The sequence below is a fragment of the Parasteatoda tepidariorum genome, chromosome 9 (genome assembly GCF_982258835.1).
Source record: "Parasteatoda tepidariorum strain Cologne lab strain chromosome 9, Ptep-v5.0, whole genome shotgun sequence".
Taxonomy (NCBI): Eukaryota; Metazoa; Arthropoda; class Arachnida; order Araneae; family Theridiidae; genus Parasteatoda; species Parasteatoda tepidariorum.
Genome location: NC_141763.1, coordinates 15804236 through 15936642, shown reverse-complemented (window position 1 = coordinate 15936642; position 132407 = coordinate 15804236). Strand labels below are relative to the sequence as shown.

The 132407-nt window shown below is 30.3% G+C and overlaps 7 protein-coding genes and 1 non-coding gene across 12 annotated transcripts in view; 3 read left to right on the top strand and 5 right to left on the bottom strand.

Annotated features, from left to right (window-relative positions):
• The window catches only part of LOC107448847 (uncharacterized), a 42757-nt gene extending 28214 nt beyond the window's left edge, over positions 1–14543 (top strand). Inside the window, exons 2-4 of the mRNA XM_087150952.1 lie at positions 2493–2621; positions 6563–6706; positions 10193–14543. Of these exons, the coding sequence (XP_087007078.1) occupies positions 10354–10668 (315 nt within the window). The 5' untranslated portion in view covers positions 2493–2621; positions 6563–6706; positions 10193–10353 and the 3' untranslated portion in view covers positions 10669–14543. The remainder of the gene's footprint in view (positions 1–2492; positions 2622–6562; positions 6707–10192) is intronic.
• On the bottom strand, positions 7664–7737 carry TRNAT-AGU (transfer RNA threonine (anticodon AGU)). Its single transcript has one exon. It is a non-coding gene; the product is annotated as a tRNA-Thr (tRNA).
• A 14000-nt stretch (positions 14544–28543) lies between the features above and the next one.
• Positions 28544–38289, bottom strand: LOC147803338 (uncharacterized). Its single transcript, XM_087150505.1, has 4 exons — positions 38166–38289; positions 33656–34495; positions 30465–33472; positions 28544–28609 (listed from the first exon to the last, which is right to left on the bottom strand). The coding sequence occupies exons 1-4, from the start codon at positions 38287–38289 to the stop codon at positions 28544–28546; spliced, it is 4038 nt and encodes a 1345-aa protein (XP_087006631.1).
• A 22739-nt stretch (positions 38290–61028) lies between these two features.
• Positions 61029–83855, bottom strand: LOC107448848 (tolloid-like protein 1). 2 transcript variants are annotated; one of them, XM_016064200.5, is made up of 8 exons: positions 83712–83855; positions 80383–80577; positions 73267–73470; positions 67322–67444; positions 67167–67240; positions 63004–63124; positions 61888–62010; positions 61029–61812 (listed from the first exon to the last, which is right to left on the bottom strand). In XM_016064200.5, the coding sequence occupies exons 1-8, from the start codon at positions 83794–83796 to the stop codon at positions 61757–61759; spliced, it is 981 nt and encodes a 326-aa protein (XP_015919686.3). In that variant the 5' UTR covers positions 83797–83855; the 3' UTR covers positions 61029–61756. The 2 variants fall into 2 exon arrangements, with proteins under 2 accessions (XP_015919686.3, XP_015919687.3); XM_016064201.4 differs by lacking the exon at positions 80383–80577.
• On the top strand, positions 76050–78846 carry LOC122273171 (uncharacterized). The gene is made up of 5 exons (XM_087150954.1): positions 76050–76179; positions 77993–78055; positions 78183–78317; positions 78426–78497; positions 78699–78846. Exons 1-5 carry the CDS (start codon positions 76150–76152, stop codon positions 78708–78710), a joined length of 312 nt encoding a protein of 103 aa, XP_087007080.1. The 5' UTR covers positions 76050–76149; the 3' UTR covers positions 78711–78846.
• A 5205-nt stretch (positions 83856–89060) lies between the features above and the next one.
• LOC107448855 (uncharacterized) lies at positions 89061–93728 on the top strand. Its single transcript, XM_016064209.5, has one exon. The coding sequence runs from the start codon at positions 89428–89430 to the stop codon at positions 90874–90876; it is 1449 nt and encodes a 482-aa protein (XP_015919695.3). The 5' UTR covers positions 89061–89427; the 3' UTR covers positions 90877–93728.
• A 1393-nt stretch (positions 93729–95121) lies between these two features.
• LOC107448856 (WD repeat-containing protein WRAP73) lies at positions 95122–132141 on the bottom strand. 4 transcript variants are annotated; one of them, XM_087150941.1, is made up of 13 exons: positions 131851–132141; positions 128492–128587; positions 125410–125466; positions 124211–124327; positions 122623–122799; positions 121646–121732; positions 113279–113413; positions 110329–110406; positions 108947–109022; positions 106837–106971; positions 105851–105934; positions 105213–105320; positions 95122–95343 (listed from the first exon to the last, which is right to left on the bottom strand). In XM_087150941.1, exons 1-13 carry the CDS (start codon positions 131944–131946, stop codon positions 95240–95242), a joined length of 1350 nt encoding a protein of 449 aa, XP_087007067.1. In that variant the 5' UTR covers positions 131947–132141; the 3' UTR covers positions 95122–95239. The 4 variants fall into 4 exon arrangements, with proteins under 4 accessions (XP_087007067.1, XP_087007068.1, XP_087007069.1 ...); XM_087150942.1 differs by lacking the exon at positions 121646–121732 and having other exon boundaries at positions 131851–132084; XM_087150943.1 differs by lacking the exon at positions 124211–124327 and having other exon boundaries at positions 131851–132084.
• On the bottom strand, positions 114636–119843 carry LOC147803337 (uncharacterized). Its single transcript, XM_087150938.1, has 2 exons — positions 119532–119843; positions 114636–116949 (listed from the first exon to the last, which is right to left on the bottom strand). Exons 1-2 carry the CDS (start codon positions 119689–119691, stop codon positions 114758–114760), a joined length of 2352 nt encoding a protein of 783 aa, XP_087007064.1. The 5' UTR covers positions 119692–119843; the 3' UTR covers positions 114636–114757.
• Positions 132142–132407: the final 266 nt, after the last annotated feature.

Here is a 132407-nt window from a genome sequence, read left to right as displayed (position 1 = left end):
AATTATTTAATTTTTTATCCATGAAATTATCGTTGAACAAATGACTTTGTGAGTTCAAGTATTTTTTGTATTCTGTCGTGAGAAAAAGCGAAATTAATATTAAAGGCCTTTAACAATCAACTGTCAAAACTTTTTTTTAAATTTCCTATGAGCTGCACAATCAGTCTTCCCGATTAGCAGACCTAGTGCGTTCTCTAAAAGTGGTATCAACTCTTTCAGGACCACCACAATGGGTGAGATACCATTGGCCATGTTAATTTGGAAGTCTAGTTTCTGCCACACTAGATGGCAGCACCGAGACTCTATTTGGATGCACTAGGAATTTAATTTTGTCGGAAATGCCAAGAGCCAATAAGGCACTCCAGGGATCTCTTACATGCCGCATAATCATACGACATGGCCGCTGAGGATTTTCTGCATCCCGAAAATCCAGTGTCTGGGCCGGGGATCGAACCCGCAGACTTGGGCTCAGAAGTCCGACGACAAACCAACTGCGCCACCCAGCCACTACTGCCAAAACTATTGGGACCATATTTTCCAGATACAAAGATGCCAACTGCGCTTTCAACTTAAGTTTTAATAAATTTGTAGAATCAGGTCAATTACATTTATTCTTTAAAAGAGTAACCACTACTTAACTGCAAAAAAGTAGCATTTCGTATGGTATTTTAAATTCTCTATATGTAGTGGTGGAAAAATATCTTAAAATGAAAAATACCTAACTAAAAAATAACTTAAATTTCGCTACCGCAAGAAGACATTTTTTTACAAAGCGAGGAGCAAGTTGGCATCTCTGCAGATAGTAGTTACCCTTGATAATTGAATCAAAAAATAGGTATGTATCTTCAAATAAAGAGAGTTTTGTGTTTGATTTCGCTATTTTATGGTCAACACTATTTAATTAACGTATTTGAAGTTTATCCTTTGAAGGATTGGCTTTTGGAATTTAAAAATTTGATTATTAGAACAAAAGTTTTTTAAAACGGCATTTTTTCGTTTCTTTCTGTTCGTGATATATAAAAGATTAGATTAAATTGTATTACATTTAAATTATTTAACTACCAACTTATATATTAAATATGATTTTTATATATTTTTCAAACCTTTATTTCCCAGCAAATTATGTTAACACCGTTAAAAAAAAAAGACTGATAAGGCATTATCGTCAGTAAAATACTTTAGTTACTGCCCTCTAACAAACCCGTGGGCAAACTTTTTAATTTAATTTTTCCAGTTTAAGATCAATTTGGTGCCTTGGCGATAGTAGTTGGCATGACAGATCACGATACTGAAATATCCTCAATAAAAACGCGTAAGAATAACATTGACCAAACCTCATTGATTATTATTAATATTGACCGACCATATATATTCACATTGAACGTAACATTATATATATATATTTTAACGATATATGAACTGCATGCCATATGAAATGAAATATCTCAAAGCATTCGTGGAAAATAAAACTAAACTTAATGGAAAAATTCAAAGAATACACGTTATGGATTATTTTTTCGTATTCCTGGAAGATTTGTACTTTCATATTCCTGGAAAATTTTATTTTTTACTTTTCATAAGATTTTTCTATTCTTTGTAAAACATGAGCATGTCTTTATAATGCAGATTTATTTCATAAAATAGAATAAAAACATTTGCTCTTTAAACGTAAATCCATTTACTTTGCATGCATTTGCTCTTAGCTATGCATATTTCTGTTTTGATTCAAACTGTTTAATCCAGAAGAAGTAAAAACGATGATTTTTTTAATGCTTTTATCTGATGCTGCTTTTAAAAAATATGTTTGTAGTTGTCTATTTGTCGTGTATTTAAGAACTAGATGAAAGGATCTTTCGTATTTAACACATTTTTTCTTCTTTCTAATTTACTTTAATCTTATTCGAGAAACGTTTTATACCCAAAAATCCATATATACTTTAGTAGTGAAGGTGAATTTTTGTAGTGGATACGAAAAATATCGTATCTGCAGTCGACAAAAAGAAACCCTTGACTATTTTAATATTTTTTAAAGTAACCTTCAAGGAAGTTAAAAATCTTAATAAGAAATACGCTTGTTTTCAAATATACATGTAATTCTTTTAGGACGAATCAGTCGGCCGGTCTTGATGATGGGCATTTGTTTTGAGCGCTCTAAACATGTCGAATTTTTCCACCTTACAGTACCAATTAAGGTATCTATCTATCATACAGTAGCTCTTAAAAAATAGGTCCAGATTCGTCAAACTTTTATTGACCCCTATTTGAATGTAATGAGACGGATTTTTTCAAGATGTTTTCAAAAATAACTATTTAGAACTAAAGCCTTATCTGACGCTGAATGAAGTACAGTGTAAAAAAAACTATAAGACAGGTCAGTTTCGTTTACTGGCTTTTTTTCCCACTGCATCTGAGTGTATGTTTGTAAATTTCTTCATATGATTTTACTAAATTTGAAATGCCTGTGTGAATGATTATCCGGCTTATTCTTTTAGGAAGAGTTTCTAAAGAAATGTAAGAAGTTGTTAGGTGCCATCTATTGGAGAACTTTGACCTTTTTCTATATGTCACACAAAGAACTTCCTTTGGTTGAAATTTCAAACTCACTATTCAATTAATACAAGGTAACATAGCTATTTATTTCTCTTTAACTTATTGACTTTGAACTTTATTTTTGATGATTGCAAACAACAGCAAAAATGTGGGTAATTTTTGAACATTGATCAAGTACAATCAATCATCTTTGTAAAATTAAGAAATCAAAAATAAAAATAATTAATATTTTTTAATCGATCATCGAAACTTTTCGATTTAGTTGGTTTCCACAAATAACAAATGAAAAGCATTTCGATTCCCTTATGTTGTTTTACATAAATCTGTTTCTACAGATGCCAAAAATTAGCGAGATTTTACTATTTATGCCAATTGTTTAGTTATTTCTGTAGGCTTCCTAACTATCGGAATTTTCTAAAATTTAATTATTTTTGAGTGCTAAATTGGATGATGTAAATTGATAAGTTGTTTCATATCCTCTATTTCTGGAGACAGCTGTAATTCCTACTCTATGGAACTAGTCTATAGTTCCATGAGAGTGCATACTTTTAATACTACTGAAGGAATTAAGGTTAGGTGAAGCTTCTTTTCCTGGAGCACCCGAAGGTAGAAAGGTTAGCTCCACCTGCCAGCAATAGTTAAGCTTAATGGCCTAGCCTTCACGTCTAAGATGGCCTAGTTCTCGACGTACTTCACCCAGGATCTCTCCTTCGCCGTGATGAGACTGTTAGTAGAACTTGAGGGAGAAATTAATATGTTTCTTCAGAAAAAGTGCCTTTTTATGTCGCAATAAGTATATTTCTCTGCGGTTACAGTTAACTGACTACATATTTTAAAATATTTTTGTTCCAAAATATTGCCATAAAGCTTTACAGAATAAAAATCCAAACAGTTGTTTAAAAGTAATAACGGTTACTGTGTTTGTTTGTTTTTAAATTTTTTGAGCTGTCACAGCAATTGTGTGCACTCAGTCTTTCTGCTATTGAGTAGTGTACGATTTCAACGACGCCACGTTACTGACTCAGTGTCATATACCTAGCAAACATTTCAGTAGACGATATCTGGATAACTTCGCCCGATCATTGGAAAGCTATGTATTCGTCAAAGTGTGAATGCGAAGAAGTTCGGGATAGCTCACATTATCGTTTCACAAACTTGTAAGAATTTTAATTGGGAGAAACAACTAAACGAGGATTCAGTAGTATCCGTCCAAACGCAACAGCAGCAGTGGACAACCGGTATATCATCGAGAAGGAACAGACAGCAGAAAGACACATGCAACAAAACAAATCACTAGACGTCTAAAATGTTTTACCCTGGCAAAGAAAATACATAATAATGATCATCTTTGTGACAACCAGTATGGTGTACCATCAACAACTTTTACCATTAAAATTTGCTAATTAGAAACGGCGTTTTCTGTGATGCCGGTGACACCAAAACTGTATATAAGCAATAGAACCAATGAATAGTACCAAGTATTATTCTTTACGGATGCCGGGAACACCAAAACTAGATCTAAGCAATAGTACCAATTCTTTACGGAAGAAAGTATGCATGACTACCGATTTTAGAATTATACTCATCTGACGGAAAAAAGAAGTTTTCTTTTAAGGGGGAATCCGAGGAATACTGCGGACTAGAAGTGCCCGTCAGGTAGGAGTTGCGGTGGTGCCTGAAAGGATGCCTTGAACACGATTAATACATCACTGTTCTGTCTAGAGCAAAGGAGGCTTGAGAGAAGTAATAGGCACTTTGTTCCAAAGTCAGTGAACAATTTCGACACAGGTCGGATCCTGCTCCAGCAACTCTATACCCAATCAGAGACGGATCAAGACAAATTGAGGCCCAAGATCCACAAAATTTTCCGGGCCCCGAACAAAATATTTTGAAATTAAATTTCTGAAGAGTAGTCCTAACAATAAAAAGAATCTATTGAACTGCATGATTCAAGAGAAACATTCTAAAAAAAATTTGATTGCAGACAAATGAAAATTATTTTTTTAAGATAGAGTTTATGCGTCTAAATATTAAGGCAAAATATAAAATAACAAAACAATGTTGTATGAAAATAGAAATAGTTTGATGACCACAAACAATTGAAATCAGTGATTTTTGCTAAAAGTCACTGATTAGCTGAATTATTTTAAAGATTGTAGCTTTCCATCTATAGCTTTACATATTTGATGACATTAAGCTTTTAGTTCTTGTTTATCTGTAAGAGACTTTGCGAATGCGCATTCTCGTTGTATTTGCTTAAGCCGTTGGAGTAAAGATTGCACCAATTAAAATTCAGCTGAACTTTTGAATTTGATCAGAGCAATGTTTACACGAGTTTGGTTTATCACAATATAAAGAAAATTTGAAATAAAAACATGCTGTTTTTGAAAACAACTGTTTCTTTCAGTATTTTTAAAAAAAGCAATATTGTGAACTTTTTACTAATTTTTGAGGCCCTCCTTCCCAGAGAGTGTGGCCCTAGTCCCGTGTCTATTGGGCCTAGGCGATAATCAGGCCTTGTACCCAACCGAAAGGCCTGCAAGCAAACACCATCGAACAACTTTATTTAACACAAAAAATCATAAAATTATTACAAGCAAATTTAACATATTTCCAAAATTTACAGTAAAAATCAAGGATCATAAAATAGAAAAATACAATAGTGAATATAAAGTCATAAAAATACAGTAGAAGTTACACATATATTAACAATGATTACTGTTTTTCAATTTAACAGACTAGAAGTTATATTTTTATCTAGCATATTGTGATAAACTGTAGTATAGTACAATAGTAGTTATAGTTTTGTCTGGACATGTATGTAATATAGCTGTTCTCGTTTAGGTGGTATCTCCTCGAAGCTATTATATCGACGTTCCTCTTCTTCACATGCGTCTTTTTAATATTGATATGAGTAGTCAGTTGGTAGCTTAAGTTTAGACAAGGCTAATTTTTTATAATTTAAAATTCTTATTTTTGCTTTCCTTTTAATTCGAACATATCTAATTGATGTTAGTTCAAAGTGTTACTGTACAATTTTTATTTTGAATTATGTAGTGATATATTAAATAAATCAAACAATTATTACTCCTCCCCCAAATAAACTGCTATATTTTTTTTATTTTTTTTTTAAAAAAATCTTGATTGTCGCCACTCTGAGAATGCATATATGACTCGCTCGTCAACCCTGCCACAAAAAGAGGTCTATACAGGAAAAATAAAAGAAAAAAAATAGTTATACGTATTTTTTATACCATTTGAACAGACATTTCTCACACTTATCTGCCACTTCAGCTTTAAAAAAGCGCTTTCTTTGGATTGATGTTGGTACGGACATTTTTCATTTATAGTCTTGCCTTTGAACAACGAGAATTATGACAGTATAATACTGAGTTTTTACACCAATTCCAAACATACATGTTTATATTATTATTTTATTATGATAGACCAGCTCATCTTATTTCTGCAAAATAAATTTGAATTATGAAAAACTTGATCTACTACGTTTTTCATTAGTAAAGAAATGAACCTTCCTTTTAAAAGAACGGCACAGATTGTTTAAAATATAAAGGAAAACATATTTTTTTTTAATTATATAACTGTCAAATGTAAATAATTCAGTAACAAATTTGATATTTTTTTAACCAGGTATCAAGTGGTGTATAACATCACTAGGTAACGGAAATATTAAATAAAAGTATATTTTAAAAATTAGAAAGCAGTAAAATATAAATCATTCAGTAACAAATTTGATATTTTTTCAACTAGGTATCAAGTGGTGCATAATATCACTAGCTAACGGAAATATTAAGTAAAATTATCTTTTTAACAAATTAGATAGCAGTAAAATATAAATAATTCAGTAACAAATTTGATATTTTTTCAACTAGGTATCAAGTGCGTATAACATCACTAGGTAACGGAAATATTAAATAAAAATATTTTTTTAACAAATTAGATAGCAGTAAAATATAAATAATTCAGTAACAAATTTGATATTTTTTCTAACTAGGTATCAAGTGGTGTACATTGTAAAAGAAATATTTAATAAATATACTGGAAGCCGAGAAGTATAAGTATCTAGTGCACATTGACCCTGCAAAAAATCTTGCCAAAATCAGTAACAAAGTGCGATTCAGCCAACTCGATGTCACGCGTAAGTATATATCACATCATTTAATCGAGAAGCTTACCAGTTTCACATTTGTATCAAGTACGCAGGAATCGCAGTGTGTATATTGAAAATAAAATAGTGGTAGGAAGATTATGACATCTTCCGTCTATTTTTGGATGAAACGAAGTGTTGTAACTACCACTACATGTTAACAATTTTAAGTTATGACATTCAGTTATTAAACTGTACTTGATGCTTGTTGGACTATCTATCTCTTAGCTTATACTTTTTGCAGGGTTGCCACAGGTGATGAAAATTGCAAAGAGTGCTAACAATTAAAATTAGCAACTTTTAGAAGCATATTTTCTTCAGTTTACTATAGTAAGTGAATGTTAAAAAAAATATTTTTTTTAAATTTTGTATATGACTAATATGAAAGTTAAATGATAGTGCTACATACGACTAAATAATTAAAGAGATAATAAATAAAAATAATTGGAATTGAGTTTCTACCACTTTCTACATAAATACTCACCTGTGGTATCCCTTATTTTGCTTGTCGTTGACAGATTTTTGTCACTCTCGCGTAAATGTGTTAACAGTTACATATATTTTCTCTATTATTTTCTATTACACCAGAGTAAATGTTAATAGTATTCTGACCCCTGTAAATGTAATATCCTAATCTAGTTTAATCTCAATTATCTTGAATTTCCTATAGATTTCATCATATGTTCAACCTACTGGTTTCCACACATGACTTTACTGTTTGGTGCTTGGCACCCCTTCTCCCCCAATTCTACCCCCACCGCATGCCGAAAATATATAACAAAGACAATATTAGACTTAAAATAAATTTTGGTACAAGAAATGAAATTTCTGAACAAAAGAAAAACATTTCCACTGCATACACGAGAAGCATTCATTAAGTCTTCACTGTGTCAAATTTTGACTTTGATAGAAATGTAAAAACCAATTTTAAAAAAAAGACTTACTAAAAGGCACCGGCGAGATTCGAACTCACGATCTCCTGTTTACTAGACAGGCGCTTTAACCAACTAAGCCACGGCGCCACGTTTGTTCTTCACCATATTTTAAAATTTTTAAAAAAGGTGTGTTTTGACTAAGGAACATCTTGATTAATTTCATGCTGTTTGAATTTTGCTTGCTCTTGCTCTCATCTTTTTGTAATACAGTGTTAAGTTTTTTTGGATTAAGCTTCGAGCCATTATATCGTATACACACATTCCCCCATAATATGTGTCAAAAACCTGACGAATCAGTTTATGTCGCTTCGCGGCAGCGCGCTGAGATTGAAACTATGTTCTAATGATCACTGTGTTATTTTTAAATATAAACGAAATCTAAAAGCTAAATATTTCGGGAGCTTTAAATCAAATTAAAAACTTTTGTTTGTTAGTTTAAAGTAAATTAGCCACCACCTAATAATTTTTATAGGATAACGTTACTACTGCTTGCGCATATTTCGCTCAAGTTAAAAATAAAACGAAGATTGTTCTGTAGTAACTGCACTGCGTAGAACATGCGTAAGTATAAGAGCGGGATTAAATGTGAAAATGCTAAGCTTCTCAAATATTTATTCCGATATACAATACCTTATTTTATGTTGTTAGGCTTAAAACTTATTTATTTAAAAAAATTGGTGCCTTTAAAATTTTATGCTATTATATAATTTTATTGATGAACAAAAAATAATTTTTAAGTGTTATTTTAAAAACTGTTAGATACTTAAAAAATACATGCTTATTATTTTCTTATTATTGAAAATATTAATAGGCAATACTTAAAACAGAATCACTTTTGAAGCAAAAAACAATTATGGAGCACATCTCACAATTTTTTTAAGTAATCCACATTAAAAAGAGATCTATGAGTAGAATCAAAGATTTTTGAAGTTTAAATTTGGCCCCTTAATTAGAGCTTGTGAGCAAGTGGGGTATTTAGTTTTAAATCCAGCTTAGTCCGTTTTTGAAATTGCAGAATTGTATAAATTTTGACATCTTTTTATAAAACATATCAGAAACCAAAAATTTAAATAAAATTGGTCAAATTCTTCTTGGAGAAAAGAAATTTTATTACTCTATTTATTTTAAATTTTGTGTTTTCACATTTAAAATTCAATGACAAAAATTGAATTAAAAGTTTGCATACCTTTCAATTTAAATTTTCGACAATTGTTAAATTAAATAATGAAGAAGAATAAATAATTAGGGGAGAGTAGGGTAGCCCCGCCCACTTAAAGAGTATTGCTTATATTTCTGTATAATATTGAGTAATAACCAATATTTTTGTATGTTTCTATTGTTTTATCATCTAATTAAGTAATGCAAAAAGAATAAACCGGAAAAAGAATAGTTTAACTTAAAAAAATAGAAATTTAAAAAAACATGTTTTTCAGCTCTTATCAAAATGTGTCGGATTCAGGTAGCCCCGTCCAGTTACAAAAATTATGTTTTTTGACTGTTTTTTCAGGTGTAAATGAAAATGACCAATGTATTGACAATAGATAAACCTCATTTATCATTTTTATCACAAAATTCAACCGATTTTTCTTAATTTCATGACTATTGTATTCAACATATTTTCAAAACTATCGTTTACCATGTTACCAGCTTCCTAAATACTTGAAACTTTGAAAATAATTTTTTTTTAATCTAACAATTAATGTCCGATGGCCCATTGAAGTGAAAAAATATTCTACACATATGAAATTGACAGTGGGCGGGGGTACCCGACACTCCCCTATTTATATAAGGGTTATTAGTCTTGGAGATCTATCTTTTGGATTATCCTTAGATAATAGTCAGTTACATAATTGCGGAAAAAACTTTTTAATTCTCTTGATTAGTTCAAGAATCTCTCCCAAAGTTGGGAACAATCTTAAAAGATAAATTAGAGAGCTTCTTTGGATTGGAAATTAAGGTAAAATAGTTGATTCGCTGTGCACATGCAGTGTGCCCACGCTAAGTATTCGCCACCTCGCAAAAATGCGATAAAATCGTAAATTTAAAAAATAAAATTGTGTTTTGGCTAACGATTTTTTCCACCGGAAAGAAAAATATATGTAAAAAGTTGTTAACAATTGTAATTTTGCATAGACTTTCGAAAATTGGAGAATACTTTAGATATTTGGCTAATTAACTAGCTAATAATTTGAAATCCTTAGCGCGGCCCCTGCACATGCGTTGTATTATTATATTTAAATTCAACGGTTTTGCAAATTTCCAATGCATTTTGTGAACTATATGTGTAAAGATATAGCACAACTAAAGTTAAGTGTAGTTTAAAATGCATTATATAACTGCTTATGAACTTATATTACCATGTTCTACGCGTTCTTTACTTGCTAGATATTGTTCGAGGCTTGGAAAAACATCTCGTTTAAAACTCTAGTTACTTTGCTTCTTGGTACATGAAAATCCGATAACTAGATCAAAAGTTATTAATATGTTCTGCTTCCTTATTTGTTTTCTTATTATCTTAAGGCTCACTTTAACTTTTTGACAGAAAATGACAGCTGGATTCAAAAGGGAGATGCATCACACTTGGAAGAAGAGACCACCACCACATTCATTGTGCGAGAGGAGGAGGTAGTCATCGTTGTACTCGTCCTCGTCGTCTGGGTCTGCGTCATTGTACTCTTCTTCAACAAGTGGGGAAAGATACGCATGCTGGAACCATACCAACCACAATATCATTCGCATCCTGTTATCGCCAAACCGAGTCGCCTGCCCCTTAATGATGCTCTGGCTCCTCTTGAACGATTCAACCTGGAATTCGGTGACGCGCCTACCCCCTTTCTCATTAACACAATGAGGCCGAGGCAGAACTCGGTGTTTGTTTACAGCCCTTATCGTAGCAGAAGTGGTTCTGTGCTCTCTGAACCTAGAATGCCTCGAAAGGTCAAAAGTGCCGAGGATATAAAGTCAATGGTAATACAAGTCGGTGAAAACGGTGGTCTTCAACAATCGACTGCTCTTTGAAGACTAGTATCTGTTGATTTTCCGTCGAACCACGCGGTATATGAAATTGTCCCCTTTCAGCTGAAACACTGAAAAAAGTTACAAATTTTATTTAATGGTTCAAGTTGTTTATAAGTATTCAAAAAGAGTTTAGAAGTTTACAAATGGAACACTGCGGTAAAAAAAGTTTAACACGTTGAGCGCTGCGTCAGCCACCGGTGGCTGACACTGAAATTACATTTAGGCTGCGTCAACCACCGGTGGCTGACACTGAAATTACATTTAGGCTGCGTCTGCCACAGCTTGCTGACACTGACCTTTCACATAGGCCGCGAAAAACGGCTGGCTGACAGCGTATAACATGATATAGAACTATAAAATTTACACTCTTTTATGGAATTGCAGAAAATTTATTCAAAATTTACTTAATTATTGTGATTCTTGGTTTAATAAATTCAATTTAGTAGATTTTTATCCACCACTATTTCTACATAATTCGTAGGCTTATATAATTCACCACTTTTGTCTAATATGTCATGATAAATCTTTTGAAAAAATAGCAAAATCCGTCTAATATTTGCACTGCAAATTTAGTTTGTTGTTATTTACCGTGGACAGATGGGCAAGCCATGTAAAATTAGCGTGGCGTTCAGCGTGTAAAACTATAGCTTGTTTATAAGCATTAAAAAAAAAGAGTTTTGAAGGAGATATATTTTTTTTATCATTATTGTAAAATTTTCAAATTAACGGTTGTACTGTAGTGGAATAATATGCACACGTCAGAACATTGCCTAAAATGTGAAACCTATAAGTTCTAGTATTGTATAAAGATACAGCGTTTATGGTGATGATGCGAATATAAAGAAAATAAACTTCAGCGAACATTAATGCATCAAAATATCATTTGAAAGACTCGCAACACTACATCATCTATTTCATAATTTATTTTACTAAATTTCTGTTTTTATAGTTCAGTGATTAGTTTTGAAGCAAATTTATTTGTAAAGAAATAGACCCAAGAAGTGTACGACGGATAATTAATAAATACTAACTGAACTATTGTATCAAGGGTCGTAGTTTTGCACTGATAAATCAGGACATCACATTTGGAAAAATGGGTAATTAGTATTGGAAAAGATTTGTTTCAATTTCTTAACATGAATTAATCATTTACTTTTTGAAATTTACTTAATTTTTTCCAAATGTATAAGTTTTTCCAAATTTATTAGTTATGGTTAGCGATGCCATCTGCTACGCTTCTTGAAAAAGATTTTATAAATTGATCGTGAACTAAACACAAAATAATTGCAAAATTTTGATTCATTCTAAATATACTTTAAACGCTTAACTACGAGTTGACAGAAAGAGTTATTTTGAAATATTTTGTAATTCATAAAGAGCAAAAATACTTTACTAAACGAAATTTCAAATGTTAAAAATATAAATCTTGCGGCACACTAAAAAAAAAAAACGTTCTCTACAAACCGGAGCAAGTTGAAATTTCTGATTGTCGCAGTCAAGGTGCATCAATTTCCTCAGCTGCAAAGTAATCATGATTGCTGATATGTTTGCAAATGAAGTAACTACTTTCGATTTTAAAAAAGTTTGCTCCTGATTTATCAAAACAATGACGATCCTTGTTATACACAACTAACTCTACAAAAAATGCAATGCATTTGAGGATTCTTTCTGATGAAAATGAAAGATTGTTGCCAAATACAGTGGATAGTATTAGCAAATATATAAAGTTTAAAAAGCAGTTAACTTTCTCAACAAATTTTACATCTTTCGATACAGTTTTGTAATATCAGAGTATTTCAATGCCAAGATTAAAATTCACTTTTGATATTTTAAAGGGAAAGTGCATCATCTTGGCGAAGAAAACAGAAGCAAACCATGCCTTGTAGAACAATATATGAATATGAATGAACTGAATAGTACAAGGTGTAGCTACTAAATAATGATACTAATACTATAGAATTTTTATAAAATAATTTAACAGTATTAATGTTTTGAATTTAAAAATACAACCGCAAATAGATTTTCCGAACCTCGTTTATCCGTATATATTTCTTTATCCGCATATACACTATTGCTGCCAACATTTGCGCTTGTTGTACAGGTTGACTCTCCATTTTCTGTGAGCAACAAATAAAAAAATTTCAAGTTGGTCATGTTGATTGTTTCAGTACTGCAAAAGTAATCTGATATTTGTAGATCAACTTTCTTTTCATTAGAATTTCAAACATTATCGAAGAAATTAAACAATTAATGCAATGAATCTCTATAACTTAAATATTTTGGTTGTTCGAAGTTGGTTCGATCCCAATAATTTATGACAAAGATGGCGAGCTTTTTTCGATCAGTGCGTCGTTTAAATTATGGTTCATTATTTTAAATTGCTATATTTTAAAAAAATCAATCAGCCACTGCTTGATTTTCAAATTCTAGAATTACATCACGTAGCTATATTTGCAGTTTCGTTATGATTTACTGAGACAACGCGGTTTTTTACAATCGAATATATAGAATTCATTTGATGAAAATTTATCTGCTCACCAAACTGAGGAGCAAATTTAATATATTTAAAGAATTTGCATAATTTGTAATTTAATTTAGGTTCTCTCTCAACCAATCGTCAAACAAGTAAGCAAGAAAAGACTAATCTACCCCTAGACATGAAGACCTAGACATCTGAAAAGTGATCCTCCTACACAACTTAATTAAAAAATGATTTAAGTCTCAAGTTCATGATCGTGCAAGTAAATTCCATCTTATTTCAAAATTAGTATGCATCATGCTTAGAATGCACCGCAAATCAGTCAAGATAAAAGAACGAGTACACTCAGCCTTTAAAGCTATATATCTCAAAATAAACAAAAGTGAAGTTGCCTCGCAATCAATTAAAGCCTCCTCTTATTAGTATGTTTTGCTTGAGTGCCATTGCGGTTGCCTTTAATGGCTATAATAGATTTAAACAACGTCCCTTTTAACCCAAACTTAATTGGGGTAATTGGTAAAAGTCAGAAGGGATTCAGAGTGGGAGTGCATTCCAATTAAATGATGCTACATTAAAGTGAACGTTTAACAAAGCATCGTAAAGTCGTGGAGGTAAATTGAACAATCTTGATTCATACGAATTTTTTTGAATGGAATTTTCGTATTTAGCAGCTGAAGGCCCTAAGTCCGAGAATTGTTAATTTAAATTTTATAAAAACGATTTATTTTGAATTCTCCATTTTGATTCCAAAAACTGAATTCTATGCCCACTTTGAGTTTAGTTAACTAATACCCAAAATTTCACCTTTTTTATTCTAAAAATATCTCAGTGAAAACTTTTCGCAATATTTTTGTAGCATATTGTCCATCCGTGAAACAAAACTACAAATTAACACATTCAACAGAAATATATTTTGACGAAATGGCTAAATATTCACCTTTTGAAACAAAAAATTGACGCCAAGCAATTGTTGGACATTAATAAAAACTGCTGACACATCTTTCCATTTACATCTTATGAGTTAAATGGAGGTGAAAATTAATAACTAGTTGAGTTATTTAATAGCCACATCTTGTAAATCGTTGATATTGTTAATTGACCAATAGAAATCAAAGTATGATTCATGTTGCTTGACTACAGTAGTTCAAAACTTTACAAGGCTTTTAACTTATCTTAAATCGTTTTGATGGACATATTTCGACATGAGAAACTTTTCATAGTCTAAAGAATTAATATTTTTCCTCTGTATTATGTAGTAATATATTTTTGGTCTCTTTATAGAAAGTATGTTACTTATATCCAGATAAAACTGTCTTTACAAGAGATGATGATATTGATTAGCAAAATCTCATACTTATGTAGTCACTCTAAATAAAATTTCATTTATTATTTGCAATTCGCTTATTATTTATTTGTTTTTATTTTAATACGATACCTAATGGAAGACAACGGTTGGTCGTAAGCAAAAATTGTAAGTAGAATTATATATTTTCTAACGAATTACATTTTGGGAATTAGAATAAATTTATAAACAATAGAACAAATTGATATATATATTAGAGTAAATTTATATATATTAAGATATATGTGTTCGAGAATTAATATAATGATGCAGAATTGCAAAATACAATTAAAGAACATAATTAAAGAACAAAATATTATTTGAGAATTGACGTAGAGATAAAAAAAAGTATAGTTGGAAAAATTTATTAATTATTAACTATTGATAGTAAATAAAAACATAAGTAAACAAAACTAAAGTCAGAGGTACGACAGACCAAGACCTAATGTACCATCCCTGATTTCTTGACATTGAGCTCTGTACTAAAGTTTTAATAAAAAAAATGCTAGGTAATTATTGCTTCAGAAAATATGGCCAGTACTTTAGTTTTAAAAAATATTGCAATGCCATATTATCATATCAAAATATTACTACTTTATATTTTTATGTTATATTTTGGTGAACACAAATGTTTTGTTTCAGCAAAATAATTTTGAAAAAAAAATGAAGTAATTTTATTATCATTTTTTTAAAACTTAAATAAGTAATTTAAATAAAACTAAAATTTTAAAAAAATATTGTGATCTTTTTTTTTTAATCTGAAAATCATGGTGTCAATTGAAAATCAAATCTATCGTGGATCTGAAAATCATCGGTAATATCCAATAAATATTTTCATAGTCTTCCGGCATAATAAAATAACATTGAAAATAAGTTACTTAACGTGTAAACAACTACAACAAAAGAAAGAAAAGAAAACTAGTCAAGCAACTAAAACTACGATACAAAGTTTTTACCAGTATTTACTTACTCCACGGCACAACAATTCATGTTGGATCATAGCTCCCAAACAATTCAACTCCAAGATAATCTGTTACTGTCTTAGTTTTCCAGTTTCTTGCTATTAAGATCTTGAGATTTTCCTCGTTATAGTCTTTCCATTATTTTCCCGGTTTTTGCTGACCTTGTCACTGACCTTTAAAGATCTTTTTTGTGCATCAGCCATTATTTATTTTCTTCGTATATTCTGAACATTAGATTCTTTTTGGTATTACACAGTTTATTATATCCTTCTCTTTAAGCAGTTTTTGAATTTCATGGTCCGATTGGTTTCAAAATTTCTCTTGAATTATTCTTCACCCAGGTAATTACATGTTTTTGGTTTTAAGTTCAAGTCTCTGACCCGTTGGTCTAATATGTACTAATGAAATATACTTTAATAATTTGTAAGTTTATTTCATCATATTTATTATCGAAACACAAAATATTGTTAAAATGTCACTATTTAGGCATTCATGGGTAAAATATTAATTAAAAGCCATTTTTAAAAAAGCTAATTAATGAAAAGCTAAATAAATTTGAAATGTAAAACATGTTTCCTTAAATATTCTAAACAAACAAACGCGTATTTGTTTCTATTAAAATCATATCTCGTTTTAAACAAATTTATTGGAAAAATATCTATTCTCAGAGAAAATGAGTGGCTAACATGACAAAATCAGAATAATTCTATCCAAATAACAGCTATCAGTTTTCATTTTACAAGTCCCATCCGTATTCATTAGAAGAAAGATTTGTTACATCTGTAAAGCTCCATCTCTCTATGATTAATACTTCAAACTCCTAATTTCACTATTGAAGTGCGATGTAAAGTTTCTAGCTGATCCGTGATGTCGGCTTTCGTCTCAAATGATGTAACAGGATCTTGTCTGAACCATCATTAATGGGATTGCTCTTTAATCCCTGCTTGCATTTCTGATCCTCATTATTCGTGATCATGATTTAATGCACAACGGAATACGCGTATTAATGCGCTAATTAAAGTTTCGAACGGATTCGAAAAAGATGGATGATAAACCTAATTACACATTGTTTTCAAAAAAAACTTTTTCTTTTCCAAAAAATTTATGTAGTGATAAATTGCTCTGTGGTTGGAATATTTTTCGAAAATTTATATTCCTCTTAGTTATCGATGCTCACATAATTATGAAAATAATTGTCACTAAGTAATTATCAATTTGCTCTCTCAAGCATTTAGACTAGAAAATTTTCAATTAGATATATTTTGTTATTGAAAATAATGTAACAACATATATTATTATTAAAAATAACGCTGGGAAACAAATTTGTTTTCAGTTGCATGTCATGTTCAGAGTTCAAAAACAACATTGTTTAACTAACTATCATGCACTTTTATAAATATTAATCTATTTGAAAGTAGTAGCGGCTGCAATTATTTTAAATTAAACTTAAAAATCCAAGATATAAACAGAAAGTTTAAATTATGTACCAGTTAAAAAAAACTAAAATTTGAACCACAGTTTCTTTATGAGAGAAATAAAAACTCAAAAGGTTTCATTTCGATATTTTGTAATTATAGGGATAATCAGCCAAAATGACAGAAATACTAAATAATATGTTATTATCAAGATAGAAGTCTCAAATTTTGACCACGTGTTCCTCACCAGAAAAAAAAAGATTTTATTTTGTAATTATCCGAGTGATTAAAGTTAACTAACCGAATGGAGAAAATAACTCTTCTTCACCAAGTTAGATTTTGTTAGATTTAGTTCAAATTTTGACTGAAGGATAACTGGAAAATCCTTATCTTGTAAATAAATAAATAAAGTTTGTTTTCTGCATTTTGTAATTATTGAACCAATTAGGGGTCAATTAGCTTAATTGAGATTAATATTAAATTTGTTACACTTTTTACCACGTTTAAAATTTCAAATTTGCATCATCTGTTTCTTATAATATTAAGAGAAATTTCGCTTCGATATTTTGCAGTTATAAGTCTAAATTGAGCCCACAAACCTGCAAATGTATGTAATTCTAACAAACCAATAAATTATTTTAAGATTTTTAAAAATACGGTATTGTTAACTTTAAATTAGAGCTTATATTAGTTCATACAGCATTTTAAAGTACTCGCAGTCAATGGCTTAAAAATGTTTGAAAAAGATTGGTGCAATAAATTACTTTTCGACCAAAATGTATTTGTAAATTAAGGAGAGAAAATATGTCTGGATAATAAAACATGTATTTAAATAATAATAAAACCTGTTAACGCACAGAAAAATGTTATACTCGCTCAATAATAAGTTAACATACACAATATTTATTTATTATTATTTGAAGGAGAGATCTCTTTTTGTAGCTCTCTTCCACATACACTTTCACTCCATTACACTTTTTTTTAAATATATGGTGCTACAATAAAGTGCGGATGCAAAACCTTTAAGATTTCTGATAACCTTAAGAAACATTTGTTACCACTTTTTAAATTTTTTTTACCCCACATTAATATTTAAAAAACCATTTTTACTTCTTCATTGATGACATTATTTTCGATGGTTTGTGAAATGCTACTTTATTTTTCGATTTATATTTTAAGATTTCATTTTATCTTTCTTTAACTCATTCTGGCAGGTGAAAAAAAATAAACTGTAAGAAACCACCTGTCGAAACTTCACCACCTTCATCTATTATTACTTTTGTGACAGTCAAAGTATAGAAAGAAAAAAATATTATCATTTTTATGAAATAAAAATGACAATTGAACGTTCAGAACGTCATCGAAGACATTAAATTTAAATTTTCTTTCTTTAGCGATCATTTTAGTTTTTAAAATTTTCACAGTAAGTTTTACTTCAATAAACAATATATTATTGTCGGAAGAGAATATCATATTTCCAGCAAAATTGTTGATGATTGTTAACGCATGATCTATTTTATCAACACAAACTATTGGTAAGAGTTTCGTAAAAAAAAGAAAGCAAAGAAAGTGTCAGGCAGTGATGGCAAAGAAATTGTCACGTAGATACTTCATTTACGTCGCACTAGAGCTGCACAATGGGTTATTGGCGACGGTCTGGGAAACATCCCTGAGGATAATCCGAAGACATACCATCGCAATTTTGATCCTCTTCAGGAGGGATGACTCCCCTGCTTTGGTAGCCCGACAACCTGCGTGTGAAGTCGAGCACTTAAAGGTAGAGCAGTTTAACGAGGACAGGATACCGCACACCCTCGGTCCCTAGACAGGCTGATCAAAGTGGCCACCTACCCGCTTACTGACAGCAGTCAGTGATGCTTGACTGATGTTCTACAGCAGGGGTGGCGAACCTTTATACACCAACGTGCCATTTTTTCTAAAAAATTGTTTAATGAAATCACACACGTGCCGTCAAATAATTTTGACTTCATGATTATTGGGAAAATAATAATACTAAATACTATCAATTCAAAACTCTTTATTTACATTGAAAAGAAAATACATTTTGCAATGTCTCAGTTATGCGCGTCAACTTAAAGTAGCATCAGTGGGACCTCTGTTATTGCAGATTAAATGACAAATAACTTATAGGTTGTAAGATATTAGTTTAAGCAGGACTGTTGATTTTTTGCTACTTATTTATTGTTAGCTTGTTTTTTATGGTTATTAATTGTTTTTTAGCATTAATTGTTAATTTTTTTATTAATAATTGTTTATTATTTTTTTTGTGAATTTTAATTTAATTGTTACATATGCTTCATAGTGTGTGACATTTGTGTAATAACATTTCATAGTGCAATAACAATTGTGATCGGTGGCGTGCCCAAAATATTGTGTTGCGTGCCATAAATGGCACGCGTGCCATTGGTTCGCCATCCCTGTTCTACAGGTACCGTGTCTTTATAATCAGTCCACTGCGGAACCGAGAAAGTGTTAAAAAAATCTACAAGATTTGACACAATATCTAATTATATTCTTGTATCTATTTTAGGATTTTTAAAAGCCAATCCTTTATTTTTATTTCTTCTTATAATTTATGATTAAGACTACTATAGGACTTAGTATCACAGGGTGGGAAGTAAGGTAAAAGGCCCCCAAGAGGCCTAAAGGCTTTAAACAACCAAATGACTATGACATAAACTATTCATTCAATCTAATATATATAATATTTATCTTATATAATATTTATCCGATATATTAATTAATTTAATAATATATTCCAGTAAGCAGGGATTATCTTTAATTTTTTAAATTATTGTTAACAATGTATGTAATTAATGTATATAATGTTAAATTAATGTCCTTATGTTTTTAAATTTTGAGCTATATCTGCAAAAAAATGTACTTTCAAATCGCCTCAGGTCTTAAAGGGATAATATATTTTTAAATAATAATATAATAGGGATAATATATTTTTAATATAAGGAGGTGACGTAAATTAATGGTTTAAGTTACGTGTGTTTATTTATAAACCTGCAAACTGTTACATTTTTAAATTGAAATGAAAGCTAAAAATTAAAATTTTTCTATGTTTAAACATAAATTGGAACCAACTGTTAAACTTTTTTATATGACACCGCGAGCAGTTAAGTGAATTATTTAAAAGTGACAACTCAAACATAAATTTACTTTCCAGACAATAGCTAAAATGTTTACTATATTAAAATGTGAAAAGTTGAAAATTCAGATTGTTTGCTTTGCTACATGCAAAGCGAAATTACATTTTCTTTTTATGAATTTTTGGTAAAAGCTGTCCATTACATTATTTCTGATAAAACTGTTATTAAACTGCTGGAAAAACGTGATTCTAAAATAAATTTTAATGAATAAAAATACTTTGATAAAACAGAATACTTAAATCTCACATAACCTTAAAGGAAAGCTCGTATAGTAACAACAAAGTTAAAAAGATATACCACTTTCCTTATCTAATGGAAAAGCTTTGGTCGCAATTTATACAAAAAAAAGTAGTCCTCTTAAAAGAGTGAAAGAAGTTGGAAATTTCCCTGAAGATATAGAAAAAACAAAGTAATGACGCTGCTTGTAAGAAAAGCAAAAACTAGTTATATATCAGTTTACTTTAGTTTGCGATAAGAGCATTAAAAGTATTGTTTTTTATCCACTATGTTGATATCAATGCTAGAAGACAAAGTTAGTTTATATTTAAAATATAAAAGCTTAGTATTACCATTTAACTGAGATTTGCTTCTTATTATTCATGAGATTAAATTAAAAGATTAGGACTACTATTAATTGATACTTTTTCAGTACAGTAGTTGGACACAAATATGGAAGCACTTCTATAACTCTATTTAAACTATCTATCTTTTATCAGAAAAAGTTATAGAAGATTTTACATGGAAACCATGTTGGCCTAACTTAAAAGATCATGCCTTAGGCTTTTAAAAATGGTGTTGTTTTTACACATGTAAAATTTGGATCAAGCAAAATGTAAAGGTAATTACTTCTTTCTAGCTTTTATATCAGCAATTTTGAAATCGTTCCATAAAATTGTGATATTTATGTAAGAATGCGTTTAACACTATAGTTATATTAAAGAAACAAAAGCTCTTAACTTCTTACGCTTATTTCTGATTCATCAAAATTTTGCATGATTAAAACGGATCCCACTTCTGAAAGCTTAAGGCATGATTTTACAAATTGCGCCAACAGTTTCACCATGAAAAACTTCCCAAACCATTTGTTGCTAAAAGAAAAATTGTTTCTATAGAGTTAGTATAGAATTATTTCCATATTTTCCCAACCCCCTGTATATGTGTGTAATAAAAACCATATAATCAAGTTATATGTAAAGAAGTATTAAAAAAGCAACTTTTCCGTTTTGATTCACTTCACTAAAGACAGCAATTAAAAATTGTTACAATTCCTTTAAAATAGTACCTAAATAAAGCAATCTCCGAATTTATCAATACTACGTGAAAATAATAATAATAATGCCCTACAAAAGAACTTTATGTATTAAAAAAAAAGCATCAACATGAAGAAAGTGTTAGTATATATTAAATTAACACCAAGTGGATATGGATAGATATTTCAAAAAGCACTATGGTTCGACTTTAGAGTAAAATATAAATATTCATATTATTAGTTACCATGATAGGCAGAACTCTCTAGTTCCTCGTAAAACATCTCGTATATACATATATACATACCATCATTTACACTTTATTATTACACCTACACACAAACCCTATCAACAAAATAACTTGGGCCCTCATTGGACAAATATTTACAAATCTTGGCTCAATAAAGTTTCAAAGGGCTGCAATTTTCCGATATTGGTCCTAAAGAGAATAGTCCGATTCGCGGGATATTTTACAGCCACTTTACAACCAATATCGGCCTTATATCAGATTTACCCGATATTTTATATTCATTATTCAGTTACTATGGGACCTGTATTGGCGGAATGTAGGTCGATATCAGTCCTATAAAGCAGTGTTCCCCAACCTTTTTATCATCGCGGACCTGTCAGCGTTTGATAATTTTATCACTGCCCGCTGGGAGGGGGACGTTGATTGTTTATATTTTAGATTATTTTGATTTATTAATTTTAATTTAATTGTATTTAAACATGCCTTCAAAATAAAATACAGCTACACTAAAAAAAAATAGTGCGTGGAGTCCCTCCGCGCGGAAGAAGTTAAACTTCGTAACCAGCGATGTTAATTGTAGAAGAATCAGCAGTCGTAGAAGGATCACTAGTTCTATTCAACGACTCTTTTTCCTGCTCCGCTCGCTCCCGTGCTCTGTAATAACGGTAATATTGTGCATTTTGCCCGCGTGGACCTCTTGAACCAGTGGAAGTGCTTGTGGTTGCCTCATCGTCTCGCCCTGGAAAATGTATTTGTATTAATAATGTATGTGAATGCGTCATAGTGTAATTTCAGAAGAGAAAACCTAACAATCAATTGATATTCACAAGAGACGTACCTTCACATAACCTTAAATCCGTCGCATTGTCCGTGGGATTGTTTTCACTCATTTTTTACAATTGTTATCCACTAAATTTGAAAATAAAAAATACTACCCTATTAAATTATATGCAATATGGAAATGAATAAGGGAAAACTGGATCCTATCACGTGATTTCCCGGCCAATAAAAATGTAGCGTTAAACGTTTAACGCAACCAGCGTTAAACGTTTAACGCTACCTTGTTGGAAGTCGCAAAAGAAGTATAACTTCAATAAATATAATTTGATTTAACATTTTAACTTACTAGAACGTTAAATCAATGAGAACCCTGAGCTTTTTCTTTGCAATGAGACGGTTCCATCTGGGAGTAATCGGAGACAATGATGCATTACAAACATTAAAAAATTTATGTCACTACCTTCGGCTGCGCCTTTTTTTTAAATAAATAAAATTTTAATGGAACAGAGATATTTTTAATTTGGAGTATAAACCTAGGAATTTAAATTCAGTTTCAATGAAATGGGCGGCCCGGTACCATTTGATCCGCTGACCGGTACCAGTCCACCGACCGGAAGTTGGGGAACACTGCTGTAAAGGACCAATATCAAAAAATATAGACATCCCAATATTGGTTCCACTGTGCATATTCATATAGGATCTATATTGTGCCAATTTTGAGCCAAACAGAGGCCAAGGTTGGTAGGAAATTTAACGACTTTTTACGGGACAAATTTTAAACTTTAGGTTCTACTGTCTTCTTCAATAAATACAGGTCTAACAGCGAGACAGGAAAGAAAGAAAAATAGTAGTAAAACCATTTCAATTTTAGTTGGTTTTTTAGGAGGAGTAAAATAAGCTCTCACTGTTCTTGCTAACAAACTATTCATCGCTATTTATTTGAACTAAACTGCACATATATAGCTAAACTGCTGTACTAAACTGTACTGTTAGAATATGTGGGTGCCTGAGGCAGCTTGCGTCCCTTTACCCCACTTATCCTGAACTTGATGAATGTCCAATGAGGAGGTTTGAATGCAGATTCAGTATTCTTGATGATTCAAGATGAGCGTTAAATTATGATTACATAGTTATATACGATATTGTGATAAAACCATAGAGTAATAATTAATATTAAATTAAAGTTCTTGTAATTCGTTCTTGTAACATGAAGTTGTGATGTAATTTGAAATATTTGGCTCATTTTCTTTCATTTGTAACTTTTTTTGCTATATGTATAATAATAAATCTGATGAATTAATGACGTGTATAAATGTTTATACCAAATGATTCTATTATGTTTCTCTGATGAATCACCGAATAAATTTGGCGATGTTAGTTGTCAAAAATTCGCGATGGGAAATTTCGTTGATATTTATAATAAAAAAAACGAGGAGTTACGCTATAAATCTGAGTGAAAATTCTGAACAATCCTTATAGGTGTATGGAAGAAATTTCAATAATTTTATCGATCTTATTCTTTTATGTAAATAACAGCATATTTATTTTCTGTTTGTTTAAAGGTAATAAATATATGGATCATAAAATTATATAATAAATATGAAGTTTCATCCCGCGACAGCTATGCGATTTAGTATAAAACTGGCATTTTATTTATTAATTAATTTTTTAAAATACAATAAAGAGGGGTAATATAAAAAAAAATTTTAATACTCTCTATATATCTAAAAAAATAATAGGTAATAAGTGCTTCAGTTCAATTTGATCTACGTTTGCGTGAAATTTTCTGCAAAAGTAATATGAATTATTTTTTGTAGAATTAATAGTAGACACGATTTTTTGTAATGACTGCCCAAAATGCATATTTTTTGGATTGAGATAAGATTAAGGTAAAGTATACATTATTTAATGTGTACTTTGGGATATAAAATTGTTTCAGTCAGTAGTTTGAAACAAATTGAGACATTAAATAAGTTCATAAAATGACAAAAATCTATTAAATTTAATTTTTAAAATCATAAAAGGAATGCTATTATTTTACTTGCTGTGGAAAATGTACCATTAAAAACATATTCTAATTTTGAAACTAGAGAAAAACTTATGTTTAAATTAAATCATGCATTATGATTTAATTCTAAATATGGTAATAATTTTATTTAAATTCTAAATTATGAATTTTGTATCATAAAAAGCAAAAAAATTTGTTACGTTTTCTGTTCAGAATAAGTTTATGTTAAAATTTAGCTGCATGAATTAATACGCGTATTTAAAAAATTTTAAACATTTTGATTCATTCGTTAAAAAAATAGAGTCACTCTGTAATTTTAGATAAAATATTTGTTATACGCTATTGTATGAAAGTGAAGCAACTTCATTAATTGCATTAAAATTACACTGACTAAAGACTCGTTCTCATAATTTTCACAAATAAATTTGCAAAAAGCTTGTTGTTACAAAATTCCTTTACTAGGAGGCTGCACAAGTCATATTTTATAACCGTAGTTGAACAGTCGACCCAATTTTTGGGTTTACGACTACTAACTACGTAGCCTTGTAATTTTAAACTCAATCCAGAAGAGAAGGAAACTCCTGGATCAAGTACTGGGAGAAATTTGCCTTCGTGGAAGACTTTTCGATGGAACTAACCCACATTTGCATTGCATGGAGAGGAAGACCACGAGAACCTCTCACGGTCAGCTTGACCGCAAGGGGACGCTAATCCATGATCCGTTTACCACTGAGGATATTTTACGTCAGCACTGCGGTCGATGCAAGCCAGATGCAGAATTCGTATCGACCAGCCATCGCCGGGATTCGAACTCGGTCCACCTCATTACAAGGCGAACGCTCTATCCCCTGAGTCATCATGGCTCTTATATTTTAATTTGTGATTTTTTTTAAAAAAAATTGCTTTAGAGCTTAAAAATAGTTAATTTTTTGTTTTGATATAGTTGCATCTCGCCAATGTATGTCTCTGCCCTCTCTGGGTACAATAATTAAGACATGTCAGAATGAACATTTTTCAGTGGGCTTAGTATGTCGATTCAGATGCCCTAGGCCAGGGGTGGCTAACCTTTATACACCATCGTGCCATTTTTTCTAAAAAAATTGTTTAATGAGGTCATAGACGTGCCGTCAAATAATTTTGTGATTATTGGGGAAATAATAATGATTATCGTGATTATTGGGAAAATAATAATACTAAATACTATCAACTCGAAACTCTTTATTTACATTGAAAAAAAAAATACATTTTGCCATGTCTTAAAACAATTTAAAGTAAAATCAGTGTGACTTCTGTTGCTGCAGATTCGATGACAAATAACTTATATTAGGTTGTAATATGTTAGTTTAAGCAGGACTTTTAATTTTTTTTTGCTGCTAGTTATTTATTGTTAGCTTGCTTTCTATGGTTATTAATTGTTTTTTCAGCATTAATTGTTAATTTTTTTATTAATAATTGTTTATTATTTTGTTTGTTTTTTTGTGAATTTTAATTTAATTGTTACATATGCTTCATAGTGTAATAACATTTGTGCAATAACAATTCATAGTGTAGTAACAATTGTGATCGGTGGCGTGCCCAAAATATTGAGTCTCGTGCCGTAAATGGCACGCGTGCCATTGGTTCGCCATCCCTGCCCTAGGCAGTACTCGTTGAAAGGTTCCAGTGAGCAGTGTTGCGGTCGGAATTTACAAAGGACTGGTGTTCAGCCTCAGTGCGTCCCTTAGTGGACTGATCGTTAAGACACGGTTCCCAGCAGAACACCGAAGTCAAGCATCACTGGCTGCGGTCAGTGTGCGTGTGGGTGACCACTTAGATCAGCCTGCGTAGGGACCGAGGGTGTGAGGTATTGGTCCTCGTTAAGCTGTTCTACCGTAAAGTGCTCGACTTCGCGTGCAGGTCGTCGGGCTACCGAAGCGGGGGTGCAATCCCCTCCGCAGAGGATCAAAATTGTGATGGCATGTCTTCGGATCATCCTCAGGGATGTTTCCCAGACCGTCGCCAATAGCTCATTGTGCAGCTCTAGTGCAACGTAAAAGAACAACAACATCAGCCTCAGTGCTCATTTTAAAAGAAAACTCTCACGGTAAGTGCAAAATTGTGAAATTAAGCTCTTCAACAAAATTTTTATTTGTAAACTCTTCAATAGCATGCAGGAACTATGTACGAGATAAAATTGGTTTCAAATTAAACTACCACAATGCAATATTTCACGCGGAAGTCCTTGTAATTGATGAAGTAATCAATTACGTCACCCAACTAGAGACTAAGTGGAGCGACAGCAAGTCTAGCCTTGAAGCTTTTATAGATTACTACAAAATAAATAAATAAAATAAAACCGTAAAAGAAATCCGACGGCTTATAAACAGCTCAGACAACATTATGCTAAAGAGGTTTAAAGCTTACGCTGGTTACCAAGGAAATTAATTTGCAGACCAAGTGACGAAGGAAACTGCGATATTCAATGAATCAATAACAAAAGTTTAATTCCCAATATCATATGTCAAAAGCATGTTTTGAAAAAAACATCCATTAGCAAAATGATTGGTGAACAATGAGTTAAAACAAAATCTTTTGTTTTAACATATTGTTCACCAATTCATACATATATAACGGGCCGATAGATAACTGATCGTTTGAGTTCTGATGTAAGTTTTTGATCTAATATGAAGTTTTTTTAAATTCTGATTCAAGTTTTATTTCTATTTAAGTTTTACAAGCATAGTTTTAAAGATTTCTTGCTTTACTCTTTCCCATTAGTAAAAATAAATTTTTACTAGTGGGCTGCGCCCCCTGCTCGCTAACGCTCGCCAACCCCCGAAAATTGCTATGCAATCTTATATGGTTTGCTTCGCTCGCTTCTAACTTAGGTACATTGCAAATGCACAAAATTCTAAGAATTCAAAACAATCATTCAAATCCATAAAAAAACTTTTTTTTAAAAAAAGCATTACATCTTTTTAGTAAATACTAAGTCATTAAAATAAATTTGAATTCAAATAAATGACATGTAATTCGTTAAACCTATTAGAAATATGCTATAGTATAATTCGTGATATAAATCAAAAATCGTCAAATGAATTCGTAATATATAAATTCGTGAATAAAAGCGCTTTCGACAAAATACTAAAATAGATATCTATCGACAAAGACTACTCACTTCTGCCCAGCTTAAGGTTATTTCAGTTTCCGTTTTTAAAAGAGCTATATGTTGAGCCACCTCAGCTAGATTTGTCATGTGACATTTTTAGCGGCAATCATTGGTCGATTCGCCGTGTAAGAGAAATAGTAACATAAACAAAACAAAGCAAACATTGCCACCGGCGGAAAAGAAATACAGCCAAAATTTGGGTGCCACGTAAGAGAACTATATATATTAGATTAGATGATGAAATTCGAAAACTATTTCGATTTTAATAATTAATGTATTGATAATTTCATTACAACAGGGAAAAATATTTTTCAAAAAACTCATACGTTGGCAACTATGCTTACTTTTTCTAATACCTTAACTGAAAGCATAGTGATTTACAAAAAAAAAAAACTCTGTTTCATCTTGAGAAGATCTTCATTTTCCCTATTACTTAAAGACAATACGAAGTGAACTCACGTTCAGAACATATAAACACGTAATTTCAGAACGACTATTTGATAATAAAAAAAATAATAACCATATAAAACTAACATTTTCTTTTACTTAATATTTTTATTACCTTTTTCACGAGTATAACTGCAGCCTTATCTATGATTTTTTGTATCAAATAAAACTTTTTATTAACATGAAAGAAATAAAAGAAAAATCGCTCAACAGATACATTTTCCTTTTTCAGATACGTTTACTTAAGTTACAATGCGAATGAAACGGAAATTTACGTTTACTTTAGTGACAATATTGCTAATAAAATGGAAATTTATAAAGTATAATGATTCAAAACAAAGGAAAACAAATATGTCTTACAGAAAAATCTTTAAAAAAATAAATTTTCCAAGTAGAATATATATTTTTGTTTAGGTCTGAAACGAAAATTGTAGGGTGAATCATTTACTAAAAATGTAGAGAGAAGTTTTTGGTGGAGACAAAAGTTTATTAAAAAAGTAGTGCCCTCTACTTTTTTTTCTTTAAACTTTTTGCATTTTAAAGCCACCTCTTAAAGACGTCTATTACTGTTAAACTACACACCACTCTAAGAGTTAAAATTTTTACATCATATATTTATCAACAGCATCTTAAGATCACAATTAAATCATCATTAATGTGTAAAAACACTGGCTGTTGTCTCGTCTTCAAGAGATAATCATTATATTATTAGAAGATACTTGATTACAAAAAGGTTGGTTGGTTCTAATGCCACTTGCTACACGAGCAAGCCTGCTTGGTGAAATCGAGCAAATTTAAGGCAGAGTGTGCGATCCTTATTTTTCAGTGGTGCCATCTATGGCCAAGAATTCGACTTCTGCCACATCTGTTTATAAGGCGGACCCATTCATTCTTCCACAGATCGCAATTTTGACCTGAATCAGAGAACGATCGATCTCCAATCCAGTACCCCCAGAGGTTTTAATTTATTATGGGAACATGGAGAACTTCGCGATTCGGACAGAATTTCAACGTGCATCAGTCGCCAACTACACGGGGAGTCTTCGACCAGCGGGGTTCAAACCCACGAACTCTTGGACAAGGGCCCAGCGACCTACCGACCAGGCTATCCCGGCCTACAAAAAGGTTGAATGCAACAAACACATAATTAATTTCTCCTTACTTTCATATCTATCTACTGAAAAAATCTAATTTAATATATATAATTATGTATAATATATATATTATATAATATATATAATCTAAAAATACTATTTTTTATATATTTTTTGTTTTCCATCAGTTTTTTAATTCTTAGGTCTGGTTAAAATGTTGCTTGCTCTTTACTTCTTTTGTCTTCATACCCAGAATAAAACTCAAAATTCGGACACTCTAACTAGTCAACTTAAGAAAATTAACTCTTTTTTTTTTCTTGTAGAGAACATGAATCGATTGATTATAATATTCTCATCAGACACAGAACTCTAGAGAGTATTTGAGAGCTCCAGTTAGTCAAAAAGTATTCGAAAGATTTTTATTGTCGAAAAATTCTCTAAAGAGATCGAAAACAGTAAGCACAGATCTCCAGGAAAAAATTTGAAATTTCTAGTTATTCAGAAAAGTAGATGGAGTTTTGGTTGACGATTAAGCTCTATTTGACAATAAATTTAGCGTGTAGCGGTCAGGGCTTGATTATTACTCACCTCTTCATCAGTCACGAAGCTCTGGTAGAAATATTCGTGCCCACTTTATTTGAAAAGTTGTTAAAATTTCGATTGCAAGATTTCGCTTCTCCAGACACAAAATCGATTTTGTAAAAGCATAGAAATAATATATTTATCTACGTATAAAAAGTAAATAAATAAACACAGCAATAATAAATAAGAAGACGTGGTAATAATAATCAGTGAACTTGTTTTTTTTCGACGTAGCTCTTACTACTCATAGCTAGAAATGAGTGTCTGTAAAAACGTAAATAGCTCAAAATGGTAATCTTGTTCGAAATACTAGTCAAAGTTACGAAATCAGAGATATCAAGAATTATTAATGTTTAGTCATGTTTCTTGTTTTCTTTTTTTTCTTCTTTTTTTTTTGCGAATTGTACATTATTAACCGTTGAGACTTCTATGTTGTAACACGCATTAAATTTTCCTTAAATCACGCAATAAAATGGAATGTTTTTACAACCAATTTCTTCTTACTTCAGGAATAAATTGTAGACATATTAATAAATTATATGTTAAAATCATTCACTAATCAGGGATAGTTAATTTTTTTCCGGAATAAAAATAAGAAATAAAAGCTACTAACTACCACTTTTTTTCTGAATAAGTTGAAACTCTGACTCTAAAGCAGGGGTTTCCAACCAACATGAGACCGCGGGCCACAATTAAAAAGATCAGTCAAATGGCCTGTTGGATTTTGTTGAGAGCAAATCAGACTGAAAGTCACGTAGAACAAACTGAAAATTAACTTTTATTTACATAAAAAAGAATATAAAAACAATAAGATGTTGCCAGCACAGGAAACTCAAACTATCTAACTAATCTTGAACTCAAACCTCAACATCCTCCCCACCCTGGTCGACCTCGAGGGGGATGACCAGAGCTACCGGACGGGTCATATTGTGACCATCAACTCTCAGCTCACAGGATCTTAATTTTCCATCTCGTCCTTCATGCAAGTTAACCACTCTAGCTTTCTTCCACATGTGAAGTGGTCGGACATCTTCTTGTAGAAGTACAATATCGCCAATTCGGATGTTAATGATATTGTCCTGATTACGAACTTGATGAAATGACCGCAATTGAAGCAAATATTCCTTAGACCATTTTTTCCAAAAGCAGTCGAGTAAGTCCTGCTGCTGCTTGTAGATTTTTCTTAGCTTTGTGTTGTTATTTGGGCTGGATGGAATGGCCGTTAGTTTCCGTCCTGTCAAGAAATGGCTTGGTGTTAAGGCTGTGGAACTGTCATCTTCGTATATCAATGGTCGGCTGTTCAGAGCGGCTTCTATTCCAATGAGGGCCGTGGACAGACCTTCCTCGTCAAGAAGTGCTCGTCCGAGTACCTTTCGTAAACATCGCTTGACAACTCCGATTAGGCGTTCCCACCAGCCTCCCCACCAAGCCGCTCGTGGGGCGATAAATTTCCAAGTTATGCCATTTTGGGCATAGTATTGCTGAGTTTTAGCTGATGACAGAACTTGCCATAGCAGAATCAAGTCCTTATTTGCTGCATGAAAAGTGGTAGCATTGTCGGTATAGATTATGTGTGGGAGTCCTCTGCGGCCAACAAAACGTTGTAGTGCTAAAAGAAATTTGTCTGTGGTAAGATCCGACACAAGTTCGATGTGTAATGCACGTGTTGTTGCGCAAGTAAATAGTGTTATGTAGGCTGTGTCTCTTGATTTCAAACATCGAATATTCACGGGTCCAGCAAAATCAATTCCTGTGGTAGTAAATGGAGCAGAAGGTACAACTCTTTCAGGAGGTAAAGGAGCCTCGATTTGTTTTCCGTATTTCGCTTTGGACAGCTTGCAAGGTAGGCATTTGTGAATAACTTGCTTTATAGCTTGACGTCCTCTTAAAATCCAGAAGGTTGAACGTAACTCGGACAGGATTATACGCACACCTAAATGGTGAAGTCGTATGTGGGTATGCTGGATCAAAAGGTGGACAAAATAGTGTTTACCATCGAGCAATAAAGGGTGTCGAGTGTCAGAAGAAATGTTTGAAAATTGCAGCCTTCCCCCAAGGCGTAAATAATTATCTTCGAGAAAGGGATTGAAACAGGAAATTTTGGATTTTTTCGGCAGGGGACGTTCAGCTTTTAAGGCATTTATTTCAGCTGAGAAACATTGATTCTGTACAGTTTGTATCCAATAGTTTTTAGCTTTCTCTATTTCATTACAACTCAGTTCATGAGTTATACGTTGCTGTGTCTTACAGTTGTATACAAAACGTAGTATCCAGGCAGTCACACGAAGAAGTTTCGTATAAGAACTATAACGAGATATGTCTATATGTTCTCTATGTTCTGTAGTTGCAACGTAGGAGGATTGAAATTTGGTTTTTCGTGATTCAGCTTCAACTAAAGGTTGTGTACGTGTAGACAAAACTTTGATAGGCCAAGTTTCTGGATCATGTTTTAACCATTTCGGGCCGTGCCACCAAGATTCTAAAATTGATAATTGTGATGGAAAGGTACCACGAGTAAGATGATCCGCAGGGTTATCTGTACCGGGACAGTGGCGCCATTGTGCTGAAGTAGTGTTTTGAAGAATTTCTGTTGTTCTGTTGCAGACAAATGTTTTCCACTGGTTGGGATTTCCCTTTATCCAACTTAAAGCTACAGTAGAATAGCTCCATAGTATGGCAGTGTGGGAATTCATGTTCGTTTCCCTGCAAAAGTATCGGAGTAGGCGAGCTCCTAGTAGTGCAGCTAACAATTCAAGTCTCGGAAGGGTGACCCTTTTGATTGGGGCTAGTTTATTTCGACTGCAAATGAGATGGATCTCTGTAGAAATATCATCTGCGTGACGAGCGTACAAGCAAGCACCATATGCACGTTCCGAAGCGTCGCAAAATACATGTATGGTAACGTCGGAATTTTCGGAAAAGCCAATCCATCTTGGAATGCATGTTTCATTCAGATAGTGTAATTCATTTATCCACTTGTGCCACTGCTGCGCTACAGATGGAGGTAATAGTTCGTCCCACTGAATACCACTAAGCCATGTATCTTGAAACAATATCTTCACAACTACTGTAACTGGAGTAAACAAGCCTAGAGGATCGTAAAACTTTGACATCAACTTCAGTAGTAAGCGTTTTGTTACTGGTTCTTTACATGCTTGAACAATTTTTGTCTGCACATCAATTTGAAAAACATCACTGTTAGTATCCCATCTAACACCCAAGACTTGCGTGATATCCTTAAACGAGACGTTTTCTTGTTTCCACATATCTTTCAAAATCTTAGAATTTGTAGTCCATTTGTCTAATGGTAGGCTAATAAGTGATGTAAGTTGCTGCAGTTCTTGGTAAAGAATCAGAGCTTCAGTATCCGTAGACGGTCCCGTAACAAAATCATCCATATAGGTGTTATTCTCAATGTGTCTAGTTGCTGTAGGATATGCTTGTTTGTGTTTTGTAGCCAATTCGCGAAGAGAAGCTGCTAATAAAAATGGACTAGAGACGAGTCCAAATGGAAGACGTGTGAATCGATAGGTTACAATTTTATCTTCAGTGCGGAGTCTCCCATCAGGAGTATATGTAGTATTGTACCAAATAAATCGTGTTGCATCTCTGTCTTCTTCTGCTAGAATCAGCTGCAGAAATGCTTGTCGCCCATCACTAGTGATTGCTATTTTAGAAAGTCTAAATCTCAACAGTGTGGCTAAGATATCGGGAAGAAGATTTGGTCCTACTTCAAGAGCGTCGTTCAAAGATGGGTGACCTGGAGAATGTGAAGATGCATCTAAAACTATACGCCACTTAGTTTCTCCATTTGTGATTTTCTTTACAGCGTGATGGGGCAAGTAATATAAACGTTCTTCATTATGTGTTTCTGAAACAACTTCAACGTGTTTTTTATCAATGTAATCTTGCATGTGCTCAATATATTTTACTTTGAAGTCTGAATTTGCATGCATTTTCCTTGTTAAAGATTTAAATCGTTGAATTGCAACTTCATAATTGTTCGACGAAAGTTGAACTTCTGGTTTCCAAGGCAATTTTACAACTCTTCTACCATCGATGATTTCAAAAGATTGATGAAAGTTCGTCAAGAGTTCTGAGTTGTGAGGACTTATTTTTTCTTGTGTTGGTTGTATGCCAATGCTCTCTAAGTTCCAGAAATTTCGTACCACATTATCTAATTCCTGAGTTGAAGTATCCACATCAACATTATGAACCGTTGAAATGAAGGAAACTGTTGCGTGTGATCGAGTTCCACTAAGTACCCAACCAAAACTTGATGGGACCAATGCCAGAGAATCCGACAACCTGACTGGAGCTTCAGAATTCATAACAATCCAGTAGTAATCTGCACCGATTAAAATCTCAATTGGTAAGTTCGACAATGAATCATCTGGATCAGCAAGTTTCATTCGCTTGTTTTTAGCAAAGAGTGAAACATCCGTTGATGAAGGTAGGTGTGATGCATATTTGTTGGAGCTTTCAAATGCAGTAACATCAACTTTAGATTTGTCCCAGATACTTGATAACTGAAATTTGACTTGTCTTCGCATGTAGCCAACATTAGCTGGGGATTCAAAGGCTTGAATGTCCAAATGTCTGGTTGAAATTACTGGAAGTTTTAAAGCATCCACAAGATTAGAAGAAACGAAACTAGATTGACTTCCACCATCCAATAGACAACGTGTCAGTTTTGTAATGCCAGTTGGCCCAGTTATGAAAACTCGTGCAGTTTGCAAATGAACGAAACTGGAAGGCGATACATCAATTTTGTTTGTAGATGTAGCCGCAGGCTGCTCATTGGTTAGAGGTTTGCATATTGATGTATGGTGTTTTCTCTTGCATTTGGCACAGCGAAATTTTTCTCTTCGGGGGCAATTTTTTTTGGTATGTCCTCGGTTAGTGCACAAAAAACATCTATTACTAGTCTTCAATTTCTGTATGCGCGCGTCTATGTCCGTTACAACATTGCACTGTTGAGGCCAATGTCCGACAGTTTCACAGAAAGGACAAAAGGGTGACATTATTTTACTTTTGGTAACTGATTTAGAATTCACGTTAAAATTTTCCAAGGAGGATTTAATAGGATAGTCTGGAGCAAGTGAACCTTTAATATTACTTGCAGTAATTGATCCCTCGACCTCTTCTGATAAAAATTTCATTAATTTTGAAATATCGCTTTCACCAAAATTTTCACGTTTGGCATGTACAATCCAGTTACGACAGATTTCATGAGGAAAAGCACGAAGTATTTTAGGAGCCAAAATTCTTCCGTATGATTGAGTTTCTTCTCCTAAAGCATCTAAAGCCTGTATTCTTCGATTACAATCAATATATAACTCATTTATTGCTGCTGGAGAGTGATTTTTGACAGGTTTTAGGTTTTCTAAATAATCGAGATGAGCCTGTATTATTTTATCTTTATCGCCATATTTCGATTTCAAAATATTCTTTGTTGTTGCATATGTTTCTGCAGTTATATTAATTCCATCAACTATTCGTTTTGCTTCTCCATTTAAATATCCCCGCAAAAAAACATGCTTGTCAATCAGCGATAAACTTTCGTTTTTGTCGATACAGTTTTCAAAACGTTCCCAAAAACTATGGAATTCCTCAATTTCGCCGTAAAACGTATTTATTTTTATTGTAGGCAACTTTACTGTAACATTTGAAGGCGAAGACGAAAAATTATTTATATTGGCAGCTGTTGGCGATGTTTCAGAAATTGAATTCGTGTTCCGATTCGCTGTTCTTTTGAAATTAAATAACGCCAAATGAGCATATTCTGTGTATCTTTCGCATTCTATTATGTCTTCCTGATATTCTTCATCATTTAAAAAATTATGTATTTCATCGTCTGCCAAGGTTAATTCTTTAATTTTATCTTGTAAACGTTCAATGTTGTATTCTTTTTCAGTTTGTGTACTAGCAGCATCGTTCAATTTCGTCGTTAGTTTCGTAATGGCGGTACGTAGCGTCGTTCGTTTGCGTTTAAATATTACAAGTTTTTCACTACCGGTAGCCATTCCAATTCAGATTTTTGACGAAAGTAATTATAAAAGGTTCAGTATGACTTACCGAGTTATTTCGGCACCAAATGTTGGATTTTGTTGAGAGCAAATCAGACTGAAAGTCACGTAGAACAAACTGAAAATTAACTTTTATTTACATAAAAAAGAATATAAAAACAATAAGATGTTGCCAGCACAGGAAACTCAAACTATCTAACTAATCTTGAACTCAAACCTCAACATGGCCGCAGCTTTGTTAAAATTTTATATAGGACTCTTTTAAGTCAGAAGGAACATTAAATATTACCGTCAGATTTTTCTCAAGTTGTTCAAAATAAAAGTATTGAATTACAAATAATAATAAATATTTTCTTGAATAAATATTTTCTTGGGTGCAAAACCTGAGAAATAAATTTTTTTGCACCGTTGGTATGCTAAATTTCACAGAAGCGAAGAAATTAGGTTTTTTTAGCGAAAGAAAAGTATTTTAAACCAATATAGATTTTTTTACGAAAATTGTTCGCTAAAAATGACAACTAATATATTTTAGTTTGCGGGCCACAAAAAAAGGCTTCACGGGCCGTATGCGACCCACGGGCCACCAGTTGGTATGCACTGTTCTAAAGGTAACGTAAAGGGCCAAAAGTAATAGTGTCATTTTTTTATTCTATAAAATAAATAATTTGATTCAGTAACGTTTGATTACCGTTCTATAGCAACTCAGAACATAAAAATTTCTTGATTTTATCTTTTGGCATCAGCTTAATAAATAATTATATCGTTTGCACTTTTCATTTTTAATAATATTCAAGATTTAAAAGACATTTTAATGGTAATTTACGTTAATTCAAATACATAAATAGCTGATTTGTGATAATTTGTCTATTTTACCTGATTATTTCAGTCAACTCAATTAATTTTTAATTTTCTTTCGATCCTAAAAGTGCATTTTTAAAACGTTCAGCTTCGTTTTTTTCCCCCTTTGTACTGGAAAAATAATTTACTTAAAATTCACGATCCTTAAATGAGGAACTATTCACATTCTTTTTTTTAAAGCATTGAACTTAAGTTTATGCTAATTAACTTTTAATTAACTTTTTTACTCTAACAAAGCTTTTAATTAATGAAATAAACTCGACATAAAAAAACCATGATGAAAATTAGAACCCTAATCATGTCTGTTTTACTCCGTTACATCTCACTATTTCAAGATGAACGAAATAATTTTCATTAGGTAAGATAACTATCTCATTAACATACCATGTTTTTACGTCTAAATTAGTTTTATTTTTGCTGAAAGACAACCAGACATAATTAGTCGGAATACGTTCTTTTTTTTTTTTACGCAATTCGATATTTGACATAATAATTCCTTATACTTCAGTACAAATCCTTTCCTTTTACTTTCAAACAAATAGTTAAACGTAAAGAAGCTAAAAATAGATTAGTTCTTTTTGATGCTTACGCATAATTATATTTTCAGTAATTAGAGATTTTGAAATTTAATTGCATTCTATTATACACAACTGAAAAATTTAACAAGCTTAAACACATTATTTTGTTTTCATTTGTAAATTAGCTTAATTAGTTTTTATTTTTGCAAACTTTTTGTCATATAATTATCTCATTAACGTTTTTTGCACAAAATATTCTTTAGTTTGATTTTTAAAATCTTTTTTTAAATGATTGTTCTCGACATAGTTTTTATTTAAAAACAATTCTAGCGCTGAAAACCTTTTTTGCATCATGAGAATAAAAAATGTTGATGTTTTTTCAAGCACTGTTTAATTAAAATTATTTGGCAAGGATTGTAAAAAAAATTACTTTGAGCAAATAATTTAATTTCTTTCGGAAGCATTTTTCTTATAAAAAATTTATTTTTAATTTTAAAGCATTAAATACAAAGATATCATTGAATTAAACGTTATTAAGCTGAATTAAACAATTAAGTTGAAATAAAAGTTGGTTAAAAAAGTTTAGTTGCATTAAGAAGGTAATAAGTTTAATATTTAATGAAGCAATCAATGAATCAACGAATTAACCAAAGAATGTATCAGCTCATAAAAAAGTCACTGAATAAATGATTAATGAAACAGCAAATCACGAAATTAATGAATCAGTGAAAGAAATATTGAACAAGTTAGCAAGTAAATGAAAGATTAAAATGATACATAAGAAGGTTAAAAACTTCAGGTCAAAATGAGTATACATTGCGTATAAGTCTAAATGAGTACGCATTGTCTATTAAATTTAAATGAGTGAGCATTGTGTATTAAGTCTAAATGAATATACAATGAGTATTAAGTTTAAATGAATATATATTGTTTATTAAATCTTAATGAGTACGCATTTTGGATTAAAATTAAATGAATATGCATTGTGTTCTTGTTGTTTTGTCCCACGTAGTGCAGAAGAATCAAATAGCTAAGAAGGCGTCCAAAACAATTCTTGGCGATGTTAAAGACCCTCGGGGAATAAAGCTGTTGACAGTCTGTGGTGTTTGGGTCAATGTTGTAGAGTTTAGCCAGCGTAGAAGGCAATTAAAAATGTTACCTGGAGAAAGTTGGATTTCAGGACACTGAGGACAAGTAGTGTAACTTCTTCGGTCATCAGGGGAAAATTTCATTCCTTTACAGTGTCCTGCGCGTAGTCTGGCTATGGTAGTTGATCTATACATAGTGGATTAAGTCTAAATGAATATGCATTGTGTATTAAGTCTTTATGAATATACATTGCGTATAAGTCTAAATGAATATGCATTGTGTATTAAATCTTTATGAATATACATTGCGTATAAGTCTAAATGAATATGCATTGTGTAAAGTCTAAATAAATATAAATTGTGTAATAATTCAGAATGAATATGCATTGTGTAAATTCTAAATGAATATACATTGTGTATTAAGTCTGAATGAATATGCATTGTGTATTGAGTCTAAATGGAATATACATTGTGTAAGGTCTAGGTAAATATGCATGTCCACAGAGAATTGTCATGGCAAGCAAGTCACTACAGCAATATATATATATATATATATATATATATATATATATATATATATATATATATATATATATATATATATATATATATATATATATATATATATATATATATATATATATATATATATATATATATATATATATATATATATATATATATATATATATATATATATATATATATATATATATATATATTCAGAATTTCTACAGCCATTTTAGGAAGGATTAAAAATGAATCGAAATAATTACTTCGTAACTACGTTTTTCTTTTATCTAAAAATGCAAAATTATTCTTGCGTATTATCTAACTATGCTTATTAGCTAACTAACTCTAAATTAACTCTCAATTAGCTATTCAAGTCTGCTTAAATTATTACTTATGACTACCTAGCAATACGAATAATAACTAAAGTGTTGCCTACGGGTAACTAAATACCCGAATTTACGGCGTCTCATAAGAGAAATATATGAATAGATTGTGGATATTTTATAATATTCAGAAAATTGCTCAGAAATATCTTACATTATAAATATCAATAGCTTCTTTAATCGCTTAAAAATTAAATTGTTTTTGAAAAATGGCGATGCTAAAAATGCTACAAGTGGCCATCGGTCAGGAAAAAAGTTTCCCGATTTCGCACTACAGGAAATTACTATTTATTACTACACAATTACAATTATCTCCTACAATTTATTTAAATTCTATGAGTGCATCAATCAACCTTTTCTTAAGATTTTAAATTTATAAAGATTCTAAATGCAGAATATCTTTTTTCTTATTCAATAGCAAAGACTTTGAAATTGCTCTCGAGTTTTCCAACGGTCAAGGAAATTGAAGTTTCTTTGGAAAATAGTTTTTGTTCGCTTAGTTTAAAAGTTTAAAGGAACTAAATTTAAGAAGTTTTACAATCGTGAAGGAGTTTTAAATAAAAAATAAAATAAGGTCTTTTCCTTCGGGGATTTAGTTTTAAATTACGCTCCGTCTGAGTAAAATATTCTTTTGCTTATAAAGGACAAAATTGAACGATGCGAAACATTTCATTTTTATTTTGAAAATGTTTATTCGAAACCTTACTTTTACTTCTAGATTCTTTAAAATTAAACTTTTTATTTTAAAGAAACATTTTTTTAATAAAAGTAATTTAAAACGCTTTCAGCTTTTCATAAACAGTCCATGGCCATAATATTCGAAGACTGTAAGATTCTATGTAAAAATATATTTATCAGGTGATACATTTATCAGGTGTTATTACTGGGTTGAAACCGGTTTGCATTTGTTTACGCTACTGTATCAATTTTGTAACATTGTAATACAATACGTTAAAAATAAATACAAATAAGAAGTATATAAAAAAAATCTCTTGAATAAAAACTCATTCCATGTTTGTTTACATATAAAAGTATTGCATATAAACTCGTGCAAATCATGTCATTGCTAAAAAACTACATTGCGTCTAATAATTTGGTCTAATTATTATAATATACTAATATAATACCTGATATAATAAATATTCTATATTTATGTAATATATTGTCTAATTTATCTAATCGTCGAATTTATATTATATATCGTCTACTTCAACCAATCGATACATTAATGCAAAGAAGTGCAAACCGGTTTCAGTCGCGTAAAAACACTAAAGCTGTATAGTATCACCTGATAATTAAGATTTTACATAGAATCTTATAGTGCGTCTAATAATTTGGACAGGGACTGAAACTAAAACATATAAATTTTTCATCAGATATTTGTGATTTTGTAATTCAAAAAATTATAAATGAAAACAAATTTATGCTTTATAAGATAAGACAAATTTATATTACATTCCTTTTTCTTACACTCATTAAAATACTAGGGATCATATAAGATAAGACAAATTTATATTACATACTTTTTTTTACACTCATGAACACTAGGCATCATATAAGATACGACAAATTTATATTACATACCTTATTTTACACTCATGAACACTAGGCATCATATAAGATACGACAAATTTATATTACATGCCTTATTTTACACTCATGAACACTAGGCATCATATAAGATACGACAAATTTATATTACATACCTTATTTTACACTCATGAACACTAGGCATCATATAAGATACGACAAATTTATATTACATACCTTATTTTACACTCATGAACACTAGGCATCATATAAGATACGACAAATTTATATTACATACCTTATTTTACACTCATGAACACTAGGCATCATATAAGATACGACAAATTTATATTACATGCCTTATTTTACACTCATGAACACTAGGCATCATATAAGATACGACAAATTTATATTACATACCTTATTTTACACTCATGAACACTAGGCATCATATAAGATACGACAAATTTATATTACATACCTTATTTTACACTCATGAACACTAGGCATCATATAAGATACGACAAATTTATATTACATACCTTATTTTACACTCATGAACACTAGGCATCATATAAGATACGACAAATTTATATTACATGCCTTATTTTACACTCATGAACACTAGGCATCATATAAGATACGACAAATTTATATTACATACCTTATTTTACACTCATGAACACTAGGCATCATATAAGATACGACAAATTTATATTACATACCTTATTTTACACTCATGAACACTAGGCATCGTGTAAGATACGACAAATTTATATTACATGCCTTATTTTACACTCATGAACACTAGGCATCATATAAGATACGACAAATTTATATTACGTACCTTTTTTTCACACTCATGATCACTAGGCATCATGTAAGATACGACAAATCTATATATTAATAGGCTAGCAATATTTTGTCTCGCTAAAAACTCCCAAACTACGCAACAGAATTAAACAAATAAGGTGTCGTTTTAAAGGTATTGTTTTATAGATGTGCAATAAGGTCTTAAATTATGAAAATTTCCTTTAATTAATTAATAAAATTAATAATTTAGTTTCAACCAATGAGAATTCAGCAAATCATTTTTCGGGTGGTTCGTATAAGCATTGTTTCCGTAAGCATCGTTTGATTTAAAGCATTTCTGAATTAATAGATTGATAAACAAAAATAAGAGTGGATAAAAAAAAAACGAAACTGAATTTCTTAAAAAAAGAATTCAATATCTTTAGTTCCTTTGATAAATTTTTAGTTTCATGATAAATTTTTTGTTTCGTTACAATAGAATGGCAATGGCATCGTGCGAATATTCAAACCAAAACAAACGTGCGAATATTCAAACCAAAACAAACTTTCTACAAACAATTATTTTGATTTGAGATTTAAAACGATATCTTAGTTATTTAGTTCTATTTTTATTTATTTAGTGCCTGCTGCCTAAATAAAATGCCTGCTATCAGGCGTCGAAATATCTCTGGCAGACGTCAGAGAAATGAATGGCGGAATTCTAAACCGGAAAGCATTTCTTATTGAGATATATTCTCTGCTACAGCTCCAAATTTCTCAGCTATATGAAGAAAAGATAATCAAATTGTGAAGGGGGCAGAGAAGTGTATAAATTTCATTAAGTAATTGATTTCAATATCTGGCATTTTCATTTTAAAATTTAAATTTGTTAAAATGTTTTTATAAGATTGCGAAGCAATATGCAATGGAACTGCGAAGCAGTTCTGGGGGTTGGCGAGCGTAGCGAGCAGGGGGCGGAACCCCCTAGTTTATATTACATACCTTATTTTACACTCATGAACACTAGGCATCATGTAAGATATTTTTAACTTTTATTGACTGGTTTCTCACAGTCCAGAAAAAAAGACAGAAGTTATAGAAAAATTAAGTAGAATAATATTAACATAAAGTTATATGTATCTAACAAATATCATTTTCAGTTCGGGAAAATATATTTTTCATAAATCTGAAATAAAATTAAAGTGAAAACTAAATCTTTAGATTTTCGTTAGTTTGTAAAAAATTGTTATTATTGACTTAAGTTTAGTATTCATTCATTTTTGCATATAATGTTAGTTTCTTCAAATTTAATTAAGAACTATTTTTTAAAAACTTGAAAATGGTATCAGTTTTTGTACCAATCTGCCATCTAAATTATGACTCTGCCACCGCTCTGAAACTATTGTAGATGATAAAGTCCCTCAAACATTATAAAATAGCTCTCCTGAAATTTTGAGTAGAATGTCAACTTACCCTAGAATGCAAAAGTGACCCGCTAATTTCAATATATATTTTTCTCAATAAAGTAATGAAGACGCTATACCACGGAAGAAACTTTACATGGCAAATTTTGTTTTACCTCCGTTAATAATTTAAATTTTAAAGTATAAAAAGTTAGGTCGGTTAGAAGCAAAGTGAAACATGAAGTTTCAAATGCTGAAACAATATTTTCAAAATGTCAAAAGTCATACAAATTATGGCAGGATTTCTTCCCAACTGCGGCATTCTAAGTAATCCTGTCATAACTTGTCTATGTTACCGTGAATGCCGAAATCAAGAGAATGTCGACTTTCACCTATGAATGATAACAATCAGAATGTCCGTAATATTTGTTATATCCAATTTGATATTAATTTATTCGTTTATATTATTGTATTTATTCCTTATTTTAATATCTTCAGAGGATAGATTACGAGAAACATCAGTGTTCTGAGTAGCGGTTAAATCAGGGGTGTCAAACTCAAAAGCTAACTTGGGCCAAATAAACAACGCTTAACTTTAGCTGGGCCGCAAAAAAAAATCAATGTTCATAGAAACTTTATTTTGAATTGTAATAAACATATATAAAGTTAAATTATTGTTTACGTCCTGATACTTGACATCTCTTCTCTGCTGTTATCTTTTCTATTTCGGGAGAAATTTTATGGGCCGAGACTACTTTCAAAATTGACCCAACGTAAAGGTCTGGTTTCTTAGGACAAGCGCCTTATCTAGGCGTCAGCGGAAAGTTGACGCAGAACTGACGCCAAAAAAATACTTTTTTGTTAGCTCAGCGTGAGCAGTCGGTCCAACGCAGACATTATCTCTCATTGCGCATGCGTTAATAACGTAAACAAATACTTATTTTGAATTTGTATTGACTTTGTTTTTGTCGACCAGTGTTTTAGAGAACAAATAATGACTTCGTGCAAGAAAAAACACATTATAGCTGAGCTAAATGAAGAGTGCTATGTTTAATGAAGAAGCTATGTTTAATGTCAAAATCAAAATCTTGGCTGATTTCAATGTGCTGTTGGATGTTGTCCGCCATTGCTTCTGTGGTTAACGTCACGTTGTAATCCAACTGCAATTGAGTTGGACGGCAATTGTAGTTCAAGATGACCGTTGGATGACGTATACTATCAAACTCACAAATGGACCAATAAGGGGTTAGCGCTGATTTCCAGCTGACGGCGTCCTGTCCTAAGAAACCAAGCCTTAAGCGTTATTAATACGGTTTCGGACAGGAAATTTATTTCCATCCATAACAGAAAATAATTGCTCTCACTGATAAGTACTTTCAAACTCGGAAATAATTTCATCCGTGAATTTTCGAGTATTTTCAAACCTTGCTGGTTATATTCGTGAAATTTAGACACACCCACTTCAGTGAATTTTGCCTTCAAATTTGAGTAGCACTGAATCTCAATCACTTTCATTTGCATATAACTGGCTACTGAGTCTATATTTATTGCGAAAATCGAAGAAAACAAACAAAATTTGTCTTCCAAAGAATTTAAATCTTTAAACCTTGTTTCAAATTCTGTCCTAAGATTTGAAATTTTTTTCTGCGTATTTTTGATACGATGCAGTATCATCTAAACTAGATTTGTTCTTGTTGCACGTTGGGAAGTGCGTTAAATCTTCATTTTTCAGTTGCCTTCCCCAAAGAAATAGTTTACATTTGAATGCTTTTTTAATTATGTCAAACATGTTCCTAATGATCTGATCCTTGCCTTGTAACAATAAATTTAAATCGGATAAGTGTTTTGTTATATCAACCATAAAAGATAAATCTTGCAACCATATTTGATCGGAGAACAATTCTTTTTTGTTTCGTTGGTAGTCAGAATTTATAGTAGTGTATCTTGATTTATAGTTTGTAAGAACTTATATATTTTTTGATCGGAGAACCTTACATTCGGTCCCGCTCAACGCTAAATGAATACATTTACATTGAAGCATAAACATTAAAGGTTCTAGGACGGATTTTGTCAAAGTCTTTCAGGTGGGCGTCGATATGATGTTGGATTAATTTTCAGATCCTGGATGTTTTCTACTTGATTTTGTAATTCAGAGGAATCTGTTTTGGTGACGACGTCTATTACCGAGAAGTTTGGCGAGTAGAAATGGAATACAATAATTAATGGAATGCAATTTTCAAATTATCTTCGGTGAAATGATATTTTTTGACAAAATAGGATTACCTGAAAGAGTTGTAGCCAATGATAAATTCTTTTTTGTTTCGTTAGCAGTCAGAATTTATAGTAGTGTATCTTGATTTATAGTTTGTAAGAACTTACATATTTTTTCTTTCAAATCCCTGAATTAATTGAGAATCTTGGAGTAAGATAACCAACTTACCTCGCTATAATAGGATAAACCTGATTATGTACTATCTAATTGATAGCTTAGTGTGAAACGGACTCCATTTCAGCCAATTAGAATTTTACATTTTCGAGCGGACAATTTAAAATGATCCGTACAGTTTATAAATAAAGTATATTATAATTTTATATGCTGGTTTCGTTTCTAATTCACATTTCTATTTTATTTTTACTTTGCTTCGGATATATTGACTGGGCCGCAAAAATGTTTGACACCCCTGGGTTAAATGAATACCGGACAGTGACACTGAACCTTAAAAAAACATTGATGCAGGGCATACTGGGCAGATGTATACCGGGCAGTGGCCCTTAAGCTAGACTTAGTATATATTTCGGACATTTACCAAAGCTACTATGTGATTGTCAACATTCACCGATGAAAGTCAACAACTACCCATTTCTGTCATTCGCAGTAACAGACACATTTAGATGTTTTCGAGGAACAAAATTCTACATTTGAATCTTCATGGTGATTTACCAGAATACCTAACGTATGTTGAACAAACTGTTCCATGAAGGGTTTCACTCGCGTCCTTTTAATTGTTTAACCCTTTCCATACGGCAGTCCACTCCGCTGAAGTGATGCCATTGAACGTTGCACCACACCGCATGCATATTGCATGCCGGTAAGCTGATGTTCGGATTTCTCACTTAAGAGTTACATGATATATTTGGTTATTTTGGAAGCATTAAAAATAAAATTGCATTAAACTTAAACTGTATAAAATATCTGGGCACCTGAGGCCGCTTGCTGGCCCTTTTCCCATTCATCTTGAGCTTGATCTCTGCGGTGCTTCGATGAAGTTTTGGAATGCGAATGAAGTTAAAATAAAATTGCAATCAACTAACAAAACATATTAATCGCATTCAAAATACGCTTTTAGCGGTATTAATGGTTATCACGCTGACATCGACTGAATACAGCGCTCGTACTCACAGTTCATCGTGTGAACGACGCTTGCAATATCATGGAAATTTCTGATGGTCCAAATGAACAAACCATCAGAACAAGCTAATCTTTTGTTGGACCGTCATAGATCTGTCCGAATTCCTATATTGGGATGATGGTTCCAGCATTTGATTTCCAAGAAAATATGATGGAAATTTCAGATGTTCCAACATGAACAAACCTTCAAAACAAGTTGATATCCTTATTTTGAACCATCATAGATCTGTCCGGATTCCTATAGTAGGATGATGGTGATCCATGATGGTTCCAACATTCGATTTCTAAGAAAATATGATGGAAATTTCTGATGCTCCAACATGAACAAACTATCAAAACAAGTTGCCATCCTTCTGTTGGCCCATCATAGATCTGTCCGAATTCCTACTTTGGGGTAATGGTTACTTATGTTGGATAAGATTATGTTGTGTTAATAGATAAGATTATGTTGTTCCATCAATGGAAAACCATCAAAAATTTTGACTTGGGTTTAACGCCAACGTTCTATTTTCGGAGCTTATCTCTTTCTTAAAATGTTGGAGACTGGTCACTCAAATCGAGATGCTGAGTAGTCTTATAAACCAGAATATATTAATAAATTATATAATGGTTAGGCATTCAGTTTTTTATATCATTTGAAAGAATACAATTTTGCATGGCAAAATACAAAATTTTATTATCACCGGACGAATAGAGAAATCCATTTATTAAAAAATCGTTTTTATTCGTAATAATTCAAAGCCGCACTTCAAGATAAATAGGCAAAGAACCTTCGGGGCCATGTACCTAGCTCCTTTAACAACTAAGGAAAAAAAAGAGTGTTTTAATATTATTATAGGTTTAGTTAACTGTTGGCCGTTTAATATATATAAGGTAAGGTTGAAAAACCAGGAATTTAGTTTTAATGAACTATAATTAAGAAGCAAGAAGATATTTTATAAAAAGTATTTTAATAAGCAGCGACAAATATTTTAAAGCGAAGTGTTCTATTTCTTTATTTAATCTGTTTGCCCTTTTTTTTAATATAAATGTTAAACTTTTCTCCACTGTGATAAAATCAAACTAATGCGAACCTTACATTCGGCCCCGCTCAATGCTAAATGAATACATTTACATTGAAGCATAAACATTGAAGGTTCTAGGACGGATTTTGTCAAAGTCTTTCAGGTGGGAGTCGATATGATGTTGGAGTAATTTTCATATTCTGGATGTTTTCTATTAGATCTTGTAATTCAGAGGAATCTGTTTTGGTCACGTCTTTTACCGAGAAGTTTGGCGAATAGAAATCAATAATTAATGGAATGCAATTTTCAAATTTCCTTCAGTGAAATGTTATTTTTTTCCAAAATAGGATTACCTGTAAGAGTTGTAGCCAATGATGAATTATTTTTTGTTTCGTTGCAGTCAAAATTTCTAATGAAGAATTTAAAATGTAGTGATAGAATGACGATCATAAAATATAAAGAAATTGAAAGATTCTTTTTTAAAAAGTCGGCTGCGCCATATAAGGCATAGTTGAAAGACAAGGAATTCAGTTTAAATGAATGTTAGTTAAGAAGCGAGAAGATATTTTAAAAAGAGTATTTTAATAAACAATAATAAGCAGCAACAAACATTTTGAAGCGAAGTGTTCTACTTCTTTATCTAATCTGTTGGCACTTTTTTTTAAAAATAAATATTAAACTTTTCTGCACTGTGATGAAAACAAACAAATGCAAACCTTACATATATTTTTGAGGGCGGATGAATTTCAAATTTAAATGTGATATATAATGCTTATATATTTTCAGTCCCCTTGAAATAAGCCTCAATTTAAAGTAACTTTTGGCAGTAATAATTTTTCACAACGTATAAAGTCCTACACATTTTTGAAGTATAGTCGTTTCTTTAAAACAATAAATTTCAAAATTCCCCATAAAATATTCGTCATCTGCTGAAAAAAAATGCTTTCAATAAATCACTCACTGAGAAACTGTATTAAAATAAAGAATTTCCCCCCGCGGTTGGAGTTAATGCCTTTCTTTCTTTTTCTATTTACCAAATTGGTGGAATATTCCCTCTCGTGTTCTGTTGTCACAACAGTAATAATAGATGAAAGAAGTTTTGACAGGTGGTTTCTAACATTTTCTTTTTCCAAATGTCTTCTCCCAGAATGAGTTAAGACCTGCCAAAAAAAAAGAAACGATAAAATAAAAACTTGAAAGATATGTCAAAGAAGAACGTAATATTTCATAAATTTTTAAAGTTTCTTTCACTTAAATAAGATTTTTAAACGGTTTAGTAAAGGAACGAACATGAATACAACATTTTTTTTCTTCAAATTATTATTACAGGTAAATCGGTACAAAATTTCATAAAGCAATAACAAATAAATAATACTCACAGATCTAAACATTCTTCTCTTCGATACTTATAAGATAGTGTGAACTCTGGTTTATGAAGATTAACCCTTTGGGTACATTTGACGAGTTAGAATCGTCAAGCATTTATTACCAATAAATAAAAAGTGGTGACTAAAATATTTTGCTGTCAGTCTATTTCATAAAAAAATATTGCATTGATAACTAGCACTACTTATAAATGACAAAGGGGCCTTCCTGGCCGATCAGTATCGCCGGCCAAACGCTGTGCAAGGCGTGGAGGTAACGGGTTCGAATGCCACAGTTACCGTGGATGCATCTTCGTGATGTCATTCTCTGTATTGTGCTATCTGTCGTTCAGCTTTACAGAGGTTTACAAGTCCAAATTGAGCACACAAGCCTGCAAATGTATGTAAGATCAATAAACAATATAAATGACAAAGCATTTAGTGAAGGTGTCAGGTTATATTTAGTAACTATTTAACAAAGAAAAAAAATTTTAATCAAAAACTTACTGGCAGATTTTGAATTTGTTTCTTTCCTTTTGATTCGGAATTTCCTATCACGTAAACAAATAGCTTATGAGTTTACGACAAATGCACAATTTCAGCCTCTGCCGATGTTTAACGATTTATCGGAATTAAGAGTCAAAAAATGTGAATCGGAATTAAGTTAAAATACGAAATAAATTAGAAGAAAAGGAGTAGGGGACATAGTGAGGTCGGAAATGATCTAGAAGGTCGATGAGACCACATCAGAGGTGTAGCAAGAAGAGAGCGTCCAAATTGGAGTAGTCATAATAATCAAGAATAAACATAAAACAATAATATACGAGTGAATAAGCATGAATAGAGAAAAGCGAAAAACTAACAGTAAATGAAGTGAAAAGCGTAAAAATAAATCGAAGATATAAATACAAAATAAGGCTATTATCAACTATGCGCAAAATTAAGATGATACGTAAAATTAATCGAACCTCGCTTTATATTTTCCTATTTGTGTTTTGTTTTGTATTCTGCTTTGAGTTTTCTGATTGATTTGTTTTTTCGAATCGTTTTTATTTTCTCGCACTATTGTCTTGATGTATTTTGATTTGGTTATATGAATGCAATATTAGAAAGCACTATTTGGCGGATATAATTGTATGAGCTGACAACAAAATTGTATATTTTCGTTGTTTTTACAGGCTTTTCTTTTTCATTTTAAAAATTTCAATTATTTTTCATAATAATTTTTTGAATTCTCTTTTAAAACATATTCTTCCTTCTTTCCCTTCTCACACACACACACACACACACACACACACACACACACACATATATATATATATATATATATATATATATATATAAGTTCAAAATGAAGAATAAAACAAAGAAAAATAGGGGGTGGGAAATAATAAGTAAAAAAATAACAAACAACAAATTATTTAAAAAAAAAAAAAAAAAATATGAAATTTTAATTAAAAAACCGGAAAAAAAGCCGGGAAAAAAAGATATAATCTTTTCTTCAGCCCACGCGATTATATCCGCAAAACAGAGTGCTTTCTGATATTGTATCAATAAAGCCAAAGCAAAATATAATAATACAATAGTGTGAGGAGCACTCAAAAAATTTTTTATAAAATAACTACATAAAAATAGATCATAAAAAGTGAAAATAACATGTAAAAACAGATAATAAAATAAAATAAAAAGAAAAAACATTAAAAAGGGGGGACTATAAAGCGAGTAACAAAATCATAACAACTTACATGGACAGATATTTTTCAAGAATGATTTAAAAATGTTTTCGCAGAAAGATTGCCAGATTACGAAATATGAAAACAAAAGATGAAAGCAAAAGCGCAAATTGAGTGTAACAAGAGGGTTTTAAAGTGTCGTTCTTACTGCACTGCTGAAGTGATTTGTTATTCTGAGTTTTGATTTGTTAGTTACCAAGGATGGTCCCGAAATGGATGTGCGCAAGGTAATATTATACTGGATAATTTTAAAAATTGATCATAAATAGTTTTAGAAGATAGATGTTTATTTAAGAAAAATATAAAATAGAAAAGAGAAACATAAATTGCCTGCTTTGCAAATAATTTTAGCCACGGATTTGCACGATATGGATTAGCACATAGAAAAATTATTTAAATTATCAAAGAAAGAATTTTAATAGATAATTTTAACACGGATTTGCCCGAAATGGATTTGCACATGGAGAAATTAACAAAGAAAAAATTTTAGCAGATAATTTTAACCACGGATTTGCCCGAAATGGATTTGCACATGGAAAATTGTATAAATTAATAAAGAAATTTTTAGCAAACAATTTTATCCACGGATTTGCCCGAAATGGATTTGCACATGGAGAAATTAACAAAGAAAAAATTTTAGCAGATAATTTTAACCACGGATTTGCCCGAAATGGATTTGCACATGGAAAATTGTATAAATTAATAAAGAAATTTTTAGCAAACAATTTTATCCACGGATTTGCCCGAAATGGCTTTGCACATGGAAAAACTGTATAGATTAACAAGGGAAATTATTTAGCAATTATTAGCATATTACCTTGCGCACATCCATTTCGGGACCATCCTTGGTAACTAACGAATCAAAACTCAGAATAACAAATCACTTCAGCAGTGCAGTAAGAACGACACTTTAAAACCCTCTTGTTACACTCCATTTGCGCTTTTGCTTTCATCTTTTGTTTTCATATTTTGTAATCTGGCAATCTTTCTGCGAAAACATTTTTAAATCATTCTTGAAAAATATCTGTCCATGTAAGTTGTTATGATTTTGCTACTCGCTTTATAGTCCCCCCTTTTTAATGTTTTTTCTTTTTCTTTTATTTTATTATCTGTTTTTACATGTTACTTTTACTTTTTATGATCTATTTTTATGTAGTTATTTTATAAAAAATTTTTTGAGTGCTCCTCACACTATTGTATTAATATATTTTGCTTTGGCTTTATTGATACAATATCAGAAAGCACTCTGTTTTGCGGATATAATCGTGTGGGCTGAAGAAAAGATTATATCTTTTTTTTTCCCGGCTTTTTTTCCGGTTTTTTAATTAAAATTTCATATTTTTTTTTTTAAATAATATGTTGTTTGTTATTTTTTTACTTATTATTTCCCACCCCCTATTTTTCTTTGTTTTATTCTTCATTTTGAACTTATCTCATGAGTGCTGTTTACTTGCAGCTTAAGCGCAATAAATGATACTTATTGTTTTTCTTAACTTTCTTAGTGTTTTCTTGTATTTATTTATTATTATTATATATATATATATATATATATATATATATATATATATATATATATATAGTTTCTGGTCAAACTATTAGACGCACTACGAGATTCTATATGAAATTTTAATTATCAGATGATACTAAACAGCTGTATTGTTTTTACTCGGATGAAACCGGTTTGCATTTGTTTACGCTCCTGCATCAATTAGTTAACATTGTAATGCAATACGTTAAAAATAAATACAAATAGAATATATATATATATAAATATAAAAAAATCTCCTGAATAAAAACCCATTACATGAATGTTTAAATATAAAAAGTATTGCATATAAACTCGTGCAAATCATGCCATTATTAAAACACTACAGTGCGTCTAATAGTTTGATCTGATTATTATAATATACTAATATAATACCTGATATAAAAAATATTCTATACTTATATAATATATCGTCGAATTTATCCAATCGTCAAATTTATATTATATGTCGTCTCATTTAACCAATTGATACACTAACGTAAACAAGTGCAAACCGGTTTTAGTCACATAAAAACAATAAAGCTGTATAGTATCACCTGAAATTAAGATTTTACATAGAATCTTATAGTGCGTCTAATAATTTGGCTAATTATATATATATATATATATATATATATATATATATATATATATATATATATATATATATATATATATCATTTGCTTAAATAATTCAGTCAGAAAATATTGAAATTCTGTCATATATCATATTATTCCTCTAATTCGATTCACTGTTGAGTTCCATTTTCACTTCTACTCGAAGATATTTGTTTCTGTAGTAGAGCAAATGGAAATAGAGATATGAGCATCACGTCCGAAATAAATATCTCACGTGATTTCTGTCTGGACGAGTATCCGAATAAAGGATGTTCTTTCCTTTACTGAGAATATTTTTTATTGTTTCTTACGCCGACAAATCTGCAACTCATTTCTTCCTATGATTTATAAGTATTTTCCCATAAGAACAAATTTTACGGTCCGAAAGAAACAAAATAAAAATGTATCGTAAGTTACTGCATTTGCCTCTCAGGTTTCATGATCTCACCCACCAAGCATTTACTTGCGTGAGTAGTGCATTAGTGAAATGTTAGGGCTTTACGTGAAGATTCATAGCAAAAGAAAAATACATATATACGCGCATTTCAAAAAGACTTACTCAAAACTGCATCAACAAAACATGGGTCGTAGTTCTATCTCAATAAATCAAGAATAAAAAAAACATAGAATAAAAAAAATAGCAGCCGGGAATTTCATTGGATTCCAAGAGACAATAAAAAATCTAATATTTGTGAATAATTTTAGTTAAGGCTAGTGTAGATAATTCTTTTTTTTATGATCTTAATATTTTCTTTTAAAGGTCTGAAAGGACATTTTTCTATATATGCATCCTGAAGTTCAACGGAAAAAACTTAGCTTATTACTAACTTGAAAAATTTTGTTTATTACAAATTAGGTTTATTACTAAATTCCTTAATCAACAGGCCTATAATTAGAACTAAATGTAATCACGTAGCTGTGTGACAATAACATTGAGGGAGGAGAGTCCACCAAATATATTTTTTTAGAAAATATCTCATTATATATATATATATATATATATATATATATATATATATATATATATATATATATATATATATATATATATATATATATATATATATATATATATATATATATATATATATATATATATATATCTTTATATATATATTTCGTCTGTTCGTGTGTATGTCACTGAACTCCTCCTAAACGGCTGGACTGATTTAAATGAAATTTTCTGTGTACCTTCAGAGGGATTCGAGAATGGTTTGTATTTAATTTTTTTTCATTTTTTGGACAGATTTAACGTATATTTTAAATATATCTTTATTTAATCGTATTCGGATCCAAACTAGACATAGAAACATAATAAATCAAAAATAATACTCACGCACGTTGCAACAAGTCATATTAAACTCTAATACTTATGCATGCCCTTAAAAGAAGAGCATCAAATATATTTGCAAGTATGTGAATAAAGGCAATGATATAGCAGTACTTCGAGTTGAAAATACCAATGTGACTGCTCTTCCAGTGAATAACAACGACGAAATAACGCTGTACCAAATAGGCCGGTACATCAGCTCCAATGAAGCTGTTTGGCGTATCTTTGGTTTCCCAATTAATGAACGGGATCCAACCGTTATTCATTTAGCCGTCCATCTTAAAAACGGTCAGAGCGTATATTTCACGAACGAGACAGCGATTGACCGAGCTATAAATCCACCAAAAACTACACTCGCCAAATTTTTTGAATTGGGTAATCGTACGGATGCTTTTGGCGTCTTTGCACGGACATTACTCTACTCACAAGTACCACCCTATTTCACATGGGTTCAAAAAAATGGACACCCCACAAGCAAGGCACACCGGTTGATGCATGTCCCGGTTTATTCAAATCAAACGCCTTGGGGAGAATATTTACAGTCTATCCAAGGCAGACTGAGTGCTTTTATTTTCGACTGTTGTTGGTTAATTACACCGGCTCATTGCCATTTCAAGATATATGTAAAGTCGATGGAAATCAGCATCCAACGTATAAAGATGCATGCTTTGCACTCGGCTTGCTGGAAGACGACAACCAGTGGGAATGTATGCTTGCTGAAGCAGCATTGAACTGTACTGCAAAGCAAAATCGTCTACTATTTGCTATAGTATTAGCTACATGTTTCCCGGCCCGTATAGAAGCATTATGAGAATATCACAAAGATTCGATGACTGATGATATACAGTATCAATATATATATTGCACTAGAACTAGTATTAAGTTACGTATGATGGGCAATTGAAAAAGCAGCTTAACAAGGTTACCCCATAATATTTTCCCTGAGAGTAACAGAAATCTGGGCTTCTACTAATTTAGTTTGAGATACCTTTTAAATAGGTTCTGAAATAATTTTATGTTTATTCATGAAAATATCTACTGGTTTGTTTATATTTTCTTTTTGTTATGTTCTAGAAGCTGTTTGCAGTGTTTTCACATACACTAAAGTAAATGAAGTTGGAAGCATTATTAGAGGCTGGTTGCGCCATGCTAAAGAAAGAAGAGTTTATTCTGTAAAAAAATTAAGGAAATAATAGTGTAAATAAAAGTTTCACTTATGTGATTCTAATATTGTTTATTTTTTTCTATTCTCATATTTATTTGCTTACACTAAATTTATGCTGCAAAAAATAGATAAATCCTTAAAACAAGTTATTTTTAATATTTTCAAGATACTGATTTAAGTATGCCTTCAGCTAACAATTCTTCAGCAAAACATGGCAACAGCTGTTTTAGTTTGTATATAAAAACAGATAATTTTCTAATTTTATTTGTTTTTTTAAATTGCATCATTGACACAATAACTAAACAATAAAGTATGTGATCCATAAACATCTATTTTGAGTTTTTGATAAAATAGTCACAACTTCATTTACACTATTTATAATATAAAATGTTTTTTAGTAAATTTTGCAGAAGAATGTAATGAGAATTATTTTGCCAATTAACTAGTTTCAATTGATCATACGAGAAATTTAAATATTAATGCGAAGTTCTCAGTATTAGAGCAACATTAAAATGAAAATTATTCATTATTTTATTATAAGATATTTAATATATCTACTACATTAAACAATATGAGCAATAATGAAGCAATCATAAATTACAATGTACATAAAAGATTCAATAAGTCTCATAATTTAATTTAATAAGAAATATTCTTTACAGAAAACTAACGCTAATTAGGAGACTTGTAACCTTCCTTGGTGTTCAAAGGGCACATTCAATTAGACTTTTTAATAATGGCCAAGTTTTTATTCCAAGCAATAGAAATGTGAAATCCAATTATCTTGCATATTTTTGTATTAAAATGATACATTATTCTTTTCTTTAGATACGTTTGTTTATTAACTGTTTTACTCCCTTTTCCTTTACTAATTTTCCTAAAAAGTAGAGGAATAGCCCATTTTTCTGGAAAAATAGAGTGGTATACAAATTAAAAACTATCACCTTTTTTTTCATTTAGAAAACATTTTTCTGACCTCTAATTCAGTAAATTTAAAAGAAAAACCTTATTTAAGTTGCTAAAATTAATAAAAATTTCAAAGATGAAATTTATTTCCAAAATAAGACACCCTCCTATTACTATCATACCATTTCCAACACGCATCCCACAAGTTACCTAAATCCTTACTAAACAGGTCTTATTATGTCCTAATGCCATCCTAAAGCGTTCTAAAGGTATTCTGAAACTGTCCTAGTTATGACATCATTAAGATATCTGCAGGTGGGACATTCTAACACGCAGATGACATCCGTAGGACATTTAGCGGTAAATATAGGACTTCCTCTGGAAGTCACAGAATCCTAAAGATGACAACTTTAGGATGTCATAACGAAGTCAATGTGCTGTATGGGTGACATGGATCGTGAACTTCAATACAATACGATAAAAATGGCAGCGATTGTTACTCGCAATGTTCCATTAATGAATGAGAAACAAAGGAGCATTTATGACCGCATTATGCTCGCAGTTTCAGCAGGACAGTGTGGATTTTTTTCCTGATGCACCAGGTGGAACTGGCAAAACATTAATTACTTCGCTAATTCTCGGTGAAATACGATCAAATAATGGCATCGCGTTGGCCGTTGCATCATCTGGCATTGCGGCAATTTTATTGGACGGAGGCAGAACAGCTCATTCAGTATTTAAGCTGCCACTAAATATTCAAAACAACCCAGATGCAGTGTGCAACATAAAAAATATTTCTTCTATGGCCTCAGTGTTAAAACACAGTAAAATTATCATCTGGGATGATTGCACTATGGAACACAAAAATCGCTTGAGGCATTGAACAGGACATTGAAAGATATAAAAAAAATAATGACAAATTATTTGGCGGCACTCTGTTACTCCTTTCAGGTGATTTCAGACAAACACTTCACGTCATTCCGCGTTTAATGTACGCTGATGAGATCAATGCTTTCTTGAGATCATCTCCACTTTGGCGTAATGTTGAAAAAGTTCTACTAAAAGTAAATATGCGCGTCCAAATGCTTCAAGATCCATCTGCTGAAACATTCTCAAAACAATTGTTAGATATCGGTGATGGAAAGGTTACTAAGGATGAGACTGGATGCTTAAATTACCGGACGATTTCTGCACAATCATTGATTCACAAGATGCTCTCATTAGCCTAACATTTCCCGATGTACACACGCAATGCATTCATCATGAGTGGCTGGCAGAAAGGGTTATTTTAGCAGCAAAAAATGTGGACGTCAACGAATTGAATCTGTAGATGCAACAGTTATTGCCAGGTAACTTGGTGACATGCAAATCCGTTGATGCAGTTTGCGATCACATTGAAGCTGCAAATTTTCCAACAGAGTTTTTAAACTCATTGGATTTACCTGGCATATCACCGCATAATTTAGTACTCAAAGTTGGATCTCCGGTTATTTCGCTTCGTAATTTGAACCCACCTTGGCTGTGCAACGGCACGCGATTAGTCATTAAAAAATTAATGAACAACGTCATCGAAGTCATTATTTTAAATGACAAATTCCGGGATGAAAGTATATTACTTCCCCGAATCCCTATTATGCCCCCTATTATGCCCCCACAGATGTGCCAATTCAATTTAAACGCATTCAGTTCTACATTAGATTGGCATTCGCTATGATAAGGCCAAACAATGTCTGTTTGCGTCTTAGATTTGAACACACCATGTTTTTCGCACAGATACGTTGCATACTCTCGAGTGGGCAAACCATCCAGTTTATTTGTGTTAGCTAAAGATGGAATGACAAAAAATATTGTACACTCCATTGCACTAAGAGATTAATATTGTTGACTAATATTTTCAGAATTCGTTGTATAAATAATTTATAAGAAAAAGTTGCAATAAATTTAAAAAAAATATTATTTGGTGTGTTGTTACTTTCACATTCCGTCATCATTCACAGCGCTCCATGCCTCTTCCACTCATATACCACATATGCGCACATTTACAATAAATAAGACATATTTTCATACTCTAGAAATAATTCATATGGCAAAACATCGTTTGCCGGGTCAGCTAATATATATATATATATATATATATATATATATATATATATATATATATATATATATATATATATATATATATATATATATATATATATATATATATATATATATATATATATATATATATATATATATATATACATATATGTATATATATATATATACATGTATATATATATATATATACATATATGTATATATATATATATATATATATATATATATATATATATATATATATATATATATATATATATATATATATATATATATATATATATATATATATATATATATATAGATATAGATATATAGATATATAGATTAATTTTTACTAATGGGGATGCATGCCTGCCAACATTCACTCTTTTCGAGAATGGATTTTCCAAGCGGTAGTAAAACAATTACCGAGAAACTATCTTCCTCAAAAATACATTTATATTTTAATCAGGTTGAAATTCGCTATTGTATGAACTAATATGCTTTTATACATTTGTTGTAATTATTTATATGTAGTGGTGGTCAAACTGATTTAAAATTATTATTATAATTCAAGAAGTTTAGTAAAACAACATGAATTTCGTTAGCACTTTAAATATGAAAATAAAATCTTCCGGGAAAACCGGAAGAGTTGGCAGCAATGGAGATGTGTAAAGTTACTTATTTGACCATATTATCTATATAAAGTGATAGACAAGATTCTTCAATTTATTGATATATTAATACAATACCTTTGAAACTGCTCGGAAAAAAAATTTTTGGAACTACGGAAGTTCCGTAGATGTTGGAAGCTATGGATTCATATCAGAAGACAAGAATATTTGTATTTTAAAAGGCCAACAAGACTGAAATTTAACCAACAAAAAGAAGAAAAACTAAACTCATTGTCTGTATAGTATGTAAATATCAAATCGTTAGACCAAAAGTTATTCTGGAAACCTTTATTTTGAGCCACACTCTATTTAATGAACCGATTGACATCATTCATTTTATGGAATTATCAAATTAGGTTTTTGAATAATCGTAATTATCAAGCTAAAGGAAATGTGGAACAAAAATATGGAACACCATTTACATCCATTAATTATTAGTTACATAAATTATTTTCTAAATGGCATAAAAGGATAATTTTGTTGCAATCATACGGACTGAAGAGTGGAAACAGCAAAGATCAAAACACCGTAGAAATGGAATGCCTGCAAATGACGTAGTGTGGGTATCTCGATCCTGATTGGTTTTTGAAACGTGGCGTTTGCTTACGTTAACAACTGTTCTATCGATTCAATTTCGAGTAAGACAAGACTGTCAAGCGCTAATTCTCTTAAATGCCCCATTCTATATTCTTCCACAAAGATTTCGATTCTTTTACTATATGTTTATTACTTAACTCAAAGTCATGCACCGAGCCATGTAGAATATAAACAAACTAATTATGCATCGAAGTTGCCAGGTACACAGAACAAAAATCTATCACGGTTTCAAATAATATACGTGAACAAATAATAAATCTAAATTAAGTAAAAGACGTAGAAGAGAAAGAATTTTATTTTAACAAGTGCGATGTGCGATACGGCATTGTACTTAATCATCTTCAAGGTTAGTTAACATTATAACTTATCTTGAGAAACTAAGCTCGGTTTTAACATACGCCATCTTGTTCATAAACGCTGTGGCCATAGGTCATGTGTCTGTGTATCAGTGATCTTCTTCTTCTCGAGTTGCAAATAAACCAATTAAAATAAATGAATAGCAAGAATTAAACACTGCGAATGAAGTCTACTTATGCCTACCGCTGTCTGAATAGTTATCTTCAGCTAAGATATATGCGTTTGAACATGAGCAATGAAAGTTTCCGATGGAATTATGGTAAAACATTTGACAACCTTCATCTTTTATTTGGCATTCATCAAAATTTGCAAAAATAGTACACAATTTTTAAACTTAAACGATATCATTATTGTTACTATTATTGACGATACTAAACTTAACTACTACTACTTGACGATACTACTTAAACGATACTATTATTGTTATGAATTTGTAAATATGTGTATAATTTCAAAACGGCTTCAAAATTTTTGAGAAAATCGCGTTATTCTAACGTAAATTAAAGAGTTAATAACGCCTCTTGCATTTCTCATAGAAAACTCAGTTTACCCATATTTTTTGCCGTTTTGACGATACTTTTGGCAAGTTGGCGACACTTCATGGCAAAATGATATTTCTGGAAAATTCAAGTTTCGAAGCGACTGGACTTCAGAGCCTGACAAAGGCAGGGTCAAACGGGCCCAGCATCAGAGGGGGCCCCAAATCGAATTGAAAGTTTCTTTTAGGTTTCCTACATAAATGAACTTTTGTTTAAGCCAAATATCAGTACAGTGTAAAATCCGTCCGTTTTATGTTAGCTTCTTCATTAATCTATCGTATGAGCACAAACAATTTATAATTCAGAAATCCGTGTCTTTCTAGTTCGGAATTCAGATAAATTTCCGCAAATACGATGGACAAATTTACCACTCAAAATGCTGTATTTTTACACTTTGCAAAATGCGATGTGTTTACAAAAATACAGCCTTCTGATTGGCTTAAGTGAGCCATCGTAATTACGGAAATTTAGCTGAATTCCACCCTAATGTCAGCAAGGATATGAATTTTTCACAGCTAGATGACAAAGTTATCAATCAGAAAACTGCATTTGGCATGGACGGACATAGAATTGTGAGAAAATCAATAAAATGGGCTGAACGATATTTCGTCGAACCATTGGGGAGAACTTTATAGCAATTTTAGGTTCTTGTCATGTTAGTATAGTGAGGCGAAAAATTTAAATACCTCCATAAAGTTCAATTCTTCATTACTGAAGTAGTTAAACAGAGGGGGCCCCAAAAGAAGTTTTTACCCCGGGCCCCAATTAGGATAAGTCGGGCCCTGGGACTAATATTTACGGGGTTATACGAGAATTGTCTAGAATCTTGTTGAAAGTTCCGTGGCTTCGTCGCCAAGCCTATATAAATTTTGAAGTGCATTTGTTCAATATTATTCTGATTTGCGAGTCTCTAGGGAGTTCATTGACCCGACTGAGATAGTGAAGCCTGTTTTTTGTGTATTGCACTGATATCTGTTGTAATTGAGTACTGTAAATTGCTGTTAATAAATTTTTGGAGTCTAAAGAACTATTTTATTCATCTCCAATCGACACAAAACTTTGTACAATATAATATCAAATTTATAGAATGGAAATAACATTAAATTATATTATATCGAAAATAATCATGTAAGTGCATTTTGATATAAAAAATAAATCAATACTTCACATATTTAAACTCAAATCATGCATTTTAAATCATTTTAAGCAGGAAGGGAAGCGTTCAAAATTTCTAAAACTGATAACAGTCTTCAAGTCACCAGTAATAAAATCCTTTAACATAATAAAATTCTATAATTACGTAATAAACGTAATAAATTAGCGTAATAAAATTCTAAAATTAATTCTTTATTAAATTCATTTCAAATTCTTTATAATTCAAAATAATTATTAAAAGTCAATATTACTCAAATAATATTAAATAAAAATTTTAAAAAAATTTTATAATTTGTAACAATTAATATAAGTCATTATTATGTTCCATCTCAGTGTGATTATAATACTCTTATTATAACTATAATAAAATTAATATGTTAAATTATAGAAATGATAATTCATAAAAAAATAATATTAACAATAATTAATGAAAATTTAAAAATATTTATAATAACTAATAAAGTAATTAAAAATATCTTATAATTCGAAATAATTTCCAAAACTTATTAGAATTTAATTAATAAATAGATTAATACAAGTACTATATTAATAAACTTCTTTTAAGTTTCTTCTTCGAGTTTTAGATATATTTCTCTTCTCTTCTACCATATAATCTCCTGCGATTCGTAAAACCACCTAGAATATGAAGAAAGAAAAATAGAAAAGAATATATAAGAAGGGATGGAAATATTCATGTAAAGCTTGAATTACCAGCACATGTCTTATTGTCATCTTTCAGTTTGAAATCCGGAGGACAGTAGCAGAGAGCAGAACCAAATGTATTTATGCAAAAATGTGAGCAACCAAAATTATTTCTAAGGCATTCATTTATATCTGGAAAATTTAAAAAAAAAAGAAGAAAAAAAATTCAATAGTTTATTAATATATACAAGGAATATATATTGCGGCAGGTGAATCTTAAATTCTAATGTAATTAAGTTCTATATAAAATCATTTGGTAAATTACATGTTATTATAATTAATAAGTTTACTAAAAACTTCTTTGTTAACTAAATTTATATTTTTACCATGTGCAAATCCAATGTGTGCAAATTCATATTTTTTTAATTAAATATTAATCGTCTAAAATAGTATAATTAAATACCAATTTTATTAATTATAAATTTTAATTTATCCAGTATAATATTATTACATTACGGACATCAATTTTCGGGCAAATCCAAGATGACTAACAAATCAAAAGTGCTTCAGTACAGCAGTGAGAACGCTCCATAACAGATTCTTCTATTTACGCTTCTATTTTCTTATATTTCAATCTGACAAACTTATTACGAAAATATTTTAAATTATTCTTGAAAGATTCCAGAACGTGTAAGTTCATTTGAATTCGCTATTCGCTTGATAGATTACATTTTATACTTTATTATATATTTTCTTACATTTTATTTCCTACTTTTTGCCTGATTTCCAATTTTTTTTAGTGCTCCTCACACTTGATTATATATTGTATTGATATGTTTTGCTAGGGCTATATTAATACAATATTAGAAAGCACTTATTTTCTGCGAATATAATCGTGTGAGCTGATGACGAAATTATATCGCTTTATTATTTTGTTTCTCGGCTTTTTAATATTTTCCTTCGGCTTTTTAAAATTTTTAACCTTATATCTATTTCACATATATATTTTTAGCCTTAAAATAATAATCTTTGAAAAGATACATCCGAGAACTTTTTAGAGTTAAAAGAATGTTCTGTCAGTTACAACAAAAAATTAAAAGCGCTCTTATTTCTTAAAGAAAATTTATAAGAAGTTTTTTTTACAAACGGTGTATTAATTAAACCATAACTTATCCATATACATACCACTGCAGGGTATGTTTAGAGATGGAAATCCGATAAATCCCGGAAGACAACGGCAATCTGCGATGAATGATTTCGCATTTGAATCAAGCACTAAATGGGCGAAAATTTTTAAGACATAATCCTGAAATATAATATATTAAAATTTAATCAGTTGCCTGATTTTAAAATATCTGGAACAGGGCAAGATTTTTTAAATCTATATATCACACATTTTAACTCAAATCAGGTAAGACCACTTCTGTTTAGTAACCCATAATAAAATTCTATAATACTGAATTAATTCGTTTTAAAATTCATTTAAAGTTTATTATAATTCAAAATAACTATTAAAAGTCAGTATTACTCAAATAATATGTAATAGAATTTAACACATTTGTTATAGTTCATATTCTAAAATATACACGTGACAAAATATACACGTTTTAAGACATAATCCTGAAATATAATATATTAAAATTTAATCAGTTGCCTGATTTTAAAAAATCTGGTATGGGGCAAGATTTTTTTTAAATCTAGATATCACACATTTTAACTCAAATCAGGTAAGACCACTTCTGTTTAGTAACCCATAATAAAATTCTATAATACTGAATTAATTCGTTTTAAAATTCATTTAAAGTTTATTATAATTCAAAATAACTATTAAAAGACATTATTACTCAAATAATATGTAATAGAATTTAACACATTTGTTATAGTTCATATTCTAAAATATACACGTGACAAAATATACACGTTTTAAGACATAATCCTGAAATATAATATATTAAAATTTAATCAGTTGCCTGATTTTAAAAAATCTGGTATGGGGCAAGATTTTTTTTAAATCTATATATCACACATTTTAACTCAAATCAGGTAAGACCACTTCTGTTTAGTAACCCATAATAAAATTCTATAATACTGAATTAATTCGTTTTAAAATTCATTTAAAGTTTATTATAATTCAAAATAACTATTAAAAGTCATTATTACTCAAATAATATGTAATAGAATTTAACACATTTGTTATAGTTCATATTCTAAAATATACACGTGACAAAATATACACGTTTTAAGACATAATCCTGAAATATAATATATTAAAATTTAATCAGTTGCCTGATTTTAAAAAATCGGGTATGGGGCAAGATTTTTTTTAAATCAATATATCACACATTTTAACTCAAATCAGGTAAGACCACTTCTGTTTAGTAACCCATAATAAAATTCAATAATACTGAATTAATTCGTTTTAAAATTCATTTAAAATTTATTATAATTCGAAATAACTATTAAAAGTCATTATTACTCAAATAATATGTGATAGAATTTAACACATTTGTTATAGTTCATATTCTAAAATATACACGTGACAAAATATACACGTTTTAAGACATAATCCTGAAATATAATATATTAAAATTTAATCAGTTGCCTGATTTTAAAAAATCTGGTATGGGGCAAGATTTTTTTTAAATCTATATATCACACATTTTAACTCAAATCAGGTAAGACCACTTCTGTTTAGAAACCCATAATAAAATTCTATAATACTGAATTAATTCGTTTTAAAATTCATTTAAAGTTTATTATAATTCAAAATAACTATTAAAAGTCATTATTACTCAAATAATATGTAATAGAATTTAACACATTTGTTATAGTTCATATTCTAAAATATACACGTGACAAAATATCCACGTTTTAAGACATAATCCTGAAATATAATATATTAAAATTTAATCAGTTGCCTGATTTTAAAAAATCTGGTATGGGGCAAGATTTTTTTAAAATCTATATATCACACATTTTAACTCAAATCAGGTAAGACCACTTCTGCTTAGTAACCCATAATAAAATTCTATAATACTGAATTAGTTCGTTATAAAATTCATTTAAAGTTTATTATAATGCAAAATAACTATTAAAGGCCATTATTACTCAAATAATATTTAATAGAATTTAACACATTTGTTATAGTTCATAACAATTAATAAAATTCATTAATATATTCATTCTCAGTACGATTATAAAATTCTTATTATAATTATACTAAAATAATTACATTGAATCATAGAATTTGTGATAACTCATAATTGAAAAATATCCTGCAATTCATTATAATTTTCTAAACTTATTAGAATTTATTTAATAAGCAGCTTTTTTAACTAACTCAGTGGCGCGACAGCCCATTACGAGGGCCAAGGCCGACTGTGCCCATCTCAGTTTTCTTGACCTTGGGCTCTGGGGTGCAGGAGCATATGTTCCGGTCGGATGGTCAGCCGAACGCGGAACCCCCAGTGTTAGTTCCCAAGCATGCTTGGTACTCATTTTATCGACCCACTGAAGGGATGAAAGGCTGAGTCGGCCTTGCCCGGCCCAAGGATCGAACCAAGGACCTGTGGCACGGCAGCGCGAAGCGCTACCACTCAGCCACCGGGCGTCAAGCAGCTTTTTTAATAAACTTAATTGTTTTTTTCGGTTTTGAAAATAATTTGTTTTTTTTCTTGCAACTTTAAATTTTTATTGAGATTCTTAAAACTACCTAGAATATGAAGAAAGGAAGAAAAGAAAATAATGGAAAAAGAAAAAATTTATATTAGAGATTGAATCACCAGCACACATGTCTTATTATCATCTTATAATCACCCTTTAAAATAATGATATTGATTTATAGAATTTATGATAATTCGTAATAAAAATATTACTTATTGTAATGAATAATAATTAAAAAAATTTTCTGCAATTCATTATAATTTCCTAAACTTATTAGAATTTAATTAATTAGTAGCTTTACTAATTACTCAATAGTTTTTTTTCGGTTCTAGAAATAATTTATTTTTTCTTGCAACTTAAATTTTTTTTGAGATTCTTAAAACTACCTAGAATATGAAGAAAGAAGGAAAAGAAAATAATGGAAGAAGAATGGAATTTATAGTAGAGATTGAATCACCAGCACACATGTCTTATTATCATCTTATAATCACCCTTTAAAATAATGATATTGATTTATAGAATTTATGATAATTCTTAATAAAAATAATACTTATTGTAATGAATAATAATTAAAAAAATTTCCTGCAAATCATTATAATTTCCTAAACTTATTAGAATTTAATTAATTAGTAGCTTTACTAATTACTAAATTGTTTTTTTCGGTTCTAGAAATAATTTATTCTTTCTTGCAACTTAAATTTTTATTGAGATTCTTAAAACTACCTAGAATATGAAGAAAGAGGGAAAAGAAAATAATGGAAGAAGAATGGAATTTATAGTAGAGATTGAATCGCCAGCACACATGTCTTATTATCATCTTATAATCACCCTTTAAAATAATGATATTGATTTATAGAATTTATGATAATTCTTAATAAAAATAATACTTATTGTAATGAATAATAATTAAAAAAATTTCCTGCAAATCATTATAATTTCCTAAACTTATTAGAATTTAATTAATTAGTAGCTTTACTACTTACTAAATTGTTTTTTTCGGTTCTAGAAATAATTTATTCTTTCTTGCAACTTAAATTTTTATTGAGATTCTTAAAACTACCTAGAATATGAAGAAAGAGGGAAAAGAAAATAATGGAAGAAGAATGGAATTTATAGTAGAGATTGAATCGCCAGCACACATGTCTTATTATCATCTTATAATCACCCTTTAAAATAATGATATTGATTTATAGAATTTATGATAATTCTTAATAAAAATAATACTTATTGTAATGAATAATAATTAAAAAAATTTCCTGCAAATCATTATAATTTCCTAAACTTATTAGAATTTAATTAATTAGTAGCTTTACTACTTACTAAATTGTTTTTTTCGGTTCTAGAAATAATTTATTCTTTCTTGCAACTTAAATTTTTATTGAGATTCTTAAAACTACCTAGAATATGAAGAAAGAGGGAAAAGAAAATAATGGAAGAAGAATGGAATTTATAGTAGAGATTGAATCGCCAGCACACATGTCTTATTATCATCTTATAATCACCCTTTAAAATAATGATATTGAATTATAGAATTTAGGATAGTTCATAATAAAAATAATATTATTGTAGTGAATAATAAATGAAAAAATATCCTGCAATTCTTTATAATTTTCAAAACTTATTAGAATTTAATTAATAAGTTTTTTTATTTATAAACTTAATTGTGTAAATATGGAATCACCAACGCATGTCTTATTATTATCCTTCAGTTCAAATCCCGGAGGACATGAACAGAGCACAGGACCAGGAGTGTTTATATCTGAAAAATTAAAAAACAATATTTATATATTATAAAAATAGTTTATTATGTGAGTAAATAACAAAGAAATGCCTTTGTTACCTTCGCATTCATAACTGTTTTTGAGTATATAACCAGATTCGCATGAACACAAGTAACCTCCAGGGGTATTGATACACTTTTGACTACATTGATTCAAATGAGTGAATTGACACTCATCGATGTCTGAAATTAAATAATTTTTTTATAGTAGTTAATATTAAATTATTTTTCAATCATAAAGCATTGCTCGAAACAAGAATAGCGCATTTCAAGGTGGGTAGCTTCTCTTGTCTCTAGGGCTAACACTACAGACAGAAGGAAAAGATTCCCTTTCTCCCGCCGATCCGACCCAGAATCTGTCCAAAAAATGGCCCGACACACCTACTTGAAATAAGTATACCTAGTTACCATAGTCACCGCAACAGGTCCAAACGAATGGCTGGAGAAGTTCTTACTTTAGACAAACAATACGTATGACTGACGTGACGTTTCAAAATATACACGTGACTTCAGAAATAAGTATCTATCACTATTGCACTTTAGTTGCAATGTAGTAGCAGGTATACATAAGGGATAAAGATAAATAATTTATTTTTTTAAATGTGAAGTTTTTATGTGAAACTGCCCCTTGGATTGTTTTCTAGAAATTTACTTCACAAGTTTTCGGAATCTCCTTAGTTGTTCTCCTATCAATTACACATTTTTCTGAAAGTTGCGATGCCGCAAATGGTTATCTGTGACACTGTTTTCATTCTAATGTCGAACACAAATCTTCATCAAAAAGAAGTCGATGAAATTTGCTCTCATACATGCGGCAATTATTGCTTTCCCATTGCATGTATATTTCTCTGAAAGCTTCAACAAATAAAAGATTTAGCTCTATATTCTTTTTTTAAGCACAAAAAAATATTCGTCCTTTCTCTGCTCATTTAGTCATTCTGACGCAGCTTATCACTAAATTTTCTCATAGTCTGTATAACGTTATCGTTTTCTTTCTTTTTTTGTAATTTTACGCGCTTACTTATTTTTTGTCTACATTTGTAAGCAATAATAATTTACAAAAGTGAACATTTTAATTAATTTTAACAAAGCTATATGTTTACAAAGCATCCTATTTGATGAAAAAATAAACCGAAATTTATAAGTGCACTTGTAAGAAAGGCGAAATTTTTCAAAAAAAAAAATGGAAACTGCAGTTCGTTCACCAGGAGTTTACACTTGCTCCGCCTTCATCACATAGTATCTGACGATACTATTTCCCTATTTTTGGGAGAAGGATATGAATTTTATATTTGTTTTTTTAACATTAAATATTTTATAAATTAGATATTTCTGTCTTTTGAGTGAATAGTTGGTCCTTTTTGAGACATTTTGCTGCATTATATTTAGTTAGCTACAGTAATTAAAAGTATAATAGCAGATGATGAAGCGAAGTTAGTGATTGAAAAAGAACTCATTGTTTTCGTGCGCATTAAGGGTTGTCTAAATTTCAAACTCGGAGACGTTTCTCCTCTCGCGATGAAATGAACTCTTCTTCCGAGGAGGTGGACCCAAGAACCAACTCCTGGTGAATGAACCATATTTAGGAATACACAAGAAATTAATATTTGAATTCTGATTTCTTGTTCATACTTTGAGTTAAGTTTCCTACGAAAAAAAAGATATGCTGTTAAATAATATATTTTTCAGTATAATTACGCTCAAACTTCAAATAAAATACAGTGTAGGAAAAAAAGAAGATTTATTATGAGAGAGTAAATAAAAATAAAAATGCCTTTGTTACCGTCGCATTCGTAACTATTTTCGACTTTATAACCCAACCCGATTCACATACACACTTGTAACTTCCTGGAATATTGATACACTTCTGATTGCAATCGCTCAAATAAAAGAATTCACATTCATCGATATCTGAAATTATTTTATTTATTTTTACATTGGTTAATATTAAATTATTTTTCACCCATAAAATATTGCTAAAAAAAGCAAAATAATTTGCACTTATTCTCAATAAAAAATTTTGTTTTGGGGCAAAATTTTCAAACATATACGCTCCTTACTCAAAGTTTTTGATGGTTTTCCATTGATGGACCAACATAATCTTGATGGTAATAATCAATAATTCCATCATGAACAGTAACCAGCATAAGTAACCATCACTTACTGTAGGAATTCGGACTGATTTATGATGGTCCAACATAAGAATAGCAACTTATTTTGATGGTTTGTTCATATTAAACCATCAAAAATTTCCATCATAGGAATTCGAAATGATTTTTGATGGTTTAACATTTAAAAAAAATGAAATTGTTTTAATGATATTTTCTCGAGAACCATCAGCCATTGGAACCATCACGAATCCTCATGGATTGTTATTCCATGGGAATTGTATTTGTTTATTATGAAAGTAAATAGAAAAAAAGAAATGCCTTTGTTACCTTCGCATTCGTAGCTATTTTTGAGTCTATAACCAGACTCACATGAACACAAGTAACTTCCAGGAGTATTGATACACTTTTGATTGCATTGATTCAGTTGAGGGAATTGAAATTAAATAATTTTTTTATAGTGGTTAATATTAAATTATATTTCAATTATAAAACATTGCTGGAAACAAGAAGGAGGGTAGCTTTTCTTCACTCTAGGGCTAACACTATAGACAGAAGGTAAAGATTCCCTTTCTCCAGCCGACCAGATCCAAAACCTGTCCAGATCCCGACATACCTACTTGAAATACGTGTAACGTCCCATATCCGGACGTCCCTTTTCCGGAAGGGTCGATTTCCCGGACACTTTTTAACAATCAAAATAAACAAACATTTCTTCATCTTCCCCTCTCCTTTAAAAAAAAAAACGAAGTCTTTTGACAGGTTTTTCCCCTTCTCAGCTTCTAGAGATCTATGCATTGAACCCATAAATCAACAGAAAAGAGAACAGAAGATCTACTAAGACCATGACGCTCCTCCTCTGGAATGCAGGAAAGGGGGGGGGTTGTTTTCAAAAGAGCACAACTGAGTCCCCTCCCTCCCCCTTCTTTCCTATGCAGCTGGCTAGTAAAAGAGGCATTTCCTGGAACCTTTTTGAATGTTAAAGTGGAGGGGGAATCCCCTTTAATCACACAAGAAAAAATAAAGAGAACCCAATTAGCATGCCACGCCTTTATGCTTGATTGATAGCCAATGATGGGAGAGAAAATAAGAATTTGTCACTACCCCGCCCTCAACTTGAATGACAAGTAAGGAGGAAATGAATTTTTCTTCTCCACCTACCCACCTTATTGAATGACGGGAATTTCCCCTTCTTGCTTGAATCGTTCTAGTTCAAAATGGTGGAGAGAGCAATTAATATTTTCATAACTGGGAATTTTTTTCGTTTTCTATATTTATTTTTAGAATAGCAATAATTATTTTTTTCTAATATTTTATTTATGATTGATTAGATATCATTCTAATACTAAAACATTATTGCTCGAAAAATAATGTTTATTTATTTTCTGCTTCTTAGATTCAGATCATTTTAAGCTTTGTTTACCTTGGAGGTCAATTATACGGAAAAATCAAATATACGGACTTCGGAAAGTCCGCCGATTCCGGAGACGCGACTTTCCACTTAGTTATATCTCGTTACCATAGTCACCGCAACAGGTCCAGAGGAATGGCTGGGAAAGTTCTTACTTTAGACCAGTGGTTCCCAAAGTGGTCTTTATCGACCCCCAGGGGTTGACAACAACCTGTAAGGGGTTCATGAAAAAAAATTAGGGGTCCATGAAATGAAAATGGGGTTCAACGATAGGGGATCTCATATAAACATGTCGTGACTTTAATTTCGGCATTTCATGAATGGAATAATTAACATACACTGATAGTACCTATTTACACTCTATAACAAAAAAATCGACGCACCAAGAAGGAGTTGTTCGATTGAAACGAAAATTGGTGGATGGGAAGACAATGTACAGAATAGTAAATGATTAAAAATTTAAGAACAATTGAATAATTTATTGCAGAGTTACAGTTACAAGTTCAATAAGGTGCTGACCCGCCTCTAGCCTGGATACAAGCTGCCACACGGCGTGGCATAGACCGATAAAGCTCCCGGATGGTCTCTTGCAGTATTTCCTGCCAAATTCGATCCAATTATCGAACGAGGTCATCAACATTCCGTGCCAGATGCAATCGTCTTCCCATCATATCCAGACATGCTCAATGGGAGAGAAATCTGGTGATCTGGCAGGCCAAGGAAGAGTTTGACAAGCTTGCAGACAGTTCATAGCAACACGTGCCGCATGTGATCTGGCATTGTCCTGCTGAAAAACCAGCCCAGGGCGCTGCAAAAGGAACGGTAGCAAAACAGGTCTTAGGATGTCGTCGACGTACCGCTGTGCAGTAAGTGTACCTCTAATGACGACCAAAGGCGTCCGGCTGTCAAAGGAAATGGCACCCCAGACCATAATGCCTTGTTGAGAGACGGTATGGCGTGCAATAGTGAAGGCAGGATCCCCCCTCTGCCCTGTGCGTCTTCAAAGTCTTCGATGATCGTCAGGACACAGTTGGAAGCGGGATTCGTCGCTAGAGACTATACGTCCCTAGTCGGCATCATTACAGCCTGATCGAGCCATGCACCACTGTAATCTGGCTCGGCAGTTTCAGGCGTGAGTGGCAGTTGGCGTAACGGTTGCCGCGAGCGTAGATTTCGCCCTCTCAACCGTCTGTGAATGGTCATGATGGACACTGGTGTTTGGGTTGAACGTCTGATGGTTGATAGAGATGAAGAAGGCGCTGTGACAGCTGCTCGGACAATCACTCTGTCCTCACGCTCTGTTGTAGCCCTAGGTCAACCGCTACCATCCTGACGCTGAACTCTGCCATTTTCCACCCATTCTTGCCAGCATCATCGAATCGCCGCAACGCTTCGACCCAAATGACGAGCGATTCTCTGATTTGTTCAACCGGCCTCTTTCAATCCAATGATACGACCTCTGTCAAACTCTGAAAGATGCTCCTAATGAGCGCGAATCCTGCAGCGAGGCATTTTTTAAGTTGTTGATAGGTAATCTGAATCGCAATCAAACCGAAAGCTTTAACAACCGTTGAAGAACTGCTCCTTTATTACGTCTCCTGGATGCGCAGTTCCGATGCGCCAGAGATCAAACTATTCGTTCATCGGACATCAAATTTTAATCATTTGCATATCTGTTCAAAACATTCATGCATACGAAATTTCAAAGCAATCGGATGATTGCTTCTTGGTGCGTCGATTTTTTTGTTATGGAGTGTACTCACAATATAAATACTTACCTTATAATATAAAGATATATATCCATCTACATTCTACATAATTTATAAAAGTAGCTATGAAGTAAAAATTTTATTAAAATTTAGGTTATTAGGATTATTTTCTGATATATGTGGAATTATTATAAACTAACAATTGTCTGCAGCTCAACTCTCGTACGTTTTTATTTTCTCTGTAAGTAAGGTTTTATTTTGTAACAGAAAAGTTTTTTTCCGCTGTAAATTGTAACCTAGCCTGTGTCAATTCTTTAGCTAGCTAGACCTCCAACTTAATCTGAGCACAAGATCACGGAGATATGTTGCTTAGTTTTTACGAGAAAACGAAATAAACAGACCAACAATGCACTATGGTTTTGTATACAAACCTATTTCCGCAATTATAATATTAGTAGCGGAGTTGGGGTCTTATAGTGCACTATTTTATTCCATTAACATTTTAATTAAATTAAATTAGTATGTTTCATAAAATTGTGTAAGTTGTAGGCATTCGCTTTGTGGTCGCAACACAATTTGAACTTGTAAAAAACTTGCACATAATGATATATCAGTATACGTAATTGATTGCTTCATTAATTGCAAGGACTTCCACGTGAAAGATTGCATTGTGGTCGTTTATATTTGAAGCAAATTTTATCTAGTTCCTCTATTTTGCTGAAGAGTTTAAAAATAAAAATTTCGTTGAAGAGTTTAAGTTCATAATTTTATACTTACCATAAGGGTTTTCTTCTAAAATGCACTGAGGCAGAACACCAGTCCATTGTAAATTCTGACTGCAAAGGCGCATTCTGGAACCTTTCAAGTAGTACTGCCTAGGACATCTGTAATGACATACTGAGCCCACTGAATAACGTTCATTCTGACATGTCTCAATTACTTTATTCTGAATAGGCAGAGGATTACATTGGCGAGATGTAACTATATCAAAACAAAAAATTTACTATTTTTAGGCCCTAATTAAATTTTTTTAGAAATCACGAATTACGGGGTATAGAGAAAATTATTTAATTAATTTATTTATTTATTAAAATTAATTAATAGGCTATTAAATAATCGCCTGCCAGTCGCCACACGAACGTTGCTTTTTTTGTCGAAAATGTACACCATGATCATTTTATGATTTTTTTTTTAAATTTAACAAACATGAAATTGTTATAATTATTTTACATATCTTTATTACTTTATACAGAATAGACAGAGGCTAACATGGGCGTTATGTAATTATATCAAAACAAAAAATGACTATTTTTAAGCGCTAAAGTAATTTTATAAAAAAATCACGCATTACGGGGTATAGAGAAAATTAATAAATTAATTATTAATTTATTGCTTCTTAGATGTTTTTTATGCTGCTTGTTTTTTAAATGTTTTTCCTCAATAAACACTTTAGTGTTTATCATATTTAGAGAAACGCTTCAAAAGACATGGCCATTATCAATATCAGTACCTTTATTAATCGTTTGAAATTTTCAATTCTTTAAAAACATGGTCACTACTAAAAATGCTAAAACTCGCCAATGGGCAGTAGCAAAATTTTCTAGTTTTTTCCCTGTAGAACAGGGAGTTTTCCAATAGTACCTTCAATGGACGTCGTCTTGCACTTTTTATTGCTATGATTGAATGTGAGCTTTTCATCTTTTTTTCATTGGCAACAGTAGTAGGCACCGTGATCTAAGGGACGGAAGTGACGTCATAGTCAACCGGAGCTTATTTCTGCCCCAGCCGGAAGTTGCTTATTTCTGCCCGCTTGCTTATTTCTGCCCTCCTGAAACTTCGTCTGCAACGTCATGGGGAGCTTATTTCTTTTTTTCTTAAGCCTACCATATTTTTAGTTTCGGTTTCTGCTTTTAATTTAGTTTCGTTTTTTTAAATATTATTTAATTTATTAGTTTATTGAGGGTGGCAATGATGGTTATTTTTTTTTTACGTAGATTTATTCTGTTACCTCCATCTAGTGGTTAAAATATTTATTATTTTTCCAGGAAATAAGAAAACGTTTAAAAAATTCTAAATAAATAAATGATATCATGCACATGCTTTTACTCTAATGGCTCCATCTATACTTAAAGAAAATATATTAATAACTCTCAATTTTAGTTATTTTTTAATATAAATATAGATGATATAATAGACTTTAATTATTATTAACCTAATCAATATTAATGAATACATTTTAAATAAATTGATTCTATATTAAAATAAAAATTGTATTTATTAAGTATGTCTACTGTGAATATTTAAAGTATTAGACTCAAAGGCATATTAATTTTAAATCAATGAATATTATTTTATAAGATTTTATTTTATTATCTTCGTTTGGATCTACGGTCATCAATACAGTCTTGTCTTTTTTGAACCCAGAAGAAGAGGGAACTCCTAGATCTTGAGACAATGCATGTCTTCGAAGTGGACTTTGTGAGTACCCATGTTATATGAAGAGGAAAACCACGAAAACCTCCTACGCTTAGTCCAACGACAAGTAGTGGGCTAGGTTTTTGTTAACCAGTATCCTGTGAATGTACAGAGATCAGAGGAAAAACTTAAGGTTTTAGTAAAATAAATGTTATCATTTTATATATATTCTAATGGTGTTATCTATACTTAAAATGTTAGAAGTTTGGTTATTTTTTTGATATATGTATAGTTGATATAAATGACTGTTATTATTATTAAACTATTCAATATTACCTATTATTAACCTATTCAATAAAAAATGTACACTCTTTAATAATTAATACAAAAAACTTTCAGAAAAACTATAAAATTATTACAAAAAATATTAGATTTTACAAAAAGCAAAAATATTTTACTAAAAGATAGAAAAATTTTACTAAAAGATAGAAAAATTTTACTAAAAGATAGAAATATTTTCTTAAAAGAGAAAATTTTTTTGTAAGAAGCATAAATATTTTCTGAAAACTGGAAAATGCTAATAAAAAGTTTGAAATATTTTTACAAAACTAGGATATTTTTAACAAAAAGCAAAAATATTTTACTAAAAGGTAGAAATTTTTTTTTACAAAAATATAAATATTTTATGAAATATTAGAAATGCGGAATTTTAACAGATCAATTTCTCACAAAATTTTATGCCGATAATTTTCTGTCCGGGATGTTTGGGGTCTATCCATGTTTTATCAATTAGTCATAATATAAAGTATAACATGGTGCTTCATACTTTTTATAAAACGTGAGAATACAACTATTTCTCATGAAAATTAAGAAGATAAATCTCACTATGCGACATTTGAGTTTTATCTGTGTGGAACATTTTATCAATAAGTGAGAATTTAAAGCATATCACTGATTATTGAGCGTGGGATTATTACTATTTCTCACAAAATAGAACTCCGTATCCTTTGAGTTTTATCTGTATTTTATTAGTTAATCACTACTGTTAGGATATAGTTTATCTATATTCATGAGGATATGGGAAGAACATAGTTAAAGCTTATCTATGAGCCATAGTCTTGATAACAATCAGTATATATAGATCTGCTTCACGGATGACAATTATGTTGGAAATATTATTCTATGCGTTGTGGTTAATTTTTAATATCATTGTTAATTTGAGTACTACCTGATATTTGGATTACCATGCCGAAAAGACAAAGTGATTCTGAAAAAGTAAGTAATATTCATTTCTTTATTTTATTAAACAAATTCTATTTAAATACATTCCTTATTCAATTTTGTATTTTCTTATATTCTCAAATGTATATGAATCATCTTAATTTTTTTTTTAGGTGTGTTCTAAGTTTAAGCTTTTTTTATTTTACATTTTAATTATATTTTCTGTATATTCAAATATTTGTGTGTTTTAATCTGCATTAGTGATTCTTTAAAATTATTTACCTTTGTGTTTATACTTATTTATTTTTTTTACTTCATTTTTAAAGTTTCAATTAAATATTTAGTTAACAAACTGATTTTATTTATAAAATTCGCAAAGATATTTTATACTTGTACTCTTTTATTAAACAAATTCTATTTAAATACATTCCTTATTCAATTTTGTATTTTCTTATATTCTCAAAAGTATATGAATCATCTTAATTTTTTTTTAGGTGTGTTCTAAGTTTAAGCTTTTTTTATTTTACATTTTAATTATATTTTCTGTATATTCAAATATTTGTGTGTTTTAATCTGCATTAGTGATTCTTTAAAATTATTTACCTTTGTGTTTATACTTATTTATTTATTTTTACTTCATTTTTAAAGTTTCAATTAAATATTTAGTTAACAAACTGATTTTATTTATAAAATTCGCAAAGTTATTTTATACTTGTACTCTTTTATTAAACAAATTCTATTTAAATACATTCCTTATTCAATTTTGTATTTTCTTATATTCTCAAAAGTATATGAATCATCTTAATTTTTTTTTTAGGTGTGTTTTATGTTTAAGCTTTTTTTATTTTACATTTTAATTATATTTTCTGTATATTCAAATATTTGTGTGTTTTAATCTGCATTAGTGATTCTTTAAAATTATTTACCTTTGAGTTTATACTTATTTATTTATTTTTACTTCATTTTTAAAGTTTCAATTAAATATTTAGTTAACAAACTGATTTTATTTATAAAATTCGCAAAGTTATTTTATACTTGTACTCTTTTATTAAACAAATTCTATTTAAATACATTTCTTATTCAATTTTGTATTTTCTTATATTCTCAAAAGTATATGAATCATCTTAATTTTTTTAGGTGTGTTCTAAGTTTAAGCTTTTTTTATTTTACATCTTAATTATATTTTCTGTACATTCAAATATTTGTGTGTTTTAATCTGCATTAGTGATTCTTTAAAATTATTTACCTTTGTGTTTATACTTATTTATTTATTTTTACTTCATTTTTAAAGTTTCAATTAAATATTTAGTTAACAAACTGATTTTATTTATAAAATTCACAAAGATATTTTATACTTGTACTCTTTTATTTAACAAATTCTATTTAAATACATTCCTTATTCAATTTTGTATTTTCTTATATTCTCAAATGTATATGAATCATCTTAAGTTTTATTTGTGTTGAATCTTTAAGTTTTTTATATTTTTCATTTTAATTATATTTACTGTATATTCTTAATATTAAGTGAAAGCACCTTAAGTTTAATTATTGGTAGTTTATATTTTTTTAATTAATCAATAATTTACATACTATTTATTATATTTTTTTTCAGCTGATCAATAGTATATTGTTGAACTTTGTTAACATATACTATCGAGTTTATTTATCTTTGTGATTTTATTTTTAACTTAATTTTTAAGTTCAATTATATATATATATGTTGTTAACAAACTGTTTTTATATGTAAAACTAGCAGTTATTTTTATGATTGTATATTTTTATGATTGTATATTTGAATTCATTTACTAAACTTTTTTTTTGTTAACTTTATTTATAAAGATAGTGAAAAAAAAATTTTTTTTTATAGCATGATGATGATGGAACGGATTTTAATGAACCAGGTTTTGAATTTAATGCATCAGATGATGAGGTAATAGTTGCATAATTTTTTGTTATTCATAATTTATATTTGTATAATTTTTGTTTGTTAAAGAATATTAATTGTTATTTGACATAAATATATATATTTTTTTTTCAATCACCAACTCTAATTTTAGCTTTTGGGAGATCTCACACAAGAATTTCTGGAAGACGAAGAGAATTTAATTGGGGAAATCTCGCAAGGTTTTGTAGAGGCGACTCAAGTGTTTCGAAATCTCCCTCTTTATTATCAAGTGGGTTCGGGATTTGAGGTAATAACATTTTATTCAGCTATTTAAAAAAAAAAAAAAAAAACTCTCAGTGGAAAATTTGTTTTTATTTATTTATTTATTTTTATGTATTTTTTATTTCTATATCAGAATCAGCCAGGACCTTCTAGTGAAGGATCAGTGTTTGTGGAAAGTGTACCGGCTCCAGTTCCATCAAATGATGTGAGTTTTAAATAATTTTTTTATTTATTTAATTTATATTTATGTAATATGTATTTAATTTATTTAATATGTATTTAATTTCTTTAATATATATTTAATTTATATTTATTTATTATGTATTTAATTTCTTTAATATATATTTAATTTATATTTATTTTATTAAAACCTTAAGTTTTTCCTCTGATCTCTGTACATTCACAGGATACTGGTTAACAAAAACCAAGCCCACTACTTGTCGTTGGACTAAGCGTAGGAGGTTTTCGTGGTTTTCCTCTTCATATAACATGGGTACTCACAAAGTCCACTTCGAAGACATGCATTGTCTCAAGATCTAGGAGTTCCCTCTTCTTCTGGGTTCAAAGAAGACAAGACTGTATTGATGACCGTAGATCCAAACGAAGATAATAAAATAAAATCTTATAAAATAATATTCATTGATTTAAAATTAATATGCCTTTGAGTCTAATACTTTAAATACTCACAGTAGACATACTTAATAAATACAATTTTTATTTTAATATAGAATCAATTTATTCAAAATGTATTCATTAATATTGATTAGGTTAATAATAATTAAAGTCTATTATATCATCTATATTTATATTAAAAAATAACTAAAATTGAGAGTTATTAATATATTTTCTTTAAGTATAGATGAGCCATTAGAGTAAAAGCATGTGCATGATATCATTTATTTATTTATAATTTTTTAAACGTTTTCTTATTTCCTGGAAAAATAATAAATATTTTAACCACTAGATGGAGGTAACAGAATAAATCTACGTAAAAAAAAATAACCATCATTGCCACCCTCAATAAACTAATAAATTAAATAATATTTAAAAAAACGAAACTAAATTAAAAACAGAAACCGAAACTAAAAATATGTTAGGCTTAAGAAAAAAAGAAATAAGCTCCCCATGACGTTGCAGACGAAGTTTCAGGAGGGCAGAAATAAGCAACTTCCGGTTTGTAGGTGGGCAGAAATAAGCAACTTCCGGTTGGGGCAGAAATAAGCTCCGGTTGGGGCAGAAATAAGCTCCGGTTGACAATGACGTCACTTCCGTCCCTTAGATCGCGGTGCCTACTACTGGCAACTTTACAGTTTCTGTTTTAATTCATTTTCGTTGTTCTCATCCACATCTGGCAAGTCTCATTCACGTCTCGTTGTTCTCATCCACGTCTGGCAAGTCTCATTCACGTCTCGTTGTTCTCATCCACGTCTGGCAAGTCTCATTCACGTCTCGTTGTTCTCATCCACGTCTGGCAAGTCTCATTCACGTCTCGTTGTTCTCATCCACGTCTGGCAAGTCTCATTCACGTCTCGTTGTTCTCATCCACGTCTGGCAAGTCTCATTCACGTCTCGTTGTTCTCATCCACGTCTGGCAAATCTCACTTATGTCTTGTTGTTCTCATCCACGTCTGGCAAGTCTCATTCAATTTTGTTTTTCTCATCCTCGCTCGAAATATACCAACTTTATCTTCTCATTTTATTTTTTTGGATGCAAATGAAGTTTTATGTCATCAAGCTTAACCATTTGAGTGCGGCGAAGCGCTGTCGCGCTTCGCTTTGTTATGTACCAAAAATGCGGAGACGCTGCTGTGGGTTAGTATAGATTGGTTAGTAGTTGGTTGGTAGTTGTTAGTAGCTGGTTAGTAGTGTTGTACGCATTTCATTCCGCACTATTAGCATTTATATATAAGAAAACTCTTCAGCACTCAAACGGTTAACTATGCCCACTAAATTAATTTTTGAATAGACGAGACTAATCTTTTTATAATTCTTTGAGTTGTATCATTAGGTCATTATGAGCAATCCTTACACAAAAAATTCCTTTATCTCAGTTTTTAATTTCTTTTGTGAATAATATATTTATACCTTACTTCTTTCACAATGGGGCAACGGATTAATCCACAATCCATTCAAACAACGGATAGCACCTGGTCTGTTAAGAGTGTAGCCAACTTCGCAAATAGCCACGACGTATAAATTATTGTGATAAAGCAAACTTCGGTATTCGGTATCGATTTCTCTCCAGATAGTCCCGGCTGGTTTGCACCGCTGATTGCTTAAACCCACTGTTAAAAAATAAAAAATATTTATTTTATTTATTTATTTATTTATTTATTTATTTATTTATTTATTTATTTATTTATTTTATTTATTTATTTATTTATTTATTTATTTATTTTATTTATTTATTTATTTATTTATTTTATTTATTCATTTGTGTCAAGCATTATCATTTTTGTTGCCAAATGATACTGAGTATATTTATATCTGTGCGCTGAACTCCTAAAAACGCGTTTTGCTTAATCAATAAAAATAAAGTGGCCGAAAAGTGTGACAATTAATAATAATAAAAATAAATTGAAATTACAATTCTGTTAATTGGGTACTTGCAATTCGAGAAAAAGACGATCACTGTTACACAGACATGTGACCTATGACCTCAGCACCAGCTGATTGTTTATAAAATGATGGCATGTTAAAGTCGTGCTAAGTTTCTACACATAAGTTAGAATGTAAATTAACGTCAAGTTATTTAAATACAACTCCGTATCGCACATCGAATTTGATAAAATATAATTCTTTCTCGACTACGTCTTTAACCTAACTTAAATTTACTGTTTGTTGATGTATATTATCGAAACCATGATAGATTTTTGTTTGGTGTATCTGGCAACTTCGATGCGGAATTAGTTTCTTTATATTCTACATGGCTTGGTGCCTGTCTTTGTTTTAAGTAAGAAAAATATAGTGATAGAACTGAACTCTTTGTGAAAGAATATAGAATGTGTCGTTTAAGAAAATACTTGAAGGGCTTAGCTTACTCGAAATAGAACGGAAATCAACCGTTGCTAACGTAAACAAATGCCACGTTTCACGTTAACAACGTATTTAGCTAATCAATAACAATAAAGTGGCCGAAAAGGATGACAAATAATAATAATAATAAGTTTGAATTATTTTAGTTCTTTTAATTGGGTACTTGCAACTCGAGAAGAAGACGATCGCTGATATATACAGATGACCTATGACCTCAGCTCCAGCTGATTGTTTTTAAAAAAGATGACATGTTAAAGTCGTGCTAAGTTTCCTCACACAAGTTATAATGTTAACTAACGTAAGTTATTTAAATACAACTCCGTATCACACATCGAATTAGTTGAAATATACTTACTTACTACGTCTTTTACTTAACTCAAATTTATTATTTGCTTATGTATTTTATTGAAACCGTGATATATTTTTGTTTTATGTACCTGGCAACTTCGATGCATGAGTTATTTGTTGATGTTCTACATGGCTTAGGTTCTGTCTTTATGCTAAGTAAGAAACGCATTGTGAAAGAATATATAATGTGTCGTTTCAAAGAATTCATACTTGCGGGCTTGGCTTACTCGAAATAGAACGGAAAGAACAGTTGCTAAACTAAACAAATGTCACGTTTCAACAACCCGTTCAGAATCGAGATAGCCACTCTACGTCACTTACATGTAATCTATCGTGACTGCATATCACGTGATCCGGAGCTGATTGATTCTGATTTATTGCATATTTGCTTTTTAGTTTATTCCTCACGGAGAACTGGTATTTAGCAAGCTTAAAATGAAGCTCTTAACACGAAATGCAATATTTTTTTAACTAAAAAACTTACGTAAGTTTATGTCGCTAATAATGCTCACTCATAATAACAGAAATTCAATTGATCGTTCAATTAATAGTTGCTTAGTAATTATTTTTTTGCGACAAACATATGTCAATTGTTCTTTGAATAACAGCAATTCATTGAATAATATGCAATAGAGTGTGTTATGTCAACACCTTCTAAAAGAGAGAAGGTAGTACCTAGTAATCAATCTAGTAATTCTAGTTATCAATCTAGCAATCCTAGTAATTAATCTAGCAATCCTAGTAATCAATCTAGCAATCCGACTTAATGAACATAAAGGAAAACGAACATAAACGAAGGGAAAATAAGAGTGATGTCACTGTGTTTGGGCTACTAGGCTGCGCAGTTGGAGAAAATACTAAAAGTATCATTATATTTGGGCTACTAAATGATCAAATGTCTTTTTCATGGTAACTCGTGCTAGGGCCTTTTCTCTTCTTGGAGGTATTGGTTATATAGAGGATAATCATGCAAAAGTGCAACGCAACCCTCCAAATAACCATATAACGAATGCAGAGCTGCGATGGCTCAGGGGATAGAGGGTTCGCCTTCCAATGAGGGGAATCTGGTACGAATCCCAGGCATAGCTGGTCGATACGAATTCTAATTACCCGACTTGTGGCGACCATAGTGCTGACACGTGAAATATCCTGAGTGGTATCCCTTGCTGTCAGACTAACCGTAGATCTTCCTCTCCATGTAACGCAAGTGCGGGTTAGTTCCATCAAAATGTCCTCCGAAGGCAAATTTCTTCCAATACTTAACCCAAGAGTTCCCTTGTCTTCTGGATTGAGTTCAAAATTACAAGGCTACGTAGTGAAACGTACGTACTCGTAAGCCTTAAAATTGATCAGTTGTTCAACAACGGTTAAAAAGTATAATATTACTAATGCAACCTCCTAGTGAATTAATTTTGCAATAACAATCTTTTTTTATTTGTAATAATTAAGCTCGCGAGTCTTCAGTGTAATTTTAATGCAATTAATGAAGTTGCTTCACTTTCATGCGATGACACAAGTGCGTATAAAGAATATTTTATCTAAAATTATAGAGTTAACTCGGTTTTACATCGAACGATGCAAGTAGTTCAAAAAAAAAATTTAAAAACGCATATTAATTTATGCAGCTAAATTTTAACATACACTTAATTCTTCACAGAAGGCGTGAAACATTTTTTTTTAAAGGGCGTTTCTGCTGTCAATTATGATACGAAATCCATAATTTAGAATTTAAATAAAATTATTACTATATTTATAATTAAATAATAATACATGATTTAACTTGAAAGATATTTTTTTTTCTTATTTCAAAATTAAAATATGTCTTTTGGTGGTGCATTTTCTTCAGGTAGTAAAATAATAACATTCATTTTATCATTTTAAAATTCTAATTTCATAAGTTTTTGTCATTTTCTGAACTTAATTAATGTCTCAATTTATTTTAAACCACTGAATGAAATAATTTTACATCTTGCATGCATTAAAAACTCAGAACTGTCTAAGTCAAATTAAGATCAGAAATTACGTCAAGACTTACCATATGATACGACATGATTACCACATAATATGAATATTAAACTACTAATCACCAACAATAGCTTAACTATGGTGCTTGGATACATGTTGTTTCATTTAAAATTTAGTCTAATGTATAATTGCATTATTATTCACGTATTTACGATATTGCTTTTTATTATAAAACAATTGTTAAATATTTAGTTGGGTGCAACAGAAAAAATTCCTAGCTTTCTTTCAAAAGAGCAATAAAATGGCCTCTTCACAGTTGATAAAAAAATCTACCAATTTGAACTGCACAGAAAACCCTAACCCACTCATTACCGACATCAATTTTATTTTATTTTAATACCCGTTGTTGAACATTCGACCCAATTTTTGGGTTTACAACTCCGTAGCCTTGTAATTTTGAACCCAATCCAGATGACAAGGGAACTCCTAGATCAAGTATTGGGAGAAATTTGCCTTAGTTTAGGACTTTTCGATGGAACTAACCAGCATTTGAGTTACATGGAAAAGAAGACCAGAAGAACCTCCCCCAGTTAGCCTGACGGCTAGGGGACTCTAACCCGTCTACCACTGAGGATATTTTACGTCAGCACTGTGGTCGGTGCAAGCCGGATGCGGAATTGGTATCGACCAACCATTGCCAGGATTCGAACCCGGTTCACCTTAATGGAAGGTGAACCGACATCAATTTTTATTTTATTTTATGAGCGCCGTTGAACAGCCGGCCAGTTTTGGGGTTTAAGACTACTAGTGTTCAACGCCGTAGCCTTGTAATTTTGAACCAATCCAGGAGGCAAGGAAACTCCTGGATCAGTACCCCCAGAGGTTTTGATTTGTTATGGGAACATGGAGGACTTTGAGACTCGACAGATTTTATGTGCATCAGTCACCATTTACAACACGGGGAGTCTTCGGCTGGCGGGGACCGAACCCACGAACTCCTGGACATGGGCCCAACGCCCCACCCGGCCCACCTGGCTATCCCGGCCTAGTAGCGACAATTTATCAGAATTATTGTTGCACCGCACCTGTGGACCTGCTACAAGGGGAGTATTAGTTGATTACATAGTTGATTATGTCAGTAAATGGAAATCATTTGTCACAATTGGATGTTAACCATCCAACCATCGTTACGTTGGTTAGATAATGGGTTTGGTGTTTACCAAGATCTTCTAGTGGTTCCATCATGATGTTGTTCATCGCCTGTAAACTATTGAATTTGAAAAATTAGTATCATGAGAAAAAAAACTTATCTAATTTGGCTTGCTGCCTTAGAACAAGATTAGAATCTTATGTTAGCGCTAATTGATTGCGTACCCTATGTTGGTGTAACCGACATCAATTAGTAGTTTTCCTTTCCTTTCGAAAATTTATCTCATAAGGGATAAGGAGATCAAAATAATGTACCCCTCTCTTTCTTGATTCCCACGCCTTTCACCACCCGCAGAATTTTTCAGTAATCGTCTCTTATTACTCTAAGGTAAAATGCTGTTTGCTTCCATAAATTGTTACTGACTTATCTATCGCTTTGCACTCTTTTTTCCACCCATCAATACTATATTAAAAAATCGGATATATAAGAAATCAAGTCTTCGTCCTATTGAAAGTCATATATTGCGTCAACTACCTAAAATTTCTAGGACAACATATTTATTTATCTTTTAAGGACATTAATTGCAGCCATTGCAGGATTGCAGCCCATGAGTGATATGATTCTTGGTTTAGTAAATTGAACGAATCCGCAACTGTTGGCCTCTCTGCCATCATGGCCTTTCGAAACGAATCACCCTTCTCTAAATGCTGCTGCAAAAGGTTTCATTCAAATACTCAAACGTATAAAATCATATTTCTATTAGTAAATTGAGTACTTAATAACGCGCAATATATTTAAATGCTGGCTTGTATGCGACGTTAATATTACTGGAAATTCATAATAGTCCCAGAAAAATTCTAAGGAAATATCCAATTATTTATATAAATTAAAACAATTCTCATATATTGTGTATAAATATAGACTAAAGTAAAACAATTGCGGTTTGTCTGACAGTCTGGATGCAATGCGTTTAGAGTTGAAATTATTGTAATACGCAGTCCAAGTGTAAATGATTTTAAATAAAAAAAAATTATTTATAAGTCTTCTTTCTGTTATTGTATTTCAGATAATGTATTTTGATACTGCATGTGAGAATTCAGTTAAAATTAGGTCTTTTTAAAATGTGACAAGTTCAGGGGGGAGAGGTCATGACCCCTATGATCCCCCGCTGGATCCGCCACTGGACAAGTTATAGAACGCGTTTTGTTTTAACCAATATAACTGTTATAGGCAAAATACAGACCAATTGCTCTATTACAGACTATTTTTTAATAAATTAATAGTTATGACTAATTTCTTTCCATTTGCGCTTAATTATATATTAAATTTTATATATTAAATTTTATACATATATTAACCCTCAACGCATCACAGTCAGACCGACAGAATAACAGGCATTCTGCTTATGTTATGCTTACGAGGAGATGTTTGAATAGGCTTAACATTCTAGAAAGCTTTGTTATTGTGATTTGTATTTAAATTTACCCGAAATTTTACCATTCATAGGAGTTTACTGTAATTTATTAATTCAAACTGGTCATGAGTCTAAAATAATTTTAACAAAATTAGTATCACAGCATGCCGACCAGGTGGACGAGTGGTTAGCGTGTCTGACTGCAGAGCCATTGGCCGCGGGTTTGAATCCTGCTCAGGACATGAATGTTCTTTCCTCTTTGTGTGAAAGTGATTCGCCCTATAAACGGGTTTGTGGTTGTGTGACGTGGGCGACGCTGCTCCACAGCAGTAGCTTCGCCACAGGTGCCCACTAGGTAACGAGAAGAGAGTAGCAGTTTCTGTGGCCAATGGGACAAACCCCAAGTGCCCGCCATTAAAAAAAAGTATCACAGCATAAATAAGATGTAAGGCCTGCCATGTTTTGAGTGTGCTCCCTTATTTGTCCTCATTTATGTAAAATAGTGCCGTTTGTTTTATTTCGGGGTAGCATCATAACAAGATTGCGGAGTCTTCCAAATTCATTTTTTGTTTGTTTTGTTGAAAGTTAAATTGAAAGAACGCGTTATATATTGAGAGCACTAGAAGTATAATAATATTGGATGGCGTGTTTTTTCAAGCTTAGGAATAAAAATCAGTCGGAAGTAGTTACTCGGAAGTCTTACGGTGAATTTTGACCCTCAGCGTCATCCGTGTTTAACTTAATGGGGTTCGGTACCTCCTATGTTGACAATGTTAAGATGGCATATTTCGATGTACCTTTTTAAAAAAAGTATCGTAGTTAGAGCTTTGAAATTTTTTTTGTGTATGTAATAGATATTCTAGATTATACTGAAGTGAACTTTTTTAAATTTAGTAAGTTAAAGGAAATTTAAAAAAAATAAATTACACAGCAGGTCAGAAAATTTTAAAAGCTTCACATTTTCATCCGAAAATTTTGAATTAAAAAAAATATTAAGTTTCTCTAAAAAAACTGCTCACTTCAGCACAAACTACAGTACTAAAGGAACTTTTTAAATCAAAAATCAAAGTGTTGTGATCAATAGTTTTCAAGAAAAGGTACATCGAAGCAAAAAAAACATAGTTTTGAGTTATTTGCATTTAAAGCGTAAATATTAGACTACCAACGATATTTGAAATTTAAATTCAAAAATCCTATTGTTTCTAAGTTATAAATCTCATACTGTTTACATTTCAAACAAATTACTCTTAAATGTTTCTTTTATTTGACTGAAAAATAGGTTTTTATACTATACTCTCCTCACTTTTCGAGCGAATAAAAAACCCTTAAAATGATCAAACTGAATGCGATAATTATAAAATTGTATAATTCATAAATCACCCATAAATTTTATTCATGAAAATTGGATATTCAAGTCTTTACCAAGATGTTTTGTTTAAATTTAAATCAGTTAAATGTATTTTTGTTAAAAAAAAATAACAATATTACAAAAAAAATCTAAGAAAATGCATATTTCAAGATAAACATTCTAAACACAGAAATAATTAACAAAGAACTGTAAATAAGAATTTACTTCGAAATTAGAAATATTATGTAAAGAACATTTAAACAAAAATTCAAAATGATGTAACTAGAAATTAGGGAGAAAAAAAAATCCGGTCCAAGGTAAATTCGAATAATGTAAACGAAATTCCTAATCTATGCCGGTAATGACAGCTTCAAAACAATCCTGGTCCATTCGCGATCGCAACACTCGAATACGCCATCTGGGGAGAGACCGGTTTCATGCCTTTAGCCCTTCTCCCTTCCCTCTCCTCCTCTTTTCAGTTATATAGGAATGTACTACAATATTTTCCCTTTTCTTAATATTTTTCCTTTTTACTTAATAAAAATATTTTTAAAAATTTCCGTGATACTTTTCTTTAGAATTATGTTTAATGTAGTTTTCAGTTCCATATAGTTTTTCAAGTTAAAAGATTTTAATCTATATGAAAATCAAGAGAGAAACTAACGTACTTCCTTCCTCTATGACTTTCCACACGCTAATGGGGAAAGCATGTGAAGTGTTGCCATAGAAAAAGAGTTCTGCTCTGCGCCACCTGCAGCCCATTTCGATCGCCAATAAGCAATGTTTTTTTTGCATTTCAGTACTTTATTTTTTTTCTTTTAAGAAAGTAAACAAAAACGTAATGAAGAATAAAAAAAAAACATAAAAATAATGACCTAATAACAGTATAATAAAAGAACAAAACAAAAATAGACTTAACAAATCAAACTAATGTAAATCTCAGTTTTATATTCAAAATTCTCGAAAATCGCATGGAAATAAAGAACAAACAAATAATCCAGTTAAAGTTACAATCAACTAAAGATATTGTAAAGTTGAAATTATAAATAATTTTTTAATGGCACATGCAAAAAAATAATGGACATTATAATGCTTACGAAATAGTCTGTCAAAGGCGTGGCATGGGTGTTTTCGGTTTGTTTACATTTTTTAAATTAAGTTTAAGGGCACTTCTATGTGGATTTCAAACAAAAGCAATATATCGTTAGAAAGCTGATAGTTTTTAGTTTAATTATTGATCAAATTCGATTTTTTGAAGGTTTTTAGGTAACAATCTTTCAAAACTGAAACTAATAACCAGTGTTTTATTGTTTTTAAATTAGGAATCACTAATGCTATTGCATCAAATCGATCATTTTCTATCCAAAACATGCATCACTTTGCGCTTTGGAACGCTGAGAGGGAGGGATTGATATTCGACGTCATGATTACGTCATCACTGACCCTAGAATTTATTTATATCCATCTAAGCTATAAGCTAAACTTATGCAAGTTATAAACTGACTGAGTTTTTCTATATATCCTTCGCATATCTGTATTTTTGTTTACAGTTTCAATTTGTATAAAACTTAAATATTTATTTATTACTTTCGACTGTATAAATTTGAAATTTATATCTCGTAATCACTAATATTAGTATACTTAGATACACTATATATTGAGTCATCAAGTTGAAACGAACGTATATTTTTCATTTAAAGTACCTCTACAATTTATTCATAGACATCTCGAATTGTATATCTTTAATGGAAGTGATATGATTTATTCTATTTTCATAATATTATTTCAATATGTATAATGGATTTTTTAAATAAATTTTTCCCCTAGAATACGTATTTTCTAAATAATCATTTTCTTATTCAGTACACATCATTATGACTACTATAAATTCCAGAATTACAATTAAGACTGACTCAACCGAACTGTTAGATGATGCAAAATCTATATCGGCAGCACCTTGTGATATTGGTTTATCCCAGAACATTACTTTAATTTGCCAAGATATTTTCTCCAGAACTAGCGTTTCGGATGTTTCTTTGTCTCCTAAATCCGAATTGATTATTAAAAACGAAGTTGGCCTTGATTCTGAGGATGTAGATGACCTAAATGAAATGAGAGATGAAACTTCTAGTGAAACCTCAGTCCCAAAATCATATAAATGTGATACATGCAATAAAAGTTTCAGTAAAAAAAGTACTCTTACAAGGCATTGTAAAATACATATTGAAAACGAGCATCACGTTTGTGGAATTTGCAACAAAAAATTTAGGGAGCTAAATAATTTGAAACGCCACTCCACGATTCACACCGAAGAAAAGCCCTTCTGTTGCCAAGTTTGCAAGAAAACTTTTCGCTTAAAACATTACCTGAAACTCCACGCTAAAATGCACCCAGGTAAAGAAGTGTTTGAAAAAATTGACAAAGAAGAATCAAAACGACGGTTCTCGTGTGAAGTTTGTCATAAATCATTCGCTGAAAAATATCACTACGATAGGCATTCTCGCGTGCACGCCGAAGAAAGACCATTTATTTGCAATATATGCAATGCAGCATTCAAACACCAATCAAACCTTCAAAGGCATGAAGGCATTCACAATGCAATTAGACCTTTCAAATGCGATTTGTGCCCTAAAAGCTTCAGACTTCGATTTTCTTTGCGCAATCATAAGTTATTGCATACTGGCAACTTGCTTTATTTCTGTGAAATGTGCAATAAAGGATTTAAACAGAGTAGCGCATTGAGAAATCACTATCGTGTTCACACGGGTGAGAAGCCCTATATATGCCCTATATGTGATAAATGTTTCGGACAAAAAAGTGGCCTCAAAGAGCATTCTTATACCCATACAAATGACAAACCTTACGCTTGTGAGGTGTGCTCGAAAAAGTTTCATTCTAAAGCTCTCTTGCAACGTCATTTCCTGACACATTCTGGGGAAAGATCTTTCAAATGTACTGTGTGTGAAAAAGGCTTTGCTAGAAGTTCCGATTTGCAGGAACATATGCTTGTCCATTCAGAAGAAATGTCATTTTACTGTAAATATTGCAATAAAGGCTTCAAGCGAAAAAGTAATTTAACCACTCATGTCAGAATTCATACAGGTGAGAGACCGTTTGAGTGTGAAATGTGCAACAGACGTTTCACGCAGTCTACTCAGCTTAAAGAACATTATTTTACTCATACGGGTGAAAAACGCTATTCTTGTGATCTGTGCGGCATATATTTTTCTCGAAATTCTGGCTTGAAGCGACACATAAAACGAAAACATTTAAATGTTTCTGCTTTAGATGATCGAGGAGAATCTATTGAAGCAAATCTGTGATCAAAAAGTGGATGAGTTGTGTGATAAAAAGCCAGTGGAAGGTGTTTCTAATCACTTTAAAATTCCAATTACAGTGCAGAACCTCTTATCCGGAAACCAGATAACCGTAATGAAATTTGGAACCGGAAATTAATTTTCTTCCATTAAAAAAATTTTTTTTTCTTGCAAGATTTTGAGCCCATTTTGTTATTTAGAGTGTACGGCGTATCGAGTTGACGAAAGAACTGATTTAGAGGACGGATTAAAAGCCGTTTGTAGACGAATCTCACATAAGCAAAAATAGCTTATATATGTTATTAATGTTATTAATAACATATATAAGCCTGTATATAATTTTTATTTCATAATTTCTTTCCTTATTTAAACTTAAGTGTATTATTATTTATCATTTTTTATTATTTCTAAAACTATTTCAAAATAACTTTTTAGTTTCGTTTTATAAACATTAAAAAAACGGCATTTTGTAGCGATTCAGAAAACCGGAAAAATCAGTTATCCGGAATCGCGGTGGTCCCGTTCGTTCCGGATAATCGGTTCTCTACTGTATAAGAAAATAATATAGCTTTTAATTTTTCCATGACATTTTTTATTACAGTCCAGTGAACAGAGGTCTGTCTAAGACAAATTTACTACCGTTTAGCTGTACTTTCACAAATTCAGCTTTAGAAAAAACGGTAGTTTCACAGAATACTTATTCTTAAAATTTTATTTTTTTATATCCTAAAAACAGGGTTGCCACTCCACAGGGAGAACAGGGAAAACCTGGAAAATACAGGGAATATAAAAATCACCTAAAATAACAGGGAAAATGCAGTGAATTTTGTTTTTTTATTTTGGTCTTTTAAAAAATTGTGACCATTCAAAGCGAAATCTATGGGAAATTTAACCATATTTCAGCTATACTAAATTATTTCATTTACCATAAATATATTTAATGCATTATTTATGTTCAGCTATTTTTCTAGCAATTGAAACTAATAAATATAGTTATCCCAATATAGCTCCCACAAGTGCGCAGTAATTGTTGTTCCCTCTTAATATATTGTGTATAACATGTACAGGGAAAACACAGGGAATTTTTTTTTCTTCCAGATTTGAGTGGCAACCCTGAAAAACGATAAATCCATTTTTAACCATACTTTTTTGTTGATTTTTTAACTTACACAAAATATGTCTAAATTTTCTCAAAATAGTTGCCTCTCAGAAAAACCTAGACATGTGAACCATCAAAGGACCAAAATTTGGGTTCTGTTCCGCAAACAATTTTAATTAATATTTCCATACTCCCTCCCCCCTTTTATTACACATTATTTAAATAAATGACCAATAAAATGAAATACAAAAATGGCTGAAAAATAATACCTAGTAACAAAAATGTGTTAACTTTTATTTTTTATTACTCTTTGAATCATACATTTAAATCAATTAAATATTTTAAACTCTTACCATAACACAATAATTTTAGATTCATAGAACACATTCCTCTGGCTCCTTTTTACAGAACTTATATAATTGGTTTCTTTTTGTGTTATTTTAGATATTTTGAAAATATTTTCTTCGAAATTGTACTAACACATAACAATTTATAGATGGTTGAAATGTTATACATCAAGCAAATGTAATAGTAGCCCAGTTGCAGGTATCTTTCTATTTATCGGCAATACTTTGAAAATAATTCTAAAATTTATCTGCAGAGCATGTTGTAAAACATTTATATCCAGATGTTGCACTTAAAAAATTTTCACATTTTTAAAGCCAAGAATGCCTGATACTACAATTATGGATGATAATAATAATATAGTAAAAAAAGGTTTGAGAGTTATTAATTAAAAAAAATCTGTAATAGCAAAATTAAAATGAAAAATATTTTGATTTTAGCTTTTTAAAATAAAACAGTCTTGAAGAAATTTAATTAAATACCATCAATTAAATAACAAACAAAATTGAATTTCTGAGAGGCCAAAATAAATCTATTCACACTATTACTGCTACTGGGCATAGGGACATATTTGAATTGAAAGTCTTAAATTTAAATAAGTTGAAACAAAGTAAATATGCTATTGAGTTAGATTTATTGTTTGTAAATTTATTCTTAAAATGTGCTATTATCAACATAATCTATACCTGATTTAAAAGTTTATTAATCTGATCAAATTTAGAGCTATGAAATTTTATTCTATTTTCGTAAGGTATATTCTGTTAGATAGTAATAAATTTGTTAAGTTGTTTTGTAATAACACTGCATGTCTACTTATGTATTTTTAATCCTGTTGCTAACCGCCATTTATTGTTTTAACTTTTGGATTGCTCTGCGTAGTCTTTTTTTTTTTAAAAAAATCACTTTTGCAATATTGTAATATTATATATATATATATACGTATTTTTTTGCATTAATCTTAGTGTTTTGAACTGATAGCTTTAGGAATAATCATGTCTGTTTGTCACATTATATTTAAAAATGTCTGGATAAATATAATTTTTGGAAAAAAGACATAAAATTTTTGGGCCTTTTTCAGTTTTGCAGACAATAGCTGCCAATGCAAAAACAGTAAATTCAGCTGTTTTGATTTTTTAACCTTTTTTCTATTTGAATAAATAAAATAGCTGAATTTACTTATGCCAGTAAAATGGATAAGTATCCTTTTCTGTTGTGTTTGAGTTTGATAGTTGCTATATTGTTACAAAGTTATAATTTTTTTGAAGAAAAAAAATGCATTTATTAACCTGTTATGAAACAATGCATTAATTTTCAAAATGTGGAATACTTAGATTTTTACTACAAAATATTTAAGTGCCTTTCCGTATTTCATTGTGTATCCATTAAAGTCTAATAAAGTATATTTATTTCCAGATTTTTAACACTGTTTGTATAATTTTATTTGAATAATCAATAAAAATTCACTTTATTTAAATACAAAATATATCACTCTAAATACGGCTTCTAACCAATCCTTTGAAAAAATATTTTTATTCTATGCACACTTTGAAATTTTATCTTTTAAAAAATAGACCAATAGACATTTAGGATTTGTCTTTATCTTAAGGAAAAAAGATATAGCGACCCCCCCCCCTAAAAAATAATTTTCTAATAATTGGACTTTCACAAACTAAATGCCAAACTTAATGGTTCAAAGTGTCTGTAATATGCAATTTCATTTATGCTGAACATTAAATTATAAAATCAAATGTAAAGTATAACTCTAGATAAACATTTTTTCCCCAATGTATTTAGTTTCACGACTAAACAAAGGGACAAAATAAGGGAAATGGTGCAATCTGGAAAATATGGTCCCAATAGTTTAGTCAGGAAATAAGTTGAAGTTTAAGCATAGATAAGTTTTTTTTTTTGTGTGTGTGTGTGAATTTCATTTGCGAGTTATTAACTGATTTTGTTTAATTTTCATGCATAAAATAACTAGCATTCAACAAACATTTTAGGAATTACAATTCTAAGGAATTTTTTCTTGTAAACTCGTGCAATTTTAAAATTTAACAAAGTTAAGTACCAAAATGTTAAAAATTTTTGACTTTTTTTAAAAAAAATAATTAAATCAAAAATTTTTAAGTAGGGTTCATTTCATTAATTTTTCATGTCAGCTAATATTAATACAGAAAAAGCTGAATGCAACAAGTATGGTATGGTATATTATAGGAAGCTTCCTGTCACATTCAATTTTAAAATCACTGTCAATTGCTAATATCAAAAAAAGAGCAAAATGGAATACAGTTTTATGTACATTTTATGAGTATCAATATAAAAAAGTGAAAAACACCATTTTAGTTTGCTTCTCTCTGAAAAATTTGTCCCCATATGTTCATAAAGCAAACATATGTAGACGTCTGTTGATTATCTTCCTTCGTACTAAAGAAAATTCTGGCGCTAATTTCAAAATAATGAGGCTTATGTTGGCTATATATCTACTGTTCCCCCTTACTTTCCTTCTTCATAGTTTACGATTGAAATCAATATTCAGTGTTATGATTGATGTCTAAAGCTATTGCACTTATATATACCGTATACAGTAGAATTGTTGCATTTAAATCACTGATATTCAGATAAGTCAGAGATATCTTAGTGTCTCTCATGACATATGGCTGCTTGCGCAAAACTATAAAGCCACGTTTTAGGGGTGGCATATGTGATAATACTAATATAATACTCAACATAATATGTGGCTATGTAATAATACTCTGCAAAGTTGTGTGATGATTAAGTAAGAAAGAAACAGAAGCTGAAAACAAAAATGAAAAGCTAAATAAATATTTTAATTCAATATACATATTTACAAGTATTTCTGGCACTTACTTCATACATGTTTTTCTTTTATAAATACAACAAAGTTTTACAAAATTCATTGTTGCGTCAAGAAAATAAAGGCAATGTTAAAAGTGTAGAGCATTGTTTTCCATTCAAAATAATTGATTCACCAGTAGTAGACCATTTAATATTTTTGATCAGCAATTCATCTGGAAAAACAAAAATTGCTATGTTAAAGACAAATACACACACCACCCAGCCAACACACCACCACTATCTTTTGTGTAATTTTGACTCTGGTCAGACAATGCCTGAGCTGGCAGCCTTCTTTCCAAACTTCATTCACTTCAACACCTAGCTGCCAACGTGTATAGGAAAAAATCCAGTAGATTTTACGCACTAATATAAATTTCACGATATAATTATTGCATATTGTACTAAATATTTTACACATGTGGTATTGCTTTTATGATGTTTTGTTACTTTTATATATATGTGGTATTGCTTTTATGATGTTTTGTTACTTTTATCTTTGCTGCACTGCTCTGCACTGCTATAATTACTTTAAAGTTTTAGTTTCTCTTTCATAAGTTTTCACCTGCCTTTTTCTGCCCTTAAATAATTTAGCCAAAAATAAAATTAAAAAAAAAAAAAAAGGAAATAGCAAGTATAGCCCTACTTATTTTGTGATGGTGGTAACAGCCAATAAGAGTTGAGTATGCTTTGGGGGCTTGGTTAGAGGAGGTGAGAGAGAAAGGAAAGGACACACATGGTTTTGGAGAGCTGAGGTTAAGACACAAAAAAAATATGAGGATCCTCAACAGCTAAGTTATATTATAAGATTTTCTATCACCCCTTAATTATTTTTTTATTTATTTTATATTGTAGCAGTGCAGCTTCATAATGTATAATTTCATGTAAATTCATTTTTTATGTACCTATTATTAATTAGTGTGAATGCCTTCCTGGAACAAAATTTGTAACTCTAAATATCTTAAATGATCAACTTTAAATAAATAGTTTTAACACCTTGCAATTAGTGATCATTCTAATGATCTTGTTCTCTTACTTAAGAGTATATTATTTTTAATTGTTATTCATTTTTATTCTTATCTTAATGTGTGTGGTGATGAACTGAACATCACCACATATATTTTTGGTGCCGTGACCAGGATAGGCAGACACATTAATTAATATTTTGTTATGTGGTAGTATCTATAGATACTGTTATTTATATATTATTTATTAGCAAACATAAGCTATTAAATATGGCTGAAGGTTTGAAATCCCCATTTTTGTTGTCTTTGATCCCCACCTTAAATGATCAGAATTATAATGATTTTTTTGAATCCTTGGAAACCACAGCAAAATTAGCTGAATGGTCAAAGGAACAACTATTGATTATAACTAAATTAAAAATGGAGGGCGTTGTTAGAAAATTATATAATAATTCATTAGAAGGGAAAGATTTGGATTATGAAGCTCTAAAGAAAAGTATCAAAGATTATTTCACTCCAAAATCCTCTTTTGCCCAAACTTTTGCTGCATTTTCAACCGCTGAACAAAACACTGGTGAAAAATCTCGAGACTTTGCTATGCGTATTGAAGGCTTAGCCAAATCTTCGAATCTACCTCTCGAATTCCAAGAAAAAGTTAAATTGTCGCAATTTGTTAACGGTTTGAAACCAATGTTAAAAGCTCAGGTAATCCTTTTAGACCCTCAGACCTTCGAAGAAGCCATAAAGATAACTAGTCGAGTTGAAGCATCTTTACAAACCATTACTCCTAATGTAAATTCCTTAAACAATACCCAAATGCGAAACTCGGAAGAGGTACATGATGACTTGGTAAATGTAATAACGACTTTAACTAAAAATGTTCGAGATATGCAGATACAATTAGATAGGCTTACTGCTTCCCAAACTTCTGATAAGTCTCCACAATTTTGTAACTATTGTAAGATAATCGGACATGATGAAATTGATTGCAGAAAAAAGAAACGTGCAAGCTATAACAGGGATCGCTCAAATTTCTATAGGGGTCGTCGGAGCTATAATCCAGGTCAATCCAACTATAATGGGGGTCATCATGCTAATCCTCCAGGGTATTTTAACCAAGGTACTAATAATTTTCCTAGCCAGCCGCCACCTTTGTTATTTCGTCCTCCTACGCAATATACCCAACCACCCCATTCGCCATTTTATCCGCCTATGCAACATAACCCTGAAGCATTAAATGATCATTTTTATCAGGGAGCTCCTAAATCAAATGAGTTTCCCCCAAACTGCTAGAGGGGCGAATGAATGAAGGATCCATTTTTTCAGTAAAACCCCAAGTAGATCCAAATCAAAATCGTATATGAAGTTTAAGTCCAAACCCTTTGCCAATAATATCCATAAAACTTGATAATTTAACCTGTAGAGCCTTGATTGACACTGGAGCCACGGTTAATGTTGTATCGCCTAATGTGTTTCACATGTTAAACAATTTTAAAGTTAAAGAATATAACTCTAATCTAACTGCAGTCACTGGTATTGACATAGGGGCTTGCTCAAAAATAGACTCTGTAATCTCTCTTAATGAAGAGTCATTTTTAACTGAATTTATAGTCTCCAATAAAACTTTATCATCAGATTTTGATATTATTTTAGGATTTGAATTCTTAAGGAAACATAAATTCATAATTGATTGCTCAAATTGTCTGTTATTTAATAACATGATTGCTATAAAATGGTTGAATTCCATTGACAAAAATGATTACATAATTGTAAATAAGGCCAAGTGTACAGAGCCAAGCAACAGTTTAAATAATGTAAATGATTCTAAATTATGTAACAAACACAGTTTTGGTGTCTTGAGTAAGAAACATAAATTACCGCCACACTCAATAAATAATGTTTATGTAAGAATTTCTGGTTCAAATAAATTTTCAAAAGGTGACTTTATATATATTCAACCTAATACTAACATTAAAGAAGCTAATTATTTTGTTGCTCATGCTGTAACTGAGGTTTTGGAAAATTCCACATGCTTGATTCAAATTTTTAACCCTAATGATAGTACCCTTGCGTTAAACAAAAATGCTAAAATAAGCACAATCAAAGATATCACAGTCGAAGAAATTAAACATAGTGAGAAATCAATGATAAACACAATTACTGAAAATGACTGCGATTTTTTGAAACTGTTTAATCTGAACCACTTAAATGAAAATCAAAGAAAGATGATTTCCGATCTTTTGCTAGAATTCAAGAATGTTTTTGCAAATGATGTAAGTGAATTAGGTTCTTGCTCACTGGTTCAGCACCGCATTAAGTTGACCGATGATATTCCCGTTCGTCAGAAACCTTACCGCGTGCCTTATCATTTAAAAGCGGAAATGAAGAGTCAGCTTAACAAACTGTTAGATGCGGGAATTATTCAGCCGTCAACGTCTAGCTATGCTGCTCCCGTGCTTCTAGTTAAAAAGGCGGATGGTTCATATCGGTTGGTAGCTGACTTAAGAAAACTAAATGCAAAAACTTTACCTGATAATTTTCCTATACCAAATCTAAATGAAATGATAGATTTACTTTCGGGTTCAAAGTTTTTCTCTAGTTTAGATTTAACGTCGGGTTTTCACCAGATGCACATGCATCCCAATGATGCTCATTTAACCGGAATCGCCACTGAACTTGGAAATTTTGAATATGTGCGCATGGCTTTTGGCTTAAAAAATGCCAGTTCTAGCTTTCAACGACTAATGTCCATTGTATTGGCCGGTTTGTCAGACTTATCTATTGGCTGTTATATTGATGATGTCATCATAGCAAGTCGGACATTTGACGAGCACATGGAAAAGCTGCGTATTGTGTTTGAACGTCTCAATCAGGCAAACCTAAAGTTAAAACCAAAAAAATGCTCTTTGCTAAAAGATGAAGTAACTTATCTTGGCCACCGTGTTATAGAAGGAAAAGTAATGCCAGATCCTAAAAACATTCAGACTATTCAAAGGGCTCTTCCTCCTAAGAGTAAACGTGAGGTGCGAGCATTTATTGGTTTGACAGGCTTTTATCGTAGGTTCATACCAAATTACTCGAAATTAGCTCTTCCCCTTACTAATATTACCAAAGAAAAGGTTCCTTTTGTTTGGACTGAACTTGAGCAAAACGCTTTTGAAAAATTGCGAAACCATTTAATATCTCAACCGTGCCTGGCTTTACCAGATTTCCATAAACAGTTTGCTCTCTGTACTGATGCGAGTAAACATTCGTTGGGTGCTGTATTAGTTCAGGAAGATGAGACTGGTTTTCAGCATCCTATCAGTTTTGCCTCTAGGAAATTAAAGGATAGTGAAATAAATTATTCTGTTTTTGAAAAGGAAGCATTGGCAATTATTTTTGGTGTTCAACACTTCAAACAATATTTAATCGGAAAAGAATTCACCATTTATTGCGATCAAAAGAGCTTATCTTACGTACTAAATCTAAAAGATCATAATTCAAGGATTGCACGTTGGATAATGACCTTGCAATCTTATTCATACAAAGTAATACATAAGGCAGGAAAATTGAATCTTATGGCAGACTACCTATCGCGGTTAAAAACAAATGATACCATAAATTGTGTGCAGTCCCAAGAAAGCAATTTAAAAGTCTTTCAGTTAGTTAACCTATCACAAAAGCAATTAATAGATGAACAGAAAAATGATCCTCATTGCCAGAAAATTGTGAGAAAATTAAGTGTTCATGTAAAATTTTCCCCGTCTTCTCCAAATTTTTTTCTAAAGAATGGTGTCTTACTGTGCTCTAGGGTTAATTCCTTAAATCCTAAACTAGTTGTTCCCAAAACTTTAATTCAACTTGTATTAGTACAATGTCATGATAATAACAGTGTTGCCCACCCAGGTTTATCGAGAACCCTTCATAGAGTCAAAGAAAATTTTTTTTGGTATAATATGTACAAAAATGTTAAAAATTATGTTGCTTCTTGTCCCTCGTGTATTGAACGTAAAGGATTTAAAGCCTCAAACAAGGCACCTTTACAAAAGATTCCAACTGCCAGTAGACCCTTTCAAAAATGTAGCATTGATGCAGTTGGACCCCTAGTGACTTCAAAAAATGGAAATAAATGGTTACTTGTTATAACAGACTATTTTTCACGGTATCCTGAGGCATATCCTGTACCTAACATCCAAAGCTCTACTGTTGCTCAAGTTTTGATTGATTTCATTTCACGTCATGGACTCATGGAAACTTTTTACTCAGACCGAGGAACGAATTTCATTTCCGAAGCAATGCAACAAGTATATGATACACTTGGCATTCAAAAGCAGCATACTGTAAGTTATAATCCGCAAGGAAACGGTGTAGTAGAAAGATTAAACAAAACACTCATTGATTCCCTCAGCCATCTTGTTAGTATAAACCAAACAGATTGGTGTGAACGTGTTCCCTTGGCTCTAATGGCTTTTCGCACAGCATTCCATCGTACAATAAAGCAAACCCCAGCATACATAATATATGGTCGTGATCTGGTGATGCCATATGACTTAATATTTTCGTCAAAGTTTAGGACATACAATGATAATCCTACCTATGTTCAAGAATTGATTCCTAGATTGCAACAGGCATTTGCCATTGTAAAAGAAAATTTAGAGAAAGCTGCTGATAACCAGGTTGCTTCTACTGCCACAACTAGACATATCAAAGATATAAAATTAGGGGATTTGGTTTATCTTCATACACCTAAAATTAAAGTTCACACCTCGAAAAAACTCTCAAAATTAAACCATGGTCCTTATAGGGTGACAAAGAGATGTTCCCCTGTCCTGTTTGAATTAACTTTAGTAGCTAACCCATTAAAGACTACCACATCTCATGTCAATCGTATAATAAAAATTCCAGAGAGAGAAATATTTCCATCGTCTTCCATATTTGAGGAAGAAAATTCGGTAATTAGTGATAACCTTAAAGGGTGTGAGGTTAGACACCCTGCTGTGGATAAAAAATTATATCCTGCCTTAATGAAGCCCATTAATGAGAAAGAATTACTAAGTTTTGGTTATTTTGTATCACAACCCTGTAGGGCTCAATTAAATCGTGATGTACAAACAGATGTTCAAAGTGAAGAAAGTAATTCTTCATATGATTTCTTTCGTGATACATCTATTTCACCCGTTTCATTTTTAAATGATTCTTTATCAGAATCTGATTCGTCAGATGTGGTAGAACCGAGATATAATCTCAGACCTAGAGATCCTCAGGGATTTGTAAAAAAATAAAAGGGTGTAACTACTTTGTAATAATGTGTATTTAATGTGCTATTTTATACTATGTTTTTGTCATTGTATATATATATTATAATTCTTTATGTTGTGTATGTGTAAAGTGCTTATCATGGTAATCAAGAAAGCTTCGTGACTAAATCTCTTCATGTTACTGAACTAAAAGCAATTTAATGTGAACTTTAAGGACGTTTAAGTGGAACTCTTTCAGAATTAGTCTGGTTGGGAGTCTGAGTGGATCAGTCCTATGGAAGTGACTGCTGAGTTGTTGCCTGTGAGTGGATCTGTCTCAAAGAGAAAGTGTTTGCTGAATCCTCGCCAGAAAATCATGCCGGCCACTCTAACTTCTGAACTCTTCAATGGCGTGTGAAAGATAGGTACTCCTGAGGCATCATAAGGCCACAAATATCTCTTGATTGTTTCGCTTTTCATTGGTAAATGCTCAGCTGCGTGGTAGCCATTGTCTTAAAAAAAAATAATATTTCATGATACCTATATGCATCATTGATCCCTGCTGCAACCTCATCCATAAAACACAACACCTTCTTGTTAATTTACTGAATTGAACTTTCAAACAGACACACTGCTCATCCTGATCACTCAGTTCTCCCACCTCACTTCTCTTCAACATCAGACTCCATAGTTTGTGTTGCAACGGTAACCATCCTTATGCAAGAATAACTAATCAGTGACTTCTTCCAAAAGATCCTACTAGTCAGTGACCTTTTTCAAGAAAAAAAATTTAATTTATTAAATTTTTTTTTCCCCAGGGGGAAAGATATATGTGGTATTGCTTTTATGATGTTTTGTTACTTTTATATATATGTGGTATTGCTTTTATGATGTTTTGTTACTTTTATCTTTGCTGCACTGCTCTGCACTGCTATAATTACTTTAAAGTTTTAGTTTCTCTTTCATAAGTTTTCACCTGCCTTTTTCTGCCCTTAAATAATTTAGCCAAAAATAAAATTAAAAAAAAAAAAAAAAAGAAATAGCAAGTATAGCCCTACTTATTTTGTGATGGTGGTAACAGCCAATAAGAGTTGAGTATGCTTTGGGGGCTTGGTTAGAGGAGGTGAGAGAGAAAGGAAAGGACACACATGGTTTTGGAGAGCTGAGGTTAAGACACAAAAAAAATATGAGGATCCTCAACAGCTAAGTTATATTATAAGATTTTCTATCACCCCTTAATTATTTTTTTATTTATTTTATATTGTAGCAGTGCAGCTTCATAATGTATAATTTCATGTAAATTCATTTTTTATGTACCTATTATTAATTAGTGTGAATGCCTTCCTGGAACAAAATTTGTAACTCTAAATATCTTAAATGATCAACTTTAAATAAATAGTTTTAACACCTTGCAATTAGTGATCATTCTAATGATCTTGTTCTCTTACTTAAGAGTATATTATTTTTAATTGTTATTCATTTTTATTCTTATCTTAATGTGTGTGGTGATGAACTGAACATCACCACACACATAGGGAATTTTTATAGTCATCAAAATAGAAAAACTGCAATATTTTCCAATTATGATTGACATTAAACATACTTGAAATGTTATGTATTATGTCTACTAATAATTTTGAATATTAATAGGCATTTAATTCATCAAAGATAGTTAAAAAGATTTTTTAATTAACTTAAAAAGAGAGTTCTGAATAAAAATAAACTGAACATTTTAGAACAAAAAAAGTTTTGAACTGATTTCTATAAATGAGGTTTGCTTCATTATGTATTAGTAATACTTATTTAAATATTCAAGCAAGTAATAATATGTATGAAAAATCTATTTCAATAGGGATTTTTTCATGCAACTTACTCTATTTTATGGAATCTTCTAAAATGTACAAAAACCAGGAGAAACTGGCAAAATCCAGTAGTCTACTGAAAACTCCAGCAGGATTGGTAGTTATGCCAAGTCAACAGATTTAATGTGCACTTTGATGCACATATACGCTGATTAAGTCTATTTCGAGGATTGAACTCACAACCCCCCCCCCTTTTCTACCAGCAGTGTTAGTGACACCTTAACCAACTGCCCTACAGGAGCTAAAGACCAATACATCTTTAATTGATCACTTGGATATAGAGTTTAAAGGTTAGTTAGAGTTTAAATACAATAGTACATAAGGAAATGAACTAATTTCCCCCCCCCCTGAGTTTTAAAACATCATAAAAACTTAAAAAGGGTATTTTTATTTTGGAAATACAATTAACATGAATTCAGTTCAATGAGGGATTTGTTTCATAATGAAGCTTTTGCATGCATTCTTTAAATAGTTATGTAGATAAAAGGAAATACACACTTTATTGTTTTAAGCTGATAAATAAAAAAATGCACCAATATTATAAATGACAGAAAAATAAAATTCAAAATACTATTATTTATTGTAAATTAATTTAATAAAAACATAACAATTAGCAAATATAAAAAAGTTACTATGTAAGATAGTTTTTAAAAAACACATGATTCATAAAGCAAAAAAAATTTCTACTAATTAAGATTATTGAAAACCAAAATTTGTTTATACAAAAAGCTAAATTTTACATTAATTAAACAATAAAATAATTATTTTTTACTTTCTGCTACAAGTTAGTCAATTATATTTCCATATCTTTACTTCTAATAATGGAATATTTTAGTACTAAATGTCAAACTTTATGTTTGGAAGGTTTGACCTGAAAGGTGCTAACTAAATAATTTTAAATATTGATTAGATTTGAAAATCAGCCTAAAAAATTTCATTTTTATAAAAAGCAAACCTTTTTTTCTAATGGATTTGAATTCCAAACTCTCAAAATTTAATCTGGTAGATGCAATCTAGAAAATATTGTCGAATTAATTTCTAGATTGGAAGCAAAGTTTGGATTGCACAATCTTATATTTATTTTTTGCACATTTTGTTTAAAACTCATTTACCGTAAAGGATTTCAAGTAAAATATTATTATCTAGCATTTTCCATTGTTTAATTTTGTAATTATCAATTTACATATCTTGTCACATCACACATTTGCCCAAATTTAAATGTCAAAAACCAAAATTTGAATGAAGTGGGTTGAAAAATTTTTGAGAAATGAAATTTTAAATTACTTTTTTTTAAATTTTATATATATTATTATTTACTTGATTAATTTCTTTCAAATTTTTTAATTATTATGTAATTTATTATTATTATTAATTATAACTTAATTCTCAGATTTTAATTAATTGCCAAAAAAATTTTTAATCGTAAGGTACACAAATTTTTACATCATTTTAAACTATGGTAGTTTAAAAGACAAAACACAAATTTCAAACAAAATCAATAAAATAATTTTTGACTAATAAAATTTCAACAAATACCAAATTTTTCAATTTTCATTTACTTAAAAGCTATTTTGTCAAGCCTGTTTAAATTTTATACATGTTAAAAGACAAGAATAGAAGCAAAATTCTAACATATTAATCAAAAAGTCCAAAAAAATTTTAAAAAGTCACATTTTAAAAAAAAAATTTCCTTAAGAATTGTTTACCAATTCTGTTCAAATTTTGCATTTTATTATAATTAAAACAACATAATTTTAAATGATTTATTTTATTTTTCAATCTATAACTGAAAAAATGAAGACAGACAAGACTGTAATAATAGTAGAAGATAAAAAATATAGATTTTTTTTATTTTTTATTTACTGATCTAATTTGTCTATATTATTTCACTCATCAATTCCATTTAATGTTATTTATAAAAATGGATAAAATTATTTTGTGTCAAAATTTTAATATTCTTTGGAAACAAATAATCTTTGTATAAATAAAATCTACCAACCAACAAAAGGTGAGATCATTCGAAGGCAGCACGTTGGAGTCCACAAATCCAAATGGCTACAACCAGAAAAGAAAGCCAAAATCGGTTTTCTTGGATGCCAAGTCACACCTAAAACAATAATGGAGTATAAACTGATTTACTTACTTACAATCTTAATATACAACAAAAGGAGAATTTTGTAACCAGTTCATAGTTACCACAAAACATTTTTTTATTTAATAATAATTATTTAATAATATTTATTTAATAATTATATTTCAAATAACTCTGTAAAAAAAGTAGACCAGAACAGGTTAAAATATTAACAAATAATATTTGATTCACCACTTTTCAAAAGCTAAGTAACAGTTTTATTAGATCTGGTTTGATCTATTTGCCTAAATCATACTAATCAGATGCTTTATATATATATGAATTTTCCTATTAATAAACAATTTTCAGTAAAAAACAAAATTTGATACAGCACTAAAAAGTATTTTTTATTGAAATTAAAGCTTCGTATTTGGAAGGTTTGTTTTTTCTGATGAAAGAATAACATTTGGAAAATTTTTAATGTGTTTATTTGATTGCATTATCAAAAAGGAACCACTAAAAGACTCACTCAGTATACAAACATGTAAAAAAATTTTAGAAATTACCTTTTATTTTTTCATTTTGAATAAGTATATCAGAGAGTGAAAATAATTTCATATTGAAGATGAAAATGACATTGGGAGCTGAACCTAAAAGTGAGAGAATCATAAAAATTTATTATTACAAATATTTGTTTCAATTTGTAATAGGATTTTAGACATTCTTAAAAATAGATTCAATAGATAATATTAACATTATGAATATTTTAAGCTGAATTAAGAAATGTAGGTATAATGGCATTCAAAGCATAAAATATAAATTTATTTTTGTTTGTAAACTTTGAGCGTGTGTGAGTATATATATATAAATAAATACAAGAAAACATGAAGAAAGTTGAGAAAAACAATAAGTTTCATTTATTGCGCTTAAGCTGCAAGTAAACAGAACTCATTAGTTAAGTTCAAAATGAAGATAAAACAAAGAAAAATTATAGACATATGGAAAAAAAAGAGGGGGAATAATAAGTAAAATAATAACAAACAACAGTTAAAAAAAAAAAGAAAAAAAAGGATGAAATTTCATTAATTTTGCTTTGGCTTTTTATTATATTTTGCCTTGGCTTTATTAATACAATATCAGAAAGCACTCTGTCTTGCGGATATAATCGTGTGGGCTGATGAAAAGATTATATTTTTTTTTCCGGTTTTTTAAATAAAATTTCATCCTTTTTTTTCTGAATTAATATTAAAATGAATAAATATTATGTGTGAATCTCCTTAGACTATATGTAGAATATGAATATGTTATATATATAGCCTGAATATGTATATATAGTTAAGACTTGATAAAGCAATCCCAGTTAAGTGAAGTTATTTAATGCTTGATATAATAAATATTAAATTTATAAGTTAAAAAAGCACAATATTACTTAAAAATAACTTATAAAGATTTAAGAACAAACTTAAAGTTAATAAAGTACATGTGAAATCAAAACAACAAGCTACTAACACACAAATCATTTGATTAAAAAGTAATAGATATATTTACTTACAACTTACAATGGCTACATGTTGCTCATCTGGACTGACAACAAGTAAATTAATTCCAGTTTTAGAAGCCTTATGATTCCCTTTCTTGCTTAGATGAAACTGAGGTATGGATACTGGTCTTTCACCATCGACTGCATCTGAAACAAGATTAATTAATTATTTTGGAATACAAAATTTAGTAATTTCTTATAATGCAAACTTAAAATATAATTGAGAATTTTACACCATTTTTCTGTTATGAGTTATTCTAATTATCACTAATACTTGATGTAGCTAATCCAAATTTTTTGTTTCATAAAGGTACAGATCTAAAAATTGGAAATTTAATTTAATCTGAAACTTACTGAGAAAAACAAATATCCAGTTAGCCCTTTCTAAAGCAGTGGTAAGTATACTTACCACTAATTTTTAATGTCCATATTAACTTTTCTACCACTTTTAATTTAGGTTTTCATTTGTTAATAACTTCAGCTTTCTTGCAGTATATTGGCAACCATTTTTTAGCATAAGAAAATGTATAAAAGTTATAAAATGCATAATTCTTTCTGAAGTTTGCAGCATTTATAAAATTTATTTTATAAATAAAGAAAAATAAAAGTCAATAAGTTCATAATAGGTGGTGTTAAATATACTTACCAATAAAAAAAAGCATTAAATTTAAATTAATTTTTATACGCAAAATGAGTTTTTCTTTTCTTATATCAATTACTATTCTGATATGAATGTCAATTCCAAAAATTCTTTATTTTACCTTTACTAGAAATAAATGGCACACTAAAGGGTTAAAAGGAAATATTTCAGCTAACCATTAATTTTATTAAAAAATAAAATTTATTAACATAAGGGAAGTTATAGGAATTTCTGAAAGTGAAAAAGACAAATAATAAACTGAGAAACTATATACAGTGAAACCTCCGTTAAGCGGACATTCATGGGACCAAAAAATTTGTCCGTTTATGAGAGTTGTCCGTTTACGGGAAGGGTACCCTAATAACGAAATTTAACACCGTAAATTGTTTTGAATATTCTTAAAGATGTAGAAATTATTAAATAATATCTACAAGGATACTCTAAATATCTACAAGAATATTTATTTAAACAATAAGAAAGATAAAAAAGAATATATAAAGAAGTTTGATATAAATACATAATTCTGGATGTAGCTACAGATAAATAAATATAATTTCCCTATTAGCATAGATACTCAAGTTACACATATGATACCAAATAGGAGCGTACTGTCCTCAGTCCGTTTCAATTATTAGGTTCACATCCCCTTAAACCTACTTATCATTTGATAGGGAACATGGTTAATACCTTCTTGGAAAATAAACCTCCTATGATTCACAGGAAAAAAAAGTAATGCATACCTGTATGTCATGAGGACCTATGGAGATGATTATTCACAATTGATCAGCTATCAAGTGTCTGAATAAATGTTTCATTTATATAAACATCTCAAAGATTATACTTCTGTTTTCTTTTTTTTTATCCCAGTTGTGTTAAATACAGTCTTCAAATTGATAAGAAAATTAAAGAAATTTTCAATGGGGAAGAAGCATTGAGAAAAGCAATTTCAACTTGAGGGGTCTCATAACCTGTGTGGTCCAGATGAAAAGATCAAAAGATGCCGATGTCAGAATTATTTCAGGAGTGCAGTACCATTTTCTCTCCTTTCTTTACAAAGATAAGGCAAGGTGACAGGAGAAAGATTGATTTTTCGCTGGTGAAATAGCTTAACAATATTTTTAGTTATGAATAAGGCAAAAAGTTTTATTTACATGCTTTAAAAATGGTGAAAAGTTGAGTTTTTTTAGCTTGCAATTTATTTAGAAAAAGTAGTGTCCGGTTTGTAGAGATAAAAAAACAACGTTTCAGGACCAAAATGACTGTCCGCGTCCGGTTACGGGAGTGTCCGCTTTGCGGAGAATGTACGTAATGGTTTATTCATAGAAGATTCCCGGGGAATGAAAAATATGTCCGTATTGAGAGGCGTCCGTTTTGCAGGAGTGTCCATAACAGGAGGTTTCACTGTATATGTAAGTACATGCAACAATTGGTAGCTTAACAAAACAATGACAAAATAAAGTATTTTAAACTATATAAACCTACAAAATTCCCACTTCTCAGCAGTATCTCTAAGCACACTTTCTTCATTACAAGACATTTCCATGATTCGATAAACAGTCTATCAATAAAGTAGAAACAGAATTAATTCTAAATGTGACATAAAAATATTTCTTAAGATAAACTGTAAAAACCTAACTTTAAGACTGTTGTCCCATTTTTTTGTAAGACACTTAAAGTTTTCAAAATTAGCAGAGGTTACAAACTACTATACATAAAATAATTTGTAACTTAAAATTTATGTTAATATGTTTTATTTTATATAAAACCAAATTTGAAAATTTGGACTTAAATATTTATTCTTATAGAAAAAAAACTGAGGTTTTCAGGAGTATTAGAACTAGCGACAAATAAATTGATCAATTTTAGTTTGCTTAGCTTTTGAAATTTTAATTTCTTAGCAAATTTTTACCTATTCATACAAACAAATAATGTAAAAAGTTATAGGAATTTCTTATCTGCAAATTTGATTGTTTACAACAACAAAGCTAATGTGATTTATGAAGAATTCCGGTTTATACCATTGTGTTATAAAAATCCTCTACTGTATTAAGACTTTCTTAGTTAAAAAACAATTCTACATCAGCCAACTGTAAATTGTGTAGAATGTGAAAACTATTTCAAACTGAACAATTAAAAACAACATAAAGTTCACTTAGACTTTAACATTAGATTGCAACAATCATAATAAATAAATTACATTCCCTTACTACTGAATATTTTTTTCAACACTACAACTGTAATTACCAGATATTTATTAATTAGAAGATTAACTTTTTAAGAATTTCAAAAACGCGTAGCCATCTATGTGTTGAATAACCAAGTGTGTTGTTATGGACTTAATGTAGGATATTTAGGAATCTACACATGTACTTGTTGATTCCATACCTGCCAACATTGGAGAAAAAAAATAACAGAGATTTTACTAGCGGCACTTTTTAGGCTAAGAGTAAAAATTTGAAGCAATATGTGTAATCATGTAAGCCAAAAAGAGAATTCAAATTTGGAAATAATATAAGCCCTTACATTTAGCTAAGTAAAAAATATGTATATAAATCTTAATCTAAAGAAGATTTTTTTAAAACATTATTTATAACTACTTAAACTATTAACACTCGACATCAGTACTGGCAGTAGCAACCTCTATTGAGGAATAAGAGAAGCATTTTTGCCATCTACAGTTATTTTAGTGCCAAAATAATTTTTTTTAAATTTCTTCAACGAATACAGAGAAATTTGAAAATATATGTGTAAATAGGAAATGGTCGTAAAATACAGGAGTCTTCATTAAAAAACAGGAGATTTGGCAGGTATGTCTTTTACATTTAGTACAAAAATCAAAATCAAAATAAAGCTTGATAACTTACTGTTTTAGAAGACTGAATTGATTCTGGAAGATTTAGAGTGATAATTTTGTTATAATTTTTTCCACTTAAAATAGAAATCTATGAAAGAGAGACAATAAATAATTAATAGAGCCAAATTTTTGTTCTAAAAGAATATGAATCAATGAAAACAAAAACAGATTTGAAGCTTAAAAACAAAAAGCTCCACAGAGCAATTCCAGCATTCATGAATGTAATGTTTGCAGAATTAAAATGCACATAAATCAATTAAAAAAAATCTAACACTTTTAAAAAATTTTGTGAAAATCAAAAACAAAAAAAAAAACATCTCATTTTAAATTTATAATAACTTTTCTAAGTTTAAAATCTTTATAAAAATTAAAATCTGGGTATTACAAACATAACATGTTGTATTACATCCTGATACCAAAACAAATAAAATTATCAGTAGGTATAAATAACAACAAGAGCTATTTTAACAAAAATTATTACTGTGCATATCAAATTGTAAGTCACACTCTTAAAATTTTACAAAAATCAGGAAATCGACTGACACACCGGTAATCAAGTCAAACATTCGTTGACTGTGAAATATTGATGTATTATGAACAATGAGGTACATATGAATAACCTTACAATAATTTTCCTCTTTCAAAAACCATTTCCAATATCTTATATACAATTAATTTTGCAATTCCTCTCATCAAACTGCCTTTAGATATTAAAGTTTTTTTAGAAACAATACTTTAAAATGTGCTCAGAAGAAAATTAAAAAAAGCAAAGTTAAGATAATTCATTTGAGAGTATTTCAAAAAAACATAACACTATGAAAACTTTTAAAGTATATCATAAAGCTACAAGTCACAGAACGTCAAATGTGTGAGATTCAATAACGATATAGCAGTGTTGTCATACAGATTTCAATCTGCAATGCATGCTACATCCTCCTCCTCTGCTGTGTCCCACAAAAAAAACGACTTGACCCCCATCCAAAGAATTTGAAATTCTACTTTTTTTAAATAAATATTTGCCATAACATTTGAATCTACATTTTGTAATGTGACTAGTATCATTTAACACGCGGTGTCTATAAGAGCAGTGTGGGAGTTACCTTTCTTTGTAAGCATTTTTGATGTGAAATATTTTTATCTTGGTACAATTTGAAATCTCAATAATTTTTTTTAAAGTTTTTTTAATTTCAAAAATTTTTATATTTGTGTTTTTTTTTTTTTTTTAGTGGTCAACTTAAGCACCTGACATACTATAAATTTACTATCACACATTTAAAAATAGAGGGTTGGCTTATACAACAGGTCAACAAAAAGCAACTGGTATAACTGAATGAAATATATATGCATTTAAAGTCTTCAAACATAACTTTGTAAATGTTATATAATACAGGGATAAGATAGATCTTAACTATTTTTAATTTAAATTCACTTTTCAAAACTTTTTAAAAGAAACAGAAATCATAAATTTAGTCACATAAGACAATGTTTGTGAATAATATCAAAGAGCTTAATTTGTGACATTATTAATTAGTTAAACAATTCTTCTCAAATTTTAATACAACTTTATTTATTTTTCAACTTTAATAAGGTCTAATTATTTAAATATTTCGATCACTTTGAGCAGCAAACAGACCTTGTGGCAAAATTTTTTTGAGTTATCTGCGACTAAACTCTCTAGCAGTAATATTTTTCTACAAAAAAACTTTTAGTAATAACAAACATATATGTTACTAATTTAAAATAACAAAAGTACTGTGTTTACAAAAAAAACTATATATAACTTTTTTTAATTAAACATTTAATACTTTTTTATTCAAATATTATGGGTGATATTCTCGCATTTTGTTAGAGGGGAGCGCACTAATTATTTCCTTCTTCGCATAATAATTAAAAATTATGAAATCCGTAGTAGTAATTGCTGAAAGAAAGACAAAATCAAAGTGAATTAGACTTCCCAAAAAGGGGTTACTCAAATGCATGTTTCATTTTGAGATTAGGTTGATGTGCTAAACAATACCGTGTACAAATTATCGGATTTAAAAACTATGGAGAAATCAATAGCAATAACAGCCAAAAAAGTAAAAGAATCATTGTTTAAAAAAGTAAATACTCAAATGCACGATTCAAATTTACCATAATGTTTGAAATAGTATATCGGGATATTTAAAAACCATGTAAAAATCAATATCAATAACTGCCGAAAATACAATTGCAACATTATATCGATTTACGATGTTATCAATGTAATTGGAGTGGGCCAAAAAGCTATTATCTAACTGCATGATTCAAATTTTAGGTGTAAATTTCTGCAAAAAAAAAAATCTTTCACTTTTCAAAAGCAATATCTTTCTGCAAGAACTCAGTAACAATGTTGCCGTATCACTGCGATTCTGCCATGAAGCAAACAGAACAGCAAGCTTAGGAAACCTCCATTTCAGTAGCATATTAAACTGCCAATAGAGCAAAGGCTGAGAACAAAAATGAATATTACGGCTTTAAAGAATTTTCCAATTAGAAGCTAGCGCGTAAGAAGTAAAAGTATCGCAAAATCTTTATTTACTCTTACACAAGAAAGGGCAACACATAAATTTAAAGTTCATTTGCTCAAAATCGCACGAACATTAGTTGGCTCAATCATTCACTCTGCTCTTTATTTTTGAAACTAAAAAGACTTAAGTCTTACAGAGCTATCAGGAAATTCAGGAGAAGAAAAAAGAATTACATAAACTTAATGTTGCTGTTATGTTTATTGAATTGAATGATTATAAAAACTATTCACTTTCAAGTTTAATCAGTTAGTATCTTAGTATCATTAAGGAAATAAGCATTTGACAGCTATTTAACTCCCTGGTTATTAAATTATTTGATACAGATCAAGTCCTAATGGATTCAAAATGATCTAAGTTCTAGTTAAATTAAGTAAAAATTTATAAGCTATCAGTCAGTCAAAATTAACTTACTCTTTCTAAGTAATCTCCTACAAAAATGTAAAAGCTTTGGGCACTCCAAGAAAAGGAAGTGATGCCAAGTAAGGCATCTGCTTTTGTAAAACTGTTAATGAGTCTCCCATCGATAGTATAAAACAACACTTTATACTGCAAATGCACACAAAATAAAACTAATTAATAACAATAATACAATGGTAAAAATAAACATAAATAAAAGAATCTAAAATGATATTTATTTAAATATTAAATAAAATTTTGAGAAAAAAGACCATTTAGTTCCAATTAAAACAGGGTGCGTGCATAGCCAAATCTTTCAACAAAAAAATAAGCACTATATACATTAACAAAATGCAAAATAATATTCAAAGACTTTACATGAGCATGATAAAATAGCTAGTTTCTGACAAAGAACTCTTTTTCTTGATTATATTAGCCATTATAAAATGATTAAGAGATTTTTAGGTTCGATATCAGAGGGCAGAAAATGAAGCCTGAAATTGAGAATATCTTGCAAAATGTAGCAGAGTTGCACATGAGAGTGAAATAATCTCACCCAACCCACCTCATTAGACGCACATGCGGACTCGCAAATATTTGATCAACCATGTAAAATGATTGCAGCTTTCATATGCTATCAGGGTTCTTGCTCAATTGTTTCAAAAAAAATTTAGGACTTTTTTAGCACTTTTTTATGACTAAAAAAAAAAAAATTAGCACTTGATGTAAAATAAAAATAACATAATTAATCTATGCATGATATTAAAAATATACAAATAAAGTGTTTCATAAAGTAAAAATTACATAATTAATCTGTACATTATGTTAAAAATTTACAAATAATATGTTACACAATTTTAAGGTGAAGTTATGAGTTATACTAGAGAGCAGTATGAAACTGAACAATTAGAACTAGCACAATGTAAAAAAAAATAACCTTTAAAATTTTTTGGTGCAAAAACGATTATTTTGCAATCATTTTTATTCTTTAGACTTAAGGCAAAGGCATTGGGTAGAATTTATTTCTTTATTTTTTGCTGTTTTTAAGCACAAAATTGTTTTAAGTACATATATGATGGCCCAAGGTACAACAAGACTTTGGCAGAGCTTGTAACTAACTTTTATGGCTGACAATATTCTATTTTCAAAGTGTATGCATTTTTTTAAAATAGATTACAAAGTATTTAATTACGGATTACAATGTATTTTATTACGTGTAAATGTTACAATGCATTTAAATATTTTTTAAGATATTAAACCAGATTCTAAATATGAAAAGCGTCGCAAGGTACAACACGCTCCCCTAACAAAGCCTAAAACACAGAACATAAGACATCAATTTATGGTGTAAAGCAAGAACAAAAAACAAATATACACATACAAACATAACATTTATTTGTTTCAGACAGAAAATGGAAGAATTTTAATTGCACAAATGAACTGCATAATAAATAAAAAGGGAATTTAGTTCCTTTTTAACTACTCAGAAAAGATTTATTCAGCAGTTTTCTTCAATAATTCAGCTTCTAATTCCACTATTTTTGTTTTTTTCTCAGAAAGGGATTTCCTCAAATTATTTGATTTTATGAACAAATTTATATCTCTCTTAGCTTCTGCTTCATTAGTTAGAAGTTCTATTTCCTTTTCTGATTCTTCGCAATCTTTCATCAAAAAACTTTTTTTTTGCTTTAAATATGAAATGTCCTCTTCCTTTTTCCTCTTATTTTCGCTGATGTTCAGCAATTTTTTTTGATCGTCTAAAAAACTTCGATATTTAGAACGTGCACTGGCAGCAGACACCCGCAGTTCTTTAGTTATAGGGACATTTAATACACCCCCAACTTGTTTTATATAGTTACAAATAACACGTTGTGCTATATATGAGTCCCCTTTTCTGTTCTCAACTTCAATATTTCGATTCACAGAAAATCCTCTCTCAACAGACGCTTGTCCATGGGACAATGTCATTATTATTTGCATAACATACCACAGTTCTGCAAAGTTCTTGTCATCACCAACATAACTCTGCAAAAATGTGTCCAGCCTTGTTTCTTTTTCATTAAAACGTTTAAATTCTACTAAATTGCACTTAACAATTCTGTCTAAAAAGTCTACAAATTGCAGTTTAATTTTGTCACAATCTTTTTCCTCAATTTTCTTTTTTTGACTCAAGTAATTTAATATGTTTCTCATTTTTAGAACACACTTACTTTTGTTTTCTGACATTAATTTTGGATTGATGCAAGCAGCATTTCTTACAACAGAATAGTTTATTGGACATTTTTCTAGTAAACTTTCCAACATTTTGGTGATAAACTTTCTGCAATCTTTCTTTACATTCATATGATCCTGGTCAGAAATAACTTTTGAGGCCAACAGCTGTTTTAAAATTTGGTCGCCTTTAAAACCTATACTGATTTTTGTCAGAGAACCATAATTCTTTTCATCACAAAAATTAAAATGGCACAGTTTCTCTAGAGAATTTAAGTTTTCTATAGATTCTGGCTTCAGAATGTTATATAATTGCACACTATGTAACACCAAATTCTGAATATCTGCAGCAAAAAATGGTAAAAGTGGCCGATCTGCTTGATACAGTTTCAAAAATGGTGAAACTAGCTCTGACACACTTAAGAAAAAGTTCAGCTTAACAAGAATTAATTTGTCTTTTGTTGCTTCCTGTAAAGTTAAAAAGGATTTACACTTCACTTTACCAAACTTGCCACTTTCAACATTTTTCACATAAGATTTTAGATCATTCCAAATCAATATTGCTCTTTCAGCTGCAGGTGCATTTTCCAGCCAACGGTGGTTACAAAATTTTAGTGGTAATTTGCTCTCAGTTGATTGATTAATAAAATCTTCTTTTCTTGCTGGTGAATCTTTAAAAAGATAGAAGATTGAGCTCAGGATGGAACCAACGAGCCATTCTGTTTCAGATTCACCTTTGTAGAATGCATTATTTAAAATATGAAGCCCACAGCTTCCTATTGAAATACATTGAACACCATGTTCTTTTAACAAATCTTCTTGAATACTATTATAAAACTTCCAATTGACAGCAGGACCGTCCATAGAAATCTGCAATAATTTCTTCAGGTCTAAATTTTTGACTGATGCATAAAAGCAGGCTAAAAGGTCATCTGTTGTAGAATGGCCCAGAAATGCTGATGTTAAGTATTGCGTCTCTACAATGTTCTTATCTGAGTTCCAAAAGCGGATATGTATATCCAACTGCTTCTGCTGCGTCGCTTTGTTCAAAGACTCATCAAAAAGCAATGTATAAAACTTGGCATTATCAATGCACTTCAGAAGTAGCATGCTAAAATGAGGAGCAAGTCCAAAATGACAGAGATATCTGCACTTAGATTCATTGCAGGCGAATTGACGTGCTATTGAACTGTCTGGAAACATTGCACTAAATAATTTTCCAGTGTCTTTGGAAGAATTGTAGGAGTAGTGGCTTTCGACAACTTTCAAAGCCCATAAAATTTCAGACGAAAGAACTTCTTTCCCCAAAGCCCAAGAATCTTCTAAAGAGCTGGAGGCAGCAAGAGAACTGGAGGCAGCAGTAGAGCAGGAGGCAACAGAATTTAAGGATTTAGTGGAGGGAACAACCTTTCTAAACTCATTCATTGAAATTGCTTTGGTCTTCATGGCATTGAACAGTTGTTGATGCTTCATTCCTAAAATATGAAGCATTAAAATTTAATTAAATTCTAAAATTAAATTTTTTTAAATTTCAAGAAAAAAAAGTTACGCAGCAAGAGGGTTAAAACCTATGTTCACGGGTAAACCGACTTAAATATGAAATAGAATAAAAATAAGATAAAAGAAAATTTTAAAAAAAAATTAACAAACAATTATAAATTAAAAGCACAAAGCTAAAGTAGACCTAATAAAAAACGGTACACCCCGGGGTCATTTAAGTTAATCCACAGAACAATAATTTCACAATCCAAAGAAAATGATGCTATCCTATTGCTATAATATACAATTACCTATTTTATTAGTGGCAAGTATTTAAATTTAAAAAAAAAAAAAAAAAAAAACAGGACAAAATCTATTTTCCCTTATCTTACACTTACAGCATTTTATTTTCCAAAAATCTATACATATAATAAATATATAATATAAAAGAAAATACTATTTTTCATACAATAAGTTAAAAATATGAGTACTTCTTATGGGCACAAGTTAAAATTTTAAAGACTTCTTTAGCCATTAAAAAAAGTTACTTAAAAAATATTTTTTTATACAGTATGGGACCCCTAATTCGGCACTTAATACGACCGCTTTTTTTTTTTTCCCTAAGGATATTTTTATTGATACGAGAAAAAAAAATCAGTCATATTTTCTTCTTATTTGGAATTTTTTCTCTTGAAATAAATAACTATATTTTATCTTTTAAAAAGAATCATGGAAAAAAAAAAAAGTAAAAACATTTCCATTTCCAATGAACAAAATAAAGAAATGCAAGTTGGGAGAAACTGATCAATCAATCTTGACAGCTGTGCTTTACTGCTTTGTGCCCCCCCCCCCCCCAGATTTCCCTCTCTGGTTTCACCATAAATTGGCCACACCCTGTTGACATTCATTTTGTACACCCTACCACGTGGTGTACAAAATGAATTCTATCCCTTTTGCTTTTTTTTATTCGATTAATTTATCTTTATATTTGTCATTAACTGTTACTTTTTTTTTGTTAATTGTTAACTTGTTTTTTTTTTTTTAAAAATCCTTTTCAGTTGTTTGGTTCTTTTCTGCAGTTATTCATTGTTAGTTTCTTAGCATTAATTGTTCATTTTTTTTTCTGCAGTTCCTTGTTAGCTTTCTTTCTTTCTTTTTTTGCGGGATGAGCGTCTTTTGTAACTAAATGTTATGTAAAAAAAAAAAATGAGAACAATGATCTCGAGCTGTAGAAAAAACGATTATTTCTGTTTCGGAGGATTCGGATTATTTCATTTTCTGAGTGTATTACGATCACAAAGAACTGTTAATTCATTCCTCAAGAACCATGAAATCTGAATTCAAATCATTTAAATTCTTTTTTTTCCGAGATTTTTATTGATAGTTTATTTTCGAAGTATTATCTTTCAATACATATTTAAATAAAATTCAATTTCATGTGCCGAATTTTTTTTTTCCCGACCAAAAAGACGTCGGATTAATTTTGCCCATTACCACACAATCGAATTTTACAATTTTGACGATCCGAAAATAAAGAAATGCTAGTAAAAACAGTATAGAAAGGCATTAAGAGGAAAATTCTCAACCCTGTTACAAATAGAACACTTTAAATATTTAATATAATAAGAATGAAGCATCTTATATTTAAATTGGTGTTCTTATTCTTATTCATTGATAAAGGATATTAATTTACTTGAATAAAATAAGAAAAGCGGCGACGCATAATAGTCGAAATGTTGAAAATGGGATATAAGAAAAATGAACGAAAAACGTCGGGGATTTTTTTAAACTATCAGAAAAACAATTAATGCGTATCTATAACAACCAGGCTATAAAATAAAAACACAAAGTTATAATAAAACATCCCCTGAATTCCAATTTATAAGCGTAATAAAAATGAAGAAAAGAATTATTAAAATATTTTGCACAAAAAATATAAGCTAAGTGATCGTTTTCACAAACAATATAACTGATCGATGTCCTGTCGTACTACTGAAATTAAAACAGCCAAAAATAAGAAATTCAATCTTTTTTATTTAAAAGATTAACAAAGCGCGAGCATGTCCAAGGTAATGATGCGTATTCTCAAATCAATTTATTAAAGAACACGCTTAATTTTATTATACAAGACAAGCAAGTTCATTCCGAGTCAAAATTAGTTTCGGATTCCGATGACGTCATACAGTCTTTCATCGATCCCTAACCCATATCTTTTTAAAAAATTATGCGTATAGAATAAATGTTAGAAATTAGAAAAACAATTTTAGAGAACAACAATTCGTTGTTTAGAAACTTTCTTTTTATATTTTCAATATAAAGCAAAGCTCATATTCGCTGAAAATTCCACCTTACTTTTACAAGGAACAAAATTGTTATTCACTAACAAAATTTCTTTAAAATAAAAAAAACAAGATAATTCAAAACAAAACTATAAATTCGATAATGCCATCAAACATAAAAACACGCGCTTGATACACTTTTGTTCGTTCGAGGTGGGGGGAGAGGAAGAGGAAATATAATTAAAAAATATTATACCAATGAACGAAATTATTAGAAATATAAAAAGTCGATCACTTACCTTTCATATGAGACTTCAATTGTCCTTCGCCCTGTCCGGCAATATCAAACTCTTTATTGCAAAGACGGCACTTAGCTTTGTGACGATTGTCTGAAGAACAAAGCCAGTCTTTGAATCTTTCGTCTTTCGTCCATAATGTGTTAAAAACACATTTCCCCATTATTTACAAAGTAAATATAAAAAAATATTAATAAATAACGGCAAATAAATACAGAGAAGGCCGATATTAAAAAGAGGAGTTACGATGAATCAAACTACACGGAATGACAATCACCTACATGGATGACCTTCGACCTTGCCGTGGACGATAAAGAATTGCATTCCATTCCATTCTTCTTTTTATCTCCCTTACCCCATGCAGTTTTTACCCGGTTTCTCAACCCCTTCTACAAGAACTCAATGCAACGTCGCATCCTCTACGGGATTAGCAACAATCCGAAAATGGCGCGAAACCAATCGCTCAAAAAAATTTTCGAAACGCCGAAATAAAAAAATATTTAGCACTTTTTTAGCACTCAGAAGAAAATTTATCACTTTTTAGGCCCTAAAAAAGTTGGGAAAAAATTTTAGCACTTTTTTAGGACATTTTAGGACCGCACGAACCCTGGCTATGGACCGACGTTCGCAGAAATAGATTATGGTTGAATGAATTGTGAAAATGTTAAATAGAACAAGGTGAAAAGCACACTTTCACATAATACGTGGTGAAAATTGACATGGTGAAGAAAAAAATATCCTGTTTGAAAAGGGAAAATTAAGCACTTTTTAAAAACACCCAATGAAAAAAGCACCTTTAAGGGTTTTTAATACTCGAATGTCGAAAAAATAAGCACCTTTAAGCATTTTCTAAAAACGCTACACAATATGTTTAAAAAAAATAGCTCTAATATAAAGATACACTTTGAAAAGTACATCAAAAAAATTTAATATTTATATAAGTCGAAGTTCAGTATTTGTATTAGTAACTAAGTAAAGCTTAGCAAGCTAAGTAAAGCAGTGCAACCTAAGTAAAGCAAACATCCTCTGGACCAAGAAAATTATCTGCTTAGGAGAAGGATAGGCTACTTGAGAATTCTAATGCTAAAAATATTTCACCTAAATTAATTTGTAAGTTAAAGAAATACTGAGAAAAAGAAATTACATTAAAATGAAATATAACTTTTGGTAAATATCATTAAAAATAATTAAGTTCATGAAAAAAATGTATAAAAAAATATAAATAAAGGTTTTTTCAAATCATAAACTTTCTTTAATTATAGAGACAATTCTTTAGATGTAAAAATAGGTATATCTAAAGAAACTATGCAACTTTTTTGTTAAGCCTTTATTACTGTAAAGACCAAACAATCTCTTTGAAATAAATGTTAGCCGTTAGTTTTACCAAAAAGTATTGACAAGCAATTAGCAGCAAAAGAGCTCATTATTTTTTAACATACACTGCACAAATTGAAATTGAAATTTGAAAAACACATACCAATATCAAGGTCAGGTTGCTAGGCAAGATTTTGAAAATATTAGAGGAAAGAGAGAATGAAAATAGCATGAGAAATAAAACATTATTATGATCGAATTTTAGATGCTTGATTTGAGCTTGTTTCAAGTTTCTTCAACCGTAACTCACAACTTGTAGAAGAAGAAGAAGAAACATGAATAATAAATAGTTTGGATATCTTATCTTATTTAGCTATATCTCTTATTTTCTTATCTCTTTATTATTTTTTCGATAAGCACCAAAACTTCTGTCTTCATTAATATATTGCAGTTCACTCTAAAAATTATCTAAATGCAGAATTGCATAACTGCAGCAAATTTCCTTTTTATATGTTAATAAAAAATAAGATAATTGATTTTAAACTTTAAAATAAATGAAATTTTAAGCATTTAATGTTTATAAATTTTATAATAAATTTTTTTATGTGCAAATTCAAAAGAGGGAAATAAATTTTTTATGTGCAAATTCAAAAGAGGGAAAAAAATATTTTAAAGCATAATTAATAATGGTATAAAATGAATGCTTAAAGGGACTCTGAAGGGTTTGCTCACTTGTCTGAATATTCTCTTCAGAATATTCATGGTGTAAAATAAAAGTAATGCAGGCTGATATCACAACTCACTTCTGAAAAGGCTGCAACAATTGCAATAACAAGTTCAACTGGTGAAAAATAAACTTCCCCAGCATTTTCACAATCTATAGAAAATTCCTAAAAAAATATTTGTTCCATGAGTGAAAATAATAGATAGATTAAATAGCTAATCAGTCAGGGTGCATAGCCAGATTTTTCAACAAAAAATAACCACCTTTTAAGTACTTTTTAAGCACTCAAAAAATATTTTTAATCACTTTTCAAAAAAAAAATTCATAATTAGGAGCAGTGCAGTAATAAAAAAAATTTTTTTCTATCATTTAAAGTGATAGTGTTTTTCTATCAATTAAAATGATTTTTTTTTCTATTATTTATTCATTAATTTATAAGCACAAAATCAATAAAATTCAAAAATATTCAAAAAAAACTTTACATAATCATGATAAAAATAACTAGTTTCTGATAAATATTGCAAAGAAGATTGTGAAAGTTTTTTGTAATAAGAAGAACAATCAACATGGCAAAGAAAAAAAATCTATTTTTAAAAGATAGGAAATTCAGCACTTTTTACAAGCCCCGAATAAAAAAGCACCTTTAAGGGCTGTTAAAAAATTTAAATAAAAAATAAGTACCTTTAAGCATTTTTTAAAAACACTACACACCCTGATTTACATAATAATAAAATTTATTATTATTTTATATCATAATAAAATAAAATGATTACTTATCAGAGAGACAATTCTAAGCATATGGTATTTTTAAACAATTCTAATAAAAATATAAAAGCCAGCAGTGTATTTCCCAAGAGAAAATAATCTAAAAATTGAATAACAACTAATTATTACTTCATATCTTAATAATAATATTAATAATAAAGATTACGATTACCCATTAGGGTAACAATTCTAAACATAAGGTACTGTTAAGCAATATTCTCTGAGATATTATAAGGTAATATTTAGGTGGTTATATGGAATATGGATGTGGTTATATGGAATATTTTTTACCTTTAAATGCTGAAAATTATCACAGGAATAAATGCCAATGAAATCCATAAAATCCTTTCTCTCAACAACAGCCATGTACTTGGAACACTTTGAAAAGGCATAACAGTTCTTGACACATTTTGGATTTGCTATTACAGTAGATTTTGATAAAGCAAGTGACCAAATTGTGATTTTAAACTGAAAAATAAACATTTGAAGTTTTTTAAAAAAATCAAATACCTAAAACATCTATAAAATTACAGAATTATTCCCAAAACTTCTTTAAGAAGTTATTTTTTCAGCAGTTACTTTTAATATTTTGCTGATAATAACAAGTTTTTAAACTAATTTTTTTTAACAACTAAAGGTTACATATTTGTTATAAATAAAATATAACAAAATGCATCTTCCCAGTTTTGAACAAGACAAAAAAAATTAAAGATTATTTTTGAAAAAAAAAAGCTTTTGCTTTAAGTTATAATTTGTGAATTTTACATTTTCAAATAAATTTAAATTGCAATATATTACATCAATTACAATACATTACAAGTACAATATTTATATATTACTAGTGCAAGATTGCTTTTTTCCATACATTAACTGCAATTATTTTTTTTAGCATTAATGGAAATTGCTTTACTAGTTTTTAAAGCCCTTTTTATACAGAGGAAGGGAGGTTATTTTGTATCTTCTGAAAAAATCCCTTTATTTAAAAATAGTATAATGTATTATGGCATTGTTTATACAAAAGGTCTATAAAAAATAAAAATTTCTGAAAGCCAGCAGCCCAAAAATATGCAAGCTTTCAAACTATAATTACTTTTTAAAATTAATTATACTAACATATTTTTAATTATACTAACATATTATGTGTAATGGCAACTAAAATTAGGAGATGATTTACACTAGGAAATAACAATAAATTAGTAATTTGTATATGGATCATTCCAAAAATACAGATCACTTTTGATAAATGGGAAATTAAAAAGAAAAAAAAATTAACCAAAATGCATCTAAGGTGGTTAATTACTTATTCAAAAATCAAAATCAAGCTTTAGCAGCGATTTTTAAATAGAAAAATGAGCAATTTTTCGCTGGTAACACTTGTTGTGATGTGAATGTTCTTTACTACAGGTAAAGTTTTTTTTTATGCCTGTATATCTGTCACTAAGTAAGCAAATTATGTCCCCTGCGTTACTATTTTAATATTTTTACAACTTAAAAGTTTGCGTAATTTCATAAAAAATACATTGATTTGAGAAATTTATAGAATTCATTACTGATACCAATTACATGTTGAATATTTCTTGTTATCCTTAAATGAAAGTATTTTTGTGTTTTTTGGTGTAAAAAATACATGTCAGTAACACAGGGGACAGTAAAGTAACAAAGTTGAGATACATATTTAGCACCAAGAATTCAATACTTTGAAACGTGCTATGATATAAACATCACAATTATTCTACAACCATGAAGATTGAATTAATAGCATTTTTAGAAGAAAAATAAACTCATTGTACAAAAACTAATTATAAACTTGTTTTAATTTGCTTTAAATCGAAACAAAAAATGAAAATACAACTAATAAAACAAAGAGAAATATCCTCACATTAAATTCACTAAGAACTATTAAATGTCTGTTATCTGGAGCCCAAGAAATGTGCGCTATATTAATAGCATTTTCGTTAATCTTACATCTCCAGCTAGGATCGGATAGACTCCATACCTATAAAACATTATATTTGCAGCGAGATAAATAAAAGACAAATAAAATAGATTTGGAAACATATCATACTAAATACTCGGTAATAAAGAGATAAATCCATGCGAAACTCATACTTCAAAATGTATAAAAATAATATTATGTTTTAAGTTAAAACCGACAGCCACAACAATTTCTAAAAATAAAAAAAAAAGCTTAAATTTGCAAGGCAAGACAACTTTAGAAACTAAATTTCAAAATTATGAATTAAGCTATAATAATTACAATCTAAAAGAATTATTAAATTAAATTAAATATGAAGTTTGTAAGAAAAAAAAACATAGTTTTCCTTTTAAATATTTTCAGTTAATTGAGTTCAAATTGTAAAATTCTACTGTTAATTGTTTCAAAATATCATTACTTATCAAAATCTCTATTGGAATTATTATTGGAAATTTATAATTGGGATGTGTTTACAGAAACAACATTTCAGTTAGAATAGATAAAGTACTTGAATCACTTTTATACAATTTGTTGATAGTTCCCCAGCTCAAAAATCAATTTTTGCAGAATCGTGAATCAGATGGAAAAAAAGGGGGATTTCGCAGTTTTGAAGTAAAGTGGCGCATGGCAGAAATATTTACAATAAAATTAAATTTAACATTCTTTTATAATTGCAGATGTTTATTTAACACATTTTACAACGGAATTTTTTTAAATATTTAATGAAATCTTGATAGCTTGAAATGTCAACAATTCAAACCAAGAATATAATCTATTAATTTTAGTAATTAAATAATGTGACATAGAAAGATAAGATTAGTTCACAGACTAATTTTAAAAATTGAAATTAAACAATTTGCTTTAAAAATTTCTAAACTGTGGAATATAGGATAAATTCTAAAACTACAGACTATACGAAGGATTAATTCTTAAATATCAGCAATTTTACAAGAGTAAATCTCTCATAATGATTTAAAATGGGATTTACAAATTATAGTTAAATACTGAAATTTAATAGCCTAATGCTACTTTGGATTCTAAAAGCAAGAAAGTACGGAGATGCATTAAATACATTCAAAACAAAATCAATATAAATTTCATACTTGTATGAGATTCTGTTTTAACATGCAGCAAGTTATTAAATCTGAATCAGGTGACCACTATATAAAATGAAGGGAAAAAATCATTAAAACAAACATAAATAACCAAGTTTACAGCAAAATATTTATTTCTAAAATTACATATCACATTTGAAATTAATAAGGCAACTAAAATTAATTAATTAAACTAAACAAACAACATTAATTAAACTAGACAAACTAAAATTAATTTATTAAATTTAATTAATGAATCCATAACTCAAAAAACTGTATTAACAACAAATGTCATCCACTAAAAGCTTGAAAAAATGTATTTGAACTTGAGAGGATGAACAAAAAGTATTGTATTAACTATTGAAAATTTGAAGACCTATAAATATATATATAGGGAAAGTGTGAGCGTGGAAGAGGGCTCAGTGCCTTACAAATCAGGCTATCCCGACCTAATAGCAGGAATTGAAAAAACTTAAAACATACTTTATTTTAATCATGGAAAAAAATGGTTTAGAAAATTAAATAGTTGCAAGAATGGAACAGCAGCATAACCATTTCTGAGCAGAAAAAATGCGTTTTGAAGCAAATAAATTTGGTTTTTGTAGCAGATTGGAGCAAATTGTTTTTCTATTCTGAGCAGTACAATGTTTGCAAAATTACATTTTTAGGCATATATGAGGATATAAATTTATTTATTTAACGGAGCTTAAAAAAAAGCCATAAAAAAGTCCCAAAAAACCGATGCAATCATTCAATTCCCCCAAAAATGTAAAAATAAATTTAAAAAAATAATAAATAAAACTCGTAAGTGAAAAAAAAAATTAAAACTTGAACAGATTATAAACAAAAAAATTTAAACATCAATAATTAAGTTAATGCAGTCAAAAATAACAAAAAAAAAAGATAAGAGATCAATGATAAAATCAAACCAACAAGGATATTTTTTTTTAATTTTATATTCGTCGTTGAACAGCAAACCCAATTTTGGGTTTGCAACTACTAATGTTCAACTCTGTAGCCTTGTAATTTTGAACCAATCCAGAGGAAAGGGAACTCCTGGATCAGTACCCCCAGAGGTATTGATCGGCTATGGGAACATGAGGGACTTTGGGGCTTGACATATTTAACGTGCATCAGTCACCATTTACTACACAGGGAGACTTTGGTCGGCGGGAATCGAACCCACAAATTCCTGGACATGGTCCCAGTGCCCTACCAACAAGGATAGCAACTTTCTTCCATAGAAGAAAAAAAACTGCCCCATAAGAAATATGTTTCTTTCAACTCAAGTCAAAGAAAAGAAAAGAACTATTTTTCAAAAAATAAGTATAAAAAATTTAAACAGTTTATAATTGCAATCCAGTTTAAATAAAAGTATAAATTTTTGAGCTATTTAAAGTATCATTTTGTTGTTGTTGTTATAATTTACGTCGGACTAGAGCTGCACAATGGGCTATTGGCGACGGTTTGGGAAGCATCCCTGAGGATGATCCGAAGACATGCCATCACAATTTTGATCCTCTGCGGAGGGGATGGCACCCCGCTTCGGTAGCCCGACGACCTGCACGCGAATTTGAACACTTTACGGTAGAACAGTTTATCGAGGACCCATACCGCACACCCACGGTCCCTACGCAGACTGATCCGAGTGGTCAACCACCCGCACACACAGACTGCAGCCGACTTCAGTGATCTGATGGGAACCGTGTCTTAACGATCAGTCCACTGCGGTACGTGAGTACCATACGATAAGTTTTGTAACGTATATGTGAAATCATGGTAAGTCTCAATTGCTGTGTTTCCTTTGCCTAAAAAAATAAAAGAGCTGCAATAGAAGTCATAAAATTTAGCTCCAATAAAATCAAATTTCGTTCTATAAACTTAAATTTAAATATTGATTCCAATCATACATTAATAATAGTACTTAAATTTCGTTTCTTTAAAATTATTTTGCGTCCGAAGTAAATCATTAAATGCTTTTTTTTATTTCACTCCTAAGAAAATGATTATTCTGCAATTATATTGTTAAAATACATTTAGGGAGTCTTAAATTTCTTAATAAAAAATAGCCTTTCTAAAGTTTAAATAAAAAAAAAAATAAAAAAATTTTTTAAAAATATAAAATTATTGATAGTCCACCGCTAGCCCCCCCCCCTCTTGCGGTTCTACTTCTGTGTCTTAACAACTTATTATTAATAAAACTACCACCTAATATTTTAAACATGCTATATCGGAACAGCCTGTTATTTTTATCACAGGCTAGTCGAGCACTTTACGGTAGCACAGTTTAATGAGGACCAATACCGCACACCCTCGGTCCCTACGCAGACTGATCCAAGTGGTCACCCACCCGCACACTGACCGCAGCCAGTGATGCTTGACTTCGGTGATCTGCTGGGAACCGTGTCTTAATGAACAGTTCACTGCGGGACGTATCATTTTTAAATAAATGGAAACAGGAAATTTTCATTTATGAATTTAGTAAAAGAATTAAAATAACTAATTTTATAAAATTTTACATTAATTAAGGAAAATCTAAATTTATAATTAAAGAACTGTTAAAATAATATTATTAAATATTATTTACACCATTGAATTAATAGGTATGTACTTATTATAGACATTAAAAAGTACACATTGTGTTCTTAATTCAAAAAGCATACTAACTTTTTATAATCAAATACTGTTAATACAAATAATCAAATAAACTGCTAAACAATTTGATATAGAGATTTAAAATTTCTCCCTAAAAAAATAATAACAAATAAGAATCATTTTTAAAAATAAAAAAAAATTTAAAACTTTTTTCAAACCTTCTGTTACTAAATTAAATTTAATTTGTTTAAATTTGAACTATTCTTAAATTGCTTATCATTGCTAAACAATTGTATTGGTCATTTTGTGCAGTTTCTGCTGATTTTTTTTTTTAATAGTTTCTTCCCTTGTCCTGGAAAAAACAGATTTCTTCCTGATGAAATGCCAGCCCTGATAACAAATATTAGAAGACACTTAATTTTCTAAATTCAAATATAATTATTAAAATTTCATTTTATCAACAAAAAAAATATTATAAAGAAAACATTGTACTCACTAAAATTAAGTCAATTGAAAAATCGCATACAAATCTTCTCTTTTCTCCTTTGACTTTAAAGTTTTCTACGATCAATTCATTTTGAACAGCATAAGCCTAAATCAAAAATATTTAAGTAAAGATTTATTTAGAGGGTACATCTATAAGATAAAAAAGTATATTAAAATAAATGCTTCAATATCTCTTTACATTAAAAAAAGAAAAGATATTGCTGTTTCAGAAAATTTTTGCAAGACACATCTTACATCTAAGACACTATTGGATGAAACACTGGGTCAGTTCCTGAATAGGAGATTTTAGATCTCGCCACTAGGTGTTCTGATCAAGCCGTTTGAGCAAAAAAAAACTTGTTCAGTCCTTAGCTTAAGAGAAGAAATTGTCCTCTCTTTATAAACAAATGATTTTGTGCTGAAATAAAATGTTTTGAAATTCAACTTATTTTAATGTAAAACATATTTTCAAAGCTGCACTGATAGCATTTTTTACAGTGACTTTTTCATCAGAATAGAAATTCGCATAAAATATAGGCATTAAGAAATAGATTGATACATTTTAAGCAGAATGATCAAACCAAATTCAATTAGAATGCTCCTTAATTTTCTAAAAATTGTGAATTGTATTTAATTATTCTATAAGAGTTTGAATTTTATTATTGTAGTTTGTTCTTCTGATAGAATTATTTAAAATATTGATAAAATAATTATTATGAGGGGTCTGTCTAGGTCAAGGGTGGCGAACCTTTATACATCAACATGCCATTTTTCTAAAAAAAATTTTTAATGAGGTCATAGACGTGCCGTCAAATAATTTTGACTTCGGGATTATAGGGATAATAACTCAAAACTCTTTATTTGCATTGAAATAAAATACATTTTGCAATGTCTCAGTTATACACATAATTCAACTTAAAGTAACATCAGTGTGACTTCTGTTGTTGCAGATTAGATGACAAATAACTTATATTAGGTTGTAAGATGTTAGTTTAAGCAGGACTCTTAAATTATTTTTGCTAGTTATTTATTGTTAGCTTGTTTTTTATGGTTATTAATTGATTTTTTAGCATTAATTATTTTTTTTATTAATAATTGCTTACTATTTTGTTTGTTTTTCGTGAATTTTAATTTAAAACTGTTACATATGCTTCAATTGTGATAGGTGGCGTGCCCAAAATATTGTGTCGAGTGCCATAAATGGCACGCGTGCCATTGGTTCGCCATCCCTGGTCTAGGTGTTTCTGAGAGGTACCTATTTTATGAAAGTTTAGACATAATTTGTGAAAATAAAAAATTACATTACAAAATTAACTTCACAAAAATATGGTAAAAATATAGATTTATCGTTTCTGACGGGATACAAAAAAAATTTTAAGAAAAAGCATGTTGCAAAATTACCGTTCTTCGTAATGTTGAATTTGTGAAGGTGCTGTTAAACGATAGCAAATTTGGCTTGGACAGACCCCTGATTACTAAATAAAGAATAATGATATCACATGAAAAATATGAACTGGATCGTTCAAAAAGTCGACCCTCAAACAGTTGTGTAGTTTTCAAAAATTTAAAGAATTTGGTGTGAGCTTCAGAAGCTCCATCTCGCAATAACTGACCCAATATAATTTTCAAGTTATTTTAAGTAAAGGTTGTTTTTTAAAAGGGGGGCACCATGCATAATTTGGCAAAAACTATTAGCAACAGAACTATTGTCTTCAATATTTTGCAGCCATTGATATTGAATAATACAATGAGCAAACTGTCTTACATTGTTCAAATTTCTTAGTTTTGGCACAAATAAATTATAAAACTGTGTCTTCTTACAAACAAACATTAATCCACTCCACTAAAGAACAAACTCCCATGTTACATAAAAATTTTATTAAATAATACACAAGAAATATACAAATAGTCTACAATTTTAATCCACTCCTGCATTCCTTTATTGTGGCCTTTCTATTATGACCATAATGTTATTAAATATTTAATGTTATTTTAACGTCCTTACATTTTTCTTTAGGTTGCTTTTAATAAAATAACCTTATTAAGTACTGGAGGACAATATACTCATTCGAACCGAACAATTCAATTCTGCATGAAACCAATACTCAGTTATTTTTTATAATTCATAAAGAAATTAAAGCAAATACCAGCAAAACATAGAAACTTCTGTTAACAATCAATCACTTCATAACAGAAAATTTCAAAAAATAAGTATAGAAAAGTTCAATGTTTATTAGTCATGACCAGTTATATTTTTGCTGGACATAGTGACCATGTGTGGTAATTAGGACTGTGGAGTCAGAGTCACGGAGTTCCAATCGGAGATTTTTTAGTAAAACGATTCCTTAAGTCGCTAAAAAGACATCAACTCTAGCTCCAGTTTTTGTTGAGCATAGTGAATTGTGTTGGATGACAAAAAATAATAAATCAATGAAAAGGCAAAGAAAGCCATCTATGAACTTTCACTATGAATTAAATTATTTTCAGCACAATTGGAGTATTAAAATTACAAAGGGGAAAATTTCTTATCGTGATCTGTAACAGAATAATCGCCAAGTCTTGGCAACTTCCAGGCCCGCGAGAAATTTTAAAAAAAAAAAACATCACAGAAAAGGACCAATTCAAAAGGTATAACTCGAAGCTAGCCCCGGGCAAGCAAATATACATATTTGTTTTTTTTTTTTAATTTGCAAGTTTAAAATCTGATTGGCACCTTGACGATTGTTGTTGGCGAGACAGATCATGATACGGAAATATCCTCAGTACCCGGATGATATTGAAAAAACTAAAGCAAGGAAAATAAAGAGCCTTTAAGTTTAAAGGTGATTATAAAGCCTATAGATATGAAAATGAAGAAATACAAACAAGATTTCTGCACATCCCTAGAAGAAAAATTATTACTGGCAACTGGAGATAAATGAATTGTTTCTCAGTCTGATTAATAAACCGGGAAGATTTCCGTATCGTGATCTGATGCAGAATAATAGTCAAGTCTTGTAAACTTCCGGGCAGTGGCCCGCGAGAAACTAAAAGAAGCATCACATAAAGGGACCAACTCGAAAGGTATAACTTGTAGCCACCCCCGGGTAAACATCTACATGTTTTTTTTTAAGATTGCAAATTTAAAATCTATTTGGCATCTTGGCTATTGTAGTTGGTACGACAGATCACGATACGGAAATATCCCCAATAAACCGATCACCACTGTTTTGAATAATTTATTTCCTTAAACTACTACAAGTTAATACCGAACATAGTTAAATTATGCATAATTCAGTGTGTTTCATGTTTAATAAATAATAATTAACCATTGTTTTAAAAATAGCACACATATATGCATTTTACTGCTTTTATAAATAAAACACATACTATCATATAGTCTTTTGAGTTCATATTGACATCCACATTATGTACGATCGGTTTCAAAAAAACAATGGAATCTGTATTTATCATCATTGTATCCATTGCAAATAATCATTATATAATCTTGACCATGCAGTTACATTAGTTGACAATTTATGTTTTTATATATTAGAAAATTTCACAGAAGAGACACATTTTTGAAATTCAAAACAAACGCTGATTTTTTTCCCAATAAAGATTGATTGAAATTGATAGAGGCATGTTTTGCTTGGAGCTTGGATCGTATAAACCTGTAAACGATCAGCCAAGTACTTGATTCGAGTCCTTGATTGGTCCAAGTTTTTCCTCTTATACCCAATCAGCTTCTTAAATCTCATGATGTCAACAAGCGGGCATATGGATGGTGTTTTCTACACTAGGGAACGCTGCAAGCTCGGGACTACCTAAATTTCCGGGTTACTGTTTCAGTTGTATTTTAAAGCCATTTGGCATCATTGTGTTTTGAGATTCTTGCAAACAATGTATTTGATTACTTATTACTTATGTTTACAATGCTAACAATA

Coding starts and splice junctions, on each gene's coding strand:
- LOC147803338 (XM_087150505.1), bottom strand. CDS start 38,289: ATGTATAGATCAACTACCATAGCCAGACTACGCGCAGGACACTGTAAA. Junction 33,473..33,655: donor ATCTTTTGAAATCATCGATG/GTAGAAGAGTTG, acceptor AAGTTGTTTCAG/AAACACATAATGAAGAACGT. Junction 28,610..30,464: donor AGGGTGGGGAGGATGTTGAG/GTTTGAGTTCAA, acceptor TATCTCTTGAAG/ACGAGACAACAGCCAGTGTT.
- LOC122273171 (XM_087150954.1), top strand. CDS start 76,150: ATGCCGAAAAGACAAAGTGATTCTGAAAAA. Junction 76,180..77,992: donor GACAAAGTGATTCTGAAAAA/GTAAGTAATATT, acceptor TTTTTTTTATAG/CATGATGATGATGGAACGGA. Junction 78,056..78,182: donor TTAATGCATCAGATGATGAG/GTAATAGTTGCA, acceptor CTCTAATTTTAG/CTTTTGGGAGATCTCACACA.
- LOC107448848 (XM_016064200.5), bottom strand. CDS start 83,796: ATGTATCCAAGCACCATAGTTAAGCTATTGTTGGTGATTAGTAGTTTA. Junction 67,445..73,266: donor TTTAGAAGAAAACCCTTATG/GTAAGTATAAAA, acceptor ATTTAATTTCAG/ACATCGATGAGTGTCAATTC. Junction 62,011..63,003: donor TCTAAACATACCCTGCAGTG/GTATGTATATGG, acceptor TAAATTTTCCAG/ATATAAATGAATGCCTTAGA.
- LOC107448855 (XM_016064209.5), top strand. CDS start 89,428: ATGACTACTATAAATTCCAGAATTACAATTAAGACTGACTCAACCGAA.
- LOC147803337 (XM_087150938.1), bottom strand. CDS start 119,691: ATGGGGAAATGTGTTTTTAACACATTATGGACGAAAGACGAAAGATTC. Junction 116,950..119,531: donor ATTGAAGTCTCATATGAAAG/GTAAGTGATCGA, acceptor TTCATATTTTAG/GAATGAAGCATCAACAACTG.
- LOC107448856 (XM_087150941.1), bottom strand. CDS start 131,946: ATGGATACAATGATGATAAATACAGATTCCATTGTTTTTTTGAAACCG. Junction 121,733..122,622: donor ATAATTTTCAGCATTTAAAG/GTAAAAAATATT, acceptor ATATTTTTTTAG/GAATTTTCTATAGATTGTGA. Junction 109,023..110,328: donor CAATTCAGTCTTCTAAAACA/GTAAGTTATCAA, acceptor CTTTATTGATAG/ACTGTTTATCGAATCATGGA.